Below are 144179 nucleotides of genomic sequence, written 5' to 3'. Positions count from 1 at the left end.
ATTTGGCAACTGGCTTGTACTCAGGACAGTTGCAGCAACCACAGTGATGCGATGGCCATTTGTGACTTTCCCTGTCAGCTTTCCACAAGCCAAGTCAATGGGGAAGCTGGCAGTATCTCCCTGCTTTCTCTCTCAAAGAGCCCTTGGGTGGCAGGGTGAATGCAAACTCTGATGGGTAGGCAGCTGCCCACCCAACCTCATGCTGGGTTGTAGCATTGCCCACTTAGCCTGTCTGCAGTCAGTCTACTGCAGCTGCCGTTGCCTGTTTACATTCACAGCACAGCACGCACTACTCTTGCACCAGCTACAGCACTCACCCACACATCCAGCCATACTCACAATGTATCATCTCCCCACCTGCTTGGCTACATTCACATTGTAACACCTCTCTTGACCCACTGGCCTGCATACAAGATGCCTTAGGAAGGACTTATGACCAGGACTTGCAACTTCCTGCCAGCCTCCCCATTGACTTTGCTTATTGGAAGCCAGCCTGAAATCATCTCATGGTCACTTCACCTAACAACCCAGGACCCTCACTTTATGACAGCAATGAAGATTGCCAGGGTAGCTGTCACTAAGGGATGACATGATATTGTGGTTAATGGCCTCATTGCTTAGCATTGGAAATTCTGATCCCAATTACTGTGGTTAAGCAAAGACCATTTGTATTATTTTTTGTTTGGTAGGGTATTTTTTTAAAATCACGGTTTAATTAACAATCATTATATTTTCATTGTTAACTGTTCTCTTTTAAGAAAAATAAAATTTTCTGTACTGTTCTTTATTGTCTCAAAAATCAAAATGGTTTCAGTTTCTCTCATTTAAAAATAAAGCACTTCCCCAAACTTTTGGATGGAAATAGTCTGTATTCAAACACTACGTTACATATTTTTGATAAGAAGAAACTCCTGCCTTCTACGTGAAATCCCAAAACATACTCACTGTTCCACAACTTCCTGCCTTTTCAGTTTGAATAGAAAGGCCTATTTACCTTGCGTCTTTTTTTGTTTTGTTTTGAGAGGATGGCCCCAAGTGCAAAATCTCATGCATGTGAAGGCATTCCAAAATAAACAAACATATAAAAACAATTAAAACAGCCAGTCTCACTTGCAGGAATACAACAAACTTACGAGATTGGGATGTTTGGCTATTTTTATTTTAGGATGCTCTTGAAAAATTGATGTATTGCTGCCTCTCAACATATTCAGCCCTAATTTTATACCAAGAAATAGATCAAACGACGATACCGGTAAAGCCAACAGAATAAATCAGATAAAAATAAGACATGCAGAACAAAAATACGCAGAAGAGCCTCTTCAGATGATTTCAGTGGATACAATGAATATTCCTTTTTGTGCTGCTCTGTAATAGTATATGCAGAAAATGTGCTGCTGTCATCTTTTTACATTCAACAAGAGAATGTTAGCTGCTCAAAATCTTTACAGCAGTAAAATAGCAGAGTTTTGTTTTAATCCTTGTAGCTTTTGTGTTCCAAACTAGGCACTTTTGCTGATCTTTTGTAATGCCTGATAGGAAGACTAACTGAACAATGGAAATTCAATCCTCATTATCAATCTTCTCTGCCACAAAGAGAGATGGCTAAGAAAGGCTGTGAAAAAGAAAGCTTGCTGTGGTTATTGGGTCAATAGCTTAACTATTTTAATTGTAGTTTATTTAAAAAAAAATATTTAAAATGTACAACCCTGTATTATGAACTGCAAAGAGTTATTAAAACCCTAGAGAAACCAATTCAAGTTATACAATATCCCGAACAACAAAGCCACAATATATTATTGCCTCTATATTGGCAGAATTCATCAAGAACATTACACTTTCCCCCCAGTAAATAGGACTGTAAACATTTAACTTATTAGACTAAAATAAGTCATATCAAATTCATGGCATTAATTACAGATACATTTTCAGACATACCTGAATCAATCTCTTAAAAGATCTAAGCAGTAGAAAATTCTTCCTAATTCACATAATACTGCATGTACTGCTAAAAAAAGTTGCAGCAGTGAATTGAATAAAAGGAAACTTTATACTTGGGAAACAATTAAACACATTAATTATATTCTTATAAATTTACACATAATCCTGCAATAAAATGATTCAATACATATTATAAAAAGTGGCAGAATGCTCTTCCCACTCTTAAATTGCAAGGACTTCACTGAAAATAAGGCAGTTTTCAAGATGACCAGGGAGTGGAGATTGCAGAATCCTGTATTTTTGCTGACATACATATTAATAAAGTCATTAAAGATTAAATAATTGCTACTTCAGGTAGTCTCAAGTAACTTCAGTCTAATAAAGCACTTTCTTATTATGTCCATTTTTAAAAAAACAAGATAATCACTAAAATTTGAATTAAATCTGAATAAATCCCATATTCCATCCCATCAGTGAAAATCATTTCCAATTCACTTTCTGGATTATTAAATTAATAAAAAAAAAACTTTGCTACCATAACTCAAGAATATTAATTTGGCCTTTTGCCTATCAGATTGCTGGTCAATCATCCTGAAAGCCTCGGGATATTTTATTCCTAAATTGTCCACATTCTCCCAGCTATTGTGCCGGAGTCAGTACAGGTAGGTCTTAGTAACCCAAGTTACATAAAAAAAGTGACATGACTGTTTTTCACACGTACAACTGTTGGCGCATCCCCATGGTTACACAATCAAAATTTGAATGCTTGGCATGTATTTATGACAGTTGCAGTGTCTAGGGGTCATGTGATCACCTTGGTGACTTGGGGACAAGCAAAGTCAATGGGGTAGCCAGATTCACTTAACCATGATACTAACTTAACGGCAATGATTCACTTAACTGTGGCAAGAAAGGTCGTAAATGCAGCAAAACTCACTTAGTAACTGCCTTGCTTAGCGATAGAAATTTTGGGCTCAATTGTGGTCAAAAGTCAAAGACTACCAGTAAACCACCACTACTAACCTGAAATTAAAGCATATAGTATTACAGCTGCACCTTCAACAAAGTAACGGAATGTCTTTGATTCAAAACTGAAAAGACACTATACTTAGGTGAGCTGGGAAACAAGTAAATGTCAGACAGAAAAAATATACATATAGGAATGGAATAGCTACTACACAGCCCAATTAGATTATTTTTAATCATTAGATGCCATCTTGTGTTCGGTAGTTGTACGGCTTTATTGGTTGATGCTGTGATAATTTCACAATGCTGTAAACTGCCTAAGTCTTAAGAAGCAGGCCGTATAGAAATCTGGGTAATAAAATATAATTTCTTGCACATTTGGTTTGTATATTGGCCTTGTTTCAGAGAGGGTCAAAAAAAGTTGACAATGTTCTGATTTTGCTTGAATGATCTGTAAAACTTTGTTCATTTGACTGCATATATCTACAGTGGTCCTCATTTAATGACTGCTCATTCAGCAACCATTCAAACATACAATGGCACTGAATGAGTGATAGTAATGACTGGACCTGCCAGCGCTGTCCCACCACATGGCTACTTAATAATGTATTGTGACCTTCCCTGTCAGCTTCCCAGAATCAAAATCAAAGGAGATGACCATACATGGTCCTCACTTAACAATGGCAACTGACACTGCTGGAACTAGTCACTAAGTGTCATGGTCATGTGTTTTTTTCAATTCATGACATCACTTAACAGAATTTCCAGTTCCAATTAGTGTCATTAAACATGGATTAGTTGTAACAAAAATAAGTGCATGGAACAATCAGCATTAAATATGGAGCACAGGTGTCAAACTCGCTGAGTCCCATTGCCGTCACGTGATGTATCATGACGTTTTTCCCCTTTGCGGAGCTGGGGCGGGCATGGCCTGCACGTGATGCATCCAGCCCACAGACAGCCAGTTTGACACTCCTGATATAGAGGAATGGTTGAGAGGTATTATGAAATAGAACAGTATATATTGGATCTCATAAATGGAGGAAAAATATTCCATGACAATAATAGTAATTCAGCAAAAAGTATCATTATTTTTGAAAGTAAAACCTCTAAAGAGTACTTAAAATTCAAAAGCCAATCTTCATTCCATTTTTAATATGCTACTCTTCCATTAGAAAAAGGATACATTATATTAGCAAGGCCTATTTACAAAATATACAATTTCTGTAGGCTAATCTTTGCCCAGTGAACAAATAACACTTCTTCGATTGCAGACTGAACTTGTTCATACTTAGGCACTTCTCATTCATTTCAACTGCTATGTAAAATATGACTGAAGGAATCTGGGCTTTAAGGGGAACTTGGAAAATATCTTTGGCATTTTAGATTCAAGCAATTCATTGAATTTTTACTTAGCCAGATTGTATTTATAAGTTTTAAAAATGGTGCAGCATCTGTTAATAAATCCTGCCACCCAAAAGAAAATGACTGCAAAATAAAAGGGCATTCCTATATATCCTCCTAAAAAACTACCACTATAAAATGTATTCTGATGACTGCTTTTTGATAGACAATAAGTGCTTCATAAAATTTTAGCCAAATAACTGAAATGCTCACAAACAAGATAAGAATATTAAAAGTAGTATTTTTATGTGCCATGATAAATTAGCTCCATTTCCAGAAAACAAAAAATAATATCCTACAGTTAAATCACTCAATCTTTTACAAAAATGAGCAAAAAACAAAGACCCAGAAATTTCTGGAAAACACTGGTCAAGCCACCTAATCATGTGTTCAACGAAGACTTTATGCATAAAGAAACGATGCAGTCTTTTTACTCCATTGGGATTATAGAATTCATTGTGCAATTTGTAATTTCTTAGGATTATTCAGTGATGAGGAAAAGATGGGAGAAACGAATTATTCACATTAAATGATCAAAAAGGCATCAGACAAAGCATAAATTCAGATTCAATATTATAGATTAAAATTGACAATGAGAATTGACAATGAGTCTCAGAATTCTTCAAAAGGTATGGTTCACCTTAAAATTTTCTTCCAGCTGTGGATTTTGTCTCCCTCCCCCCATAAATATAACTGAAGAAAAGATCTAAAAACTTCTGTCTCTTCAGCTTCCTCTTTCTAAGTTACTTAACATCCATTAGAAAAGGAATCACAGAAGTAGTGCGGATCCTGAGATGAAATGGAAAACGAAGATCCAGGTTGATCCTTATTCAAATTTTTGTTTAAGTTTATTCTGGAAAACTGCTGGTAGAATGGACAGAATTGCCAGAACCATAAGAATAAAAACTGAGTTCCAGGAAACAGCTTCGCCTGCGGTAGTGAGCTGATAAAGTGTGGTTCCAGCTTTAATTGCTACAAAAGATGGTGGTGCAACACCTGGAAACAAAAGGTACAAATATTTTGGTTAGAAATAGCTTCAACACAGAATCACACTTTTAATATTAGCAAGTGATTGTTATTTTATCTAATCCAAAGCAGTCATAACAGAAAATGTGGACAGCTATGTTAAATTAATGTGTATATCCTTCTTGTGACAAGGGAATACAAGACGTTATGAAACCAGTATCCAAAAAAAGATTGCCTTACATCTACAAGTTAAAGCAGATACTTTGTTTTTCAAATTTGTAGCCACCTGACCCCCAATAACTCTTACAGGTGGCATACATATTATTGAACAAAATAATGAATGGATGAAAGTAGTAAGTAGAAACCCTGGATGAAAATTTGTATTAGTTGGCCAAATAAGCTAAATGAATTAAGTTACAATTTCCACATTCTGGGCACAAAACAAACAAACAAACATAACAGGTTTCTGTTATGTTTTCCACCCACCTTATTTCAAGGATTCAAAATAGATTTTTGTGAAAGATACAAAATTTTAACACTGATGCTGCAGGTCATTTTTTTTATACTTGTGCTTGTATCTATAAACAATTCTTATTAAAAAATTCAAATATGAAAATTATCCAAAATATCTATAATTGGCCCAACAGATGGCACTATGCACTAATAAATCATGCATACAAGGAAACATGTATATTTTAGAATATTAAATATTACACAGAATTCTTACCAAGAAAAGTACCAATAAAAAATACTTTTAATGGCACATTTATTACAGGAGAAGTTATATTGATGAACCAATTAGGAAGGAAAGGAGTGATTCTCAAAAATATTATGTAGTTAATGAGATGTTCTCTGTGTCTTTCAACCTGTGGAACATAAGAATACCAAATTAAAATAATCTTGCTTTGAAATTCAGCAGTTTCATCTTAACCAAGTAATAAATCCCATTACTGGAGCTTTTAAATCAGTTCCAGCCACATAAAAGGAGATATCAATGACCTCAGCCACCTAAAATTCTAGAGGAGAATAAAAAACAAAAAAGAATGCCATACATGCAGTACTTTGGTGCAAGCTTTCACATTTAATAGAATTCCTAATTAGCCCATGAAACATCTTTTGTTTTTCCAACAAGTCTTAATGCATTAAAAGCTGTCATTCATTGAAATGACATGTTCTCCCAATTGTTTTGAACATGGTTAGTCTTTAAACTTAAATATTATAACTGTTCTTAAGTCATTCCATCTGCTTGCTTGTTGACTAGAAAATAGGACAAGATTCAGAGATGAAGTAACAAAACTCTGTTCATATGATGGGTCCTTCTTGTCTTTTCCTACCATTATTCTGCCTTTAAATGAAAGCAAAGGGACCAGAGATGTTGAATGACAGAAGGCAGGCAGAACCAGTATTGGAAAACTGGATAATTAGCAGGGCTGCCGCATGCAAAAAATACATGAGTATTTCAGCTCACGTGAGACACATTAACACTCCTTAATGCTACAACTGGTTGTAGGAATGACCAGATGTAGGGAAAAAAATGATGAGATATCCTTTTATTAATTTAATGGTTCAGGACATATGTTCTACCAGAGTGATCTTACCTGTTTTGACCATTTTACTGCTTTTTCTGTTAAATATCTATATACAACTGGTCTTCCAACTAAATACGATAGCATATAACAAAAAGAAGCTCCAAGTCCAGAGCACTGCAAATAAATGGAAAAGCTGGATCTTACAGAGAGATACTCAATTTAATGTAACTAACATGCAACAATGATTTGTAACAAAATTAAATAAATTTCAAAATAATACAAAAATTTGATGTGTACATTTAAAATTTCCCTTTCTTTGCATTGTGTTAATTTAAGCTGTTTGAAATGTTTAAAACGCAAATCTGAGTTTGACTGCATGGAAAAAAGTTTCTAACACACAAACAAAAACAAAACAGATAGTAGCAGCACATTTTTGACAACAAAAAAAGCCTGAGAAAGCAAGACATTATATTCCCTGAACATTTTTAAGGTAGGCACCAGGCAAGCCAGTATAGAAAGAGAGCACCCAAAGTAACTATCACCAGTATAAAGGCAAAATTCCTAACCGCTACTTATCTTAATTCTAAATGTGATGGCGTCTAGACTTGTAAAAGTCTAGAAAAATTCAGTGAACAAGTTTTAATGAGGCAGAAATTCTCAAATAATCTGGGCTCAATTATCTAAACTGTGCCTAGAAATAAATGTATTAGTAGGCACTTTTAAAAGTAAAAATAAATAAATTGGTTTCTAGTCTAGTTAGAACATTGATATAGGTTTTTTTAAATTAGCTTTGCAAGCAGCACATTAAAGTAACCTAATCTTTATCTTACCAAATTATCAGTAACCGGAGATGATATTATTCTTGGAAAGCCTGTTTAGCTAAGGGTGCTTTATACTATAGTAAATGCATGATGCTGAGAGATGTGAATTTCAACTCAATCCAAACAGTTTGATCTCAAATTCCTTGACAGAATACAAGCCTCTTTTAAACTTTAGGAGTCATAGACAAAGCACTGTATTTGTTAGTATGTTCATGTCATAAATCCTAGCAGATCTTATTATTCATGTCTTATTTGTGGCAGCTTTGGACAATGGTGTCAGGCATTTTCACCAATAACTATATTTTTGAAGCCTTTCTTAAAAAAAAAAAGGTATGAAAAACGACCTCTGAAAGTTTTTAAGAGATATAAGTATCCAGATGTTGGTTGTGTTCAATATTATTTGCAATTGTTATTTCTATATTATTACTGAGTTACCATTTTGAATTGCATTTCTGTTATTTTAAATTTGAATTCCCTAGGAAGTATTTAAAAAGTACAAATATATTCCCATGCCATTCATTAGGTAAGAATAGACTTGATATTTTACACCATTCACATACTCTGCTTTTTCACAATAATGTTTTTTAAAAAAAGAAAGAGCACACTACCTTTGGTAATAAATACTTACCAGACAAACAAGAAATAGAGCTAATGGAAAAGGATAAAGAAATCCTGAAAGTATACTCAAAAATATAGATCCAGGAATAGCAAATGTTTGCAGGCTAGATGAAGAGTCTAGTTAAGAACAAATTTCGATAAATTCTTCTGTTAAGTTTTATAGTATAATTTTATAGATTACTGAAGGGTAGACATGTTTTCAACTATAAAAGATTAAAATGCAAAACAAAGTTTGAAAAAAAGTATCTCTTGAATAAGCAGTAATAATTTTTCATTTAATATTCTGTATGACAGAATATTAACAAATAGACTAAATCACAATCTAAAATCCAAGGTTAGGATTAGGGCTATTTTAAGATGTTAAAAATACTGAGAATTCTTACCACCGACATAAAAAATTAGGCCTGAACCATAATCATCATTCATCAGTAAATGTCCACATCAATGAATCTCAACACTACCTCTTTACAAGCCACTTTACTTCTGTGAAAAATTGAAGCAATTTTTAAAAACTATTTATTGGTAATATAAATTGCTGGTAGATGGCAGTAATATCCTTGAATTTAATTGCTAAACACTGTTTATATGAGAATTTGAATATAACATTAACTTTTAATAGATAATTGATTCAAAAATTTATTTCAGTCCAAGTGCCTTAACAGCAAAGCAATATCAAATTCCATCCCCAGAGGAAGAACATACCAATAAAAATAAAGAATGCTTATCTTTAGCGGAATCTTAAAGAGTTTCAAAAGTGACTTCACAGCATCAAAACATCCCTTTATATAAAAGTAAGATTGCAAAGACTTTGGTTCTGCTGACTTTTGTGAAATTTTTACAACTTAAAAGACAGGAATAACAAGGATAACAAGGAATAACGTTTATTAACTTTCTTTTTTTAAAGCTCCAAACATTTCAAAATGATTTCATTTATTGATTCCTGTGTGGCTTTTACCCAGATATTTATAAAGTTAATTAATGTTTTCATAAAGGAAAAACACTTTAAATCTACCATATTAAATAAAGAAGATCGAGGTCTGATTGGGACCAGGATTCAACCTTCTGCTCTGACTTCGTAAGTACCACTGCTCAGTATCACATTTCACAATCAGGTACTAAAAACAAAATGGATATATCTTTGCCAGCATTTTATACTAGCAGGACTTGGGAATCACTTAATAACAGCAAATATTTATTTGCTCTTAATAAGAGCAAGTAAAATTAAAATATATCTTTACACAATACCCACAGGGTTTTTAGCCATAAATTGTGCTGGACACCCTTCAAAAGCAGATTAAACAAATTAATGCAGGGTAAGTGATTATTAATATGGTTTTGGTCAAATGTACGATAACTATGTTTCCAAATACCAGTTGGTCTAAACATATCTCAGGGGTGCTGACCCATGTTCTGTTTTCAATTTATGGCTTTTTTAGCGTTTTCTGCTAGAAAACGGCAAAAAACACCATTAGATATTTTGGATTTAACAACCATGTGGTTCATTTAATGACCACATGATTTGCTTTACGGCACATGCTTTATGACTATTGTAAAAAAAGGTCATAAAATTTAACCTAGTCAGGCGATGCCTAAATTTATAACCGTAATTCTGGGTTCTAGTGAGGTCGTAAGTTGAGGACAACCTATAAAGGACAAATGGATAACATTAGTATCTGTAAAGCTTAAGGCATTTCTTTCATCCATTAAAGTCAACGTGGAATTCTTGATGTTCATTGAACTGGCAGATATTTCATTACCCAACTAGGTAACATCATCAGTTCAACTGAATGGTGCGATTTGCTACCTTGGTGGTTCCCTGCCAGTTTTGACAGAGGTATGGTTTGCTTCTTAGTAGTTCTTTGACTAGAATACTGCTTTTTGATTGATGTTGATCCCTGCTTATCTGAATGTTAGCTACTGAAGGGGATCTGTCTTTTTGTTTCTTTTCTAGTTTTTTACAATAATTTTTTTTGGTATAGTATAGCAATAGCAATAGCACTTAGACTTATATACCGCTTCACAGTGCTTTACAGTCCTCTCTAAGCAGTTTACAGAGTCAGCATATTGCCCCCACAATCTGGGTCCTCATTTTACTGACCTCGGAAGGATGGAAGGCTGGGACAATTTTAAGCTGGTGAGAATTGAACTGCCAAACTGCTAAAAGTTGACAGTCAGCAGAATTAGCCTGCAATATTCCATTCTAACCACTGCGCCACCACAATATGTTAACATGGTTTATCTCTATGCATCTATTTCACTGTTTTATCTTACAGGTGAAACCATAGCATTAAAAGCATTACTAATATACCATAATTAATTCATATCACATTCCACAGCAATTTGTATATTTTTTAAAGGAAGGATACAAGACATAGGTAGCAAAATAGGCCACTAATACTTGAACATAGAAAGTATCCTTGTACTTAGAGAGTACTTTTCCTAAAGCTTTAGCATCATCCATGTCTCTAGGAACTTTCATACATTCTCTCTCCTCTCTGTAGGGGAAAAATAAACAATTTTATTAAAAGATATAGTGAACTCTTGCCTCCAGTCAGCAAAAAGTTACTACATATACACTACCTTGATATTATAAGTTTTTAATGAAAGCTTCGATCCCATTGAAATAATTTTGCAGCCTGCATCGCTCAATTTATGTAACTAATTCATCTATCCAGCATCAAATCTTGCTAGTCTTCTTGTATAGTCACTGCAACGAGTCTACTTCAGAAATCATCAGATTGTTTTAGATGACCAAAGTCTTCCAACTTAATTTTCTGGCAATTATTAATCAATTTCAAAGTCATCATTCTAAACAAGGTTTCAGAACAGATTTCAGCAAAAAACCTCTCTGATTCAATCATTTTCATCATTGTACAGCAGACAAAGAACTGAAGTTTTATGCTATGATAAAAATATTATTTTATTTATTTATTTTGTATGGACACCCATCTTAAAATATAAAACTCTAAGCAACTCACGATAGTAGTAATAAAACTACATAAAATCATAAAAACAAAACTTAAACCAAGAACTTAAAAAACTTGGCACCTCAGTCATCCATAGGCTCCCATCACTGTTTCCCAGTGCCTGAGTAAAAGGCCAGATCTTTATGACTTTCCAGAAGACTGGAAGAAGGGGGTTGCCAGATGGCACGGGCAAGGGTATTCTACAAGGCAGGGGCAGCAACAGAAGCTTCCCAGGACCCACTTGATAGTAACATTTCAGGAAAGGTATCTGGACTGTGCCTGTCCTATTAGACCTGATGGGATTGGCAAATACTCTCAGAGAGAACCTGGTCCCATGCCATATAGGGCTTTAAAAGTAATAATCAGCACCTTGAATTGCACCCAGAAAGAAACTGTGAGCCAGGGCAGCTCACTCAACTGTGATGTGGGCAAACTTGGGGGCATCCAACATGCTATTGCATTCTGTACGTTATAGCTTCTGGTGATCTTCAAAGGCAGACACTTGTACAACACATTGCAGTCATCCAGATGGAAAGTGACTAAGATATGAATCACTGTGAGCAGGATCTTCCCAGTCCAGGAAAGGGTGTAATTGGCACACAAGGCGAATCTGTGCAAAGGCCATCCTGCTGGCCATGACTGCTATCTATTTGAGTAGGGGCCATGAGATCAGGAGGACCCACAAATTATATACCAGTTCAGTCTAGGGAAGAGCAACCATGCCCAGAGTCAAAGCTGACATATCAACAGACCCTGGGGACCCAAAACCCAAAGCCACTCAGTCTTGCCAGGATTGTGTCAAAATTGCTCCTCTCTATCCAGTCCCTCAAACCTCCAGGCATCAGTCAGCAGTGCAACAGTATAACCTTCACAGCCCAGGGTAGAGAAGTGTAACTGTGTAAATCAGCATAATGATAATACTGCACCATGTGCTATCAAATGACCTTGCCCAATAGTTTCATATTAAAGAGAAGATGCAAGAGACTCAAGCTCTCAGGCACCCCACATTACAGGGGTCTAGGGCTCAATCTCTCCCTCCCCACCAACACCTACTGGAACTGGCTATGGAGAAAAGAGAAGCACAACTGCAATACAGTGCCTTCTACTCCCAACGCCCATAGCTAGTACAGAAGAATATAATAATTGATGGAATTGAAAGCCACTGAGAGATCTAGGAGAGCCAGTATGGTTACACCACCCCTGTTCCAGGGACCTTCAAAAGTCATCTGCAAGACAACCAATTCCATCTCAGTACTGTACCACAGCTTGGACCCCAAATGAAAAGAGTTTCATTTCACTTTCCGAGGAATCTCTGAAGCTGAGTGTCAATCATCCTTTCAGCAACCTTCTCCAAAAAGGGAAGGTTGGAGACTGGATGAAAGTTGTGTGTTCAATCCAAGGATGGCTTCTTAAAATTACCTTTATTCTATTGGAACTTTCATCCAGTTTACTTACAAACTGGGCAACCTTTTAAATCTGAATTAGCAAGGATGCAGATAATCAATATCAACCTATCCCAAATATTTTTTTATAGTTAACATGCATATTTTACCATTTGAAAAAAGTATTATTTGTAAATAATATACTACAATAATTTGCTAACAAGAGAAAATTAAATGTAATTTGTTGGGATTTTTTGAAATTGATATTACATTATGCTTTTCTAGGGGATACTTAGAACCTTTTAATACCTCACAAGACTCTATATAACTTCTCTAAGTGTATATAATTACAGATGTTAAAAATGGAATGAATTTGTCATGGTATACTTACTCACTAAGTTGGGGAAAGTTTTTATATACCATCAACATAACAGAAGCAGCTGTTAAGAAGATGGATATTAAGATGAGGAGTGACATTCGTGCAGATCCACCTTCTTTATGTGCTTTTCCTGAAATGCAATGAAAGTGTAATTAATTTAAATTTTTTATTTATTTTATTTATTTGTATCCTGTCTTTATTATTTTTTTGCAAATAACTTAAGGTGGTGAAGATGCCCAACACAAATTCTTCCTCCTATTTTCCTTACAACCTGTGAGGTGGGCTGGGCTAAGGGAGTGTCAGCCCAATCCACCTCACCCAAAGTCACCCAGCTGGCTTTCATGGCTAAGGTTGCACTTGAACTCATGGACTCCTGCTTTCTAGCCTGATGCCTTAACCACTAGAGTAGACCATAAACTTACATGAAAAATTGCAGTGAGAAAGGACACTGAGAATCTACACTGATTTCTCTAGGATTATAATCCAATTTACATTTGGAAATATATATGAAATATATATGAAATCAAACTGAGGAGCCAAAATGCAACATCAAGTTTTATTAAATGTAATTTAATGAGTGTAAGAATATGTATGAAATGTAAAAAGACAAAAGGGAGATGAAATTGAAGCTGAATTTTTGGCCCCGAAGTGAAGAGGCAGCGCAGTAAGGTAAGGAGTCCAGGGTGCTTCACAGAGTCGCGGGAGGCCCTTGAAGACTTGGTGCATGTTGCTTAGGAGGGTCTTGCTGTTCAAGGCCTGAAATTCCTGCTTGATTTTGGCAGGGAGGATTTTTAGACTCTGAGTGGAGAGGCAGTGGAGTAAGGTAAGGAGCACAGGATGCCCGGTGGGGTGGGAGGTTCCGCAAGGCCCAGTGCAGGCTACATGTAAGTGTCTCTTCACTCAGGGGCTGAAAACCCTGCTTACATTTCGGCAGGGAAAATTTTCCACTCCTAAGCAAAGAGAAACTTGCATACAATGTGTGCCAGGCCTTCCAGTGTCTCCTCCACCCAAGTGAGGCACCCTGTGCTCCTTACCTGGAACTCTGTCCATTTAACGGCCCATGAGATCACTTAAAAACTGCAACCAGGAGTGCCAGGATTGCAGTAGTTGAGCAAAGCAATCATGTGACATCTTATTTAACAATCGCTTCGCTCAATGAGCAAGATTCTAGTTCCAATTGTAGTCATAAATCAGCAATTACCTGTATTATAGACACTGGACAGTTATTGTACTACAAAATCCTTAATTCTAATGCTGAAAAGACAAAGATTTTGGAATCTGGAGAACATAAAATAAAACAAGTTCCTTCTTATTGATATCTGGACACTCTTTTTATGGACTCAAATTGTTGGCGCTTTTATTATCAGGCTCAAAAAAATGATCATTAGTCAAAATAATGTATTAGATATGTAACAGAGCTCTCCCTTACAGAGGCACTTACCAGATTACAATTTTAATAAATGAATTCAGCTACTAGGCAGGGTCAGTTCCCTGAAATACCATATGTGTTTCTGCGCATATTATAATAAAACCACATAACTATTTTCATATTATTTACTGCCCTATTTCCACTTCTTCCCATGGAAAATTTTTGAAGCACCTCTTAAAGGAAAAATTATCTTCTCGTGGTTTAAATAAAATTGAATATTTGATTAATTTAAACCAGTAAAGTTAATTAAGAAGGCTGACAAGTTTTGCTTGAGAGGCTGCTAGAAGATGATTTTCTTACAAGTTCTTTTATTTTTTTTTTATAATCACTATCCTATAATGTTCTAGATATTTTCCTTATTTCTATATATTTTAATGTGTTTTAAAAGGCCAGTTTGGTGTAGTGGTTAAACATTAAACTAGAAATTAAAAGACTGAATTCTAGTTCTGTCTTAACCAAAAAAGCCAATTGGTGGCCTTACCTTAGACTCTCATCCACTCTCAGCCTAGGGAAAAGGTAATCTTGCCTTCACTTCCTAAAAAATCTTGCCAAGAAAATTGCAGAAACTAATCTAGGCAGTCAGCAGGAGTCTGTCAACTGCCTCAAAGGCATACATGCACACGCACATACAGCATTTTAATTAAGGTTGGATATCATTTTACTTAACTTCTGCATTTTTTGTTAATTCCTATATTGTTGACTCACAATTGAAACAAAAATAGATTGAACTGAATGGAATTACAAAAGTTAAGTGTCTGGTTTTACAGAAGCCATGTGTCTCAGCATGCTATGCGAAACCTGCCAGTATAGGCGGGTAATTCATATTTTATTGTTTAACTTAATATGTAAACCTGGCCAGTGGTGTTTAGTAATGCTTTAAAAATCTTCATAATTAAGAAAACCAAGGATTTAGCACCTTATGTTAGCAAAACTTTCTCTATAAAGGTTATATTTAACATATATGATAGCAACCACATAAAATAAGCACTTCACTTACTGTACTATTCAATAACATTAATATTAAAACATAAAACTTGAGTTTAAAACTGCTATGCAAATTTTAAAAAGTTAAGAAAATGTGAAAACTTTATTTTTTCATTGCCCAAATATCTGTAATACTGATAACATATGTACTTTATAGCACAAATTTTAAAATTCCAAGTACCGCAGAATGTAATACACTATTCCAGATGTTGGTGTGTTAATGATTTATAAAGTTTAACTCCAATTACCCTTACATAATGAACATAGGTTTCTTAACAGTCTGCCTCAGCTTCAGGCTCCTCTTGTTACTTTTGGCTGCCTGGATGAAACAGTTGTTTCCTTTGACAATTTGCTGGAGTTCCTTCTAGTGCAGTGATGGCTAACCTTTTTGCCATCGCGTGCCAAAACCGGGGGGAGCACGGGGGGGGTGTCACGCGTGTGCGTGCCCACACCCATAATTCTATGCACCCTACCCCGCGCATGTGTGCGCGATCCCCCCACTCTTCCCCTGCTTTTGGCACGCGATGTCATGGTGGGCATGGTAGGCCTATTTTTCGCCGTCCCCTGGCTCCAGAGCCTTTCTAGGAGCCTGGGGAGGGCAAAAACGGTCTTTCCCACCCCCCTGGAGGCCGGAAACGGCCTGTTTGCCGACTTCCAGGGGGCCCAGAAGGCCCAAAAATCAGCTGGCCGGCGCGTGCATGTGCGCCAGAACTGAGCTTGTGTGCCCACTGATATGGCTCTGTGTGCCACTTGTGGCACACCTACCATATGTTCACCATCACAGTTCTAGTGAAGACTTTCTTTGAATCCTCTACTTTCTCCTTAAAGCTTAATATGACTTCACAGGTCTGATCAGCCACCATCTTTGGTCACTTTAGAAGGTTCTCTGTCCTTTCAGATCTTTCAACTATCAGCTATAATTTCCCTCCAACTAACGAAGCCTATCCAAAATGATTTATCCATTCAGTTTTTAAATTGTTGAGTTTTAATACACAATAACAAAACCTAATTTTTGGCCTATAAGTATTATTTCACTGAGATGAGTTGCAGATTATAACCATTATAAAACATACAAAAATAAAATATATCATTTCTTCACAGATACATACACAACTACTCAACACTATTCCATGTTATGGTAAAAAATTGTATGCAATGCAGAAAAAAGAAATTAATAATAAGCAAAAACAATTAAAGTTAGGAGATCAGAAAAAAGAAATGTAACCAGATCTTTAGTAGTACTAAAGACTGCAAGCCACTTCATTTAACAACTGGAGTGGTATATAAGTCTGTAAAATAAATTGTTTACACTAACATTATCATGGTTGCACAATTAGCCAGATATTTAGACTGGATCTGGTACTTTTGTCCAATTATTGAATCCTTTTCAAGGACTTGGGATAGGAAGTTGTTTAGTAATATTAACGGTATCATCACAGAACCCAAGCTGTTCCAAGTAAAGCTGTCTTTTGCAAATATATTATTATTAAATTTATGTTCTGCCAACTCCCAGCAATTCTGGGCAGTTAACAAATGATGAAAACCTGACAATAAAAACAAAAAGAATCAGAAAAGTGTACAGATGACAGAATAACAAACTGTGTGGTACAAAAGAAAACCACCTTCTAAAAAGAGGCTCGAATCATCCCTACAAGAGGCCTGATAAAAATTAATTACTAGACAGTATCTCTTCATATTTATACAGGTAGTCATCACTTATGACCACAATAAAGATTATTACAGTCGTAGGTTGTGACAGTTGTAAAGTAGATCACTGTGTGACTGTCCTGTTTTTACTACTTTTTTGCGGTTATTAAGGGAATCACTATGGTGATTAAATAAATCCACGATCACAAAGGAAGTCTGTTGTTCTCTATGGGGCATTTTTTTTTTTTGCAAAAGAACAGAAACAAACACAAATTGTAAATCATGGCCATGTGACAATAGGATGCTACAAGCAGTAATAAATGCAGACCAGTTGCTGACTGCCTGAAATGCGGTCACATGACTATGGGAGGAATGTCTGAGGGAACCAGGTCAAAAATACCGGGGGGGGGGGGCTTCCTTTGAACAATCGCTAAGCTACTGGTCAAGGACTATCTGTATTTATAAACCATCAATGCTTCTACCATATCAATACATCTTTCTTTTTCTTAATTCTGTTTTGTAATTTGGTCCTCAATCATTCTCCCCACATGACCAATTTCAATGTACTTGTTCCTTTACTGGTCACTCATTTTTGTATTCAGTCCACAATCACTTGTCATCCATTAATTCTTGGCATACTTGGTACTTAAAAGTTTGTGAACGTTTTTGAATTTTCCATATTTCTACATAAATATGACCTAAAACATGATCTGATCTCCATCCATATCCTAAAATTAAACAGAGACAACCTAATCAACCAAACTAGTTAAAAGTACTTGTTCATTTATTTACTGAGAAAAAATAAATCACATTTTAGGTCATATTTATGTAGTAATGTTGAAAATTCAAAAGCATTCACAAACTGTTAAACACCACTGTGTATCTTTTTTATTTCGTCATGCACACTTCTTAAATAATCCTTTCTCATTGTGTTCAACTTGCTGTTATATTTTTCTGACATCTGTGGGCAGAAACATGTTCTTATATAAAGCCTAGATTAGATGAAGTTACTAGTTTTAATTACAACTAAGCCATTTGCAGCACTCCTAAGGGCATAACTGATGAGCTTGAGCACATTTTGCCAGATTGCCACAAGCACAGGAAAAGCCCAAGTTTTACTCCAAGCATACTCATAAAGGAAAAGCAGGGTATCTCATCTACAGCCTACTTTGCAAGCTAACTAGACACAGGGACAGTTTTCCCCTCTATTGAACACTTAATTCTTGCAGTTCTAACATGTACATACAGTATATATTAACTCATACAGTGTGGCTATTATTATCCTTTTTATTAGCTTCTTTACTTCCCCCTTTTATTGGTATTATTATTCTATTACTTTGCAAGTACACAGAGTACTTCTATTACAGAGACAAAACATACTTCATAAAATAAAGTATCCAATCCAATCCAATTCAATTCATATTGTTCTGTGTATATCCTCAACTAGGAGGTATATGCAGTGTACTGACTCATACAAAGCATATATAAGCACATGGCTTCCAGAAGAACCTGAAATCATGGCTTTGTCATCTGTCCTGAGAATCTGGTGGAGAGCCTGCTAAGTGGCTAAACTTTTAGGAAAATCAGTGGTACTTTCCCATTGATTATGTTTTTAATACTTTTATCTGTAATGGCTTTGTGGCTATTTTTGATTTATATTGTTTTCTGTATGTTATCTTTGTAAGCTGCTCAGAGACATGATGGTGAAATGGACAATTATATAAATTTAATAAAAAATGTTAGTAGATACAATATCCATATACTTGAACACTAGAAAGGATGAATTGCTTATACATTAATAAAACAGGGCTATACAGTAGTCAATAAATGAAATGTGTTCCTATTTCTGTCTTTAGAATTTTTTAAAAAATAGATAGTGCTTCCTCAACAGTATGTCTAAGAAAGGCATAATAAATTATTTTTAGCAAAATTTAAACGTATTTGTTAAATTACAAATTATGAAGACATAAATTACAGGGCCACTGGGAAAGACGACCAAAAAAAATACCAAAAGTACACCATACATGGACATCTTTTTCTGATGGAAGTGTAATATATGGCCATATTTATGCATAGCAAGACTTTAGATTTCAAAAGTTGATCTTTCTAAAAGTTTCTAGTGTTGTTAGTGGGGTCAGAGACAACAGTAAGGTTGATACAACATGCTCAGCATGATTAGATAAGACTAAATGGCTGGATTCATAGAACCCACTAAGCAAAATAAAAATACCATATGATTATCATTACTTCAAAACAAATTACACAGAAAAACTGACTGAAACTGGCAAATCTTATGTTCTCCATATGCAAGTACAACTACATTATGACTTTTAATGTTTGATTTTCATGATAAAATATAGCTGATAGTTAAAAGTGAAGAATATTCTCCTTTGCTCCCAAACTACATTGCTTAGGCAATACGCATTCTAGAGCAGTGGTTCCAGTGCCCAGGCCCCACAGGGGGGCAATTTGATTTTTAATGGAAGCAATTGGAACCTTGTTTAAACCAAGTTAATGGCCTTTTAGGCTTCCTAAAGAGTGAGTAGGAGTTCACTTTTTGAATAGTAAGAATTATGGGGGGGGGCATCAGGATTTTAGAGATGCTTAGGTGGGGCATGGCCAAAAAAAGCTTGGGAACCACTGTTCTAGACTATAACAACTGGTAGGAAACCTTCGTTCACTTAACACCTTGTATTTATGTAACTCAGCATGCTAAAATATTATTGGCTAGGACAGCTTATAATTAGACATGTGGCAATTAAGTTAATTTCAGTAAAGCAAAAATAGCATGATGCTGTTCAATAAACCACAGATTAATAAATTCCACAAATAAAGCCATGATCGTATTTACGAAGCTTGTGTAGGTTGTCCATTCCATTAGGTTTAGTCAACTGTTATTGCTCGAGTTAATTGCCCAACATCACCGATGGACACTTATGATGAGGAAGCCTGGATTAAACCATGGAAAAAACCTGCCTCACCCCACATCATGATTCCAAGCCTGTACAGTATAATCTCACAGGGATAGTTACGGTTCCCGATAGGGCGCAGAGCCAGAACACGTTTCCAACATGTGAAATGCAGGCACCCAGGATGACCTTGTCACCATGATGCAGCAGCAGCAAACCCCCCCCCCCGCCCCGCCAAATAAAACAAGCCAGGGCAAACGTCAACCCTTGTGAACTGGTCCCTGGGAAGAAGAACCTGTTGTCCTGTAATTCACTTTTCTCTCCTCCTCGTCGTACAATGCAAACCTATCGCAACCGGATAACACAGCCCAGCAGGTCCAACAAAGCCTGCTTCATTCCAGAAATACCCCGCATTCCTCCCTTGTAGTCCCCTTCCACGTCCGCTTCTGACCTGCAATCAACTGCTGATGCCGTTCCAAGGCAGCCTCTGCCTCCTGTAGCCTCTCCGCCTCCATCGTCCGCCCCAAGGCTGCCTGCGTTGAGCCCCGCTGAGCCATACTCCCCTCGGCCACGGAGCCAACCAACCACTGTCGCCGGCCGGCAACAAACAGGCCCGGATTTACCTTCCCCCGCGCCAAGAACCGCGAGAGGAGGCGGGGTCGGTGACGGGTCCTTCCTCCACGCCACCACCTCGCCTGATGTATTTGGCGCAGGCGCAGAGCTGCATTCGCCGCGGAGCGGCTCCTGCTTGCATCGCAGCTGCGTCGTTCCTCGGGTTGGGTTTGAGGGAGGCGCGGGGTGTTTCGCAAACTTGACCTTCTTCTGCGAAAGGCGTAGCCGAAGGAGCTGCGAGTTGATCAAAGTACTTGAGATAACGCAAGAGGGTACAGACGTGCATGAAATGGTGCTCTGAACCTAGGAGTGTTAAATTAGTCACAGATTCCCAACTTTTTAAATAAACGAAAAGAATAGCTGTGGTCTCTGGGATGTCTTGGTGATCAACCACAACTGACAGAGTTATTTGTTTAAAAGCATAGTGATATTGGCTGAATTATTTTTCTTTCTCTTCACAATATGGCTATAGTTTCCTTCATATATAAAACACTGAGAACAAACACGATTACAGGTAGTCCTCGACTTACACAATTGAGCCCAAAATTTCTGTTGTTAAGTGAGACATTTGTTGAGTTTTTGTCCCATTTTACCACCTTTCTTGCCACAGTTGTTAAGTGAATCACTGCAGTTGATAAGTTAGTACTATGGTTGTTAAGTGAATCTGCCTTCCCCATAGGTTTTGCTTGTCAGAAGGTGGCAAAAGGTGATCACATGACCTTGGGACACAGCAATGGTCATAAGTATGAGTCAGTTGCCAAGTGTCTGAATTTTGATCACGTGATCATGGGAATGCTACAAAGGTAAATGTGAAAAACGGTCGTAAGTCAGTTTTTTCAGTTCTGTTGTAACTTGAAACAGTCACTAAATGAACTGTTATAAATTGAGGACTACCTGTATTTAGTACAGCTATAGGCATCTGGAGCTGCTATCATGACATTTTCTTATGTCGAGGAGAAATTAGAAAATTAAAATTAAAATACCCAGGCAATAATAATTATATAGCATGACTTCATTTCAGATCCAGTTTATTTATTTTATATGCTAACCTATCTCTCGTGACTCTGGACAGCTTATAATAGAATTGACTAAATTCCCCTAATGCAAAACAAAAGCACATAGCAGTTAGGAATCATGAAAAATCCCATTAACATAACTAGGAAACAGGCTCTTGGGGGTGAGTGGGTGTTGAGACTTGAGCAGAAAAACCAACTTTAATGTAGAGTTGAAGTAAGCTCCATTTAGTACTGTCTCAAGAAAACCAGAACAGGATATACAGTATATCCTGTATGTGACTTGGTGACTGATGCAATATTTGTGGGTGTTGTGCAACCTAATAAAAGGCCACTGACTTTCAATACTGAAAAAGCAACATCAACTGTCAACTTCTGTGTGCTGCAATTATTCTTCTCCAACTTGGTGCCTCTAGCTGCAGACCAGACTAGAGCCTCCATAATCCAATGTCTGTAACATAAAATAGACTGGGGTAGGCTATTCTAAAGAATGCAAAGCACATTTAAAACTTTGCAAAAAGATGGAAGGATATGAGGAATGCTGCTTTCTATGATCATCAGAGAAAAACAAACTAGTAAGAAACTAGTTCCCCGCTCAGTGAAAGGCTCCCCAAATAATGAACATTTCCAAGAGAAAAGTTAGATTTAGTTATTGGTCATAAAGTTGCTACTAAGCTTCACTTCTGATTCAAGTGAGAAAGCTTATTGTCTAAAATTTGTGGCTTTCTGGGCTCAGAAACTCAATTAACTCAGGCTTGGTTAGGACTCGGATAAGAGACTTCCAGCCCTGCCTGAGAACTGCAAAACATGCCATGAGTCATTGTCAAATTATGTTTACATTGTCACCAAGAAGCCTGCATGAATATGTCTGTGAAGTCACTAGGTGCTAAGCCCTAAAAGGAGTATTTACCTTTTATGAAGACAGTAAGTATATGTGATGCTGCTAAAGGAGTTATAGGCTTAGTCCAGATACTTTAAGTTCATCCTCCATGGTCTCCAATTTTGACAATGCACTTCTATTAACCTTAAGCAATACTTTAGCACACTGAACTTTATTTCACATTCATATTTTAACTTTCTTTGATTATAGAACTCAAGATACTGTTCCCAGATGGATTCGAATTCTGGAATTGATCAGATCTACCTTGGTTTAATTTCTGCAAGCTGTTTACAGGAACCTTCTGTTAGACATACATGAGTCTGTGTTGTCTTATAGTTGCTTGGAATATCACAAGTGCTAATTGGTTAGGACTTAGATCTGCAAGTTGACTGCAACATTACAATTCAAAGAAGAGATTTGAGTGTCTTTCTCAAACATAAATAAGTCAAAACTATCGTTTTAATTGTCTGATTTTTCAGCAATTGGATAAACAAAAATATAAGCTAAAGATTATTCAAAAAAGAAAAAGAAAAAATTGGAGAATCTCATACTGGCTCTCACATAATCAGTGTTACCAATTATTTGCAAATAAGGTGTCTTAGGTTTTTAAAATTATCTATCATGCCAGCATACCAGAGTATTGGTGCACAGAAACAAGTGTAGATAATAAACCTTCATTTTTAAAAAAATGTCTTGCCCTCTTTTCATTGATGTTGGTAGAAAATGAGGATGGTATTGGGAATATATAAATAGGCACTCAATGACTAACAGCCTGCATAAATTGAAGAAAAGCAGGAACCAATACTTCCTTATATACATATTACATTGATGAATTTTGCATGCGTGTGCATAATTGAAAAAGAGTATTATCTAGGATTGAAGGAAAATCCAACATAATGTAGTGTATATTATGACAGATTTATACTAGAGAGACCCAAGACCAAGTTTTCATTTTTGTTTGGAGTTTGCTAGCTAAGGTTTGGGCTAGACCAAGTTTGAACTTGGCCAAACTCATAGAATTTTGATTTGGGTTACAGTGAAGCGAAATCCATGGAAACTGTCATGGGAGCTTCCCATAGAAAAGGCAGGAGAGACATGTAAAATAATATCAAGTGCTGGAAGCTAACTTTTTTCAACTGATAATTTACTTCTAACTATAACATTTTCTAACAATATAAATGAGGTTTAGATGATCAAAATAATAGTATAGAAATAGAGGAATTAAAGCCCACGCAATCAGTCAGTTTCTTTAATCACATTATGTAACTATTTGCTGTTTTGAATATTTAAAATGTCTAAAATGTTTCTAATGTAAAGGAAGAACAGCAAATGAAAATGTCATTTTGCATATTTTTAGTTAAATCAAGTGCATATTAACTTAGAATTAAGAGACATTAAAATTGGTGTGCATTCTGCATAACAACAGAATCTAAATATAATTCTTTAACAGTTAAATCCTAACAGCTATTTTTTGGGGGGGGATATTTTAGTATTGCACACATATAATACAATTTATTTATTGCAAGCTGACTCTAATCTTAACCATTAACAATTTGAAGTTGCCAGCTTGTTGGGAATTCAGCTCCCATAATCTTCCAAACAGCAGTACCAAAATCCTGGGAATTATGAAGCTGAAGTTCTACATTTATGGACTGCATTGGGTGTATTAAAATGGGATAAACAAGGAAATGAAACTGCATAAATCGATAAAAGCATAAGGTATCATTATGTCAAAAGTTACTTATAATTTATAAACATATAAGGTTTTACATTTTTAACAGTAACAGTTATGGTAAGAATAAAAGGATTTATTAAGTATTACAGTACAATAACTATATCCACATTACATTTATATTTTATATATTATATAGAGGACTGCAGAGAAAGATAAGGAACTGACAATATCTGTCTTCTAGTGTCATCATATTATATTTTGCTTTTTCGTTAGAATCTTAGATTAGGGAAGGACCAGAGAAATCCTCTAGTCCAGGGATGTCAAACTCGATTTCATTGACGGCCGTATCAGGGTTGTATTTGATGCTGGGGAGGGGGGCAGGGGGGCCTGGCCAGCTCAATATCACTGTTGGGGGTGCCTATGGTGGTTCGAGCACTCTGCCAGCAAAAACAGGCTCCCAAGGCTCTATTTTCGGCTGCGAAGCCTCCTGCAACCATCTGCCTGTGCCCCCCCCCCAAGTTCTGTTTTCACTGGCAGAGGCACTGTGGGCCAGCCCTTTGCTGTTTCCAGGGCAGCCCCACGGGCCAGATCTAAGCACCCCATGGGCCACATCGAGCCCCAGGGCCTTGAGTTTGACACCCCTGCTGTAGTCCAACACCCAGCTTTTTTCAAGTCCACTACAATATCTCTGATAGATGATCACCTAGCCTATTCTGACAACCTCTAATAAAGGAGAACTCACCATATAATGTGGTACCTATTCCATTCATTGACAATTAATATAATCATGAAGTTCTTCCTGGTGGATAGCATAAACCACCTCCTCCTTTATTAAAGCTCTTCAAATATTTAAAAATGGCTTTTATATCACTCCTTTGCGTACACTAAACATAACCACGTCCTTTAACTATTCTCAGTCTTGGTAGCTTTCCCCTAAATTCAATCCAGAACATCGTTCACCTTTCTGAACTGCATAGAACTGGAATGTTTTTCCAAATAGGGTCTGACCAAGGCAGAAGAGAAGAACACTTGTTATCTGTGCTCCTATTAATATGCCCCCAAATGAAGTTTATTTCTTTAGCAGCTATATCGCATTGCTAGCTGGTATTTAAATTACTAAGCCATACTGTATTTCTGTCTTACATTTTTCATACTCAGTTGCAGAACTTTCAATTAAAATTAATTTCATTCATTTCAAACCTGTTGGTCAAACCCATTTAATTTTGAATCTTCTTTCAACTAAAGTATTAGTATCCACCACCACTACCCCATTGTGTCAATTGTACGTTTTTTTTTTCTTTTTAATTGCAATGGAACTATAAGGACTATTGGTTACTCAGCCAAATGAACAGATCAATTATTACATTTCACGTGAAAGGATAGTCTCATTACTTCATTCAAACTTACAGAATAGGAAACAATGGGGAGGGGGATGACAATCTCTCGACTCTTCCCTCTTAGACCTTTCGCCCCCCAGCCTTGTGAATGGAAGTAAATGGAAAGTAAATGGAAAATGCGATCAGTGAGAATAAGATTGGTCCAGATATGTGGATGTTGTTGCGATTTATTTTTTTTTCCCGTCTGAATACTGTAGCCAATTTGTAATCGGTGGCGACGGAACCTTCTCCCCCCTCCCTCCCCGAACCCACCTCCGTCCTATCTTGCAGAGCAGAGGGCTCCAAAAGGGGGGAAAAATGGCATTGTGAGGCCGCTTTCGTCCTCTCCCGCCCTCCAGGAGGACTACAATTCCCGTGATGCCTGTCAAAGGCGGCAAGAGCCAAGCGGAAGGCGTCGGCCTCGCAGAGGCGGCGAGTAGCTCTATCCGGGGCCTTGGCGCTTCTATCCTCCTTTCGCGCCGCCGGCTGCCGCTGTAGAGCGGCGGGTCCATGTGCGCATCGAACGGCGCTGCCTCCCCAGATCTCGTCCGCGTTGCCCGTCTCGGCCTCGACCGCACGGCCATGGACCCCAACACCATCATCGAGGCCCTGCGGGGCACCATGGACTCCACGCTGCGGGAGGCAGCCGAGAGACAGCTGAACGAGGTGAGAAGGCGGCGGCAGCGGTGGCGGCAGCGAGGCCCGGCCTGGGAGCGCGGCATACAGGAGAAGCAGTCCCGGCGACAAGGCCGACGGAGGGTGGCTGGCGGGGGGGGGATGCGAGTCGGGGACACCACGAATTGGGTCCAGGCACAGGCGGGGGAGAGAAGGAGAGAAATCGGGCGTGCGGACCCCGAATGGTCTCTCCCTGCACTAGAGTTGGGGACGGGGACGGGGACGGGGGAGGTAGGAGAAGCAGGTCCGCGATGGGCTCCGAACAGGCGAGCGATCCCTCGGTGGCACCTGGGAGGTCACCTCCAACCTAAGAGAAGGAGCCGAGGCTCAAGGCTGAAAACTTGGCCCAGGTTGTCGCCGGTCGCCTTGCTATTTACGCACGTGCACACGCACCTGGAGGGCGAGGAGAGAGGCCCAGGCGCGGGCCTGACGGAGCCGCCTTTCCCAGAGTGAAACGTGGGCAGGAAGAGGAAAGGAGGCGGCGGCGGCGGAGGCAAGAGCGTGGACGGGGCGAGGAAGCCAGGCCGTGTGGCGAAGCGCGGCTTTTGGGCCGGAAGGGAAGAAGGCCTCTCCCGCGATCGAGCCTAATGTCAGGCCCTTTCCCGCTCCCTCAAGCATTGTCTTCGGGCACGTGGCAGCCGCTCCGTCCTCATCTGAGGGAAGCCCGTCAGTGCCCGGCCCTTGCCCGCCTTCTGCCATGCCTGGTGGACAAGAGCCAGAGTCGCTTGCTCATGATAGCGAGGAAAAAAAAATTTCAAACGGGTCCTTTCTGAAACTGACGGCAGAAGGATTCTAGTGCAGGAGACCGAGGGTGTCCTTCTTCCTTATATGGACGCAAACTTTGTTGTTTAAGGTTAAATTTAGCGGCGGGAAAAAGAAGACGGCTGCTGAAGACACCTTTCAGAATGAAATAGCCCGTATTTCGTTTTCACTAATTGCACAGCACAAATTTTGATCTATGTATTTATAAGGGTGCACGTTTGTGAACCGGAAAGTGCTTTAAAACCGGCTTCGTATAGTTCTCACTGTGTTCCGCCCAAGTTTTCAATTAAAATTTGAAATGTAATAAGCTACTTGGGAAGCAGATTTTAAAAAGCAAGCTATCTCGTGGAAATAGTCTGAATGTCACATTAAAACGGGAGAAAGGCGGTATAGAAATAGAAATAATAAAATAAAAAACTGGCATCCTGTTTTAAACCATGTTTGTTTTTCAACATTTTGCAGTCCTGAAGCAGCCAGGCAACATGCAACTTACATCATGATTATGATTCAATGGAAAGCCCCACAAGTATGAAGAATCAGTGTGTATTTGGTATAAGTGTACTGAATGAAATGCCTAGCTTTCGCTAAGGAATGATATCTTAAGGCTTTTTTTTTTCTGTTTTCTAATCTGAACCTTTCAACATGTAATTATAGTCAGGACATTCAAGCTATCTAAAATGGATACTTTATTATTTCAATTTATGGTCATTATTCAAAATGACTCTGGGAGTCTAAATGTATTAAAAGAAAAGCATAAAAGCATAAAAACAGAAATAAATAAAACACATGAAACACCAGCCAGGGTAAAGATCAAAGTAGGAAAAAACCTTGGGTGACGTATGAAGGTCCTTACAAATCCTGTCTATTACCCAAATTATGTGTAATTCTTTATTATACTGCATGGGGATCTACGAGTGGTAGGCAGTCCTGGGGGTGGTTGGTGGCTTGAGGGTGTTCCATCCACCTTTTTTAAAAAAATGCTTTTAATTCTGTTTTTAAATCTTTCTAATGCTGTCTTTTTATATAGTTTTTAGCTTTCATTTGTAAACCATCCAGTCGCTCAGACATGGATGGTGTATAAATTTATAAAATAAATTATAAGAATTATACTGCTAAATTTGATCAGATTAAGTCAAGTGAACCATCCATATGCATTTTGATGTAGGAAGGCGTGTGTGAATAATTGAAGCTTTAAGTAAAGTTGGTGTTGACAATGTTTTATTGATTGCAACTTATCTTAAGTAGCAAATAATGAGAAAGTCCACTGTGGTTCTTAGGTAATTTGCTATGCTTCTTTGGGTTCTAAACCATGTTCTCATTGTTTAGAAGAGATTAAGGTATTTTGTCTGAAATAGGTCACTGGTGTGCTTGCTACTTCTGGAAACAGAAATTTGGAATGATCACACCATGTCAGTGAGTTAATTTAGCTAACAATGGTTTTTGAGTTCTGGAAATGAGTTAAGTGTAGAAATACAAAGATATATTAATTTTAAAAATCTGGAAAGGACCCTGAATTTGACAATTGGTGTCATGAAGTCTGTGGTGCTCAAACTGAAGTAAAGAAGATAAAGTTTTAGATATATTTTAAAAGTCACACTGTTCATGAAAACCACATTTTGTGACCCACAGCCTATCTTCTTTATTTAGTCTGATTAAATATACTGAGTTGTAGCTTTACAAGTAACGTACAAGTGTGTACTAATATACTTTTTGTATTAAAAAATTGCCTGGTTTATATATCAAAGCTTCATATTATTAATTACAGATTGTAATCATTCTTAGCATAAATACCAAAAAGGGTGCAGCTTTAATTTTCATGACCAAAAAAATCTGATAAAGTAATGAACTGGCATTGTTACATCAGAAATATTGATATAATTTGTATATTGGGATATTGTGAAAATGAGAATTGCCTTACTTAAACAACATCCTGGTGTGCCATTTGGCTACTACTCGCCTAGGCAGCTAAAATGATTGTCTAAGTTTTTGTTAATGTAGGGAAACTTGTGATCCTTCACATATTAATGAACTGCCAAGTCCCAATGCCTCTTATTTTAGGCCAAAATTGCTGTGGCTTATGGAACTTGCATTTCAGCAACATTTGAGAGGCAACAGGTTTCCCTACTTTCTAACATATTTGAATCTGAAGTCTTGCTTTATTTGTTTCCTAACAGTTTGAACCAAACCACTAACAGAATAGAGCATGCCATATGATTATGGCTTCTTAAGAGAAAACCAAACCAAAATTCCTGTTTGGGCCTAATGCCACACAACCAGTGGATGAAACTTTTATGTGGACAAGTGATTGACAAGTGCATTTTCATTCATGAATAAGTCAAAAGTTTTTTACAATTCTGGTTTGCAGTGTTTTCCAGATGTGACTAATGGTTTGTACTTTTTGCAGTGAAATATTCTATTAGGTTATATACTTTTTCACACTTGGTATCCTATTTATTAAGAAAGCATATTGTGGGATGCAGTTCCATAAAACCAAGCAACTACTGTTTACCTCATGAACAATTGTATGAGGTCTTTGGTGGTAGAAAAGTCCTTCAATAAAGTCCTTCAAATATTCTGTTCAGAACTGTTATCTGCCAGTGGCATCAAAAAGATTATAGATAGAGGTAGTATCTTTCTTTGTCGAAGATTTATTAACAAGTTATCTGTGATTAACATTTTACCATATGTCTTCAATAGAGGGAGTATAGGAAGATTTGCTTTTCTTGTTTTTTATTTTTTTAATAGAAAATATATATCTATGTATCTGTATCAATACACACACACACACACACACACACACACACACACACACACACACCTTGTTTCCCCCAAAATAAGACATCCCCTGATAATAAGCCCAATCGGGCTTTTGAACTCATGGCAGTAAGGCCAAGCGCTTATTTCAGGGTTCAAAAAAATATAAGGCAGGGTGTTATTTTCAGGGAAACATGGTATATATAGATATAGGTAGATATTCATATTTTATGGTATTGTACTATTATAATAAACAAGCCTTCACCATCCTGGTGCTTCGTTCAGTGATGCACCTGGAGAAGGCTTGAAAAAAGCTTATCTTTGCAACAATGATATTATTTTAGTGCTATTTTTGAATTGTTTGCTTTATTGTTGCATGTGATAGAATTGTAATGGAGCCAGGTGGTTGCTATTCTATATTCCTATGTTAAGGAATATTATGCACTAGAAGATAAGAGCATACAAAGAATAGGATCCTCTGATTTTTTTTTTATTTTATACTTTTATGTTCAAAAACTGAATTGGATTCAGATTTTCTTGATAAGCTCAGAAATCACTTCCTTTTTCAGTGGAAAAAATACTACCCTTGCTATACATACGTACACGGAGATCAAGACATCCTGTAGTGACATGAGAGAAATAGCAAACTAATAGTATACAATTTAAAGGAAGATTTTTGAGCACAGATATGCTAATTGCTGGTGTGATCTGAGAACACACTTAAATTTGATTATTTGTCATACCCAGTGTACATAAAATCCATTACAATACTTTTGTTAAGTACAGGGAACATGATAGGTTTTGAATAATAAGAGTAACAATTTTACAACATTTATAATATATATTACAGCCTGCCTTTTCTGAATAAAATTATAAAGAATTGTCAGTATTTTTAATGTTTTAGAACAAAGCTACTCATATTTACTTAGTTTTTCATTCTTGTTATATTTGGCATTCATTTTAAATTCTTATTTTTTTCCAACTCAGCAAGAATCAGTTTGGTATAGTGATTAAGGCACCAGGCTAGAAACCAGGAGACTTGAGTTCTGGTCCTACCTGAAACATGAAAGACAGCTGAGTGACTTTGGGCCAATCACTCTGTGAGCCCAAGACATCAGTTCCAGCGACAAGCCAGTGGGTCAGTTCCTGTCACAACCAATAGATCAACACTTGGTTGATCTGAAAAAAGCAGACCTTTCTGAAAAAATACTAGGTTGAAAAAGAGAAAAGTTCTTTCCAACTTAATGGAATATTAGAAACACACAGAATACTGGAAAGAGAGAACAGAAAGGAGCCAAATTTGGTATGGCAGAGAAGCTGGAGAGAAAAAAATCACATTAAAATGGGTTTGATCCACTTGGTGCTGCATGTAAATTAAATTTCCCACTGCATCCCTACATTGATCAGTTCATTCTAAGCCTGCTTCCCTACTCCCTTCTAGCTATGCAGAACTATTAAGGGCTTAGAAAGAATTCCAGAAATGCTCAGCTTGCTTTTTCTGCCTTGTTTATTTACAACACACACTTACTCAGATCAAGTAAATTTTCTTTCACTATATTTTGTCATTGTCCATAGGTAATTTAAATCTATAGGAGACTCATTTGTGTCAGTCTTCAATCCATGGGGTAATTGAGGTCATACATTTATCTTTCCAATGCTGAAGAATTAGTCTTTCGGCAACAATATGGTCACATAGAATTCATTTCTGTTGTCTAGCTGTCAAATTCCACATACTGTAATTTTAAAAAGTATGCATCCAAAATTAACATTAAGACATTGCAAAAAGTTTTAATCAAGCGTTATTTTTGCATCTCCAACAAGACAGTAAGTAATTTACTTGTTCATTTTCTGTATAAACACAGTAGGGGTCCACTAAATCTGAGATAGATTTTTTAAATAAAAAGTAAGATCCAACTACATTTTTAACATTGGGGTAAAGTAGTTTTCTGTTATTTATTAAAAAAAATCCAATCCTTTACTCCATTTTTTAATGTTTATATTAAATTAATGTTTTGATAACAGGTATTTATAAATAATGTTTTTAGGCATTTTGGCCTTCCAAGTGTGTCCTAGGCTGAAAATTCTCCATACAGCTGATTTTAATCAGTATTGAGATCTGGATTACCTCATAGGATTAGCATAAGAAAAAGAATTAAAATGCATTTTTCAAAAATAACATACCACACATTTATGTATTTATTTATGCTATTTTGTCTATCTATTTTAATCTAATAGGAGCGTTAATAAGCATAGAAACAGGATATACCGGTATCTGTGTATGAGCAGTACAGTGCAAAAGAATTAGGCAGTTGTGCAAAAATACTGTAAATTAAGATTATTTTCAGAAATAGAAATGTTAATGAACAGAAGAGAATTCCAAATCAAATCAATATTTGGTGTGACTGCCCTTGCCTTCAAAACAGCATTAATTCTTCTAGGTATACTTGCACACAATTTTTGAAGGCACTCGGCAAGGTTCCTTCAAGGTTGTTCCAAACATCTTGGAGAACTAACCACAAATCATCTGTGGATATAGGCTGCCTCAAATCCTTCTGTCTCTCCATGTAATCCCAAACGTACTCGATGATGTTGAGATCAGGGCTCTCGGGGGGCCAAACCATCTCTTCTAGGACTTCTTGTTCTTTACACTGAAGATAGTTCTTAATGACATTGGCTATATGTTTGGGGCTGTTGTCATGCTGCAGAATAAACTTGAGGCCAATCACACATCTCTCTGATGGTATGGCATGAGAGATGGATAAGTATCTGCCTGTATTTCTCAGCATTGATGACAACTTTGATCATGACCAAATCTACAACTCTATTCGCAGAAATGCAGCCCCAAACTTGTAAGAAACCTCCGCCATGCTTCACTGTTGCCTGCAGACACTCATTCTTGCACCATTCTCCAACCCTTTGGTGAACAAACTGCCTCCTACATCCAAATATTTCAAATTTTAACTCATCAGTCCAGAGCACCCTCTGCCATTTTCTACACCCCAGTTCCCATGTTTTCATGCGTAGAGTTGCTTAGCCTTGTTTACACACACATAATGCCAAAAATTTTAAGTGGTTATCTAGATTGGCTTCTTTGCCTTGAACTTTCCTCCTCCCAGGGAAAATTACAACAGAAATAGTATATGCTTTGATCGATCAAGGAAATGAGTGCCTGTTCACATGGTAGGGTGGGATGTTGCAATATAATGAGTTCTAGAGTAGAAATTTGTTGAGATTATGTGAACTGGATGGTCCAACTTGAATAACTGCCCCCCCCCGATGCATACCACATTTGGGGTACAAATTGGTAAATAGATGTTTACACAGATGAGTGATTCTTACATAAAAATGGTGAGAGAATAATAAAATCCCTATTGCAGTTTTGGATAAGCATGGTGAGGGGGCGGTGCCCCTTGTTGAATGTGCCTGATTTTTTGTATGTATGTGGTATGAAGATGGCATCTTGTTTTTGGTTTATTTTGGATTTTCTGATATTAGTTATCAGTTGGGTGGTGCCTAAATTGAATAAAATAAATAATATTATAGCATAAGTAATTTTATTTGAAATGCTTATGTAACCCTGTGATGATTACAGCTATTAATTTTTCTGAACTCTGAATTTTGCATCCTCTTCTATAGATCGGTTATGCATTAGCTTATCGCTTGATGGGTAGTATGGGGCATGTTTCATTATCAACTGAATTTACTTCATATATATACACTGCTCAAAAAAATAAAGGGAACACAAGCAGAAGACATCCGAGATCTGAATGAATGAAATAGCCTTATTAAATACTTTGTTCGTTACATACAGTAGTTTTGTGTTCCCTTTAGTTGTTTGAGCAGTATGTATGTATGTGTGTGTGTGTGTGTATATATATATATATATATATATATATATATATATATATATATATATATATATATATATATATATATATATATATATATATATATATATATATATATCACATTTCTGACTAAAACAATTGGCTTAAATAAAGCAGATTACTTGGTATGTAACTGTAGTGTCTTTTTCCCCCACTTCATTTTTCCTTTTGTGCAAGTGGGAAAGTCAAGTAGGAATTCACAGTTAATCATACTTTCTCAGTATATCTTTAATTAGTTCCTATCAAATCAGTTTGTATAAATTAACTTCAAAACAATTTAAATCTGATTTTGAACCCTGGTATATTTAGGAGCAATTGGTGTTTATCTTAGATTCCAGTACAATAGAAACAGTGATTAATGTTGCTTTCTTATTAAAATTTGGGAATAAAGGAAAGAGGAGTTAAGGGTATTAACATCTATGCATATTATGATCTAAAAATCCAGATTTTGGAAAAGAAGGGTTTGATTCTATATGTGAATATAATCATTTCCCCCCAAAAAGTTACTTAACATTCAAGGCTGGATGGGGAAGAACAGGCTTCAACTAAAACTTGAGAAATACTATGCGGGTCTGGATTTTTCACCTCTTAGATCCCATTTCCCATCACTAATTCTGGATGAGGTTACATTCTTCTAGATAGAATCAGTGTACTTTTGGGGATCCTCCTGAACTTGCAGCTTCTGTTCAGAGAACAAGTGGCAGCTATGACCAGGAAGGCTTTTGTGTTGTATATCAGTGGTACCCTTTGCTTTGGTTATCTTCCAATTGGAGTACGACATTATGGTCTACATGGAATTGCCCTTGAAGAGCTTCTAGAAGCTGCAGTTGACCCAGAATGCAGTGGCACGAGCAATTATGGGTGTGCCCATAATGACCTTAGGTCTTTATTTCCCAAGCTGCAGTGGCACCCAATTTCTTCCAGGTACTATTCATAGGGCTTGTATTCATAGGGCTTGTCCCTTTACAGTGTGGAGGTGCTTTATTTAAGGGGCCACCCCTCTTCAATTATCTGTGTCCTATCAGGTTTGACAGGAGTGGCCCTGTTGATTAAAAAGTATCTCCTCAAAGGACCTAGGAAGCATGCCTTTTCCATAGAAGTGTTGCTTCTCAGGGATACCATCCTTCCCAGTGTTAAATTAACCACAACCGCATGAAAGTTATGAGGGGTTGGCCCTCTGAGTTAAATGTATTTGCTGTTGATTGGTTTATCATCGGTGGCCTTTTTTGCTTTATGTGTTTTATTTATTATAAATTTTATTTGATGTTTTTATTGTCTTAGCTTACACAAATCTCTTATCTGAGATAAGCAACTATATACATCTAGGACATAAGTTTAGCTGCACTGAAAAATATTGGCGTATGCACAAAACAACAAAACAATTTTACTGCCACATTTGGAATGTTCTCTTGTAACATTTTGACTGTCTTCTGTTCCAGTGGAAGTACTTGAAATATTTTGTGCGTTCTGTCTTAAGGATTTTTTTTTTAAAAAAAACACCTTGAAACAAGCCCCTTGCTTTCTTGTTTTTCATTTTAGAGTCACAAACCTGGATTGGTGTTTCTATGTTGAATATGTCTTGTCCCCCAGGCAGAAAAATGTATTTGATCAAGAAGATGTTTAAATTCTGAACGGTGCAGTAGAAGCAACAGTTAAAGATACTTGTCTGCAAACTCTGCCTTCACAAACAGCCTCAGAACATACCAGAAATGAAGCAATAAAAATGCCTTCATTTCAACATACTCAGGAACAACGTAATGGAGAAATACTTTTCTGGCTTTGGTTGAGGCTTGTTTTTAATATACATACACAGTGTCCAAGTTTGCATTTGGTAGTCTGCTTGATAAAGCACAACATACACAGTGAATATAAAGACAACAATGTTACATTGAACTCAAACTTTCCCGTACAAAAAAATAATAGTAAAATATTTAGTTACCTACCTACCTGTTAGTCCTTCAAATAAGTTTGAAATTTGAATGCATGTTTTCACTGCTCTTGATAATTTCCACTATCTCCTCTCCTCAGATATCACCAGGAATGTGACCTGTTTTTATTTTTCTTTTGGTCAATGTGCACAGTGGGATGCTGGAACAATTTAGATAACATTATATCCTACTTTGGGACAACATTTTGGAATTCAGAGAACTTTTGTTCCACACTCAGTGAAACTTGCTGAGCTTGGAACTATTTGCAGAGCACTAGTTTATGTCATGTTTATACAAGGCAGTTTTAGATCAGCAGGTTTTATATCAATTGATATACTCAGAATGGCAAATGAATTACCTTTTGATGAAAGTTGGGTCATGTCAGAGGTGAACTATAATATTTTAAAATCATTTTTCTTAAATCATGAAAATAAACAGTACAACATGGGGAGGGGCAGAGGGAATATCTAGAAATAAAAAGATATCTCAGACTTCCAGTTTTCCTCCCTTGTCTTAGGTTTCTGCTTTTTAAACTGATGTTTCACATCTTTATGTATAAGATGGTGATATATTTCTGGTTTTGAAACTTACTGTGGTTGAAAATATAAGCAATTCATCATTTTATAGCTTGAACTTTGTGGAACTTATTAAACAAATGTATATTGAACTCATTGACAGCATTAATGTTCTATATATATTCCTTAAAATTTTGCATATTTCATTTTATAAGCAATGTTGCCAATTATAAGCATTGCTTATCTTGAGTAAAGTAGCATATTGAAGAAGAGTAATGATTTATTCAGATCTAAAATAAGAAATAATTTCTCTGTGATAAATGGATTTATTAAAAAAATCAAACAATGCATATCAGATGATGAATGAATCCTAGGTGAAAAAGAATAAGATAATTATTTCAAGATTAGTTGCCCATATTTTTGTTAAAGTTGTATCAGCGGTATAATGACATTACTCCATTATATTTGAACCAAGATTAGATTATGCTATCAAACAACTCTGTGGAATAGCTTTCTCTTTATGTCATGCCTGTTTCTTTCTGGTTATTTTTTATTGACTGTGGCATAAAAATGAGTCACTGCTGAGTAGTATGTTATGTCCAAACATCTTGAATGTATAATAGCTGCAAAATGACTCAGCTTTGTCTGGGGATGTTCTCACCTTATAGCCGTGATGGCGAACCTATGACATGTGTGCCAGAGGTGGCATGCAGAGCCCTCTGTGTGGACACGCGTGCCATCACCAGCTGCTCTTCTGGGTTCCGGCGCATGCATGTGCGCCAGATAGCTGATCCGGCGCACATGTACACCAGCAGGCTGCTCTCTTCTGGGTTCGGCCTGCACATGCACGCCGGCCAGCTGATCTTCGCATGACCAGAGTGCATGTGCGCGACAAAACCTGGAAGAGCAGCTGGCGATGGTGCACCTGTCCACAGAGAGGGCTCTTGTGTGCCACCGGTTCGCCATCATGGCTATAAGGGAGAACAAAAATGTATGGACTTTAGTTCCCCAGCCAACCTTAACTTCTTAAAGTTAAACTTTCAATCTTAAAGTTGGTAAAGTTAAGAAACATTGGTCTAAAACAATACCCTACAATTGAAGGGTCCTCCAGATGTCCAGACTTCACATTCCCAGAACTGTCAGTTCTTATTTACTTCTGAGAGTAACGTTTATGCAGCAGGAGGTTGCTCAGGTTGGGGAAGCTTTGTCATGCTTTTCTATATACAAGATTATTAAATTATTCAGATCCCAGCTCAGAAAAGCTTTGTCATATGTCTTTGGTTTTCAGAAAATGATCAAATACTCAGCATGGAAGTGTCTTCTTGGGATTTCCCCCTATTTTATTCATAACATAAGATATATACAAACTTAGTTTCTAAGTTTTTAGAAACTTAGAATAAAACTAAGTTTCTTAGTTTTTATCCATGCAAAGTTAATTTATATAGTATTAAGGCAATTAAACAGTCATTTTCTCTGCCAGTGCACTCTCTTATCTTCATTGGTCATAAAAGGAGTGCAGCATTGATTTATTGCTACTCAAGCCAATTTTTCTAAATTAACCATATCCTTCTAATGTGTTATACCTATGTCTACATGTTTATGTAACTAGCTTTACATCCCCCTTCTGTCTTAGTTAAGCAAGATATCAATAACACTTGGCTGACAATCAGATTGCAATATGTCATTTACTTTGATCTTTCTCTGGATCATGATTCCCCCTCTTCCTCAGATCACTTTCAGTTCATTTATTTCAGTGGGTCTTCAGGTCATTTTGGAGCACTTTATCTCCCCTGTTCCAGAGCAACCAGTAACACTCAGGCCTTCAGCCAAACCATCATGGTTAATCAGCCATGCCAATTTCAAGCTTAGCCAACATATCATCCCCTTTTTGCATTCTGTCAAAAAGTTTGGAATTCTTATCTGTCATTGCTGCAGCCTGACCTTTTTTGGAATTTCGAAACACATGATAGAATAGCAGCAGTTCTCATCTGCTTCATTCTATTGAACAGAGGTGCAGATTTCTAAAACCAGTAAAAAACAGACCGTATTCATTTATGGAGATGAAAAAGAAATTACTTATCAGTACCACTATCTGATGCTTTAGCACAGTGCAAGCAAGGGGGATTCCTAGGAGCAGCATGATGGCCTAGAGCAGTGATAGCTAACCTTTTTGCCGTCGCGTGCCAAAAGCGGGGGGAGCGTTGGGGTTCACACACGAACATGGCCATACCCATAATTCAGTGCACCCCACACATGGACCCGTGACCCCCCTGCGTGACCCCTGCTTTTGGCACGTGGTGGCACAGTGGGCCCGGTAGGGCCATTTTTCACCCTCCCCAGGCTCTAGAGGCTTTCTAGGAGCCAGGGGAGAGTGAAAATGGCCTTCTCCCATCCCAGGCCCTCTGGAGGCTGGTAATGGCCCATTTCCTGACTTTCAGTGGGCCTGGAAGGCCCGAAAATCAGCTGGCCAGCACGCACATACGCGCTGGAGCTGAGCTAGGACAACCCTTGTGTGCCCACATATATGGCTCCGCGTGCCACCTGTGGCACACATGCCATAGGTTCACCATCACAGGCCTAGAGGTTAAGCTCTCAGGAGGCTGTGAGTTCGATCTTAGGTAGTGGCAGATACGTCTTTCTTTGGATGCAGTGAATAATTGTCTGCTGCGAACTCTGCGTAGGCGTCAGGAAGGGCATCCGGCCAGTAAAAGCTTGAGATCTGTTCAGTCACCCCAACTCCACCTGGATGCAAGAGGGATTCTTGAAATGGTTATCTTTCCAGCTTTTCTTTTTCTAGAACTAAAGTGGTAACAGGAGGTATGGAAAACCTCACTACAGGTAGTCATCAACTTATGACCACAATTGAGCCCAAAATTTATGTTGCTAAGCAAGACATTTGTTAAGTGAACTTTGCCCCAATTTACAACCTTTCTTGCCACAGTTGTTAAGTGAATCATTGTAGTTATTGAGTTAGTAACACTGTTGTTAAGTGAATCTGATTCCCCATTGACTTTGCTTGTCAGAAGGTTGCAAAAGGCAATCACATGACCCCAGGACACTGCAACCGTCATAAATATGAGTCAGTTGGCAAGCGTCTGAATCTTGATCACATCACTATGGGAATGATGCAACGGTCATTAAGTGTGAAAAACAGTCATAAGTCACTTTTTGCAGTGCTGTTGTAACTTTGAACAGTCACTAAATGAACTGTTGTAAGTTGATGATTACCTGTATTCTTTTTGTTGTCTTTATTTAATGTTGACTTTTTTAATCTTCATAGCTGAATATTAATGAGAAAAGCAACTCATTCTTTGATACATAATACAGCTTGATTTTTCATGAAGTAATCAGATGGCCTCTTAAAGCACTGATACATTTTATACCAGCCTTCTTCAACTTTGTGCTCTCCAAATGAAAATTATTGGAGCTGAAAAGAAACATACTTTATGGGCAACTGTTTGGCAAATAATGGTCATCTTTTGTGGTCTCTTACACTCATTGCTACATGTTTGTGGTTAGTATGGCAAGATGACAACACTTTTAAACCCATTCTCACAGTGGCTATTGACCATTAATTGAAAAGGTGGAAAAAACTGCAGTTGTGTTATGTTGACCTTCCTAGTTGTGAATATAGTGAAGGATAAAGGTGAAACAATGGCCTCCTTTTGTTTTCTTAAATAGGCACCTTTAAATCCAGTCAAGGATGGTTTTCTTTTCTTCCACTGCCTGGGCAGCATAAATAGCAAAGCTCTGCTGATAGTTATCTGATTGAGTGAGATTATGCAACATTGTGAGAGGGATGGAATGCCATCTCAGCTCTGAAATTGGCAAAGGGAACAAAAGAGATGGGAAGACACCCCCCCCCTAAAGGAACTAATAGGCATTGGATGATGGGGGCCTCTAAGCTAATGGAGTAGGAGGGTAACTAATGTCTATGCACATTTGGCTAAAATGTGGGTTCTAAAAGGTTAAAAAAATATTTTGTAATGCCTTCTAAAATTGTAAGCATCTAACTTTTTATATTTTGCTTATAGGCTCATAAATCAGTGAACTTCGTTTCAACTCTCCTTCAAATCACTATGTCAGAACAACTGGATTTACCAGTGAGGCAGGCAGGCAAGTAACAGTTCATCACTTTTTATAGTATAAATATTTAGCGCTATTAATAAGTGACTGAGTAGCAAAATGAACTAATGGAAAGTAGATTTTAATGTGGAGTAATACTATATAAATAAGAACAGGATGGTCTCTGAAAACTGGGTCGGGAGAATAATCCTTGTGCTTAAAATAGTTTGCTAAAGTGGACGTGATTATTTTTGTACAAAAGCATCCCTCAGAATTTATGATTACATGACTGTGTATATATATATATAAATAAAAAAGGTCATCTCATCCTTCTTTGCAATTCCACATTTTGAAAAAGACAAAAGTATTTACTGATTTAAGAAAGATAGAATGGTATCATGGCTATCATCAATATCAGATACAATATTTTTGCATATATTGGAAGAGCAAATCCTGGATGTTTTTTGTCATTAAATTATTCTTACTAAAATCTTGCTTTGAGTTTATTAATTTGAGATCTTGAAATATATAACACGTTTTGCATAATTTCTCTTATCGAGGCATTTTAGTAATTCAGCCTCCTTCAGCTTAATTCTAGTCCCCTAATGTTGATATTAGTTGTACTAATAGGTACCATACATATCAGGTTGAGTATTCCAGTCACAAAGCTTAAGAAATTTGTACAAGCTTGAAAGTTAAATAAATAAATAATATGTGCCCTTAAGATCTGTGACAGACACTTTCATATCCATTTTTCTTTGCAAAAATTCATAATATTATGCATAAACATTTTATGCCTGAAATAATCTGTGAGATGATAGTAATGACTGATACTTAGTTTGATGTCTAGGGATTTAATCTACCACAACACACAGGCTGTCATAGCAAAAGTGATTGCAGTAGATAAGGTCCCTATTCCTCAATATGCAAATAGCTATTTTAAAAAATAAAGAAGCAATAAATTTTAGGACAAAATTATACAGGATGGAGTACTTTATAAAGTTCCATGTTCTGCTTGTGTGCTGGTTGTGACCTAATAGTTATGTCTATTAGATTATTACGGATGAATTATAATACAATTTTAGGGCATCTTAATACTGTTATTTGACAGGTGTTATATACTTGAAGAATATGATAACCCAGTATTGGCCTGACCGGGGAATTACTCCAGGGGATAACCCGCCTTACTCAATACCAGAAGAAGATAGACATTGTATTCGAGAGAATATTGTAGAAGCTATTATTCATTCTCCTGAACTGATCAGGTATATTTAAAGTTGTGGTCACAAAGTATTCTTGTTCCAAATGCATACTTAATTGGAGTACTTTTAGTCATACTAGAAAGTATAATACTGATACTATGCTCTTAAATTTATATTGGGGTAGGGAAATTCATGGGCATTACACAGTGTAATTGACAGAAGAGAATGCCTATTGTACTCTACTGTATTAAAATGCTGACACTCCTTGGTGTTCTCGGATCCTCAAATTGTATTTACATCTACTTCAAACATTAAACTGTTAATGTATAGAAACTCAAAATAGCAGTATTATTTGTAAAATATCTTATATGTTCCAGAGTACAGCTTACTACTTGCATACATCATATTATCAAGCATGATTATCCTACTCGTTGGACTGCTGTTGTTGAGAAAATTGGATTTTATCTTCAGTCTGATAATAGTGCCTGTTGGCTTGGAATACTCCTTTGTCTTTATCAACTTGTGAAGAACTATGAGTAAGTTACTATGTATTATGTATATATATGGTGTGCTTTATTTGTAATTCACATTACTGTTTTCTATACATTAGAGTTGTATGACCTTCTAGTCTGAATAAAACATGAAATTGAATTTATGATTGGATTTGACAGATTATCTGTTTACCTTTTGAGGTACAAGAGAAATGACTTTTTCATAAGGAATGTCTTCTACAATTGTAGACATAAACATGCAATACAGGTAATCCTTGCTTAGGGATTATTTGTTCAGCCACCTATCTGCCCATTGTTCTCACCCTGATTACCTGGGATGCAGTTTCAATGATACAAGCAAGCAAATTGATTCCCAGTTTGTCTCATGTTGTGGTTAGTTCTGAGCTGAACAACCTGCATAGTCCCCACTTAACAGTGGCAATAGGAATTGTCACTAAGTGAACAGGTCATATGATGACATGCTTAATGAGAGAAATTCAGTCCCACCTGCCATCTCTGCCCACCTGTGCATCTGCTGCAGAAGTTCAGCAAACTGCTAGATGACGGCAGAGATAAAAAGAGCTTTGGTGGCGCAGCAGACTAAAGTGCTGTTAAGTAGCACCAGCTGCCTGCAATTACTGCAAGTTCAAATCTCACCACGCTCAAAGTTGACTCAGCCTTCCATCCTTTCGACGTAGGTAAAATGAGGACCCGGATTGTGGGGGTAATAAGCTGACTGTATAAAAAAGAACACCGCTTAGGGGGGGGCGAAAGCCCTACTAAGCAGGTATATACAAAAGTATGAAGGCTATTGCTTGATGCATTGTAAGCCACCCTGAGTCTCCGGAGAAGGTAGCATATAAATTGAACCAATAATTAATTAATTAATTAATTAATTAATTAATTAATTTTGGTTTATATCTCTTTGCTGCTATCTATTGGTAATTTGGATTTTTAGAGCCCAGATAGAATATGCCTACTAAAATATGTATGCTTGCCTCTTTCGCAGATAATACTGAAATGCTACACCAGTTTTTCTCAATTTGACAACTTTTAGGTGTGTGGACTTCAACTCCCAATATGTGCTATTTCTGGGATTTGGTGTCAACACATCTTAAAGTTGTCAAATCTAAGAAACACTGCTACACTTCTAATTATTTGTATTTATATATGAATATGTTACTGTCTTTGTGTTTTTTATTAAGAAGAGTTAATTTTTACAGTGTTTCTCTCTCTCTCTTTTAATCCTTTAAAAGTCTTGACACCTGTGTAAATAATTTGGATGTTTGTCTGTGAAAATGTTCTGTGAAGATGCTTCCTCTTTGAATTGCTTCAAAAATTTCTCCCATATTAACTTGTACTATTTTTTAAAAAATATTGTTATTAAAAATTATGTCTTTAAGAAGTATCTAACCCACTCTCAGTTAAGGAATTATGTCAGATTATTTTAAAAATTTGATTTTTTTGCAGCCCAGAAAGTGTGCTGAACTGAGTTGAAGTAAGTCTGATTCTAGAGACTGGCCATGTATTGCAGAAATATTTTTCTTAAAGAATATCAGCTGTAAATGAAAACATTAAAGTGTGAAGTTGTATATGCTCAAACTTTTTCTCATCCATTAAGATACTCCCTAAATTGACAGAAGGAAAATTGTTGTGTGGGGGATTAGTTTAAATTCATTCCTTAAATTGACACCCAAAAACAATGAAAAAAATTGACCCAAACTAGTATCTGGTGGAGGCTACAAAAGAGGCATTGGACAAACTGCATTTATGTGATTGTAATAGTTTTCTCCTTATTCTTTTCCGTCGTGCATTTAAAAAGGAAAGACATACAGCAAGAACATCGTTATTTATGATAACGATGTATATCCAGAGAAATTAACAAGGTAGAGGTTTATTTGTTTCCTATGCAGTACTTTCTTTGGAAATAGGATAAAATTTCTTCATTTTTAATCGATGGTGGTTCTAATAGATTTTTAGTTTTTCTAAAATCAGCTCTTAACTATTTTTCAAAGATACAAAAAACCAGAAGAGAGGACTCCATTGATAGCAGCAATGCAACACTTCTTGCCTGTTCTGAAAGACCGTTTCATCCAGCTCCTTTCTGATCCGTCTGATCAATCTGTCCTTATCCAAAAACAGATCTTCAAAATATTTTATGCCCTTGTTCAGGTTTGTCCTTTTTACAGTTATGCTGTTTTAATCTTTACATACTGATTGGAACAATTATATATTGATGCTTAGCCAAGAAAGTGGATAATTTAAGAAATTAAATATCAAATGGATTTTCTCAGGTTGTTTATATCTTTGCTTAATTTATAATCATAACTTATTTTTGCTTTGCTCATAATTTTTCTCAACAGTATACATTACCCCTGGAGTTGATCAATCAGCAAAACCTAGCAGAATGGATAGAAATTTTGAAAACAGTTGTTGACCGAGATGTACCAGCTGTAAGTATTTACTTTATACAGACTGTGATTTATGTATATGACATTGTATGTGAGTTGGTTTTATGATTGAGTGTACAAATAAATGATATACACAGCTGTATTATTTTTATCTATAGATGATGTAAATTTTGGAGAATGGAATTCTAGTGACATTTATAGATTTCTCTCGCTTTTTTATAAGCATGTCCCTTGGACTTTTGAAAATTCAAAAGTAAAAGTTGCAGGCCGCTTTGTTATTTCTCTTTGTATCTTGCCATTCTAAATCTTTTGTTGAGTAAGAGAGTAAACATATTTATAGTAAGGGACGAGCATCCTATGGCCCCCATCTCCCTTTTCTCAACTTCAAGGCTTCCTCCAATAGTTAAAAACTGACAGCAATTTTTCTCACATTTTTGTGGTGGGAAACTTAAAAATTGTAATCTTAATATGATCCTAATTTTTTTAAAAAAACGCCCCAACCTACATCTATGGAGTATATACAAATAAAATAAACTCTTATCCTGTAGAGATGCAAGACAAGATCATCTGCTTTTGTGACATTTCTCTGTTGATTATAGCTGTCATCCGTCCCCCATAATTTTAAAGGTGATTCCTACCCATCAAAAGATGGTTCCCCCTATTTAATTAGATTTTAAAATAAAAGCCCAGAAGCATATTACATTATAAATTAATACTATAAATTTTAATTTGGCTTCAAAAGGAAACTCTCCAGGTGGATGAAGATGATAGGCCTGAATTGCCATGGTGGAAATGTAAGAAGTGGGCACTCCACATCTTAGCCAGACTTTTTGAAAGGTAACATTTTTCCCCCTCAAGATTCATTTTTAAGTATTCTAAATGTTATATTTTTGTTACATGTACATAATATATTACACTGTTATTTATTTTTTTTACTAATATTTCAATAGGTATGGAAGCCCTGGTAATGTTTCCAAGGAATACAATGAATTTGCTGAAGTTTTTTTAAAGGCATTTGCTGTTGGTATACAGCAGGTAGGATTTTTTTTCTTTATAATTTGGGTTTGATTGAGAATTAACTGATCCTTACTATCATTTTTTTTTATTTAAAAATTAAAAATCATTTAAACCTAAGTAGAAGGTGTTTGAAATAAAATTGGTAGTCTCTGTTTCTTTTTGCCAAATAGAATTTATTACTTCCTAGAGAACACAATTTCTTTAGTCAAAGGAATTAAATTCTGCCTTAGTTGATAAAAGAAGCATTTTAATGTTGATGTATATAATAAGTCAAATTCAAGCTCCCTGAGGCCAAATTCCTGGCATTCCAAGCAATTAGACTTTGCATACACTTTGCCATCTTTTTTCTCTGTATGTATTACCTTGTAGTACATAAAGCATTGCTTCATACTAAATGAGACAGTTCATTTGTATATAACATAATTTCACTCTGTCTTGTTTTGGGATAAGCTGTTGCACAGAAAAGAGTAAGAAATAGTAAGCCAAAGAATGTAAAAGAATGAAATGAGAAAATATAGCTGAAATATTTGGACTAGAAGACATCCAAGGTCCCTTCCAGCTCTATTCTGATTGAAATGTATTCACACCAATAACCACTCATTATACTTTCCTTCATACCTTTATATCTCTATAAACCATCCTAGTTTCCACCACATCCATACAGCTTTTCATGCATTGACCAAGTTTTTCAAACTTGTCTTCTTTTCAGGATCTCACCTCCATCCAGTCATAGCCTTTTTTTCCTCCTCCCTCTTAATTTATTTACTTTGTATTTGGTCACATTCATTCAGCCCTCATTTATTCTCGACCCTGCCTCATCTTTTTTATCACATACATTTCTCAAGTCACCAAATCTTACTTCACTTCACTTATGTTTCTCCTAGCATGTCTAATATCCACTTATCTAGCATATAAGCAGACAAGAGAATGCTGTTATATGTAGCTAGCTTCTTTTTCTTTTTTCTTTCTGCCGCTTCTTTCAGCAAACACTCACGGTTTGCCACTGATCACATGCTATATAATCATTCTATCTTAGCTGTGTGGAAAGCTGTTATCTAACACATTTTGGAAAACAGCTTAAATCTTTAGAAATAATTAATCAATCCATTTTCTTAGGTTTTGCTGAAAGTGTTATATCAATATAAAGAAAAGCAGTATATGGCTCCGAGAGTTCTACAGCAGACTTTGAACTATATCAATCAAGGGGTATCACATGCAGTTACTTGGAAAAATCTGAAACCTCATATTCAAGTAAGTTGTTTTTCCTGTTTTTTTGGAATGAAGCCTGCATAGCTAAATAATAAGTTATGATTTTTCCCCCCTGGAGCTCTGCTGTAGCAGAATTTGACTGAGTTTTAACTTGTGCTGATGAGTTTTACATTTTATTTTACCATTGACATTTCTAAATTTATTTGATATTGGAAGCCTCTCCCCCTTTTAAAAAAATTAAGAGCAGCCTATAAAAACAAATAATTTTTATTTGCAGGGAATTATCCAAGATGTTATCTTCCCATTGATGTGCTATACAGATGCAGATGAAGAGCTGTGGCAGGAAGACCCTTATGAATATATACGTATGAAATTTGGTAAGTGATTCAGAACTGACTAAATTTGCAGAGTGTTTTCGCAGCTCAGGAGTAATAGGTTCACAAATCACAATGTGTCTTGGTTGGCTTGTTCGGTTTGTACTTAATGTGATAAATACATTCAGTCATTATTTCAAACATTGTGGTTTTTAGAACATGGTTTATATTATATTGTGGTATAATTAGTAAACATTTCATCCCAGTTTTGCCAATCAAGGCTTTGCATAATATATGAAACAGATCAAGATCACAGTAGAATGCAAATGTCAGATATGTTAGAGAAATAGTTCAAAACCTATTTTCACTATTTAGATTTACTAGTAGTAGTTGTGACGTCTTATATGAGGCATGCAAGATGTAATGAGACAAATACTTTATGACCTTTCTTCCGTTTAGTAAGATTTTTCTGCTTTTGCAAGTTTCAATTGGTAACATTTCATTCTGTCCAGTAACTCCTCTTTCATGGCTCTTTGACAAGTTTCTTGTATTTAATTCTTATACTTTTAACACAGAAAGTTAGCTTGTGCCACTCTGTGTATCTTTCTTGCTTTACACTGACAAGCAACTGCTCTCCAGGGTCTTTCCCACCATCTGATCCTTTTAGGTGAAGATGTTAAGTAACGGACATGGGATCTTCTACATACAAAGTATAAATGCCGCCTCTGTCTAATACTCGTCCATCTTTTTACAGTCAATCCCTGAATTTAAACTTTTCAAAGTATAACATCAGCAACCCAGTTATATGTAGGAGAATCCTACTGTATCAGTGGAGTTTTACTGCATGGAATTTTGCATAGAACAAAAGCCTTAGGTTTATAAAATGTTGCAGGATCCATTTTGCATTTCTGTTTTCCAGCATACGTTTATTCTGTGCACTTAACTGACTTATGGAATTTTCTAAAATGACGTTGACTTGCCAGAGAACAAAATAATTTATATTGTTTTCTCAGCATGATCCAAGAAGAGGGTTTTTGTTTTAAAAGAAACTTTTTCACAAATCTCTGAAATTTCAGTCAGCATGGAATAATGAATATGTCCGAGGTGAATCTTAATAAATACAGTTTAGATGATGTTGAAATAATATTAATATGCAATATGTTGACTATTACACTATCTAAAATTATAGAAACATTACTCATTTTACAGCTTTGAGACATGCTTTATGGAAGTTCAGAATGGACATATCTAGTGGTTGATGATTACAAGAATCCTTTATATCTGATTTTGCTTTTTGTTTTGCATTAATTTCTGAATATTTCAAAAGGCAAATAATGTAAATTGTTTCTTTTAATAGATGTTTTTGAAGACTTCATTTCCCCCACAACTGCTGCACAAACGTTGTTGTTTACGGCATGTGGTAAAAGGAAAGAGGTATATTCCATAAAGATTACCTTAAATCCAAAAAAAAAGTTCTTTTTAAATCTCATATGTAGACTATTGGATGCTTTCCTTGGGAAGCTGCTTGTTGAAGGTTTTGAAGAAGTATTTCTTGTGGGCATCATGGGGCATACTCGGCTACTTTCCATAGAAACTGTGTGTGACAAGCAGTTTCCAATCTGCATGCTTGCACTATATTCATTAGTTTGTTGTCAGAATATGGCACTCTAGTGAAATAATTCAGTTTTGCTGACTACCTCTCACCACATCCCTAACATTGAAGTCCCAGCTGATTCATGTAAGATGCAGTGGTTGTACCATTGGCATTGTTATTACTGTATCAGGTTCTGACTCAAAGCATGACAGCCCCCAAAACTAGGAAAGACATGTCGTGAATCTTCCAACTGGATTTCTTTATTATTCCACATCAAAAAATCAAAATGTGTCTAAGGATTTTGGATTTTTCTTGTGAATAATTAGCTCTCCTGCAGTCAGTAGTGTATCTTTTCACTTTAACTGAATTCCCTAAAGACAGTTTTAATCCTGGTATCTTTATTACATTTAAGCATTTTCCTGCACAATATTTAGAAAAATTAAACATAGGCAGACGTATTAGGCATTAGGAGTTACTCAACTCATAATATTGGTTGAACCTTTTGATTGATTGATATAATTGTTTAATGAAATGTATCTGGGCATTTATTTTACTCTCATATTAGGTCCTGCAAAAAACAATGGGCTTTTGTTACCAAATCCTCACAGAGCCAAATGCAGATCCTCGTAAAAAAGATGGAGCATTGCATATGATTGGTTCTTTGGCTGAGATACTTCTGAAAGTAAGTAGAGTTTTGTTGATCCTTTAAAAGTCTTAAGATTTTTCTGCCTTATTTTCACTATAAATAGTCTTTGACTTATGACTGGTTGTTTAATGACTATTTGCAATCATGATGGCCTTAGAATATTTTTTTAGGGCTCCTTTTTTTTTTTACAGTTGGCAATGGCTACAGTAACTTCAGGCTGCTCAACCTTTATACACATATTAAGATTATGTGTTGGAATATATCCAACACATAATCTTAAAATGTTTGTTTTCCTGAAACTGGTAGCGGAAGGCTTGTACTTAATTAAGCAGCTACACTTTCCAAACACAACCACATGATCACTTGGGGCATATTTTCTAATTCAAAGGAATTAATCGCAGGGTGGATTTGATTTAAATTACGATTTAAAACATTTAAACTTAAGTGATTTAAACCATTTAAATCGCTAGTAAAGTGGCTTGATTTAAATAAACTCAATTTAAATCATAATTTTTAAAGAGCAATTGTCATCTCTGTCCTGCAGCGGCTCTTCTAACCTGCTGCTGACTCAACAACAGTCATAATATTGCAGAATATACAGCCTCATGCTACATAACTAAGCTCCATTTCATGCTGAATAAACCAAATTATTAATGTATCTTAAATAGAAAACTATCTTTAGATAGATTTTTACTCCAAAACCATTTTATTAAAATAAATTTGATAAAAATAAAAAAAATCCAATTTAAATTTTAAAAATCTGATTTTTTAATTTTTTTTTTTAAATAAATTTTTATCCATCCTGATTAATCATAAGAAACAGACCTTGTAAAATAGACATAAATTAATGGTCGTAGTGTGCTAAAGGCATGATATTTGTGTATTTATCACTATTCTATATTTAACAGAATAGAATATCTAGAATTATACCTCTTAAATTGTATCAGTTAATTTTGACTTTCAGACTCAGTAACAGATTTCTGTTTGAAATAATTCTTGCATGATTAGCTTTAGATACCTCTGTAATACATGAATCATTTACACCAGGGCTGTCAAACTCGCGGCCAGCAGGCCGATGCGTCACATGCTGGCCACGCACAGTTTAGCGAAGAGTAAAAAAGCAATATGTCACGTGACGATGCCATGATGATGAGAGTTTGACATTCCTGATTTACACTGTCTTTGTTTTATTTCAATAATTTAGGTAAAAGTTACTTATCTGTGATATACTGTTTTGGCCAAAGTCAGTATTAGTACTGTATTATGTATTAGTTTAGCAACTATTTAGCCCAGTTACTAACATTAATAGGATGGAAAAAATAAAAATATATTTTTGAAAAGTGAGTTATATATATAAAAAAAGAAACTGATCTACTTTTTGGAAAAATGTTTCAACAGAAAAAGATATACAAAGATCAGATGGAGTACATGTTGCAGAATCATGTGTTTCCTCTGTTCAGTAATGAGCTGGGCTACATGAGAGCAAGGGTAAGTACAAAGCTGGATCCAGACTTCTGGAAGTTTCTAGAATGTAAAGGAACACAAAGTTCCCTTAGTCTTACAAAAGTTGCAATGTGTAGTGATAGGAAATAGATGATTCTGATAAGCAATTTGATAATATATTTATTACATATGTTTGTATCCTACCTTGTTCAGGGATCCTATATGTTATACCATACCATAAAATATAATATGTAACATCTTGCAACTATAGTATATCTATCCCTTCCCCCAAAACATTTGCCTTCAAATAAGTAGTGCTGTCTATTTAGTCGTCTGAAAAAAACATTTCTTTCACAGCTTTCCAGAATGTAAATGTATTTGTGGGGTGTGTGTATATACAGGCTATATCCATTGAATGTTAAATAGGGAATCTATGGCATGTCTTTCTGGCCAACACATATGTGGGCAGATTTTATTTGGAGCAGATAGTCCTGCAAGTATAATGTAGAAGGCTTGCTCAGTGTTGATATTACAAATAGTCTTCAGGTTATGACCCTAATTGAGCCTGGAATTTCCATCTCTAAGCAAAGTGATCGTTAAGCAAAACATCACATGGTTGCACTGCTTAGCAATGGCAGTTCTGGCAGTTCCAGTTGAAGTCATTAAATGAGAACCTGTTGCAACTGTGACTTGTGGTCTCCTGTCAGCTTTCCCATTGGCTTTATTTGTCAGGAGCTGCCAGGGAAAGTTGAAAATAGCAATCAGGTTTTCTGTCTCTCCAAAGCTCCCACCCCAATACATGCCATTCCCAACTTGGTTCTTCTGAACCCCAAGCCTTGGTTCTTGCAGGGGATAATTTCAGGGGATCACTAAGCCAGAAGATGCCGACTCATTTCTGCCCTGCATAACTCCTCCCCTTCTCCCAATCTGCTTTTTTGGCCACCCTGCAGAGCATGGCCGAGACTAAGAGGCTGCTATATTCTGCTGTCACCACCTTGGGGAAATTGAAGTGGAGGCAGTTGGCGTTGGGCAGGAGAATATGACCCACAAATGTTGTGACAGTTGTAAATGCGGTCCAATTACCAAGCACCCAAATTTTGGTTAAAACAGTAAATTTCCATGACTGGAATGGATTTGAGCCTTCATCTCCCTGATCTACATCTTAAATATTACATCATGCTGGCTGACTGTGGGATACTGGAGAACTCAAGGTTGTAAGTCCATTTTTTCCAGCACCATTGTTATTGGCAGTCCACTGTGAGGATGCATTGCAATAAGTGCAAGGTTACAAGGACATGACTTTAATCTTGCTAAAGCCTCTTGGTCCAGAACTACAGTCAAAATTTTGAGTTCCATGAAATCCCATATCAGCCAGCATGATGTAATACTTAAGGTATAGGTCCAGGGAGATGAAGACTCAAATCCTTGGTAGAGCCTTGGTAGTACAGTGGTCTAAGGCACCCTGTTATTAAGCTGGTTATTAAGACCAGCTGCCTGCAATTACTGCAGGTTCGAATCTCGCCAAGGCTCAAGGTGGACTCAGCCTTCCATCCTTTCTAAGGTAGGTAAAATGAGGACCTAGTTATGGGGGCAATAAGCTGACTTTGTATAAATATACAAAAGAATGAAGGCTATTGCTTAGCGCATTGTAAGCCGCCCTGAGTCTCCGGAGAAGGGCGGCATATAAATCAAATTTTAAAAAAAAATAAAATCCATTCCAGTCATGGAAGTTTACCATCTAACTTTGGCCAGCCAAAGTTCAATTCAGCCTCATGACTGGAGATAAATAGAGATACTGCTTTGGGCTTTTGAAAAAAAGGTGAGATATACTGTACATTTAAACCAACAAATACATTTATTAATAATAGACTCATTCTTAAATTGCAAGGGCTGTTTTCAAGGGAAATAGACAAATGTAACTGTGGCCTGCCTGTTCTGCCTCCAGATGACCATTAGCTTTAATAACATTTTTCTATAACAAGGTTCTGTAATCTGTATTTATATAGCAAATATTACAGAATATTTAAATATTATCTAATTTTGTCTCCTGTAACAATTGTAAAATAATATTTTGAGTACCAAGAAAAATAGTTTTCTATAAAGATTATAGAATAAGATTTTTAGTATCAAGCAAGTTAGTATGTAAATTACATGCTAAATCTTTTTGCTGCTATAAAACCAGACTAATAATGGAATATTATAAAAAGTGAGACAGCTCTTAATGCACAATACTACCACAAAGTATATTGTTGAATTTTTTTAGGGACTTAAAAAGCTGATTGTGTAACCCTATCCCTGCTAAAAAAAATAAATACTGTAAGTGAGTTAAAGTAGCTGTAATTAGCAGTATGGTACATTTGCATTCTGTATTCCATCTCACGTACAATCTGCAGCCTTAGGACAAGTAGCAATTGTAATATTGATCTTGGCTGTCTAAAGACAAGTTTATCATTAACTAATCTACAAATTCTCAAAAATCACAGTGGGAAGGGAAATGAAAAAAGATTATCCAATGTGCTTGAAGCATTATATTTTTGCAGCTTTGACAGTTAATCCATGGAATAATTATATATATGTAGAGTAATATGCACGTTGACCATAATTAAATGTGTTTTATTGCATACCAACTTTACCAGGCTTGCTGGGTTCTCCATTATTTTTGTGAAGTTAAATTTAAGAGTGACCAGAACCTTCAGACAGCACTGGAGTTAACAAGAAGATGCCTGATTGATGATAGAGAAATGCCTGTTAAAGTGGAAGCTGCCATTGCACTGCAAGTTTTGATTAGTAATCAAGAGAGAGGTACATTTTCTTCTTTGTCAAAGAAGCTGAGAATCAGGAAATAAAATAAAAGCAAATGTGAAACAATTTGTCAGCTCAAAATTTCATTGCATGTAGTTATTTAAACAATAAAAGAAAAATAGCCAGACTTGTGATAAATCAGTATAGAAGATATCAATTATAATCAGCTATATTTATTTCTCTGTTGATTGTTTTATTATATAAATGCAAGTCACCACTTTACTTAAAATTATTTTAAAAGAAAATTATACCCTGTCTAGTTGCAGTTGTTAGAAGAAGCCAAATTCATACCTAGGTTATTTTCTCTCAGTATGTACACCATTCTTTCTGTGTCCAATCAATCCAAAGTGTTGGAATTGTAGATCCTGCCACTGCCTCCATAGGTTGGAGGTTGGAACTTGCTTTACTTAGACCTGTGACACCACCTTGCCCAGCAAGAAACAGCTTTTTGTCCAAGCAAAACAATGCTACATCAGCATGCCATCATCACCAGGGCTACTGCAATATTCATAAAACTACAAGTTTAGGGTCAGAAACACAATCCCAAAGCTGACAGACCCTAGCTCTCATTGTGAGACCCACCCCATTGCCAACCTAAGAGTGGACTTCTAGATTAGACACATGAAGTCCACTTTCTTGTCACTCTTGTCACAAGATCAGAAGATGGTGTCCTGTTTTTAGCTACCATTGTGTTGTATATGACTGAGGTGCATGCTGGAAGGATATGAGTTTGTGACCTCTTATTTAGTCTGTTGGAGCCATTTGAATGCTGACCTTGAGGGCTGGAGCATCTTACAGCTAGGAAAGGGGAGAATTTTTAGAAAAAACAGACCCATGGGTGCAGACTGAGAAAAAAGAATGAGCCAGAACTGTGCCTCTTCTTTCCACATAAGAGAGAAATAACTGCAAATATTCAGGGAGGGGCATAGGGAAGCCCTGGAATTTTGCAGATTGTGTACTAATGAAATATTTATTCAAAATAAAGCCAGCCAGCAAAATTGATTAAATAATAATTGAAAGGGTCTTTTTCAGACCATATTTTTAAAAAAAACAAATAAAAATGCTTAAGTCATTCAGTTTTGTTAATGATTATGAAAAAGTAATGTTTATTCTTGCTTCCTTTGCAGCTAAAGAATATATAACACCATTCATTAGACCTGTAATGCAGGCCCTTCTTCACATAATTAGAGAAACTGAGAATGATGATCTTACCAATGTAATTCAAAAAATGATCTGTGAATATAGTGAAGAAGTTACTCCTATAGCAGTTGAGATGACGCAGCACTTGGTAAGTCTGGGCCCAGTATATTTTTAATTTTTATTTATTTATTAGATATATTTGCTGTCCATCTCATCTATTTTTGTGTTTTCATTGGTTGTATTTGTCTCCAGACGTTTCCTAAATATTTGTGTAGGATGTTAGCTGTGTAGGATGAGTCACAATGGCACAGTGGTTAAAGTGCAGTACTGCAGGTACTTCTCCTGGCTGCCGGCTGCCTGCAATTTGGCAGTTCAAATCTCACCAGGCTCAAGGTTGACTCAGTGTTCCATCCTTCCGAGGTGGATAAAATGAGGACACAAATTGTTGGGGACAATATGCTGACTGTAAACCGTTTAGAGAGGACTGTAAAGCAGTATATAAGTCTAAGTGCTATTGCTAGCTAAAGTTTGACTGCTACCCAGGGATAATAGGTACATTTATACTCTGGTAAATTTAATGTGTATCTTAATAGGTACATTTACACTCAGGTAAACTTGTGTTTGTGGTTAAGTGCAGCATATGTATCCAATAACACGGCATAATGAAAGTATCAAGAAGTACCCTTTTGAAATACTAAAAATTCTGCTTTCATTTGAGATCACCTAAATTAGGAAAGGAGAGGTGCTTCGTTAATGACAGTGCTCTGTTGAGTGTCTGTTTTGAATGGTTTGCAAAGACATGCTACTTTGATAACTCTCAATGAGCCACAAAATACAAACCCCGCATCAACTTTTTGATGCCATAAAACAAAATCCAAATTCTCTTGATTATAGTTTGTCCCTCTCACACAGGCATGTTTATTTATAATGTAAATATGCATACATTCTTGGAAACATAGTCAGATTTCTTTACTCCCTGGTTCTTTACTATCCCTTTCTCAAACTGTATAACTTTTAGTTGATATTTTTTTGTGTTTTTAGGCAATGACTTTTAACCAGGTGATTCAGACAGGACCAGATGAAGAAGGCAGTGATGATAAAGCAGTAACAGCTATGGGTATCTTGAATACTATTGATACACTTCTTAGTGTAGTTGAAGATCACAAAGAGGTAAGGATTTTTGTGGTTATTTGCAACTGTATTCGCCCCCCCCTCTCCTATTTTAGTAGGATGCTCTCTCTATAAAATATTTTAAATTACTCATAGTCTTCATATTAAAAATCAATATTAATTAAATGTTTTTAATTTCATCCCAAAAAAACCCCTAAAATATCAAAGGTAGATAACCTTTTATTTTAAAATTTGTAATTATTTCTTTAGTTAAGTCTAATCTAATCTTCAAAATAAAAGTCAAAAGCTGATTCTTCTTTTTATCCTGCAAAAAAATCTATCAATGGCCTCTAGGTTGCATGAAATTTAATCAAATTATTATCTCTGTGCAAAGCATTTTGCCATCTTGGCTAACTCTGTTAATTTCAAAATCCATTCCTTCCATTGTGGGTATATACTCTTTCTAACTTTAAGCATATAACAACCTTACTGCCATAGCCATATATTAAAAAGTCCCATATTCTTTTTCCACCTGTATATCAGCTTGAAACCAGAAAGAAAAGTTTCAGGTTTCAGTATTGGATCCATTTGCTAGAATAAAATAGCTTCTGACAAATTCTGCACCTGGACTGAAGAAAGAAATAAAACCAGAAAGATAAAAGCAAATTTAAAATGTTGTTCTGAAAAGGTGCAAAAATTTATAGGTATTATGTAAGGAAGGGAAAAGAATTAATATGGATCATGGGGGATGGATCACATACTACCATATTTTTCGGAGTATAAGACGCAGCTTAGTTTTTGGGGAGGAAAATAGGGGGGAAAAATCTGCCTACCGGGTATTCATTTGGCTAGCATCCTTAGTCTGATACAGTTTCAGCACATTAGTTTGCTGGTTTTTATCTCCTGCTTGGGGATAAAAAACAGCTTCTAGAGCACAACTGATCTTTGGAGAGAGAAGCAATGAGAAAAGCAGGCAAACCACGGAGATCGCTTCACTGCTAGTGCCTTGTTAGGGCTGAAAAAAAGCTTCGAAAAAACTACATTCGGAATATAAGACGCACCCAAATTTTCAGCCTCTTTTAGGAGGGAAAAAAGTGTGTCTTATACTCCGGAAAATACGGTATTTGAATCTCAAAATTGGATTTTCCACTTTAAAGTACACAATCATATATATCTTGTCTTAACATTTAAATATTCTGTTTCAGATTACTCAGCAGTTAGAAGGTATCTGTTTACAAGTAATTGGAACAGTTCTACAACAGCATGTTTTAGGTAATTTTTTTTAGTTGTATTAAATAATATAAACATATTAAACAATCTACTACTAATTTGATCAAAGTCACACTTAATACTTTGATCTGTTGCAGAATTCTATGAGGAAATCTTCTCCTTGGCTCACAGTCTGACCTGTCAGCAGGTCTCTGCACAGATGTGGCAGCTTCTGCCTCTGGTCTTTGAGGTATTTCAGCAGGATGGTTTTGATTACTTTACAGGTGAATGAATACATTATGCCTTGTGGAGCTCATGTTACAAAGGGGAAATGATATGACATAAACTGAAATGCAAATGCATGTCGTATTTCTTATTTTTATGAATGTTAAGAGGTGGAAACATAACATTTGTAGCATTATTCTTTTTAAATACAGATATGATGCCACTGTTGCATAATTATGTGACTGTTGATACAGACACGCTCCTGTCTGACACAAAATACCTAGAAATGATCTACAGTATGTGTAAAAAGGTAGGTAACCCATTGTATCTTCCTCAGAATAATATTGCATGCCTTTTTAAAACTAGGAAAAAAGAGATGTGACTATTATGCGTGCTATGATTTTAATTCATCTTCTAGAGAAGATTTAACTGGCTGCAGTCAAATGTGCATAGTATATTATCTATGTCTAGTGATAAAGTCCATTTGCGTTCTGCACATAGACTATATTGCTCACATACAATCTGCAGCCAAAGAGCAACATGAGATCATAGTACTGGTCTAATGATGTTGAAAAACAAGTTTACCATTGTCCAGCCTCCAAATTCTCAAACATAATGGTGTGAAATGAGGTAGAATTTTGAAACACCTTTGTTACTATTTTGTTAACTGCTGCATGAATGGTAATTCCAGGTGTGCTGTCAATAACCCAAGCAGAGCTAAATGTTAGGAATCTTTTAGAAAGTTGGGCTTTTTAAAATCTGGCAGACAAATCCTTTCCTTTAAACAAGAATGAGTCTGAGTTCTCATATTGGCTTTCATTTCTTTTGAAAGAATTCTTTTGATCATTGCTATTAAAATGAACAGTCTCTCTGTTTTGATTGGAGATTTCTTGTATAGACTGTGTTTTTATACAGGAGGATTTTCAGTCTGGAGCCAAATTCCAACATGGTAGATTAATTCAGTTTTCACTTCTGCCTTCCCCCATCACCTTTATTATATATAGTACAGGTAGTTCTCTATGATAGTAATGGAGCTTGCCTATTATGGTTGCAAGTGAAATGGCCTCACTTAATAACCTCCAGCCCTGTTGTCCCTGATGCAACTGTTAGACATACAAGTAGAGCATGGGGTATCCCAGGGGGAAGGCCTAGCGCAATCCCAAACCCATCTGCCCCACACTTCCCAACGCTTCCTTCACCTAGGTTCTCCACAGCCCTTGGGCCTGTTCCCCCCCCCCCCCCACATCCCCTCAGGCCTTTTCCCCCCTCCCACCAATCGGGTCAAGTAGGGCTTAGATCTCCACCCTCCATCATCCATTGCACACTTTTTTTTTTGATGGCCCCTGGAGCTTTCCTCAGCACTGTGCAGACCACTTTATGGAAGCAAAATGAAGTGGTTTGTTCCCGGGCTGCATGCCAACCTCTTGGAAGCTCTCACCATTTTTGCATGACCATGAGGATTATGGACACACTGAAAATGGCTGCTGCTTTTGGGAAGCTGCTGCATGGCCCAGGGACGAACCATTCAATTCTGCTTCCCTAATACTGCGCGCATAGTACTATGCAGACTTCCGGAGATTTCCTCAGCATTGTGCAGATCAATTTACAGAAGCAAAATGGAGTGGTTTCCTGGGTCATATGGCACCCTCCATTAAGTGTATAAAACTGACAAGTCACATTCAGATCTTTTACTGGTTTGTATTTGTGGAGTCTTAACTGGAATTTGGCTTTAAAAATGTGAAATAATATTCCTTTTTTTAAAAAAGAATGTACTTTTTTCATATAGTTATGTAAAAAGATTTAGTCATTTATATATTGATGAAACTTAAGAGATGACAACATTTTTATATAGCTGAATTTATTTATAGAAAGTGATAATACTGAGTACGAAAATTCATAGTTCATGTATTTCCTAGGTCCTTACAGGTGTAGCAGGAGAAGATGCAGAATGTCATGCAGCAAAACTATTAGAAGTTATCATTTTGCAATGTAAAGGCCGTGGAATCGATCAGGTAAGTTAAATAATGTGTCATCAGAAATCTGTGGAGATGGTCAGTTACTTCCCATCTGTATGTAAATAAACACTTATAATAAATACATGTCCTCTAAATATAGCAATATTATAATGTTCTGAGTTTTCTGTTTTATTCCTGCTCATTTGAAAAGAAAACATCAAGTTTTCAATGTAAATAAAAAAGGAAAGAATTTTAAAAAGCTTGTTCCATCAAGAAGGAATACAAAAGCTGAAACATTCATTATCATGGGCATAATGGGTGTTTGAATTAAAAAAAACTACAAGGTAACACTTTCTTCATATAACTTTATTGATTTTAAAAACAATTATACACTTAAAAGATAAACAGGAAAGTAAGCTTTCTTTAAAAAAAAGCTCAGTAAAAAAATAAAATGGGGGAGAAGGGGGAAATTGTTAAAAAGTCTTCTGACTTTCTTTGGAACAGATATAAAATTAAAAGAATATATGAAACTCTTATTAAAGTTTAGACACTTGTCTATGTTATTTCCACAGTCCCATATAATTCTAATCATCAAATCCCAAAATCAACTTTTCATTTCTTTCAGTTTCTCACAAGGTCCAAAAGTGGGTATCCAAGTAGAAATAACATTTGTCTTAAGTCTTTTCTTTCATCAAAGCTGTCAATTTATCAGTTGTCATGTACCAACAATTACTTATTTTATAAAAATTCTTTTTAAAATTATGATTCATTGTATATTTCAACTCTTTCTTCCAGATACTTGCCCATTAGTTCAACTGTAATTATTTCCCCCCTTTTTTTGCCTGTTTTATCATACAGATAGTTCTCAATTTACAACTACAATTGGGTACAAAATTTCTATTGCTAAGTGAGACAATTGTTAAGTGAATTTTGCTCCATTTTATGCCCTTTCTTGCCACAGTTATTAAATGAATCACTACAGTTGTTGAGTCACTAACACAGATCTTAAGTAAATCTGGTTTCTCATTGACTTTGTCAATCAGAATAGAGCAGGAAGGGACCTTGGAGGTCTTCTAGTTCAACTCCCTGCTCAGGCAGGAGACCCTATACCATTTTAGAACAGTGGCTGTCCAGTCTGTTCATAAAAACCTTAAAAACTTTGCTTGTCAGAAGATTGCAAAAGGGGTTCACATAATCGCATGCAGGACACTGCAACCTTCATAAATATGAACGAGCGGCCAAGTGTCTGAATTTTGATCACATGACCATGGAGATGCTGCAACGGTTATAAGTATGAAAAACACTCAAGTCACTTTTTTCAGTGCCATTTTAACTTCAAACAGTCACTAAGTGAACTGTTGTTAAATTAAGGATTATCTGTACAATCTTGTCCTCTTTATTTTCAGTAAAAGTTTATCTTAGCAATAATATCATCTGTACAGAACTATACATCAAATTCAGTGTTTTTATCTAACTCCCAAACATTTAACTTTTTTCTCAATTTTAATATCAGGTTTCTTCATCAAAACACCTTGATTAGGGGTGAAATGCTACCGGTTCAGACCGGTTCAGGCGAACCGGTAGTAATAAATGCTACTGGTTCAGGCGAACCGGTATTTCTGACGATCAGCTATGCCGTGTGATATATATTTGCTAGAAAGCAGGAAATCCTGCTTTCTAGAAAATCTAAATCATACAGCACAGCTGTCCCCCCCCTGTCCCCCCCGTTCTCCTTAACTTTGAAGACTCAGGCTTCTTAATCCTCCTTTTTCAGTGCTGTGCGGTAGTGCCTGAGGTGCGCCTGCGCGCAAAGCATGTGTTTGGCGCGCATGCATGCGTGAAGCAAACCGGTAGCGAAGCAGTAGCAGACTTCAGAGCATTTCACCCCTGACCTTGATCTTGTGCAGTCATATTTTTAACCAACATCTTTGTTTTCTATTAATTTTAAAACCTTCTGTCACATCAAATTCTTTTCAGTTTTTTCATCTAATTCAGTCCTTCTCAAAGGCTCCTGTAAAATGCAAACTCAATCATTAACAAAAGCTCTCAATTTAAAAGTCTGGTTTTCATTTTTAGGCCAATTATTTTCTTATCTGCTCTAATATTTCTATACCTACAAAGACACCTCCTCCTGTACAGCTAGCATTTCCCCTGCAATTAATTGTTGACTGTTGCCAGGAGCAAATTCCTTACCGCCTCTTTGGCGGTCAAGTAAGAGGGGCAACAAGTGGAGAACTAATATCACAAATAATCTCCGCTAATCCTAAGAAGAAGTCTTGGAGGGGAGGGGAGATAGAGAAAGAGCAGATCTGAGTAACTGGAAGTATCTTCTGTTGTACTAGAGAGTTTAAAAGTTAAGAATTTAATACATGCAGTGCAAGATAAAGATATTGAAAATCAAATGTTTATCACTACAGCGATGTGTTAATATTTGCCTCTGACTTTAGTAACATTTTTCCGTCCGTCTCTTTAGTGTATACCCTTGTTTGTGGAAGCTGCTTTAGAACGATTAACTAGAGAAGTTAAAACAAGCGAATTACGGACAATGTGCCTCCAGGTTGCCATAGCTGCTCTCTATTACAATCCTCATCTACTTCTAAATACCTTGGAAAATCTTCGCTTTCCCAATAACGTGGAGCCTGTTACAAATCACTTCATTACACAGTGGCTTAATGATGTAGACTGTTTCTTGGGGTAAGCTTGTTGTCTCTGGGATTATGGCTTTAATTCATTAAATTCTAATGTAGAGAGAAGGGATTATATAGATACAACAGGTGCCTCTTTTCCATCTAGCTTCTTCAGGGAATGTGGGCTAGATCTATATGAAGAAATGTAACAAGGTCGATTGGGCATGCACATTGATCTTTCAGCCATGCCCTTTATGAATATCTCAGGTAGAGTCCGTGGCATCTTTCCTAAAACCAAAAGTAATATAACGTTTTCCTCCTTATTTCAGACTTCATGACAGAAAAATGTGTGTTCTAGGCCTGTGTGCATTGATTGATTTGGAGCATGTACCACAGGTTTTAAATCAGGTTTCGGGTCAGATCCTGCCAGCTTTCATACTTTTATTTAATGGGTTAAAAAGGGCATATGCTTGCCATGCTGAACATGAAAATGACAGCGATGACGACGACGATGAAGCAGAGGAAGATGAAGAAGCAGGTAATGTAATGGTCTTTCCTGTAAAGATGATAAGCAACATTACTGATGTAGCTGTAGAAAGTTTTTCAGGAAATTTTTGGTGTGTCTTATGGTTTTTTCCTGTCTTTGTTTCATCTTTGCCTTTTAATTGGACTGAAGTATTTATGTACAACTCATTTTTCTTATAGTACTCTATTCTCTGTTCTGTTTGGGTCTCTTACATATGAATAATTGGTCCTTTGCCATGTCTAAGAATATGCAAAAGCTACCATTGCTAGAATTTCTCGGGGGTGTTTCATTTTCTTCTCTGGACAGAAATGACTTGGCTGTTCACAGACTTACCGGTTTTTGTTTTGGAATTTAATTTTTCAGATTAGAAAGATCTTTCCATTTGAAGATTAATTTCAGAAAGGTGATGGAAAAATCAAAATGGAAATTTAGTATGGTCAAGGAAACACATATTTCATTTTCTGGAACTATTTGTCCCTAGAATATAGGCATTGATTGCATATACCCAGTCATATTTGTTGTGCTCTTCAGTCTGTTCCTATATTTTTTAATCTTGAAAATAAAACTAAGCAGACTTACACTGTTGAATCATTGGCCCAATTTGTTTAATGTTCTTTTTTTTGTTATATCTGGTTTGCAGTTATCATTTGGTAGCTGAATAATATAGTATCATATGATTAAATTTGTGTTCTATTCCTAACTTGGTGTATTAAAGACCATGTGATTTAAACCAAAAACGTGGAATTTTATGCAATACAAATAATAGAATAATTAAACGGGAAGAGTCTAGATGAAATTTTTGAGCACTCTTAAAACCCATTGCTTGGTTACAGAAGAACTGGGAAGTGATGAAGATGATATCGATGAAGATGGTCAAGAGTATTTAGAGATTTTGGCAAAACAGGCTGGAGAAGATGGCGATGATGAGGATTGGGAAGACGATGATGCTGAAGAGACAGCACTGGAGGGATATTCAACTATTATTGATGATGAAGATAACCCTGTTGATGAATATCAAATATTTAAAGCAATTTTTCAGAGTAAGAGCTGCCATAGTTTTCATTGCAAATCTGTATTCCTGTGTCTGCTGAAATATGTATTATCAATGTGTAGTGCTTGTAAAAAATATGGGAACTCAAGGGATGCATGTAATTTGAAAAGACTCAGAGGAACATTCAAGGAATTTGAAAAGCTACAGCCTAAGCATTCAGCAAATCTGAAATGAGTCAGGTTTGATGGAAGTCAATAGTTTAGCAGAATTATTAGTAGATACTTCACTTTTTATTGTAAAAATTTGACTATCAGAGATAAATATTTAGATTATCTTGGCTAGAGCAAATGTTTTTATTGCTATAGCAAATAGTTCTTACAGCGTCAGATTACTGGTTGTGTTTCCTTTGGAAATAGCTAGGCAGAAAAGTCTATAAATGACATTGGAAGGAAAGAACCACCTTGGATTTTTCAATTTTGGTAAGAAAAACTTTAGCAATTGGGGGAAGTAAGATATACGTACATATAAGAATAGAAACAAGTAGATTTTGTTCTCAGCAAAATTGAATAACAGTTAACTCTTACTTAATATTTCTCTGGTGATAATATTTTGTTTGAATTTTTTTCTGACATGTCTGCCTTATCAAAGAATAGAAGAGAGAAAATAATTTCAAGTGATGATATATATTGTATTATTTCTAATCAACAATTGTAGATGCATTCCACCTAACAATTATTAAATAGATTTTGATCTACTCTGTAATAAAGTCGAATTTCAGTTGTACATTAATATGCAAATCAAGCTAATTTCATAATAAATTGAAAAAGGATATCTCAAAACATGTATAAAAATAAGTTTTATTGGATTGATACATTTAATTATACATTCTTTCCCTATAGGATTAAAGACTGTTTAATTAATACTATTTATTTTATTTATAAAACTTTCCATAAAAATAATCCGAGCAGGATACTTAATTATAATAGCAAAAGCAAAATTAGAACATCAGCAAGAAAGCAAAGAACAGACTAAAATCTACCAATAGTAATCAAGAGGCATCTAAAAATAGTAAATTAAGATTGATTTTCATAGAACTTTCCAAATGCTTACAGATCTATATATTTTGCAGCACTTCAGAATCGTAACCCAGTATGGTATCAAGCATTGACACGTGGTCTTAATGAAGATCAAAGAAAACAATTACAGGACATAGCAACTTTAGCAGATCAGCGAAGAGCTGCTCATGGTATGCATTTTAATTGAATTTTACATGGGTATATTAAGTTCATGTCATTAGTATTTTGCTGAGGGATATGCTTCATCTTACCTCCTCTTTAAATTAAGAAAATCTTGATCACCAAAGTTGGAGCCAGAAAGAATTGGCTAAATTTAACTCTTCCACTAGAAGGTTGGTTTAGACTTCTTCCCCTCTTATGAAGGAATCCCCTTTTTTAGTTTTAACTCTGCATCTTCAAGATGGGTGACTTTTTCCTCAGCTCTATATTAGAGTTGACAAGAAAAAGAAAAGAGCAATCACATGTCCTTTTCATATGGCCTTCAGAACAAGCAGTGCAGAAGGGTCAAAGAATCCTTTTCAGAAGGACTTTGCAAAACCAATGTAAGCCTGGTAAAGTTACTCAGAGAGGTTTGGTCAGCAATCAGCTTCTCAGATCCCTGTAGAAGAAGCCACCAAGTGCCAAAGAAAGACATTCAAACTCTAGAGGAGCAACAAGGTAATACCCAAGAAAAAAGTTTCAGTGAACACTAGAGAGAATGAAAGTCACTGGTCTTCCAACTCCTATGTAACAAAGAGGAAGAAGCAGCATCAACTGATCATAGGAAGCAATAAAAGACGTTGGTTCCTTGAGCACTAGTGCCATTAAAAAGCAGTCCACGGCAGCCACAGCTGATGTGGATTGATGTGCCAATAGAACCATGGTTTACTGTCATAAGGAAGCAAACTCCTATACCTCTTTCAGGGAAGATTATGCACCCTATCTCACAAGTCAAACTGAAGGCAGATGAGTTTCTAGAAGCAATTCCAGAAGTAGAGAAGAGGGTTACAAAGCGAGTGCTGTACTAGACTACAGGTGCCACCCATTGTGACAATTCTCTAGCAGCCTTTCCTTCTGCACGAATAGATCTGGTCTGCTCCAAGTTTAGTAATCCTTCTGTAGCCTGAGGAAGTTGTTAGCATCATTAGCAGTGATTTGCTGACAGTCAACATGATCAGCTGACTGCCAAGAATGTAGGCACAGCAAGATCCAAGCCTTAAGGCTACATTGAGGATATGTGAATTTGACATGTCTGCCCTCTGTCTCTTGCTAAAAATGGCAATACCAAATTGATAAGTGCTATATGATATGTTAGAGAAGAGGGGGAGGAAACATTCTGGTACAGCAGGAAACATACAAGATACAAAATTCATTCCAGTAGACATCCCAGAACCTTAAGAAAGAACGTGGCCCTGTTCAGTCTGAATTATGTAGATCATGAGAATAAACTCTTACCTTGCTATCTCACCAAAACAAAATATATAGTACTAACCAGCTTATGGGGAGCCAGTCATCTGTACTGGGCAGAACCTTGTTATCTGGGTTTGGCCATTCTGCTGTTTTTGTGTAACCAGCAAAACCCTGTATCTTGCAAGGAATATATTTATTGCAAAAAAATCACAGGACATTAGAAGCCTGGTACCTGTGGAATTCTGGCTGAGAAGGCCAGTCTTTAGAGAATTATTTTATGCAACCTAGACAATCACCCCATAACCTGTTTAATGCTGTCTTATTTCTATAATATGTAACCTAAGACATTCAACTAGAAGCTGCCTATCCAGTATCTGCTGGCATAAAGGGATGGGTTGTAACTCGTTTGTAAAAGTTCTAACTGGTTGCAGAAAGTTCCAGGTGCAATTGTAAGTAGCTCTAGTTTACAAAATAATGTACGCGATTTCTGAATGAGACCCTGGAGAGTTGCTACCTGTCAAAGTAGGTATTGATATTCATACCATTCTTCAGGAGGTCATTCTTCCACTTCAAAGGTTTGTGGGTCTCTGCTTAGCTGTTACATTCAGTTTCCAACGAGAACCCCTTTGAAGTAAGCAGTAAACTTTCAGATTTTGCAGTTTCTGAACTATGAGATTTCTGGCAGATGGATCAGGAGATCGCTGCAAATACTTTGCAATTTGGGATTTATCTTCTTGACAGGGGAAGTGTTTCCCCATCCTCAGAGATGTATGCCTCCTTTCACTGCCAGTCATATATCATTTTCTGTCACAGGACTTGTCCTTCAGGCCCAAACAAGGGTTCCTATTGGACCCTTCAGACATATCCCATTAACACCTGCATTTTGAAATAAACTCCTTGGTAGCCATAATCATTGCTAGAAGAGTGGGGACACTAGAGGCTTTCTTAGTGGAAGGCAGACTAGTGCTAAAGTAGATCCATGTTGCACACTCATGTTCAATTCAAACTCCATCCGCATAAGAAACTGTAATTTCCAAATTTAAGCCTAGTCTCTTGTACTAAAGAATGAATCTGTCTCAAATTAGATGTGTACTTTGTGCTAAAATATTTCTCAGGTCCTCTCTGTAAGGTCGATAGCCTATTGTCTTTGAAAACACAATCAAATACTGTATCAGACAGGACAAGGTGTATGTTGCTGTGGAATTCTCAGTCAGAAAGAATCAGCACTCATTTGTCATCCCAGCTCCCTGTCAGAGGGTCAGCCACATCTGCAGCTCAAATTGTGTAAATAATTATATTTGCAAGAACACTGTGGTTTGCAACAAAATAAACTGATGGGATTAAAATGTACATCTTCATTCTCAATTATTTAAAGATGAGGATGTCTGAAGACATTTCTCTTAAAAACATTGTGGATAAAGAAACAGCTTAAAATCTATTTCTTTATCAATACTTTTTTGGGAGAAATCTTCACTTTTTAATCAAATTTCTATATTGTTCATCACACTTGTGTGACTCTGATTTTGATTTTGAATTTTCTTTTAAATCAGGGCACTTTTTTGAACCAGCCAGATTCAATACGATGAGTATGATAATTTTAAGTTTTTACTTCTTTCTCTTTAAGGCTGGAAAAGTATATGTAATATTTTACTCATTCTTCTGCTTGTTATTTTATAGAACACTTCTCTTTTAATATGCAGTTGTAAGGAACTGATTTTTGAGGATCTCTTGAGGTATTTTTAACAGAACTTTTTGTTGATTGTGAATAACTTATCTTACAGAAACAACAACACTAAATAATTTTATCTTCTCTCTTTTAGAATCCAAAATGATTGAAAAACATGGTGGATATAAATTCAGTGCTCCAGTTGTGCCAAGTTCATTTAATTTTGGTGGTCCAGCCCCAGGAATGAATTGAATTATCACTACTTTTCCTCCTACTGTGTGATTGTAGTGAAGAGCTTGTGTTCCTCCCAATATAGTGGTTCCAGAACTGGTTCATGTTATCTACAGCTCACGCTAAATGAATTGGTAGATTGAATATTTTAAAAAGAAAAAACAACCCAGGAGTGGGACTTGATCATGCAACCTAATACTGGAAAGAAGGTTTTATGAAGATAGGAAGAACCTGAAACTTGAGCTTCAAATGACACACTGTGGATATTGGAAATCAAGAGGAGATGTCTTGAAGGCAGCTTCCTTTCTATGAAGAAAATAGGCATTGGCTGCAGGACTGTTGGAAAGGTCTCATTTACAGTACACAAGCTTGAAGGCCAATTTAATTTTTACAACTGTGGGACTGAGTATTTGCCCAATTTTCTTTTTCCTCCCCCAATGGGTATCTATTCTTTTAATGTACATAAAGGCAATTGGATGGCCTTACTTAACATTTCATTATTTCCATTTATCAAGATTGTTCATATGTAGAATATCGGACACTTATTGTAGCACTACATAACTGATAAAATCTGTAAATGATTTAGCACTTTCATATTGAAACAAGCCTGCTAGCCTATGTACAAAATTAGCAAAATGTTTGTTTATAAAAAAAGGGATGTTCTGGGGAAAATTTCAGGTTATTAATTTAAAACTAGCAGTTTTGTACCTGGTGAACTGTGGTGCAGCTACCACTGGTTGTGACTTGAATTTGATATGTAAAGAAGGGGCTAGTGGTATTTCATTGCTGCTAAAAAAGAAAAAAATGGCAACACTCTGTGTCCTTTGTTTTTTTTCTTAAAGCTGTCATTGTACAAATGGAAAATTGAAAATAGAAATCTTCATGTTTAAATGCTGAGTGGAAATTCATTTTCTCAGCAACGTGAAAACTGACATGAAGTTCTGCTTTTCCAGGAGTGTATTTTGATGCGTGGTGAAACATCTACATAGGCAATCTATTAGAATATAATTTGGCTAACTTGGGCTGGAGTCAATTAAAGTTTTATTCCCATATATGGGAATATGGTCAGAATTTATTACATTTCAAGGATCTCCTCTCATCTATGTCCCTTCCCACTTTAGGATGCCCAAAATCCAGGATTTTTTACCTGATCCATTTAGAACAGTAGTCCAGTTTATGCAGCTGTCTAAGAATTAAATAAATCTTGTCAATAATGCAGCCTCTTCATGCAACATTTAAACTGTTTTTAACCATAGATTTCTATTTGAAGATAAGATCCTTTGATTATCTGTTTGGAAAAAGTCAGAATCCTAACTTAATTTGAAATTGAAGGTGGTGTCATAATACAACCCCTTGATCTGAAATAGGGATCTGTGGTCAGAGACTTATAGCCATGAAAGGGCTGCACCTCAGAAAAAGTCTCATTAATATTTTGAGTTAAACTTAGATATGGTCATCTAGACATGGTCTCAGGGTTACCAAGTCCCATCTTTGAAGCAACAGTTTTATCAATGTCAGGTGATATAATAGCATTTTAGCTATACTCTAGAAGACTTCTTCCTGCTGGGACCACTATTGAAGAGTGACTTGGTGAAGAAGGGAACATCAAATAATGTGACTGGGCTGGCTTAGTGCTCCATCTACAAAATAAATACATAAGATAAAATCATAGATGCTGAGTTTCTGATCTTGCAATAAGATCATTGGTGTCAAATCTTTTAAGCAAAATGTTTTATTTCTCCTGGCTGTTTTTATATTAATGGTCATCTGCTGTTATAACTGGTATTGAACAAGCTACCTTAATTTAAATGTAAGTCTCCAAAACTTTAAAGACAGGTTAAATGAACTGAATTTATATATATAAAAATAAAACTGAAATGAAACATATATATTATGATATTCAAAAATGCAATCTTCAGAAAACCAATTTGTGTGATGAGTATTTGTTTTCTATGTATTAGTGGGGGCAGACTGCTTGGAGTGTTGACTTCCTAGTGGACTATCTACCTCTCAATTGTCTCAAGCTTGATACAAGAGCCCCTGAACTGTTTTTGACTGAATACTGATTCAGTTAAAGACTTCTCTAATTCTATAGCTAGTAGCTAGAGGAGCATTTCCCATTCAGTTTTGGGTAGATTTAAAGTGAGTTCTTATATCTGTCTGTAAATACTTTTATGCTGTTCTGTTTTCTGAGTTTATGTCATTGGACAGACTTCTCCTTTTTTCCCCCAGGTATTAAATATGTCTTACTACAGTTGTAGATTTTTCTTAGTTCAGGCAAGATTAAAATACACATATCAGAATAGGACAATGTGGGTTTCCAGAAAAAGATTTTGAGCCTAATCTTAAAAATGAACATTAGAAACATTAATTTATGAATATTTTAAATAATAGATTGAATTTTTAGTATAAATTTTATATTAAAAGTGAACAATTGTTCAATACTAGTTGCACCAGAACTCTTAAGTAAAACTTATAAATCACCATGTCTAAATCATTGTAAATCGGGAAGTTTTACTTCAGGAAAAGTAAATCCCTATTTTTTGCTGGCCTATCTGTATGTTTATCACATTAGCATTACATACCTAATGATTTTGCAATGGTTTATAATTAAAACCCCTTCGAAGCACTCACTGGGTAAGCAGTAAACTTTCAGATCTCTCTTAAAATGCTGTGCCATTTTCAGTAACAATTACTATATAAACTGAATTTTACAAATGGTTATATACTCTGATAAATCACAATTGAATTTCCTTTCTAAATGTTCTTTAATAAAGGCTAAAATGAATGAAGTTTATTCCTCACAGACAACATGTTAGGTTTCATAAATGCTATCTGAAAGGATACAATCCAGAAAGAAGCTTCCAGTTTTTCATGATATTTAAACTTGGATAGTCAAAAAGTGCTACATGCAAATTTTACAAAACTTGGCAATTCATATAACTAATTTAGAATGTCATAATTTATGAACACTTTCCCCAAGTGATATTTTTACTATACCTACATTAAAAAAAAATACTCTATACGAAGTAGTTCAATGAGAACTATACTCATTTGACCACATTATGCTTATAAAAATTGCATGAAATGCAGTGGTAGTATTACTGTACTGCTTTCCTTGCAGGAATTTGCATAGAAAAAATTTCCAATACAGGAAAATTTTTAATATTCCTACCCTGTGGAAAAGATGGCTTGAGCAGAAAATAAGTGATATTGGTCATTAAAAACCTGTATTGTAGATTTGGGAGTAAAATCTTGTGTGTGGTAAAATAATGACTGAGTCATTACTGATAATTGGTTAAATATGCAGAAGGTGCAAATGACTGCAGATAGAAAAGGAGAATCAGCCTTTGTATGAGACTAGCTATATGCTAATAAATATTTTTGTCACACCTTTCATTCCTAGCAAGTTTTGTTTCCCCTTTGTTTTTCCACTAAGTTACTATCTTTTGTTCATCTTCCATTATTTTTCTTAATGTGTCTGATATTGGAGGGATAAATGTTAATATGCAGGAGAATGATTTCTTGTGCAGATAGTTCATTTTATAAATGATTGCCCTATTTTAATCCATTAATTTAACAATTAAGTACTACCATTTCAGCCCTGAGTTTTTTTAGCACGTGCTATACCCCAGATGCATGATACACTTATTGTGGAAGAGGTAATCTCAAGAACAGTTGATAAAAACCAAAACTAAATCCCAGGTTGCCAATATGTGGAGGGTAGGCAATCACATTTTTGTATTTTTTTTCTTTTTGGAAGCAGGGATTACTTTAAATTCAGTCATCTTTCAGATAAAATTCCCATATTTTCTTAAGATCTTCATTGATATACTTATGACTCCAAATTAAAACAATCAGTTCTAAATGGCCACTAGGCAAAAAAACAAAAACTAAGATGCAAGAAGCAACAATAACTTGAGACAAAAATGTGGGGGATTCCGTGGTAGTTAAATTGCTATTTTTAACTTAGCATTTTATAGCAATAGCATTTAGACTTATATACCACTTCATAGTGCTTTTACATGCTCTCTAAGCAGTTTACAGAGTCAGCATATTGCCCCCAACAATCTGAGTCCTTGTTTTACCCACCTAGAAGGATGGAAGGCTGAGTAACCTTGAGCCGGTTAGATTTGAACTGCCAAACTGCAGCTAGCAGTCAGCTGAAGTAGCCTGCAGTGCTGCACTCTATCCACTGTACCACCTCTGCTTTTATTTTATCCAATACATTTGCAGAAATTTCAGAACTAGCTGATGGTATCCTTTGCTTTGTTTGCATGGAGTTGCTATGCATATAGTTAGCATGGGGAAAATTAATACTAGCAACAAAAAAGCTTTCTCCATGATGCAGTAATATAAGCTAAAATAATAGAGTTGCAGTCTTGTCATACCAATTGTTCTTTCTCACATTAATAGTTCTTAAATAAAAAGCACAACCTACATTTCCACATTTTATAATACAGTACTTTCCTAGAAATGCACACTGCACTTATTGGTTAGTAATCTTCAGTGTATTTGTGAAGAGTGCAATAACTTGTACTGGCATCTGAAACAGTGTCAAATCAACAATTCTATTTCAATTAAAATAGTTGTAGTGCTCGTTCACTATGAAGCAATGTTTTTGGAGACCAAGGAATAAAGAATAAGGCAGAACTGTATATACAGAACTGAGTTCTGTATAGAAAAGATTGTCAGCATTCTTTTGTAAGCTATTCCAGGAATGTCAAGTCATTATGAGGCTAAACCAGAGATGGGATTCAAATCCCAGCATTACTGGTTTGCTATCGGTCGTGTGCGGGGCGGGCACTCTTGCTTTGCGAGCATGCAGCGCTTCTGCGCATGTGCAGAGCGTTTTTGATGACATCTGGGCGGAGCCTCTTGCTGCCACCACTACCGGTTCATCAGAACTAGGCTGAACCGGTAAAAACCCACCCCTGGGCTAAACCCATCAAAAATGTAACTAGACAATAAGGGCCTAACATGACAGATGGCTATTGATACTTAAGACATGTTTTAATTACCAATTACTTATCAAACAAACAATCCAAGTTCCAATCAGGTCTGATTGCTTAACCTTTTAGAAGAACCCAAGTATTGCCACCTAATTGGGAACATTTTGATACAAACCTATGTTAAAATATAGGAAAAGTGAGGTATTTCCAGTTTGAAACTATTAGGGCAGTTAAAAGATCACAAAAATGCATGTGTTTAAAATCTATTCATTAAGCAAGATTGCAAAAAATGAGGTGGTTTGAGGAAGTAAAAAGGATTACAGTATGTTGAATTCAACTTGTTTTCTACTGATCTTTTTATCAAATACACAATGTAAAAATGAAAAAAAGGCACTCATCCAGGAATCATATCCACCACTAAACCAGGTAATCTAATTTGAAGGGTTGCAGCTTTTTCACCCATCTCTTAAGGATCAGGGGGATTCCACTTCAGGATCACATGGTTCTCCCTACCTGCTTCATCTGTGTAATATCCGGAGATTCTTGCACACTTGTGTATTTTTTGTGACCTTTCTCATCTTAATAGGGTAAGAAGTCTAAAGACTATCTAAAGTTTTACAGTGGCAAAAAGAATGAGAAAACATGCTACCTGCTCACTAAATTAGCTATAATCATTCTGGATTGGAAATCAGAATGAGTGCATTCGGAGATTTATTCAACCAGCCAAATAATTTAATCTAAATATTTCACTTCTTGTTATGAGGAAGAAGCCTTAACATTCCAATTGTAATTACTAAACTACTTAAGTTATTTAAAGAAAATTTTGTCGAAAGTCACTCTAAGGTAGTTTAGAACTATCACAACCCACTTATTATATTATTTAAGATTTAATCTTCAATTTGATTCACAGTCTGGGACTGTTAAAAACTTAACAGTTCAAGTCTTAACCAAGGACTGAGAAATGTTAAGGTAACGTCTGAGCATATAGGCAGTTCCGAATAAGGTGGATTATTATTATTATTATTATTATTATTATTATTATTATTATTATTATTATTCGGAACGACATCGAAAATACTATGTTAAATTGGTCGATAGTAAATTGAAGCGATTTCCTCTAATGATACCTTCTTTCGTCGCGGTGATGAGAGAAAGCCTTCCCACCCAAGAAAATAAAAGCTTGAGCACTGGTCGACTAAGTCCCAAGGTGGACTAGCAAGATGGTCATCCCAAAAACAACAAAAGCACTTCGGGAAGACGGAACTTCCTTTTCACTTTCCATTCTAGCAAGCCCTTCTAATCACAAAGCTGTTCTGTTCAATTCAAATAGTTCGCTTCAAACAGTAACGATATGATTCCCCTCATGGGGAAAGACCCGGGAGGAGGGGGGGGGGACTAAAATGGCGCCAGTCCCTTTTTCCCTCACTGACGCATTACAGCCTCGCCCGACGTGATATAAAATGGTTGCTGCGACGGCCCCGAACTCAGCATAGTCAAGTACCCTGTAGCGTGAAGGCGGTCCCACGGGCCGATTACCAATAGATGGTGCCATCTCAAGCTAAAGCGCCCAATGGCGACTATGGGCGGAGTTTGGAATCGCCAAGTGGCCAATGAGAACCTAAGCAACTGCTGGTGGCGGGGCCTCCCCGCGCGGCTCTGGGCGGTGCTGGGATAGGCGGGCGGGCGCTGAGACGGCCGTTTCCTGTCCTGGTGCATGGTGGTCGGACGAAGGAATTGTTGGAAAATTTCTCAGCGAGGTTCGTATATAAATGTGTTTTTACCCAGTGTGCCTTATTCTAACCGCCGCCATCTCCGACTGGGATGCTTCACTCTCGGGTTTGGTCTGGCCTAATCCCTTTGCGGCGATGTTCCACAGAGGGAAATGTGTGAGAAAACGGGGAGTCGCCCTAGTATCGCGGCTCATATTAATAATAAAGCCGAGGCGTTGCCGACGCCCGCCCGTTCCCTCTCTCTCTCTCTCTCTCCTCCCCCTCCCTTCCTTCATATTCCCGCCTTCTCGATTTCCCTGGCTCCAGGTCTTTTCTCCTGCGATGTATTTGTCTCGGGGGAAGGGGGGGGGGGAGAGAGAGACAATCGCCGCGTATAGTACCCGCTCGGGGTCTTCGGAATCGGGCGACATGTTATCCGAATGACTTCCAGGGGAGTGTGTGCTTGAGGAAGCTTTCTCAAGCTTTAGGGGCTGCGTCACTGGAGAAGGTTCATGTTTTATAGCCCTTGCAAGCCATGACAGAAAAAACAGGATCTTGAGGCATTTTTGTTCTCCGACATCGATCCTGAGCCGAAGGAGTCTCAAAACGTCACCGTCGCCCCTTGCTCCCCGGTGAATTCACCCACGCCGCGCTTAAAAAAAAAAAAAAAAGCAGCGGAACCATTTTTGACAAAACCTCGAATATGAACGAGCGGCGACCTGAAGCTGCAGGTTCGGAAAGGGAGATTCCAAATCAGTGTGTGCGACCAACTTGAGTTGCCTTCGGTCGATCTTTAAAGTCTTGAACACTTTACCCGTTATTTAAGGACGTGCACGACACGTTTTTTTCTTCTTCTGATTATGTTACCCAAATGTGACTGATGGAAGAAGCTCTGCATACATGATTCTCAACAGGCCCATTTCGGATGAGGTTTTTTTTTCTTTTTTTTTAGGTATAGGAAAGGAAGTTTTCTTGTGGGTCCTATTTTTTTAAAAATTCAGCTAGATCTGGTTGGTGTGTGTTGGTTGATATTGGACTGCAAGTCTGATATCTATATCTGAACTGGCTCACTGATTTAATTATTTTTCAGAGATTTTAGGATTGTGGACTGTTTGGATTGTCTCCTTGAGACTTATTTTTTTTAAATGTTAATGCCACAAATATTTTGGTTTCCCAAAAAATATATAAACAAAAGTAGAAAGTAATTTCACTTTTATTCATGAAAGAAAATAATGTCATGATAATTTTGACATGCTTCTGAAAACTCAATAACTTTCTTCATTTAATATTGTATTTTTGCCGTCTTGCAATAAATCACAATTCCAGTTCTCCCATAAAACATACATAGACTTGGTATCATCTCAGTAAATATTTATAAAGTATACATATCCATATCAGGAAAATACATTTTTCCACTAATATTAGAACATGATTTGCAAATCTTATTTAAGAACTCTTAAAAATAAGAGGGTTCTAAACTCAATTAAATCATTATGTATTCCTAACATAGGATATAGTTAAGATGTGCAATATAGAAAATTGCACGCTACATATAAATAAAATGTCAATTTTTTAAAAGGAATTTATCTGCCTACTTAAGGGAAGATCAAAGATCAAGAGGGCTTAGTTGCAAACACTAGGAAATATGCTTTTATTGAAATAGATTTATGTAGAAAATAATACTTGCATCCAGAAGGAACAAGATTGATAAAAGATTTGTTCATCCAGTGATCATAATTACAACTTTTTAATTTTATGAAGCAGCTAGAGACTTGAATTCCCTGAAATGAAATGGTCATGGTGTAGGGGCTCATGGGAAAGAGTACGAGTCTGCTTACAGATGTATGTATCTAAATCTACTAGAAAATCTTACAGACATGAGGCATGCTTCTAAGTCTCAAACCCAGTTTATTATTTCTTTTTTAAACTCAGTTTTTATGACATGTTTTATTTATTGGTCCTACAAAATTAAGAAAACTTTTTTCAATAAAAGTTCTGATAATTAAGAAAGCTGTGTCCTTAATGATGTGTTAGTGTTTCATTTATAGCAGTGATTCTTAAAGGGTAGTCCTAGAATCCTGGGAGTCCCCCAAGACCCACTCAGGGCACCACAAGATCACAATTATTTACTAGCCTATTTTGAAAAATAATGCAATATTAAAACCCCAACAAGCAATTCTTAAAAGTGGTACCAACAAATGTGTCAGTTTTAATTTTTAATACATGAAATATTGATAATTACACTCCATAGACACAAATCACTTTTGAGGTCCTCCATCATTTTTAAAAGAGAGAAGGAGTTCTGAGAAAAAGTTTTAAGAAAAACTTATAACTATATTTAGATATAACCCTCAAAAGTTGCTTGAGTGCTATTGTGTAAAATAATTCACTCAAATCTTTCCATCTAATGTTCCTTCTTGTTAATTCACAGTTTATTATAGACTGGAGCAAGTTGGAATATCATAAAAGACCCAGGTGGCAAGGACCAATGCTTTGGGTTCATTTTCAAGAAGGTAATTTTGAACCCAGGGGTACAAAAAATAGCATCTGTTTGTAACTTTAAGTATCTGTGCCTTCCTTGGATCACAGGATTCTCTAAACATAACACAATTATGTTGTCCTGGTAGATAGTGCCTAACTGCTCTAATGAGAGTTCTTTAGGAGTTTTATTCTTGAAAAAGTTCATTAAGAGGTATTTTCCCATATGTATACTAGAGCTTTTGATAGTAATTCGGTTATATTGGATTAAATCTAGAATGACCATTCTCTGAATAGAAAATCTCACGTCTGTAGAAGGAACTAACCCAGCAGAGGCTCATGCCAAGGTGGTAATGGGAAGGAGTTGATTTTGCTCTTACTTGTGGACAGATAAGCAACACATAGAAATAGTTGGAACCATCTCATTTAGCTATTCTAATTAAAACTGATCCTCAATCCCTGGCTAATTGATTCAGATCTATGTTTAAGCAAATATAATTGCTTTCATTTCATCTTATATTATGAAGACAATAAGGCTAATGTGAAATTTATGATGTGAGCCTTGAAATCAAGTTTCATTCTGATCAGTCTTAAATATCAAGGGAGAGAAAACTATTATGCTGTGATTAACTTGAGGAAACATTGCCATTCTGAAATGTCAACCTAATTAATTCAATATTCTTTTCATCAGAGGAAGTAGATTAAGTTTCCTGCAACACTAGTTTGGACTGATGTTGCTCTCCCAGGTCTTTATTTTGCTATTATGAGGTACAGCCTTTATATATAAGCCTTTATTTTTTTACCTTAGAAGTATTTTGAGCATTCACCCAGGTATATATTATCCTTAGAGAGAAAGAATTTAATGGAGAACTGAATTTATAATAGTATATTCTATATTACAATATTAAATATATTAAAGAAGCATTTGCTCTTAGATGGGGATGATGCTAATTGTCAGTACATTGGGTCTTGGGTCCTGAAAATTTCTCCATATATTTTTTTCCCCTCCCAATAACCCACTTTACAAGATGAGGATTTTCCATTAGAAAAACAACTAAGCTTTGATTGTACAGGTAATCCTCGATTTACATCTATTAGTGACTGAAGTTACAATGGCACTGAAAAAAGTCACTTGGCCAGTTTTCACACTTAACCATTGCAGCATCCCCATGGTCACATGATCAAAATTTGGGTGCTTGGCAACTGGCATGTATTTATGACAGTTGCAGTGTCCCGGGGTCATGATCACCTTTTGCTATCTTCTGCCAGGCAGAGTCAACGGGGAACCCAGATTCATTTAATAAACATGTTACTAACTTTAATAACTGTAGTGATTTGCTTAAAAACTGTGGCAAGAAAGATCTTAAAATGGGGTAAAACTCACTAAATAACTGTCTTGCTTAGCAGTGGAAATTTTGGGTTCAATTGTCCTAAATTGACAACTATCTATATGCCTACTTAATTGGAACTAATAATCATTGAGAAAAGTGGAAATTTTCCTAAGAATGTAGGCATTGACTGGAAGCTTAACAACATAAGCAGGTGTCATATTTAGAAATACTTGTTAATTTAGTGGGATTTATTTCTGAGTTGTTCTGGACTGTCAGTAACTGCTTCATTGAGTTCCTGTAAGCTCATGCTTCCGTCATTAGTGATATAATATAGCTGGTTGTCTTCTGTTAGCCACTTTTTCATTTGGCTTTAATTTTTTCCCCCAAGTATCAGGTCTTCTTCAATTACTCTTTGCACTATGCAACCAAAATATTTAAGCTTTCCTTCATTATTAGTTCTTCTAGTGAATAATCTGTAATATTGAAGGTTTATTTCTACAGTTAAAAGTATTCTCAGTTTGTTCAGTACCATAATTGAAAGGTAACAGTTTTTCTTCATCGGAAAAACTGATGAAAGAATTGGGGTGCTGGAGATAATTGAAAATATCTGGAAGAAGTATATTTGTTGTCAGTGTAAGAACACTGCACTTTTTTTTGTACCTAATAAAATAAAGTTTATTTTTTTACTTAGATAAAGTACTTCCATTTCCAAAAGATAGCACTGTGCCCAAAAGATGTTATGAAAGTGTATAAAATTGAGGATGGGAAGAATCAAAATTCATCCAAATTTAATTAATGAATTATGGGATGGGATTTCCCATTCCTGAAATCTGCTCACAGGCTCCTTTGGAGCACATGGGTGCACAGAAAGAGATGGAATTTATTATAATATCAGATGCTGCTCTGTCCATAGGCAAATACATTTGGATATATGGTAATCAGGTGGATTAATTTAAATATTAACCAGTTTCTTTAACAATGAAATTAGCTTTATTCTGAATGTATTTGATAGTTCAAAAGTAAATTTTTTCATGCAGTGTCATAAATTGTCATAGTTGTAGGGATATATGATTTTAAAGAGAAATGAACAAATTCATGGATTCCATTACTAGTAGTCATTATAGCTAAATGGAGCTTCTATTTCAGAAGCAATACATCATTGGATAACAGTTTTAAGAGAAAAAAGGAATAAGTAACTGTATTCATTCTCTGCTTCTGTAAAGACCTGGTTAAACTCAGAAAGAAATTGTGCTTTTCTAAATAAATCCTCTTTTGGGGGGGGGCAATCTCACCTTTATTATTCATTTATAAACAACTCAAGGTGGTGAATGTATCTAATATGCCTTCTTCCTCCTATTTTTCCCCACAACAAGAGCCCTGTGAAGTACGTTGAACTAAGAAAGAACAACTAAGAAAGTCCCCCAACCAGCTTTCATGCCTGAGGCAGGACTAGAACTCCATATCTCCTAGTTTCCAGCCAAGTGCCTTAACCATTAGACTAAACTGTCTCAATTTTGCCTCTTTTTCATGCAACAGAGCTTTTATCTTGAAAAATTCATGTGGTATAGCTGAAACAACTTTCTCTTTGAAAATGTACTTGGTAATTTTAATGAAACGAATTAATAAAATTAAGTTGCATTTAAGAAATGATCTGTTGTCAAATTAATTAGCATTAAGAGTTAAAATGCTCGAAGCATTGATTTTGGTAATCTTATGCACACATACAATATACCAAAGCATACTTCTGAGTTTTGATTATATTTAAAATTGTAATTGTAATTTTAAATGTAAAAGTACTTTTTTTTTTTTTTTTTTGCAACCTCCTCTGTGATACTACAAATGGGCTGGTGCAGAATGGGAGCATACTGTACCTACCCTGATGCTCCTTGATTCTATTACTGGATTTATAATTGTGTATAAACCAGGATTTGTTGATGAATTTATTGTTTTTTAGTTTTCCTTATCCATATTTCTAAATAATAATTAACAACAATAATAAACAAACAAACAAACAAAAACAACAAAAGTGGAAGAAATAATTAAATGTTTTTTTAAAAAAATAGGAATCACAGTCATAGTACAGGGCTGTTGCACAGACAACACGGAATATGAAATTATCTTGCTGAGACAGCAGGAGGTAAAAAAGCATGTAGAGAGAAACAGATAAAAAACTAAAGATACATGCTGATTTTGAGGAACATATATGAGAAGAATTAGTAGTCAAAGGCACAGTGTGTGCTCATGTTAACCCATTGTTTTTGTGGTCCTCGGGTCATTGCAGGATTGTATTCTTGCAAATCAACAACAAAAAGCCAAAAATTAGCAGCTAGGTTTTCTGTTTTTTTAAAAAGTATAAATAAAGTAGATTTGTTAATCTAAGATTAACAAGTAAATCCTGCTAAAGCCACAAAAGACAAAAAAAAAAGTACGCCATTATCATGTACCTGAATTTTATTTTATTCAGTCCCCAATCACAAAAATATGAAATGACTCCCAGGAATGTCTATTCTAACTTGTAATATCAATATCAAAAAAAGTAAAGTATCCTTTGAGTATTCAATATTCTTGAGACAGCTCCAGATATCTACATAAAAAGAAAATTGTGGGGTTTTTCACAACTACATGGAATTGGTTTGCCACTGTCATATTCCATGATGTTTTCGATTTGCAGTATACCCTATCGCCCTGGAATTTCATGTGATAGCTAGTCTTAAGTCTGATCTGATTAGCCTTTTTGAAAGCTCAGTGCTGCCAGTTGCTTTCTATTATTTAGTAGCTATTGCAGAACAAATCAACCATCCTGGACCCAATGGCTGGTTTTCCTACATGTGCAGAGCAAATGTAGAAAAACCAGCTGAAGACCCTATTTTATTATTCAATAGTATCAATTGCATTAGCTAATTGTCTTGACCTTGTATGTATGCTGTGGTCTTTTCTTTAAAGTAAACCAATCTTCTGTTTCAATCCCCAATTTCTTATTTAGAAAGGGATATCATAATTCCTTAGAACTTTTTCCACTTTGGTGCATAAACTATTTCCCTCAGAATGTTTATTAATATTTGAACCTTTAACATGTCTCTATATTTTCCGTTGGAGGACAAAACTATTCAAAATAAGGTTTAAAAATAATTCAGACAAGATTTTTGGGAGGAGCAAGGATTCTTGCAATGCCTCATTAGAGGATTATAAGTATTTGCAAAAATATTTCTTCCTTAAAAATTAATCACAAATACTTAATGGTCTGAGAAATATTAAAGTGTTGGTGTAAGGAATACTGTTTGAATCTAATTCAAATATATTTTCTGTTATGTTTAGGTAGACAATGTTACTAGCCCAGATAAATCGGGATTCTCAGGGAATGACAGAGTTCTCTGGAGGAGGGATGGAAGCTCAGCATGTCACTCTATGTTTAACAGAAGCTGTAGCTGTACAAGGTAAGTTTTTTGGATAATCCCCTTTCCAACAAGCCCAAATCTATTTGAATTTAAAAATAAAACATACATTGGCACGTTGGGTTTTAAAATGCTGCACAAAATTCACTCGGAATTTATCACAAAGGTTAAAATGTCTTAGTAATTCATGCAGTAGAGGTGTAGTAAATGCTGCAAATGCAAATACCAGAGGTTTTTTTATTGTTGTAGATGGAGACAACTTGGACAATATGGAAGGAGTGAGCTTACAGGCAGTTACTCTTTCTGATGGATCCACTGCCTACATACAACACAATTCAAAAGGTATATCTAGAAGAGCATTATTGCAATTTATTTAATAAAAATAATCTCAGAAATTTATTCTTTCATGCTGTGACCAGTTTACAAAGTTATTGTATTTGTTAGGAATATTAATAGAAGCTTGGCTGAAACAATTAGGGCTATATTCATTAATTCAGAATCAGCAGATCCTCTGTGTGTGTCCAGAATTAGAGACTATCTGGCTGATTGGCTGCCTGTCTCACAAGCAAGTGACTCTTTTCAGCATACAAGACTTAAACAAAACTAAAAGAATAAACATCTAAAATCATTATCATTAAGGGAGAAGGGCGGTATAGAAATTCAATAATAAATAAATAAATAAATAAACACATTTTTAAAACATTAAAAACCAGGAATAATAAACAGAGGATGTTAATAGTCATGGAGCCATTTCACTAGTGTACATGATCTTGGGGTCTCTAGGCCTGCTGACATAACCATATCTTGAGGGACCTTTGGAGGCTTAGAACAAAAAGTGTTCTTTTTCAGCCATTTTATTTTAAAATTGAACTTTTGTAGCCATTTTATTTAAAAATAACATAGTTTAAAATGTAACATTGGAGTCAATTCTAAAAAAAAATAGTTGTTACATTTCTTTGAAATCCAGATCAGTCTACATATATGTGAACAGCATCCCAATGGTTATTCTGAAAATGAATTTGAATTGCTTGTTCGGTTGAGAAAAAGGAAAAGTAAATTAAAAAAATTAGTTTCCTCTGATTTTCACACACATATACCTTATACAGATACACTCATTCCCCTAGTTGTTTTATTTGAGTAAAATAATGATGAAGTCAAAATAGAATTAACATTAATGTAAGTGGATCTTCTTTCTTGGCTGCATTTTGAGCACCAATCCAAAATCAGCAGAATATATGAATGCTATTACCCCCAGGATGTCTTCCAATCCATATGATCTCTTTCTTAATAATCTGTCTGGGAAAGTGAGAGGACTGCCATATTAATTTAGCTTCTCAGCCTCCCAACAGGTGATCTGATTCAACTTGAGATAAGCAACTTGAGGACATTTTCTGTATACAGTAATTCCAGTGCAGCAAGAAAGATAACGTATATAAAATCCAGATGTTGGATGATGAGTTTGGAGAATGACCTATGGAAAATATTTCTGCATGTTGAAAATGCATTCTAGGGTTAAATTTGCAGTGTAGCCTAATTTTTTGCAGCTTGCTCCTCTTGATGGAGATGATGGGTTATACAATGTTCAATATACTTCTATTTCAGATGGCAAATTAATGGATGGCCAGGTGATACAGCTGGAAGATGGCTCAGCTGCCTATGTCCAACATGTTCCCATGTCTAAAAGTAGTAAGTATATTTCATTAAATCTATTGACTTCATGATAAAATTAATTATAATGCTTTGTTATTTTAACACTTCATAAAATGTTTGAATTTTGAAGTTCATTAATATATTTTCTAGTGCAAGTTAAAATATTAAAATAAGGACTTGAACATTTGTAATGATAGGATATTGCATCTTTGAAATTTTGATTTTCCTTTTTTGATGTAGGAGACAGTCTTCATTTAGAAGATGGGCAGGCAGTTCAGCTTGAAGATGGAACAACAGCCTTTATACATCACGCTTCAAAAGGTAAATTATATGTCAATACATTGTTGACTTTCGAGTAAAGTTATCTCAATTTCTCTTCAATTTATGAAATATATTATTCAAGATTTGCCCTACATCAATACATTTCTTTACAGAAATGCCCAAAAGTTAACACCCATATGCTTTCACTTGGGGAAAGTATTTTTCACTTACTGTCTTTGTGGCTTTCAGTCTTAATTCCCATATTTCCGGAGAGAGCATATGGGATTATGAATGACATAAAACAAAATCACCTGAGCTATTTCTTTTAACAGACAAGTACTGTTGATGGCATTTTGCTGATAGAAAATACAAAACAACACATTTATTACTAATCACATAAACAATGTATATGCTCTAAACTATTGCAAATAACCAGTGTATTTCAAATTGTATTTATACCATAAAACAAGAAATTTACTTTGTTTTCTGAAATCTTTGGAATTCAGTAACATTTTTTACTGCATAAATTTAAAGAAAAACAATTAAAACATCCTATAATCGTAGGTACAACTCAGTTTATTCTGTGGTATGTGTATGCAATGATCTGGATTCAAAGGTGGGAAGCAATTCAGAACACATTTATTTACCAATTGATAATTCCTTGAGGGTGGATTTTATTTAATGAAGTGAGACAAATACACCTATGGACATTCCAAATAACGTTTTTCTGCTAATCCATCTATGCTCTTAAATTTATCCTGAGATTGAAGCATAAAAAGTTATTTTGCTAATGTACAAAATTACCGATGCATAAATATGTAAAGTGGTAATAAGATTTAGCTCTCTAAAAGCTGGATATTAACTGCTAAACCTTCTATGAATAAATTGATACACATTTTCTTGTTTTAAATGTCAATTGATGTAATGTATACTTCATTTTAACAATGACCTTAAAATGCCATACTTTAAAAAATATCCCAGACCTCTAGGATTTTATTCATAGGTGATTTAACCATTAGAAACTTAGACAGGTGAGTTTCTGAGAACATGCAGATTTTAGGTTACTTGCCTGCCTGGGTAGCTAACAATATTATAGGCCATTTATATAAACTGCTGAATATCTCTGGGGAGCTGGTAGATCTAATGATATTTAAACATTGTATTCATATTCCATTACATAATGAATGAAATAGAGAATTCACAATAGGATGGCGTTCTTAATTATGCCCTTCCTTTTATGACAGCTAGATGATCTATTGTCTTAATATTCATCTTAAATAATTTATCAGACAGTTACGACCAGAGTGCCCTGCAAGCAGTACAACTAGAAGATGGGACCACTGCTTACATTCACCATACAGTACAAGTGCCACAATCGGACACCATATTAGCTATTCAGGCAGATGGCACAGTGGCAGGTCTTCACACAGGAGATGCTACTATTGACCCAGATACCATAACTGCTCTGGAACAATATGCAGCCAAGGTACTTTGCTCTACAACTACATATAGTTTATATTGGTAAACATGATAAAATCAAAGTGAATTATATTGCAATTAAAATATGATGTAACAGATAGGGGAGTAGCCAATAGTCAGGCTCATATATGCTTGTTTATGGTTTAGCATGTTGTGTGAACTCATAATTGTAGCTTATTCAATAAAACATATTTGAGGAACTCCTGTGCAATATGTGAATCCTATTATTTAAACCAAACTGACTGTACTTAAATATATAATAGAATTGATATCCAGAAAGAGTTTGAATGGAGGTTGGAAACAGTAAAAAAGACTAGAAAGGAGTACAGCAAACCATTAGAAGTACAGTCAAAGAAATGCAGACATAATGGATATACCAGTTATTAAATGATTAATAAAATATAGCATCTTTGGTTTTTATACTTTATACTTGAAGCAAACAAAAACGATCTTGAGAAAATAAGTCTGATCATAAATCATTCACGTGTAAGGAAAATAAATAATAGCAATAGCACTTAAGACTTAGATACTGCTTCACAGTGCTTTACAGCCCTCTCTAAGCAGTTTACAGAGCATATTGCCCCCAACAATCTAGGTCCTCATTTTACTGACCTCAAAAGGATGGAAGGCTGGGTCAACCTTGAGCCAGTGAGACTCGAACTGCCAAACTGCAGGCAATCAGCAGAAGTAGCCTGCATTCTAACCACTGCGCCACCACAGCTCATAACATATTTTAATGTCAATAAATCAGTTCTGTAATATAGTTCCTTGGAGATAAGAATGTTAAAATTGTTACATTTTTAAAGATGATTTTAATAACAAATAACAAGGTTTTAGGAATTTCAACAGTGGTGTGCTATACTTTTTTTTCCTCTGGAGCAGAATTATCCTTGTTAGGAATTAGAAGTATGGAATCCTTAGACAAATATAATGGAAAATAGACAAAAACTGTAACTTCTGTTTTTCCCAACAAACCTTCCGCTTGAGGAAAGACTCGTCTATAAGCAGAAGGAATATGTCTACATTCAAACTAATATTAAGAAATTTACCAGGCATATTTAAGAGATCTTGGCCTTTGTTTGCATAGATATAGTATAATTAATTATACTATATAATTATAGATTGCAGTTGTGTACACTGCAGTGGACAATGCAGCACTACCTACTCTACAGCCCCTAAGCCAATTGTAGTTTGGATGTCCTAATTGTTATTTAAAACAACCATGGGAAATCATCTACTTAATTTATTGTGTAAAATTATTTGATTAGGTTGATGAAAAGTTCATAAGAGAATAAAATTTTGTGAAAGTGAACAAACACAAAGCAGATTTTAAAGTTATTATTATTTTTTATTTGCAGGTGTCTATTGATGGAAGTGACAGCGTTAGTAGCACTGGGATGATAGGTGACAGTGAACAAGATAAAAAAATGCAGGTATATAATAATCTAATTTGTCCTCTGGTTTTTTTTAAACTAGAATAAAAATAAATCCTTAGTTTTGTTCACCAAGGGACTTGCTCAGTATAAAAAGAAATTTAACATAAATATTCTATTCTTGACCATATAAAAAATGTGTTATACTAAGTATAGAATGTGCAGAATGCCTTTCCATGTACTGTTAAATCATTTTGTCCATTCACTACAGAAAAGGGTTGAAATGGATATAAATAAATTTCATCCAAGGATGAAAGATCCAAGGATCTTTCTATTGCAAGATGAATAAAAAACTACAAGTGAGCTTTCCTAGAGAGTTACACAGTCTCTGCACGTATTATACGTGAGAACTGTACCTTTCATGTGTGTGGAGTTCTCTCATTTCAAAATTGTACATTGCAAATAATCATTTTTTTCGGTTCTGATCTAAATTTTGTCCGACGCACTATTCCAAATTTAATGTGTGCTAACACATCCTAACACAAGACACATCTTAAGATAACAATGTAGGTATATACATTAAATTTACAAAAAAGTATATAGGTAAAAGCAAATCACATGATCTGTATACCTGTTGGTTTGCTATATTAAATGGCATTTGTTGCTGTGATCATATTACAGATTTATTTTGTGGGCCCTGCATTAGTTATCATTTGTCTTCTGGATACAGTTCCAAATGTTAATTTAAATTATAAAAACCTATAAAACTTGGTGCCAAGGTACCTTTAGGGCTATTTACTTGAACAAGAGTTGGCTTCTTTGAGAACCTCCTGGAAGGAACAGCTGATTTTTGTGAGGTGATAGGAGCTGAGAACAGTAAGCAATTTTTGTTAGTTTTATTTTCTTATGCCACCACCTGTTTAGAACAACCTCCTGATCTGTTGGCCTCCATAGTAATGGTCTTCGAGACATTAGTGGAAACCTAATTTTTCTTAAAGGACTGGGTGTGGTGTGTGGGAGCTAATTATTCACTTTTGATTATTTTTTGTTCTCTGTAAATTATTACCAATAATTATTATTTATTGGTATACTTAAAATTATTATAGGTGTTCCATTCTGTCTCTGTGGTATGAACAAGCCATGATTTCTGACACAACATATTCTGGACATGGAGAGACAACAAGATCAGCCCTGCTTGTCCAGAAACATTTACAATGGCTCTGTTTAATACTGTACTCTCAGGTGTCCTAGAAGTCAGATACAAGAAAGTGCTGTATTTCCAAGTGATATGGGTACTGTAATATAGAATCTAAAACTGACATTAGAGTCAGTTTTATTTCTCCTTGTTTGATAAAATATCCAAATTGTATCAAACTATTTTACATACTTATAAAAGAGTTTCTTTTTATATATAATTTTATTAACATAAATTAATTTATAGTTTAAAAAGGACCAGGCAGTTTTGATAAACTGCCTGGTTTTTTTCTTTGTAAGACCTCTATTTAAAAAAATTAGACTAGTTCAAAATAGGATTTATTCGCAATTCACTTTGAGGGCTGGGTAGAGCTTTAGACTTGAAGGGTATATAGGTGAGTGTTGAAAAAGCCTTTTCTTGAAATAATGCACTTTTAATCAATTGCCCATGGATTATATATGAGGGCCCTTTTTTTTCAAAGCACCTTCTTCCCTTCAAAGCTAATATTACACATCCCTATTTGTACTTCATACTGTCTGATTGCAATGCACCTTTATGTAATTTTTTAAAAAGATCTTAAAATTAATGATGAAGAAATCTTTAGGAAAATACTGATATTTAGGTGCCAAGAGATGTAGGAAACATTTTGAATTGTATCATTTTAAAGTACTCTTGTTTTTTAATGCAGGTCCTTTTCTAGACTTTAGATATGACTGAAATGTTAATATTGTCATTTCTTCCCATTTAGATTGTCTTGCAGAGCCATGGCACAAGAGTAACAACTAAGTCCCAGTCAACTGGAGATAAGGCTTTTCGCTGTGACTATGATGGCTGTGGAAAATTGTACACTACTGCTCATCACCTTAAGGTTATTGTTGAAAAACTGTTCAAATCTTCCAGTTCTTTGCAATTAAATCTGAAAATGATAGAAATGCAGTCAACATCTGACATGATAGTTTAAATTTTACCTCTTTTTACAGGCCCATTCCTAAGAGGTCTGTAAGGGCCGTGCATAAGAGCACCAGCGTGCCTACCATCCCTATCCTAATGTTCCCTTTAATTGTATTCATTTTATGTATTCAGTTCATGCTTATACTTATATATATATTATCTAATAGTACTCGACAAATAAATAAAATAGATATAAATAAATAAATAAATTCTAAGTGTACTTCTAAGTGCTAAGTTATAAACACTTAATAAATAAAACTTCTAATAATATTGCTAACATCAATTTAATTTCCTAGCTGCTATGGAGAATGGGCTACAGTTCAAATAGAAAATATTAAATATGTATTATTTTAATACAATGTTATATATTATAACATACATACATACATACCATACCATACCATACCATACCATACCATACCATACCATACCATACCATACCATACCATACCATACCATACCATACACACATTTATATTTATTTTATAACAGGTATTAGGCCTAACATAGACATTTTGGTATAAGAATTGTTTGCAAATGATAAAAACATTGTGACTTTTCTATTTTGAGAGGTTTTTGACTGAGTCAGGCAATCTAATCATAGAATTCCTCTAATTCTCTAACAGAAAGTCTTTTGCCAGTTTAGATAAATAATGAAACTCTGCTTCTGTGCTTTTAACTTTCCTTTCAAAAGTTTTAACTACCGGTAGGTGTTAAAAGTATTGCTATAAGAATGACATTGTTTTTGCAAACTATTAAACATGCTATGTATACATGTTGTGATGGAAACAATTTTTTGATCCTTATAAGACATCACTCAAATTATAATATGGTCATTCTAATTCATTTTGGCCAGCATGGGCAAGTTGACTTTTGCTTTTACTTTCTTTACATTCTGTATATACAGTCATTTTACAAAATATATGATTTCTGCCTTTCAACAGGTACATGAAAGATCACACACAGGAGATCGGCCATATCAGTGTGATCATCCAGGTTGTGGAAAAGCATTTGCAACAGGTAGGGGGTTAATTCTTTTTAAGTGGAAATTTTAATTAAAGATTTATAAATAATGCAAGCTTACTACTTTAATGGTGTGAAAGAAATATGCAAATCATTGAATTTCATAGAAAATTAAAGACAGATGGAATAAAAGATTTTAAATCATTCAATTTTTGTCAAGGTTATGGATTAAAGAGTCATGTCCGAACTCATACTGGAGAGAAGCCTTATAGATGTTCAGAAGAAAACTGCACAAAGTCATTCAAGACTTCAGGAGACTTGCAGAAACATATAAGAACCCATACAGGTATTTTGCATATTAATACAACTTTAATTTTTATAATGGTATATTTGGATATCATAAAACATTTCTTAAGTTCATCTACCTTTAACCAATCTGTTCTAAAGCCTAAAGCATCAAATATATTACTGCATCTATTTAGGATAAGTGCCATTTAATTCAGAAATTCTTATATCTAAATAAACAAATAGAGGTCTTAGCTGTAAATTACTTTGAACATTTTGAAACTTAAAATAAAAACCTGAGTTTTGTAATACCTTGACTCACTTTATATAAAATGTGCAACAAAAGTACTTTTTCTTTCTTCGTAATTTAGAAACTTTGTTGCTACCAATAAACATTCCTAAATTCAAACAAAATTCAGCAATTTAATCATGTAAAGGCACCATAGATCTAGAATAAAATAATGACAACATAACTATTTAGTAATATTCAGTAGTAGCAATAACAATCGTACTCTTTCTTAGTTAAAATAATATGATTTTTTTTTACCAGCCAACCACCTAAAATTCTGCATGCAGTTGGTTTCTTTGGTAGGAAGTTTGCATTGGAAAGTACCAGAGTAAAAGTCCATTTCAGTTCACAAATCAGTTAAACCTAGAAACAAAAGGAAAAAAATGGAGCTCTTTATATATTGATTATGTATGGCTAATGTTGACAGTTTAGGTTAGCTAACTGTTGTATTTTCACCAATGATCATGTTTGCATAATCTTCATGAAGAGGCCCACATAGGAGACCTTGCAATAGACTTGTTTGGTGATTGCCAGGAGGATATGCAGCTGATACAAAGTTGAAAGTGTTGAAATGCAGTTTATGCCATAGGGATCTAGCCTAAAAGTATCCAAAAACTGTAGATTTGGTTTTGTACAATTTTATCAGAAATAGAAAAAATAATTGCTGGTTAATCTGACAGTCTACCAGCTATACCTTCTAATTGGCTGCTTTGCTTTTTAGCCTCACTTAGCACATCACTAACTTCAGTCTGATCTTTGAGGTGCGAATAATAAATGGACTTTGAAATCATCAACATATTGATGATGTTTCATTCCAAAGCATTATTTAGATTTTTCGAGATATTAAACGAGATATTCGAGAATGAAAAAATACATTTTTAACAAATGTGTAAAAGGGACAGTTTTGTACAACTCAGCTTCTTCTGAGGATCCCTTTTCTACCCTAACCTTCCTTCTTTTTCTCTGTACATGCCCATTATACAGTACAGCATTTCTGTTTCTAATTTTGCCATTATTTTCTTTAACAGTATTGACAGATTACCTCGGGTTTTCCTGATTTTTATCTAAAAGTCCTATAACCTGTTCATTCTTTTTTTCTCTGTGCTATTATGGAGCTCTTCACATCTGTTTATTACTTCATTTCATTTGTTAATCTCTTGTGTATATACTCCATTCCTTCATTTGTCTATGCTTCTCTGTGAAGCTTTTGTTACCGGGTTTTCCCGAAACTAAGACCCTGTCTTATATTTTTTTGAACCCTGAAATAAGCTCTTGGCCTTATTGCCATGCGCTCAAAAGCCAATTGGGCTTATTATCGGGATGTCTTATTTTGGGGGAAAGAGAGTACCTATACTCATAGTTTCCACACATCCATGAATTTCATACAGTAAATGATTATCAGGCAAAGGTGCAGTTGCTGATTTACTATCAAAGACTGAAAAAAATTGCCATCCAGTTCATTTCTCTACTTCCAGAAGAAGTAAAGTAATACAAATCTGTGCTGTAGAAACATTATTTTTACTTCTGTTGGACGTGGTTCAATATTAAATGTGGAGACAACCTATATACAATTGGTATTTGCAGTTTCTCAGGAAGAAAGCAATTAAAACTGACAGTTTACACCCACAGTGGGTTTTTTTAACCATTGTGTTTTTTAACACATTATATATTCTCTAGGAGGTAATCCTTAGTTATGCTTGTTATGTATTGGTAATATTTGGCTTTCAGATATTAATACTAAAAGTATTTCAAATAGGAATTGCCTTGTGGCAGCCTAAGAAAACAAACAAAATTTATCACATATATTCTGAATAATGATTATTTTTTCTTGTATGTTTCTAATGTAAGCACAAAGAATATATCCCCCATAAATACTGAGATCTAAATTGAAATTCCCATAGAAGAACAAGGCTAAAGTGTGTGTTTTTCTATTAATTTATCTATTTTTAGATTTTGTTTTAATCTTTATTATTATTTTTATAAATAACTCAAGGCAGTGAACAAACCTAACATTCTTCTCTCCTCCCATTTTCCCCAACACAACACCCTGTGAGGTGATTTGGCTGAGAGAGACTGACTGGCCTAAAGTCACCCAGTTAGCTTTCTTGCCTAAGGTGGGACTAGAACTCCCAGTCTCCAGGTTTCTAGCCTGGTGCCTTAGCCACTACACCAAATTGGCTCACAGGTAAAGCTCAGCATCCTATTTCTCTCCTCTGGTTTTCAGCTTTAAATGTCTTCACAAGAGAGGCAGACTTCACATAAATTTAGCTTTACATTGCAATATACAGATTGAAATCTACAGTGGAAGAATCTATGAAACTATATAAATGTGTTTCCCTGTTAAAAGTCCAGTTTCTAAAATAACCAAATCCTTATCGCTTGCCCTCAAAAAAAAAAGAATCAAAACAGGTTGTGTAACATTCTTGCAGACATTCCATTCCTTCTGTTTAAACTAAAGACTGCCTTTAAAGAAAAGCTGTTATTGGGTGTGTCTTAGCACACTTCAGCTCTTTTCTCCCTTGTAACAATATGATATAAAGCATAATGAAAGGATTATGGAAACTATGGCAATGTAATATTGTAGTAAACACACTTCAAAACATACATCTTTCTGGCAGAAAACTGGCAGGCTTTTTAAAGTAAAAAATTGCAGTTTTTTTCTAGGAGGAAGCCAATAGTTGTCTTTCATGGAAGTAATTTGAAGGCTTTTTCCTATCTGGTGTTTTATAATAGTAATGGGGGGATTAATAAATATCTCAGTAATATTCAATAATACATTGAATTATAAAAATTGTGCTTTCACCCATCCCTCTTAGGCTTCTCTCTGTGGCATGACAGTATACAGAGACTCGACAGTTCTTAGCAAAAGCACTTGAGAAAGTGTCGCACAGCAGCATAAGGGTATGCTAGCAATATAACATTTGTTGTAGGGATTTAAGTACTGATCAGTACGGACATATGGTAGTTGTATTTAAGTTAAACGGGGAAAAGATACCTTTTTTCTTTATTACATAGGTGAGTTTAATACACATATGTTTTAGAGTGTTCTATTTACATATGGATAATTGATACCCATTTGTTTAAACACAGCCAGTGCTACAATCCAGAGAACAAACATGTCATTAACAAAAGAGGCCCTTTCTTTCGGAAGCAGTAGTTTTTCATGCTGTCCGACAAACCACTTTTAACATTTTAATGACACATAAACTTTGTGTAAAAAACTATATTACTAATATGTGTCCAAAGTTCAGTACTTGACTGGGAATGCACAAATCCAGAAGTTTAATGCTCTGGATTATGGTCTATTTCTAAGGAATTTTCCTTTTAATTTAAGGAGTAACTGAAATGGCAAACTTGCCAGCAGCAGTTAAACCAGACTCTGTACACAATACATAATATCAAAAAGTACATAGTAACATTCAAAATCTTTGCCTCCAGGTTTCTTTTCATCCTGTCTCATTTGTACTTTAAAATGTTTAGCCTTTCATTTAGTGATGCTTTTATTGTTTATATGAATTATTCATATGCAGTATGAGTAGCTCATACCATAATAGCTCTTACATACTATGTGTATATTGGCATTTTAACTTTCAGAGAAATGAGAGGAATAAAACATGTAAATTTTCAACCTTTATTATGGTCACAGACCAACACAAAACCTATTTAAAAATATTGCATTATTTGTATATAGAAGTTTCTCTAGCTGCATCTTTGACTTAAGCTAGTAATGGTATTGAATCTACAAAATTTCCCCAACTTTAGGCATAATTCACTGATATGAATTATTAAAGAAAAAAAAGATGAAAACATTAAATATTAATGCCTGAGGATCAGTACAGTTTGTTTACCCAAAATAAATGAAGCAAAGTGAAGCAAAAGGTAAATTCAGTGATGGTTCTTCGGTATATTTTAGACCTCATAATTTTGTACAAGGCAGGATTAGAAATTTATTTAACGTACCAGAAAACTATAATCTATTTTATTCAAAATAGTAAAAAAAAAAAAAAAAAAAAAAAAGGTGGAGAGATTTATTTATTAACATATTTAGTGCCAAATGTATATAAATAAATATGCTATTTTAAAGTATTGTAATTTGTTTATCTCACTTTTTTTAGGTGAAAGACCCTTCAAGTGTCCCTTTGAAGGATGTGGTAGGTCATTTACAACATCTAACATCAGAAAGGTTCATATCAGGACACATACAGGGGAAAGACCATATTATTGTACAGAGCCAGGATGTGGAAGGGCATTTGCCAGTGCAACTAACTATAAGAATCATGTGAGAATACATACAGGTATGCTATTTGATATATTTTGCTTATAGTCCATGATTTTCTTTACTTTCCAGTTTCATTTGAGGGATAATTTTAGGTCTTTTGGAAGAATAGGAAACAATTCATTCTCCTCTTAACAAAGTAGAACTTGAAAGCCTTGGTAGTACAGTGGTTTAATGCACCCTGTAATTAACACAGCTGCCTGCAATTTCTGCAGGTTCAAATCTTACCAGGCTCAAGGTTGACTCAGCCTTCCATCCTTTCTAAGGTAGGTTAAATGAGGACCCAGTTTGTGGGGGCAATAAGATGACTTTGTATAAATATACAAAAGTATGAAGGCTATTGCTTAACGCATTGTAAGCCGCCCTGAGTCTCCAGAGAAGGGCGGCATATAAATCAAATTAAAAAAAAATAAATCTCTAACAATAATCAGAGAAAATGGAATTTAAAATAATGTGAATGCAACTTTAGAACAGAATTTCTCAAACTGTCATTGCAAGTAAGGTTGTAAAACAGTTGAAAATATGAGTATTCATCTTTGCATTTAATATCTAATCATTCATTCTGATAAAGTAATTCTAGATTGGAGTCTTAACAGAATAACAAGGCCTGGGTCTATGGCTTGTGTTAATCATAATTCATTGGTTTTAAATATATATATTTTTATCTTTTAGGATTGTAAAATAAAAATAGGAATAATGTACTTTGAATTGCAGAATTGGAATCCCAAGAATAATTTTCAAATGATCCATGAAAAGAAAGACATTTGAAAAACGTCTTATATATATATATATGTGTGTGTGTTATCTTAAGCATGCTACTTTCTTTCTTGAGAAACTGTTGCTGATACATAGTGCATGGTAAAGTTTTCCAAAATAAATATTATTTTCTTTTTTCAGTATTTATTAGCACATTTTCCAGGCATTGCCACTGATGGACTCAGAGTCTCTTTCTTTCAGATGAAAGTGATTAGCATCCTTCTAAACAATTATACTTTGGGTCTCATTGTTTACTAAATAATGAGCTCATAATTCTCCATTTGAATTCTCTATTTTTTTAACATATCTGGAATTCAATAATTCAATTTCCAAAAAATTGAGATGTTTTATGTAAATAGTGAGATCAGATGTTTTGTATTATATGTACTTAAAAGAAAAACAATATATGTACATTTCCAATTATTTTATAAGCATATAATTTTGTAAAAATGATTCCTTGTGATTTTCCAGAATATTTATGGTGCTAGAGAAATCTCTGAAAAAAGCAATTTCAGGTGCCTATCAGCAATGGAGGGTAATGGATGGGAGGTGGCTTTTTCTGGTGGGCATTGATCCACAAAATGATCATGATTACTAGCACAGGTAGTCCTCAACTTACAACAGTTCGTTTAGTGACCGTTCAATGTTACAACAGCATTGAAAAAAGTAACTTATGACCATTTTCCCACTTATGACCATTACGGCATCACATGATCAAAATTCAGACGCTTGGCAACTGACTCACATTTATGATGGTCTCAGGATCATACAATCTTCTGACAAGCAAAGTTAATGTAGAATCCAGATTCACTTAACCAATCATATCACTAACTTAACAACAGCAGTGATTCACTTAACTTTGGCAAGAAAGGTCATAAAATGTAGCAAAATTCACTTAACAAATGTCTCAGCAACAGAAATTTTGGGCTCAATTATGATTATAACTCAAGGACTACTTGTAGTTGGATAGCTATTGAAAAGTAATATAAGAAAAAGGTCCAAGGGAAGGAATGCTGGAAGAAAGAAAGCTTTAGTGGACAAAGGTTGGTGGAAGGATTGGCTTAGAGGAAAAAGAAAGTACTTAGAAGAAATCTGCAAAAGTAAGGAAATGGCAGGAAGGACAGAAGGCAGACAAGTGAAAAGAGAATGAAAATTGGTGACTGACTTGAAATACTGTTAACAAAGAAACCAATATGCTGAAGTTGTTATTTTTAACATAATTGTCAGTGATATGTAATATCTGAAAATGACTCTTATTTATGGTGGTATGGGATTGCCAGACATTACAATCTATTCAGTGACCTTCATTGCTTTCTCTTTTTTTGCCTAGGGGAGAAGCCTTATGTATGTACAGTCCCTGGCTGTGATAAGCGTTTTACCGAATATTCCAGTTTATATAAACATCATGTAGTACATACGCATTCTAAACCTTACAACTGTAATCACTGTGGAAAAACATACAAACAGATTTCTACTCTTGCAATGCACAAGCGAACAGCACACAATGATACTGAGCCAATAGAGGAAGAACAAGAAGCTTTTTTTGAGCCACCTCCAGGTATCAATTAATTAGTGTAACTCTTAATTTTTCTCTCACATTAACTATAATAATGGTTTTTGTTCCTTACCTCTTGCAAATAGTTCATTATATTTTAAGTTCTACTCTTAAACATAAGATGTTTTCTGTGATGCCCATTTCCTTGTGTTTTAAAATTATTTGTAAACATTTTGCCATTCATAGTTAATTACTACAAACATAGTTAAGTTTCTCTGAAAGTAATCAGTCTTAGAGAAGATATAAATATAAAAATATTACAGAATGTGCTGTATAAATTTCTGAGATTGAACCATTAGAAGAGGCCATCCATCAGTCTGGGGTGAAGTATCATCAATAATTTAATTATATCCAGTTATACATCATCATATATGTTCTCTTGATTGGATTATTGTACAGGCAGTCCTTGATTTACAATGACAATTGGGAGCGGAATTTCTGTCATTAAGTGGTGCAGTCATAAAGTGCGACCACATCGCTTAGCAATGGCAATCCCTATAGTAGATAAAATTTCATAAAATAGAATATCTTTCTTCTTTGGAATATCTAATAAATAAATACAAAGTTCTCCTTCTCACAAAAGATTCTCCAATATGACTTTTAAAGCAAATATGTCAACATTGTCCATTTCCATTTCAATTTGAAGTGGGGATCAAAAACTTATTTTCTTGGGGGTTGTAGATTTACTGGCAAATATTCTTCTTTCAATTGCATTGTGGAACTTGTAATTAAATAATCTTCATAGTAAGCACTGTTGGGGTTGGATTTATATTGCAAAATTATAGTTAAGTCCTTTGTATTGTTAAATATTTCTGCAGCAACCTCAGGAGTTTGATATCTTTCTGCAGTTGATTGCATCTCTGGGTTTCTCGTTTTCTTCTAATTACTTGAGTAAATGGTTTCTCTCACTCTTCTTTCATAACATCTTTGGGACATAGTTGATCTATAATGCAAATCATTTTGTTTAAATATTCCTCCAAAATAATTCTGCCTAAACAAATCTGAATAGCCAGAAGGCATTATTGCTATCAAGAGGTGTGATGGGAGAAGACCTGATAGCAAGTATTCTCTGTGGTAATTTCCCTCTTATAGAAGAGTTTGACCCGCAAGACAATATCATACCCTACCTTTGTGGCTAGTAAAAACCTGGCATATTTGGAAGGCCTTAGGGGGCTGCTTGTAGAACACCATGATAATTTTAATAAAGCTAATAAAATACAGTTTAACTGATTGGCACTTAGTTGAGAGACTATAAGAACTAAGCTCTAGGGAAGTTGAAAAAATACTTAGAAAGTTGCCAGTGGAAATGCGAACCGTGTCCATTTGTTACCAGAATCCCAACATGTATCTTTCCATTTAGTCAGGGCTTGAGCTCAATATAAAAGAATTCTTACCTTTTTAAAGTGCAAATTAAACTCATATTCCTTTAAATAGGTCAAGGTGAAGATGTTCTCAAAGGATCTCAAATAACATATGTAACGGGTGTTGAAGGAGAAGATGTAGTTTCACAAGTTGCTACTGTGACTCAAACTGGGCTGAGTCAGCAGGTGGCACTTATTTCTCAAGATGGAACTCAGCATGTAAGTATCTGCCACAATGAAAGATAGCCTTCAAAATAACTTTTAAAAAATTGTTCCTGATTTTTTTTTTACAGGTATCATTAAAATTACATTAACTTAAAAAAAGAACTGCAATACTGTGGAAACCATCTAAGACATAAAACAGAGTATAATAAATTTACTTTAAAAGTTCCAGTTCTAGTTTTTTATGTCTGACTTCTGCTTAAGGTTATGAACCTTGTTGATCTTTAATTTTTTTATTTGCTTATTTAGTTACTATAAAGATACATTAATATATCCCAGGATGAAATTTTATATAAACAAATTATGCTCAAACCAATGCTGTTAACTAAATGATTATATACGATTTCAGGTTAATATATCTCAGGCTGACATGCAGGCCATTGGAAATACTATCACTATGGTAACACAAGATGGCACTACCATCACAGTCCCTGCACATGATGCAGTTATTTCTTCTGCAGGAACACATTCTGTTGCAATGGTCACTGCGGAAGGCACAGAAGGACAACAGGTAAATTGCTTCTTAATATATAGGTGAAAACAAACAATTGAAGCTTTCTAAATAAATGTATTGAGAACAGATTTTCTAGCCATTAGCATGGCATTTGATTAATAGAGCCACCTTACTCTGAGTGGGGTGAATAATAACAGCAATAACCAATAAAGCCACAGAATAAAATAGAAAAGCATAGTTCAGAACAACATATAAACGTGTTGGAGAAAAAAACCTCAGCATAAGATGTTTTTTTAAAAAATATTTTTATTGCTTTAAAAATAATAGAAAAATAAAAATAAAAGGAACAAAGATACACACATTGTCAAAAATATATAGCAATTGTCTAAAACTAAGAAGAAAATACAACAGAAAAAATAAAATTACAGATAATACATTAGATAAATATATATAGGCTTCACTTATTGTTTACTATTGTAACAATAAAAAGCTTAATATTACAGGATTTATAATATAGTTCTAGCCAATCTAGTTAAGCCTGGGATAATACATGCAATAGGAAGTGAATTAAAAATGAGCTCAGTGCAACAGAAGTCCATTTTTTTTACTGTTCTATGTATTAATTTATTTTGGCACCATCATTGAACTTTGTAAATTGTTTAAAGTCAGATTGAAGCTGCATGGAATGTTAGCAATAAATAAATCAACATACTTTGTAACTGCCATTTATTTCTGTGCCCAAAGACCAAAAGGAAGAATTATTTATAGTTTAATGCATAGTATATCTTAGCATATTGTGTAAATTATTTTACTGATTTGCAAATATTCATTCTTTACTATTGGTTCTAGAATATGTGTTGAAGGAGGTATTATTCATATGTCTCTCTTTATGTCCTAGTACAGTGATGGCTAATCTTTTTGCCATCGCGTGCCAAAAGCAAAGGGGTCGCGCTCATGCGTGCCCACACCCATAATTCAATGCCCCCCCCCATTTGCCAACTTCCGGTGGGACCAGAAGTCCCGTTTTTCACTCTTCCCCAGGCTCCAGAGCCTTTCTAGCAGCCTTCCCCGCCCCCTCCCCCCGGAGGCCCTCTGGAGGCCGGAAACGGCCCATTTGCTGATTTCTGGTGGGCCCAGAAGCCTGAAAACCAGGTGACGTGCCCTGGAGCTGAGCTAGGGCAACGCTCGCGTGCCCACCAATATAGCTCCGCATGCCACCTGTGGCACGCATGCCATAGGTTCACTATCACGGTCCTAGTATATTATTTTTAAAATATTAAGACTGATCATTGATGACTTTAAAAACTAAAGAAGAATTAATTATTTTTAGATTTCAGTATTTCAGTTTTTTTCTCTGTGCTTTTTATTAAGGTTGCCATTGTGGCTCAGGATTTAGCAGCTTTTCATAGTGCTTCACCAGAAATTGGACATCAGCAACATGGACATCATTTAGTCAGTGCAGAATCTAGACCTGTTACTTTGCTGGCAACATCCAATGGAACACAAATTGCAGTGCAGGTAATTTTGATACGTAATATACATTGGGAATATTTTATTAATAATATATGGATTGAATCCAGAGTAGAATTTCACAAACTGGAGAATCTGCAGGCCTAGAAAGACCGCAGACAAATTCTATCTCTCTCCATCCTTTTATGCTCCCCACACTCTGCTTCTGGAGATTTATTGATTTTTTGGAACACCGCAGGAAGTAATTCTGAGAGCCTTAGAGGAGAGAGAATCAGTAATCATTTATTTCTCTTCTACTCTTTTTTTCTTCTACAAATCCCGCCTTAGCCAAGAATGCCAGCTGGGTGACCTTGGGCCAGTCATTCTCTCTCAGTCTAATCCCCATCACAGGGAGGTTGTTGTGGGAAAAAGACAAGGAGGAATGAGTATTAGGTATATTCACTGCCTTGAGTTATTTGTAAAAATAATAAAAGTGGGATACAATATAAATATAACCCAGTAACCTTCATTGGATCCAATAATCTGCTTTAATTTTGCAGAACCACAGATTTGGATCATTTTATATGCTATAAATTGCTTTTTTCAATACAAATAATTGTTACACACTCTAAATTTCAGCCATTTATTATATAGTAATTATTTACGAAAAGGCTGATCAGTTCTGCATTATCAATTTCTGATCCATTGTAATTCATGCTTAGAAGCAATTTCATCCGAACGAGCAGAATCCAGAAACAAGTACCTCAAAGAAGTTCCTATGTTTCAAAAAGAAATCACTTGAAATTATGTATGTGGGCTCAAAAAAAATATGACAAACTATTACTATTATACATACATAAGTAATATTGGTACACATTTAAACACTTTAGAAAAATATGCTAAAATGCTTTTAGAATGTTTATTTTAAGCTATTTTTTATTTGTTTCAGCTTGGAGAACAGCAGTCTTTGGAAGAAGCAATTCGAATAGCTTCCAGAATACAACAAGGTGAAACACCAGGAATTGATGATTAACTCATAACTTGGCTAAAGGAACAATAGAATTCTATTTTATTTTTGTTCAACAAAAGTCTATGCCAGGTGAAAACCATAAAATGTTTTTCCCTCACTAATGCTGTGCATATACTTTACGCAACAGTGAAGAACATTTAAACTGTATAATGTTTATGTATATGAACTTTGGGAATACTGAATTCCATCTCTTAAGATTCATTATTCTCTACCCAGGACAAAGAATTAGGTTTTGTATTAAATTCACTTGCTTATATTCCAAACCAGACTAAAGACAAGCAACAGTCACAGAAGAAATGCTGGAATTAATTTTAAAGTCATACAAAATCAATGAAGGCATTATTGAAGATTTTAACTCTTTAAATCATAACAGCAATCATCATTCAAAAATCCTTTGGAAGCACGAATTTAATTGTTTCTTATATGCAGTTTTGAATTTTGAAACCTTTGTAAATATTCCATTTTAATTGTGGTTCATACACATGTTGAACATTTATCATTTTTAGTTTCCTCTCCTGTCTCACTGATTGTAAATACAGACAATTGCCAGAATTGCTATTATATTGTCTTTGAATTGGATTATGTATAAAATGAAACCTTTGGTTGTTCAATATTAAAGGAATTAAAACTGGTGTTTCTACTTAACGTCTACCATCATGTTATATATGAGAGACAATTTCTCTTTATCTTTGTTTGGTCATTTGGAGTACATACATATAAACTCTAAGTAAAAGGAAGAAAAATGAGATGATATTGCTTATGCTGTGTCCCCTCTATTATCATATTCATAGTTTGTGTTTTCCAGGATCTAAATCGGTGGCCTCCAACCTTTTTGGGCACCAGGGACTGGTTCTGTGGAGAGAGGTTTTTCCACAGACCAAAGGGGGCATGGTTTCATGTGTTACTTGCATGCTGTGGATGTGGCTTTTCTTATTTGTGCGGACTGGACTGGTTTCTGGCATGCCGCGGACCAGTGCCAGTCCAGAGACTAGGGGTTGGGGACTCCTGATCTAAATTATACAAACAGGCACTTTGCAACAGTCACCTTTCTTCTTTAAAGAGTAACAAGAACGAAGAGTGAAGCAAGTGTTCTTATTTCTATTTTAATTCATTGCATCTGTGCTTGAGAGCAACTGTAGAGAACTCAAAATATGGGTTCTTGTGTAACAATTTGACATAATACAGCCACAAGAAAGGAAGCATCGGTTTTACAGAAAGGTTTCAAAAAGTATCAAAAAAAAGTTGTGAAAGAGAAAAATAAGGAAATCCCTAGTGATTGTGAATGCTTAGTGTGATGGAGCAATTCAGTATATCAAATATATTAGAAAAGGTATAGTGGCTAACTGGAATTCTAAACTGGAATATTGCACTCTATAATATTTTGCTGTTCTACCCACATATTATTTAACTTGAAATTGACATCTTGAAATAGGATAAGAGAGAATGGTTAGCTAGTTTGAATGATTGTAATTAGTTAAGTATCAAGTAACCTAAATTTCTGTCATCATAATCTCAGTCAAATTGCTGGAAAAAATATAAAAACTATCCTGTTTCCCCCAAAATAAGACATCCCCTGATAATAACCCTAATCAGGCTTTTGAGTGCATGACAATGAGGCCAAGCGCTTATTTCAGAGTTCAAAAAAATAAAAGACGGGGTCTTATTTTTGAGGAAACACGGTAGTTATTAAAAACATTCAATTTTTTTATAAGGATATCCAAAGACAGGTTTTTCTATTGTGACATGTAGACTTTAAAAATCAATAGTTAGGAGGTTCATCAAGGCTATATATATAATGGCATAAACTTGTAAAGCAGGATGTACTTCATCAGACACATGGGGGGGAGGGGAATGGGGGAAATTTTCAGAAACTGAAAATACAGATAGTTTTTACTTAGCAACCGTCCTGAACAGCAACTATTTGCAATTGCAACAGTACTGAAGTAACTATATGACTGATGCCTGCATTTATAACTTCTGCAATATCTCTGTTATGTTTGCAATTACAATCGGTTAATACATGTCTTATTTAAAATCAAGCTCTCCTGCAGTCACGTAATTTTTCACTAAGTGATCATTTTAATGACCATGTTTGCCAGTCCCAATTACAGTAAGTAAACGAGGACTACCAGTACTACCAGTTCCCAAATTAAATAGCCTTAATCCCAAATGGAAATAGAGCAGGATAGATCAGTTGTCATAGCAAGACAGACATCTCTAACAGATATACCTGATTCAAAATCCTCTGCAAAAGTACTATTATGTAATTTGGGAGCTCTGGTGCCCTGCCAATGATGTCACTGTGGCAACAATGAGAACACATGGGAAAGAAGTAAAAAAAAAACCTAGCTGAATTTGATGCAGTTGCAGAGGCGGACTCTGCCACTAAATTAAAGCAGCAGAAAACGTTGGCCACCACATTTTTAAAAAAATAATATATCTTTGATAGTTTCTTGGGCCTTTTTATTTATGTTCTTTATCTGTTAAAATATTAAAAGGTAATGGGATTGAATGAGCAAGAAAAATAAATTTTGAGAAAATTTTGAAATTTTAAGATTTAAAACACAATGATTGTTTAACCTGGCACAGAAATTGTGTATCTTAACAGTCTCTTACAGTTGATGTTTTCTAATCACATGAAAGAATGAGCAATTATTCCCATAACTGGGTTTTGACTTTATAATTTTTCTGGGAAACGGTGCCATGTTAGTTTAAGGAATTTCTCCTACATAGCTCTTTTAGAAAGAGGTTATAACTGCATGATTCTTAAAATATTTCATATAATCTAAGGTTTTTTAAAGCAACTTCATTGTTTTTCAATATTTTTATCTGACAAATACCAAACATGCAGTTTAGATTGCTTATTTTTAAATGGAATGTCTGTTTTGCTGATACAAAAGACTACAAAACAAATGATTGTAGAGGTATCAAAAGATAAAGAATAACTAGGGAAAATAAAAAGTTAGACATTAAAAATCATATAAACATTTTGATCCCATTTGATAGGTAATAACTGATTTAAGCCCTACCTTGTAATTGCTTGGAATAGTCAAAGAACATCCTCATTTATAACTTGTCACTTAGCTGGTACAGTATATTACACAGTAATACATGGGATTAGGCCTTATACCCACATCACATTCACATACAAATCACATGTAATATGATCATACACAAATATACATTACAAAATGTTATACACAACAATTGCAGCAAAATGTCTTATTGAATATGGTCAGCTGCTACTCTGCAAATGCGCTATAATAATCAACATTTTTCAGTCTGGAAAAATATGTAAATGCAGCTAAAATATTTGATCTTCGTAGTTCATTATATATTGCTGGGATACAATATTTTTGAATTGAAATGTTCAGAGTAATGGATGAAAAAACAATATTAGTTGCTTGGAAAAGTTACTGAACAAGCTTACCAACATAAAGACATCAAACTTTTCTGAACTTTTCTAAAGGAAGGGTAGGACATAGATATTATCTGACACAATCTAGTATACATAGTCCATCAGGCAAATATTGTTTATTCTGACCAGTGCCTGCTCTCTAGGTTTGTGGCACAAAAATTATCCATTATCTACTACCTGAGTGTTTCATTAAGCTAATTCCAAAGATTAAAGCATATCCAAGTTTTATGTGGCTTTCCTTTGAAAGGGTAATACTTTTGAATTAAGTAATACCAGGGATTAAAATTACTGTAGAGTTAATCCTGATTATGACACAAAGACAGAAATAAACTGCAGCTCTGGCAGCAAAATATGGAATAAGAGGCAGAAAAGAATCTAAAATTATGCTGAAGATCTCATGAAATGGGTTGCGTAAGATTGGAAGGGAGAGACAGGAATAGCAAGTCTTACCTGGGGCCAATGGATAAACAAAACTGACTTTAGCACTACAACTTCATTTTCTGAAGACATGGGTGCTATGAATGTGTTGCTCTCATTTTTTTCTGACAGTGACTATTTAATAAATCTTATCTATGTGTGTTTTAATGGAATCTTTATGCACAGTACTAAAATCTTCAAGGTCTATATACAGTTTGTATAGGTAGGTATTCAGATCAATTCAGAACTGAGAATTGCATGTCAAAGACACTTCTGGCCTTCACTCCCTTTAAAACCAGCACAGTCCTCCTGTACAGACTTTATCAATATTTACTTTGTAAGATTATTGCTGCTAAATCTGCACACAGAAAGCCCACCCACTGAGGTAGCCATTAAATTTTAACCAAAATTTTTGCTTAATAGTGTAGCTCCTCAAGTTGGAAAGCAAAGGCTATGACCTCTTTAGGAAAAATAAACCCCAATAAAACTCTATATTATTAATGATTGAAATGAATCTTGCATTTTGGCTTATGAGTGGTACAACCAGAAGATAACCTTTTCACCCTCAATTTGTTATGGACAATTGTTGTACCTCCAAAGTGTGTGTGTGTGTGTGTATGTGTGTGTGTTTGGTTTATTGTTTTTTATTTTGCCTGCATGAGGGAGTTACACATGGGAGAGGAAATTCCCCTCCTCTGGTTTCAATTCCACTAACAGATTATTTTTTCCTTTGTGTAAACAAAAGCATACATTTGGGCTTCATCTTTGATTGTCACCCAGATGTTTTTGTTCAGAAGGAAACCCATTCTATTTGGTGGGAATTATTTTTTAGTAAATAGAAATGTAGCACTGTACACTGTAAATGTATAGTTATCTACTCAGACATCAACTCTGCTGAATTCAGTCAGACTTGTTCTCACTTTATATAAGATTGCAAGATTAATATGTATTTATTTGTTTGAGATTGTATTTATATTTCAGACTTCACAGGAAATAGAGTAAGTTTATACAAAATCCCCCATAATTTCTTATTATTGCAGATAGACCAAAAAAATCAACCAGTCATACAACAATAAGCATACATAAATAACCTAGGCATAAGTTGCTTTTCAGCAGATCTATGCACACAGTAGCCTATACATTCAACATGTTGACTTAATTTATAATGTATGCTTGGGCCAAATTTTCAAACAAATCTCATGTGATTTTGCCTGCATATATAATAAATTTTAAAATGAATAGAACGGTCAGGTCCACATTCCATTAACTCATAGAAGTGAGTATCAATTACTAGTGCTATAAAGCATGTCTCTTGACTAAATTCCATCAGAGAGCCAGCTGGCATGTGATTCAATGATACTGAGTGTTTATAACCAAGCTGCATCAAGCAGAATAATTTAACCAACAAGAACAGTTTCAAATCATATGTATCATAGAATACACACCTGTAATAAGTAGAGTGGAACAGCCTGCAAGTTTTCCGATGTAGTTCAAAAATTGTCCAGTAGACTCTAAATTTTTGCCTGGAATTTAAGGATTAAGAAAACTCCAGTGGGCTTAGGCTATGGCAGTCATAACATATTTGCAGCACACAAAATGCATCTTTGTTAAATTGCACTGACTTCCTGTTGTCCTCCAAGCCAATTCCAAGCAATTGTTTTAATATTAAAATCCTTTATAACTTCTCTGTTATACTACCAAGGGAGTTTTGTTTGCCTTCTACAAGGTTAGCTGAAAGGGAGCTAGAAATAACTGGAGGTAGGGCCTTTTCAGTGGCAGGAAGGGGCCACTGTGCAATTCAATCCTGTGGGGGATACAATCATCAGCTTTATTTACTGAGGAATTTAAAACCTGGGAAGAACTTAATGTGTATGAAGACTAACAACAGTAAAAGAACTGGCAGGCAACTGTGACTTCACATTTTTGTGTATATAATGATAATAAAGTCTGGATAGTGGACATTTCTATTCTACTGTTTCCAGCTATTGCAGAGAAAGAATTGAATAAAATCACAAAATACAAAGACCTGCAAATAAAAGTAGAACGACTGTGGCAAAAGAAATCAAAGCTAGTACCAACAGTAATAGGTACCTTGGGTGAAATCCCAAAAAAACTGGAGCACCACTAGAACAGGGGTGAAATGCTCCCGGTTTGGATCGGATCGCCCAATCTGGTAGCGATGGCGGCGGGCGGTTCAGAGAACAGGTAGCAAAAATCCCTGCTCCCCCCCACATGCCCAGCTGAGCCGCGCGATCATCAGAGGCTTTTAAAAAAAATTTTAAAAGCTTTTTTTCTACCTCTTTGGCCGAAAAAATGCTTTTAAAAGTAAAAAAAAAGCCGCTGACAATTGCGCGGCTCAGCTGGGATCGTCAGAGGCTTTTAAAAGCATTTTTTTAACAACCTCTAGGGTTGTAGAAAAAATGCTTTTAAAAGGCTCTGACGATCCCAGCTGAGTTGCCTGATCGTCAGAGGCTTTTAAAAGCATTTTTTAACAACCTCTTCGGCCGAAGAGGTTGTAGAAAAAATGGTTTTAAAAGTTAAAAAAAAAGAATTGGCCACACCCACTCAGTCACATTAACCCCCCAAGCCATGCCCACAGAACTGGTAGTAACAAATTTTACATTTCACCACTGCACTAGAACACCATCAGCATTGACAAAACCATTATCAGTCAATTGAAAAAGGGAGCTTTACTTGAAATAGCTTACATCCTGTGACAAACTCATTATATTGTTGCTAGCCACCCTGAGTCCTGTGGAGATAGGGCGGCATATAAGTCCAATTAAATAAATAAATAAATATTATTAAGCAACATCATCTGCCTATCCCAGGTCTTTGGAAGGACTCAATAGGTGGATCAAAATGCCAAACCCACTCTAAACATCAGGCTGACTGGGTGACCAACTATAATAATTTATTAAACTGGTATGCTACCCAACACTCAATTGCGCAGCACTCTGGATGGATCACAACAATTAAAAATATATACTAAATTAATAAAAAATTAAAATTAAAAAATGGCAAGTGGAATGAAATGAGGGGTCTCACACTCCTTTATCAAAAACTTGAGGGGAGATCCAAGTTTTCATGGCTCTTCTGAACAAACGGCAGAACAGAGTAGGGTCTATTCTGGTTCCAGAGAGCAGGCACTGCTACAGAGAAGTTCCATATAATGTGACACAATAAAAAGGATAGCACATTTACAATAGCATAAGCTTTTGTGGACTAGAATCTGCTTCACTGGATGCATCGACAGATACTGAAGGTTATACTTCGTGTTATACTGATGAAGCAGAGACCAGTCCAGGATGGGTTGTAGCATCGTCTAAGGATTTATCTTTAAAATAACGCTCATCATTTTGCTGTTTTTGCTGTTGAATGGCCAAATATGATTAGCCTTTTGGAAAAGAAGGAAAGAATTAACTCTAAACCTGGAATTCCTGTAATGCTGGATCATTCCAACCTAATCATGCAATACTTTGCCAGTATGAATATAGTACAGGACAATTATGGACAATTTGATTTCCCTGGCTTTGCTTCCATCCCTTCCCAACAAGCTGGTGGATATAGATCCGCTAATTACTCTCCCTGTTGTGGGATGGGTGAGGATGAGGTGAATTTTGATAGCTGGATAGAATGGCCAGTTTAGCCCTTAATCAACTCACTAGAGTTTGGTGTCTATTTCTCGCAGGTCATTAGGTAGCTCATCCACCTTCCACAGCTGCCCCCATTGGCTATTTCTTGCTCCTTGTCTCTGGCCCTAATGGGTTCAGGAGGAAAGATCAATCTGAAAGAGTGAGACTCTTCTGCTGCCTAATTTAGAATGGCATGGAAAAAAGTCTCCAGAGGCAGCAGGAAAGTCACATGACTACACCAATCTAAGGTGGCCACAGGCAGTAGTGGGTTTCAATTTAGTTTGCTACCAGTTCGCTTGTGCGAGCCTCCCGCCGCCGCCACTACCAGTTCGCCCAAACCGGGACAAACCAGTAGCAACCCACCACTGGCCACAGGTAGTCGTCAACATATGATGGTAATTGAGCCCATAATTACAGTCATAAGTCATGCAGATCGTTTAGTGGGTTGTCATGTGACCATGCCTGATTTTACAAACTTTTTAATGGTAGCCGTTCAGCAAATGCCACAGTAATTAAATTTGTATGCCACCCTGAGTCTTCGGAGAGGGGCAGCATACAAATTTAATTAATAAATAATAATAAATTGAATTAATAAATTGGCAATCCATAGTTTGCTATGGATGTTGTTTGTCGGAAAGCAGAAGTAATCACAGCCATGCATCTGCAGGATGCAGCAAACGGTTGTAAATGCAGCCTAGTTGCTGACTACTCAAAATATGGTCATGTGACCACAGGGGTTGGTGGAGGCTGTCAGAACTTGCAATATGGGTCATAAGTACCTTTTCTGTCATAACTTCATAAATCGAAGACCACCTGTACTATGTCTCAAGTTAATCCCATCCTTTATGGTCACCTGACTCTGCCACCAATCAAATGGTCAGTGAAGTGGGTCAGAATACACTCACAATCAAACTGCCATGGCTTGTTTCCTGCTTAAAGAAGAAAATGTTAATTTAGTACTAGAACAGCTAAGGATAACTTTAAGCAGTCTCAAGTAATGGTTATTATTCAACCAGCTATTGAAATCCATTGGGTGATTTTAGGCTTATCTCTCTCTCTCTCAGCCCAACCAACTGATCAGGTTGTGATCAGCTGCAGAAAAATTACAGAAGGCGTACAATGCACAATGCCTAAAGCTTCTGATGGAAAGTCAGAATATAAAACTAACAATAAATCAACAATAATCAAAGTCCCTAAATCAAGCATATTTCTCCAAAGACTTTAAAAAACTACAAAGAGAGATTCCACTATTGCCTACTGTAGAGCAACTACAGGAAAATATCTAGAATAGGGCCGTTTCATGCTATGTTATATTAATACCATATAATATTCTCCTGAGAATTTTGGAAGGATCACAGCTTTTAAGTATGTTGTTTTACCTTCTCTGGTTAGGAAACTAGAGTTATTCAATATACAATGTTGCTGATTAGCTTTGGTTAAGAATGTTTAGGAGCAGGAACAAACAGTGTTATCAACCCAACAAAGGCTAAGATAATTAATGCACAAAGGTCACATTGCAATATACCTCTAATGTTCACTTGTTTGCTTATCCACAGGCTGGTTTTGAAATTAGGTACCGGTATTATTCTCATCCTGTATTCTTGTATTTAATTGTTTGTATTTCTTTTTATGCAAAGAACTTTCATTATTGAGGCGGTATGTAAATATTGAAGATAAATAATAAAGTGTATTTATTTATTTATTAAATTTATATGCTGCTCATCTCCCTGATAAGGCAACTCTGGGTGGCTTGCATATCATAAAAACATAAGTAGAAAAAGTTAATATTTTAAAACTATGCAAATTTTTAAAAAAATTAAACTGTGCATAAAACCAGAAGCAAAGGAGACAGATGGTACAGGGATGAGGTCTTCTTACTCTGTCAACCACCTACAGAGCTAAGCACCCCTTTTGGGGCCTCAAGCAGTGGTGGTCTTCAAATTTTTTAACAACCAGTTCTCTGCCCTAATGACTTGCTGGGTGGGCGTGGCTGGGTGGATGTTGCCAACTCAATGTTGCTTTTTTGCCTAAGAGATAGCCTATCTCTTTTGCTCCCTCTGGACTAATGAGTTAAAGAGGCTGCTTCTAGACATTCATTTTAGTAAGAATTTTAAAAACCTGCAGTTGAAAATTCTTCATGTCGCCTTACCCTGAAGCCCCAATTTCATTTGGAATTTAATCCCAAACTGATTGCCCTTTTAGCATTTCTCTTGATACTTATCCAAAATGCACCTCTTAAGAAGCCACCTCTCTCTCTCTCTCTCTCTCTCACACACACACACACACACACACACACACCAGAGGTGGTATTCAGCAGGTTCTGACCAATTCTGGAGAACTAGTAGCGGAAATTTTGAATAGTTCAGAGAACTGGAGAACCGGTAAATACCACCTCTGACTGGCCCCGCCCCCATCTATTCTCTGTCCCAGCTGATCGGGAGGAAATGGGGATTTTGGAGTGGGGTGGAAATGGAGATTTTACAGTATCCTTCCCCTGCCATGCCCACCAAACCATACCATGCCCACCAAGCCACGCCCACAGAACCGGTAGTAAAAATTTTTGAATCCCACCACTGACACACACACACACACACACACACACACACACACACACACTCAATTTAAGCAAATTCCCTTGTTTTGGAGACTTTAGAATCACAGGCTAGAAGGTACCTTGGAGGTCTTATAGTTCAACCTTCTGCTCAAGGCAGAAGACCTCATACATATGCAAATTTGCAGACATCCAAGCTTTGGCTGCAAAAATTACAGACAGCCTTTGCTGCCACACACTTCCTTCTCCCACCATCGCAAGCGGGAGGCCCGAGAGAAAATGCCTGGTCTGGGCACACAGCCCTCCACGATGGAGCCCTTCCCAGGGAGCAAAGCAAGAACTTACTGATCCGACCCGAGGGCGAGCTCCAGAGTGGTGGCAGCGGCACTCCGGGTGGGCAGCCCACAGGGGAGCAATTTTCTCTGGGTCCTCCCACCCATCAAGATGTTGCTTGATCTCACAGCCGCTTCTTGTGGCCCTTGTTGATGCTGGGCATGCCTTCGGCGCTCAGGGCGATGCTCCACATGCTTTCCGGGTCGGCAGCTGTTTCTCTCCGCTGCTGCTCTGGCTGGGAGAGCGTCTTGTGCAGCACAGCAAAATTTAGCAGCCATGAGCTGTTGCTTTCCTCTAAGTTCCATCCAGAAAGCTCTGCGGCAGAGAGAAGCAACCAGATTGAATGCTGTTTCTCTCTGCCACAGCCCTGCAACGCTTTCCGGATGGGATTTACAGGACCCAAAGTGGCGGCTCATGGCTGCTAAATTTCGCTGTGCTGCACAAGACGCCTTCCAGCAAGAGCAGCAGTGGACAGAAACAGCTGCCGACCCAGAGAACACATAGAGTATCTCTGCAAGCGACCGAGGCTTGCCCAACACCAACGGCTGGAAGAAGCGGCTGCAAGATCTGAGAGACGCCGGAGATTCAACATGGCTGCTTCTCTCCACTGCTCCACTGCTTTCCGGATGGGATTTCTTACAGATAAGAAACTTAGGCAAACCGCTTCAGCACCCTGCACCTACACCGCCTCTCCTGCACCTGCACTGCCCCCCCCATGGCCCTTCAGCTGATCAGAGCAGGCCAAAGGCCCGATAAATTGCTTCAGCCGGGGGGAGGGAAGTAGTTTAAATCCAGAGGGTGGCATGCAGGCGGCAGGCGGGTGGAGGCCCCAGGGAAAGCCAGAGCTAGGGACTGGTGCATCCCCTGACCCAAGGCAAAAGGTGAGTGGGCAGGGCGGAGGCCCCAGGAAAGGCCAGAGCCAGGGACTGGCGCATCTCCCGGGCCCTGACCTGAGCCAAAGGGCGAGCGGGCGGCATGCAGGAGGGTGTCAAGAGCCAGGCCTGAAAAGTTGCCAAGCTCGACGTATCCACCCCGAGGCGCCCTTTGGCAGAGCGTCTTACCTTCGTGGGCAGCCATGGTGAGCAGAGCGGGCAAGGCACAGAGATCAGGTGAGCCACATGGCCGGTGTGATAGACCACAACTAAGGCAGGCAAGCGGACAAGGCATGGAAATCAGCTGGGCCGTGTGGCCGACGTGGTAGGCTGCGGCGAAGGCAGGCAAGTGGGCGAGGAGCGGAGATCAGCTGGGCCACATGATCTGGGCGAGCGAGCCAGAGTAGCTGGGCGCAGGCGTGACTCTAGCCACCGGCCAAGGAGGGTGAGGTGAGATAGGGTGGGGTGGGGTGGAACGGGGTGGGGTGGGGTGGAGCAGGGTAGATGGGGCCAGCTAGTGGTGGGATTTGCCAGTTTGCCGAAATGCGTAGAATCATAACAACCAGTTCGCCCAAACCAGTCCAAACCAGCAGCAGTCCACCTCTAGCCTCAAGCCAACTGGTAAAACGTTTTAATGTCCTTTCAGAAGGCCAAAAGCCTTGGTATAGTTCTCATATCCAATGATGCAGTGTTTCACAGGGTCAGGGCCACAGCAAAAAAGGCTCTTCTCCTTGATCCCAAGTATCAGAATTCCTTGGCCAACAAGTCCATAGCAAGCCTCTTCTGCTGGTGTGAATGCAGTGGCTAGTACCATTGAGTGAGATGGCTCCTCAGATACCCTGGCCCCTTGCCATATCAGGCTTTAAAGGTAATAACCAACCCCTTGAATTGGACCCAGAAGCAAGCTGGTAACTAATGCAGCCTGTGCAACTGGAGTGTTACATACCACCCTAGGGTATGCTACTGCATTCTGCACCTGATGTAGTTTCCAAAAACTCTCCAAGGGTAGCCCCATGTAGAGCGTGTTGCATTAATTGAACCAAGAGATGACTAGAGCATGAGTGGCTATGCACACTAGGGCAGAATTGCCACACAACTTGAACATGTTGGTCCTAAAAAAGTCATTGTCCAGTGATGGATTTTGAATGTTGAGCATTTCCCCTTAGTCCTCTAGCTCAGAAGGAAAACCCTGGATTTTATACACGAGAACTCTTGTCTCATGTGAGAACAGACTAATCTGGACAAAGTTTTGAAATCTAATTCAACACTCTATCCTCACATCCTCTCAGGTTGTAAATAACATTTGTTCATTCTTTTTATAAGTTTACTTAGAATTTTGCCCCGCTATTTTTCTCCTTCTTCCCCACTGACCTATTGAATACAATATACCAATTGTATTTTTGGTTCTTATAGTGTAATCTATCTTTATCTCATTAGTGCATCTTGTGTATTGTGCTTCTGTTACAGGTAGTCAATTTATAGTCTTCCGTGTGTTAGCAATTTCAAATGCTGACATTTCTGGAGGAATATGACTAGTAGCAAGAGACACTGGGAGTTGTCATTCAATCTACACACATCTCCTTAACTTTTCTATCAGTTATTAAAGGATACTTCCACATGATCCAGACTTTTTTTAAACTCAGTTTTCTTTCTGACATGATGTGAAAGCAGTATTTTCTATGTTTTTCCTGCCACCATAAATCTATTTATGCTTAGAGAGGATCTGGACTCTGGTTCTCTCCAGGAACATTACCCTCTAGTTAACACCAAATAGATAGAAAAAGATACAGGGTTCTCTCCAAGCTCCTAGATCATGTGTGATGGAGTAGTTGGTGGAAATTTCTTCCAGCAGCTGAGAAATCCACCAATTTCTTGTCCTGCAGTAAACTGTAAGAACAGTAGCACCGCAATCCAGCCAGGGGGAGGAACTGGGGTTTTAAACTAATGGAGGCAGTGTCAGACCATCTCATGCAAGGTCCACCTCTATTGTTTGTGCATGCCACATTCAGTACCTCTCTCCAAACTTATTACTGGAGCAGACTATTTTGACATACTTTGTGCTGCTTCCTGGTTGTCCAAGAGCCTTCAATGGTTATCTTGGAAAAGCCCCAGTGAGATCAATCCAAATATATTGCAAGAATGACTATTTAATGATATTTATACTTCTATCAAGAATCTCTGGTAAAAAGCAGGTCATATGCTTAGGAAATAAAATATTGTGTATCGTAAATTGTACTTACAATGTTGCAGCACCTATTTAGATGGCAGCATTAGTCCTACACAAATCATATTTTTTGAAAGACTTATAAAAACTTCCCACTCTTATAGTCAAAACATTGTACAATTATGATTGTAATGGTTATATTAATAGTATCTAAAATGTACTTTCCCCTTTCCAGCAGTATTGACCCCTTCACTGTGTAAGTTCTTTTGTATTTCCTTTTGTCATAACATATTTAGATAATCAGCTAGGATTGCAGCAAAAAATGTCACTTTCAGATTTTATTGATCATATAAATTTGTTATCACAGAACCGGAAGGGCCTCCGAGTTTATTTAATCAAACCCTTTGCTGATATTGGAAATTTAGTAGATTATTCTACGTAGAAGGTTATCTGATCTTTCAAAAAAAAAAAAATTAGATGGTAATAATTTCTGAAAAACCATAAATGAATGGTTCTTCAGATAAGGTGCATAAAACCAATGAACAGCAAAATGACATATGCAGGCAAATGAGACAAGGCAGGTAACAGTGATTTAACAATAGAACACATTCCTCTGTAAATCAATAAAACAATTAAACAAAATATCAGTATAATGTCATCTTTCTTTTAACTCAGAAGAATGGAAGAATGCTAGAAACAAGAAATGAAAAAAGTTCTTCATACCTTTCTCTTTTATCTGTTCCAGTATCTTCAACTGGTATTCTGTTTTTATTGCTCCTCATGTAGCTTTCCCCCCCTTTGGTGCCAGTTTGGAGAAGGCTTGGACAAGTCCCTGCAGTTTTCTTGGCAATGTTTTTTGAAGCCATTTGCCACTGCCTCCTAAGATCCAAGATCACTCAATTGGCTTTTTGCCTAAGATAGGAATAGAGCTTAGTCTCTTAGTTTCTAGCCTGGGCCCTTAACTAGTACATCAAAACTACTTTCCAGTTTATTATTACATTTGTAATTTTAAAAGTTTGTAATCTCAGCACTTGTATGCTTATTTTTTGACTAGCTCCCTTGGAAAATACAGTAGCTTCCAATGAACTATTAAGCACAATTCAAGCAAGGCTGGGTTTGGATTTGATCAGCATACAAAAGGTGTTTGGGTAATTTGTATTTTAGTGTATTGCACATACCAAGCAATTGAGTTCATTCAGTAAATTATGGTTTAATTAGCCTGGAGGGTTATGTAAATACATCTTAAATACAATTCTTATTAAGGCTTTGTTAAGATAACAAAACCAATTGAAATCACGTCTTAATCACAGGAAACAGAGTTCAGAATCTGGCTCAGATTTTGACAAATGCTACCATGCAGTTTGAAAAAAAACCCCTAATTTTTAGGTTTTTTGATTTATACAGTATATGGTTGGTTGATTTTGGACAACATGCGGTGACCATGCATGTTGATTATGGTTCATTTAATAAGCTATAGGTAATTAAACAGTGGCTTAGTAAGGGGTGAACACAGCTACTTAAGCAGAAAGTTAAATATATAAACATGCATGTGCCAAATTTTAGATATACATTGATCTTTATTGTGAATGGGTGAAGGTTGTAAACACTTCAGAGATGAATGCAGAAATCAGTGATTTTCACAATAGCCATTCTCAACATACATGTTGACAATTAGATATTTGTCTTTAGTATTTATTTGATTTTAAATAAACATACATTAGAATTTCTGATATATTGTTCAGGAATAGACTTTTAAAATCAGCCAGTTTATCTTCAGAGACAAAAGTAAAAATGTGTTGGTTTCTGTATATTATTTCTTAGATTTGTGTCCACTGAATCTGTTTTATGTAGAAAAAAAAGTTTTATATTTGGAGTTAATTCGAAGACAAACTAGTGAATTAACCGCTGAGCTGTCGATACTACTGTGTCCAGCCAGCCCTCATAAGGCCAAGCCAAACATGGGGCCGGGTTTGTTGCAAACTTTGGTCTGGGTTTTTCTTTCTTTCAAGTAGTTAGTTATTTTAGCTGGAGCGGCTGTAGAGAAAGCGCAGTAGCGATTGGCTCAATGGCACCGTAGCAGGAAACAAATGGTGCAGGAGAAAACGACAGAAGAAAGCCCTACATTGCAGTTCAGTCAAAACCCATCTGGGACCAACGCTGAGACCGCAATTTTGTACATGCTGCTTTCTCTCAGCGCGACGACAACCTCACGCCCTCTTATGACAACATGGTCTTTCTTTTCCCGGCAAGTCTTAAAAGTCCACCATTGCCCCCTGAGGCCGCTTTCGGCTCCATTTGGTTTTTCTTTTTCTTTTTCTTTTTGGCTGGGAAGTCTGACCGCGGGCGCTGCCTGTTCAAGCAGGCGAAAGTCGTCTAGTGAGGCTTTTCTCCTCGCAGTCTCGAGTTTCCGTTTCCAGCAGGGACGGAACCCTTTAAACAACCCAGCGCGAGCAACGCTCCCCTGCGGTTAACCGTTTGGAGGATACATTTATCACAGCGATCCAAATTCTAAACATAAAACCGCAGAAAAACCGTTCTGGCTGCTGTTAGCCGTTCCAGTGGGAGGGAGAAAAATAAAAAGTACAAGAAAGTGATTAATTAATGCCAATGCTACGTTTCAACCGACGGGCGCCCGTGACTGCAGCCTCGAGGAATCTGCCTAGAAAGCTGAGGGAAAAGGGTCTACACACCCTCATTTGTTTCATCGCAAAGGGAATAAGAGACGTTCGCGTTGCACTTCGGTCAAGCCGGTCTACCATCCGAAGTTTTGCGCCTCAATTCTTTCGAAACGTATCGACTCAATTTAGACGGTGGGGTTAGTTGGAGCTTAAACGAGCGCTGATTCAGCTTCCCGGACTATAAAACTGGTCGCCTCAGGCAGCAAAGGGCATCCAAAAGGAAAGAGGCCTTAAAACAATTGAGAGATTGATGACACATATAATGACTAAAACGCGCAGTTTCGGGCCACTCTAGATGCTGGGATTTCCATCTGAGTCAGCCCCCGACCGCTCAAAGGACCCACTTGAAACCCTCCTTTATCTTTCTCCCCCCCCACCTCCCAGCGCGCTTCCCCCAAGATCAAATACTAAACTTCCAGCCACGTTTACGCCTTTCAAACACTTTCCCCCTTTCTCTCAGACGGCAAACTCCCCCCACCCTCTCCACCCACACGTTCAGTCCAACCCACCAATAAACCAACCCCTCCTTCTTTCACCCCCCGAATTCGCGCCAAATGATCGCTGATGTCATCAGGTTGGGCCCCGCCTCTCGCCACTGGTGTTTTCAAACGGAGGGGGCGTGTGTGATTGGCCGGTGTGACCGGCACGTGACTAACGGTCGCGGGAAAGCCGCGGAGTCTGAACGGGCGATTCTGTGGGTCGGGTGGAGGTTTTTGAGACAAGCTGGGAACCTCGTCGGGTGACTGTGTGAACGCACGCCGGACGAGAGTCTGACCGCAGGGGGGCAGGATTTGGCCTGTCAAAGGCGCCTGTCTGAACGGAAGCCTCGGCAGGGAGAGAAGAAGAGCGTGTACGATCTCAGCCACCATGAGTTTCCTGAGCCGGCAGCAGCCGCCGCTGGCCACGGGGGCGCGGCGCCTGACGGTCCGGAGGGCTGCGGCCCCTATCCGACAGAAACTGCTTTTCCCGGGCGGTGGAAGCGACTGCGAGGAGGAGGAAGAAGAGGAAGAAGGCGGCTATGAGGAGGAGGAAGAGGAGGGAGGCGGCAGCAGCGGCAACAGCACCGGGGAAGACTCGGCCTTCCAAGAAGCCGACTCGCCTCTTTCGGGCAACCGCACCCCGGCTCGGTTGGAGCCTCAGCCACCGCGCAACCCCGAGGAGGTTGGGAGAGAACTGGCTTCGGCTGCGCTCCCGGGAGAGGAAGGGGACTCGTGGGAAGAGGAAGGCTTCGGCTCTTCGTCCCCGGTGAAATCCCCCGGAGCTTATTTCATGGCTGGCTCGCCTCCGCTGAAGGGTCCTCGCCGTTTTTACGATCAGTCGTCATCGCCGCCACCGCGAGCGGATACAATCCGGTACCGGGAACACCCGGATCCCGGTTCTCCTTTGCCCGAGTACCCCGGGACACCGCCGCACAAGACCTTTCGCAAATTGCGCCTCTTCGATACTCCGCATACGCCGAAGGTGAGAGAGGAGGCTTAGCTGGGCAAGGGGCCCTTGGAGGAAGACAATGGTGAGGTGGGCGGAACGCGCGGCCCGTGGGCCGAGAAGGAGCGCTTCTTCCTTCTGCCGCCGGTGGAGGGCTGGGAGGAAAAGGGCCCTTTGGCCACTTCGGCGGGCCTGCTTGCTGGATGCTATTCTTTTTGGGGTGGAGGGGGGAAACTAACCGAAAGTCGGAACCCTGTTTGGTTTTGTTTCGTCCGAGCACGTGGGTGACGTGTGAACCTCAGGCGAGTTTAGGTGGTCGATCCTCTTTGCCAGACGAGTCGATCGTTTGGTTTCCTCCCTGACCATGACCTCTTGGCCTTTTGTGTGGTCAGAATAAAGTCGGTATTGTCTGCTTTGGAAAAAAAAAAAGAATTGTTTTTCAGAAAAGACGGCAAGAGGCGCTCTTGGATTAACTGCCACGCCCCCTTTCTGTCTTTGTCAGTTTTTCTGCGCAGGACATTTCAGAGGGATTATCCATTTGGTGCCAGACAGGTTTAAGAGTGTTTCACTGAGGGTGCTTTCTGCTCTATTAAAGGTCGCAAATGTTAACGCAGAGGGAAAGAAGATCAATGCCCAACCCCTGTGGGCAAGGCAAAAGACAATTTTTAAGAAGTCAGATGAATTTGAGATGGAGTTTTAACCTTCAGTCTATTTAGCTGGGTCTTCCTCCTGTGTGTAATGATATGATAAGGGTCATGTTTCACACGTACAGCAAGTATTTGAATGTCCTACGTGCCACTTTACCTGTGGTTGATATTTTGCTGCAGGTAGCATTTTAAGAGGCAGACAAGCTCCACTAAAGACAGAGTGAATTTGTCATCAGGAGGACCTTTTAAATTCTGGCAACCCTTCATTTCTCAATAAATCAATACCAAGAATAAGAGTATTTTTTTTCCAGTGCCAAACCCTTGTATCATAATAGTTATGTAACAGATTTGCTTGCCTGTTACAAAAAACTTGGCATTTTGGTAAGGCCTGCCCACAGATTGTCAGTTAAGATTATGTAACTAAACTAAAATTTGTAACAAAATAATCCCCCCCCCCCATTGTGAAGTATGTGGTAAATCCACTACAATTGGCTTACAAAAGTACTCAACCTTTATGATCCTAATGCTGACCTTCTGGTTTGCTTAGTGATTTTGGAATGTTTACTTTCCTGAAAGAAATCAGTTCAAGGATCACTCAGTATATATTAGGAAATCACCCTTTTTAAAAGAGAGAAATAATGGAGAAAGTTTTGTGGTGATTTTTCTAAGCAAAGCATCTGCTTTAAAAAGTTTATGTGAATTTTACATTATAAAGAAATCTGAGAGATGTAAGTGAGTTGTTTTTGAGACCATAATTGTCTGCTTGTTCTGAGAGTGATGTATTAGTTTTTCTTGCTTTTTATTAAGATAATGGTCACTGTAGAATCAATATTTTTACAACTGAAGTTAATTTTCTGTTTATATTTTATGTATCAAGCCCTCTAAATTAACAATAAAGCATATTATGAGGCTGTCATTCATACTATAAAATTAATGTTTTGCTGTCAATACTGTATGTTAAAATAATGCATATCTTGAAAATGGAAGCCTATTTATTAGATATTTATCCCCCCCTTTATTACTTTAGAAGTAACTCAAAGCGGTGAATATATGTAATACCCTTTCTTCCTCCTATTTTCCCCAGAACAACCCTGTGAGGGAGGTTGGATTGATAGTCACCCTGCTGGCTTTCATGCCTATTAAGATAATCTTAATATTCCAAATGAATTGTCAGGAAATATAACTATGATTTTACTTATAGTAAGACATGGTTTAACGGAATTCTAGATTGGATTACTGAGGTAGATTCAGGAACCTATGAAGAATCTGGGGAAGCTTTAGATGTATAGAAAAATTGTATGTGTTTTGCGAAGATTCCATTGGAAAGCATACTCAGCTTTTGTTGTGAGTTTGTGAATATGTATAAATGGTTGGCATTTAGTGTATCAGTCATTTATACTATTCTATCCTAGATATTTCAAGGCCTAAAACAAGGGGACTGCAATCATTTTCAATGGGATGTTGTGATACATATCTTCTATATGGCCTCTTTGGTGGCTGTCATTGGAGTAGTAGAACTGAAATATGGAGGTTTGAGTATTTTGAGGCATCAAATGTTTGTCCTAAGCTTTGCAGAGGCTGTAAACATCTATGTCTGTGATGGTGAACCTATGGCATGCGTGCCACAGCTGGCACGCATAGCCCTCTCTGCGGGCACGCGAGCTCAGCTCCACCGTGCATGTGCACACACGCCTCCTGCCGGCCAGCTGATTTTCAGGATACACGGTCGCATGCGCATTGTGGGGGAGCATGGGGTGTGTGGTGCCCCTCACCACAGGAGGCTGCAGGGAGGCCTACTAGGCCCAACATGGGGACGGGGGGGGGGTTGTGCACACATGCGCGGGAGGGGTGGTAGAGTGTGTGTGGGGGTCACGTGTGCATGAGTGGGGGAGAGGGAGTGTGGAGCAGGGTTGTGCTCGCATGCGCAGGGAGCACATTGCATTAGGGTGCTGGCACACTTGTGTGCTATTGCACCTGCACGCTTTTGGCACACGAGAAAAAGGTTAGCCATCACTGATCTATGTTTATCCCTTAACTTCAATTATACTAGGTATAAAGGACAATGTCAGTTTTCTGGGGAAAAAATTACTTGTACCCAGTTTGGGAAATCACAAATGCTGTTGGGAGATCAAAGTTTGCCTGCCTCAGCCATAACAATGCCAAGGAGATAATTCATGATGTTCTAACAGTAGACAGGGCTGGGCTGCATATGATATTGCAATTTTCTGTAGAGTTTAACTAGCTGTTAATAATCATAAAATGACTCTAAAAGTAAAAACTATACAGTAATCTGACAATATAAAGCTCAAATTATGTATTAGAACAAATGACTCGTTTGGTCTTGCTGCAATTATAAGTCACAAATTAGGTACAGTATTTTTGAACCACTGCCAAAAAGGGATCAGAGCTTAATGCTAAAAAGTTTTGTATTCAGAATGTATTAAATATCACATGGCTGCTATGATTAGAAAGACTGGGTGATTGGTAGTGAAAAATACCTCATTTGCTCCAAACAACGTACAGCCATTGATACTTCATAGAACTACTTGGCCAGAGAAACTAATGAACTGACTTAGATTTGTATAGCTTCATATACTTATAATGACCTTATTTTCTGGTAGGTGGAAATCCTTACAGATAGTCCCTCAATTTATGATCACATTTGGGACTAGAATGTCCGCTGCTGAGTGATGTGATCAACACATGACTGCACCCAATTTTATGAACTTTTTTGCCACAGTTATTAAGTGAATCCAATTTTCCCCCATTGATTTTGCTTATGGGAAGCACATAGCGTAATCCTAGGATGTTGCAACCATCATAAATACATGCTGATTGCCAAGTGTCCAGGGACATTAGATGGTCGTAAGCGCAAGAACTGGTTGCAAGTCACTTTTGTCAGCATCATTATAACTTTGAAAGGTCACTAAATGAATGGTTATAAGTCAAGGACTACCTGTAGTGCATTTTGGCTGATCTCAAAAAGCTAAGTTTGTTAGCTCTGCTTATTACTTGGATGAAGACTCACTAGGATATTCTATAATTAATTGATTTCCTATATTGTTACTGTTAGAAATTCTTATTTGTTGCTTGCTGCATCGATCTTTCATATTTATCAAAGGATTCAAAGCTTCAGTAAGTAGAAGATACATAGAAGAAATATACATATAAAGGTGTGCATCCATTCTCAGCCATGAGTGGATTTGTATAGAATCAGAATATGTAATCTGATTAATAGGTTTTTTGAATTTACTTAAACTGATGGAGATCTGAGTTGTAACATTTTTTCTGCCAAATCTGTTACTTACAGAAAAAGTTCATGACGGTTAGAGTATGTAATTATTGCTGGAAATGTTAGATTCTTGCATTTCAGTTCTGATTTTCCATATGGATATCTTGAAAGTGAGGAGGGAAAATTTTCAGCTTTTCTTAATTTATAAGATTAGTTCTTGTATTCTTTCAGCTTTTCTAGGTTATTTGATTAAGATGAGTGGAATCTTCTTCCTGCGGTTCTGAAAAATCAATCACTTGGGACACTGAACTACCCCACTCAACAAGATCAATAGAGCCAGTTCAGTTCCCAGGAAGGATTTACTAAAAAAGCAGACAACAGAAAAACAGAATACCACTAGTTATCATCTATAGCTCAAGCTACTGAAACACATTATGAGTAAGCTACACCCTATACTGGACAATGAACAATGCACATTTTCTGGTACTGATAGGCCCATGCTTACATATGGACAATCACCAGATTCTCATGAACAACAAGAAATTACACAAAAAGCATGCAAGCATGAGTACACACCTTGCAATAAACCAGGTGTATACTTTGCTCCCATTTCCACATCAGCAACACCAACAAGTCCACACACAAGATGAGGGACATTTTCACTTGTTCTTCCTCCAATATGGTATATGCTGTCATTTGCCTCTGGATTCCACATAGGACAAATAGGCAAGCTTGCATAAAATAATTAATAGGTACAAGTTTGATATCAGGACCCAAAACAAGAAAAAAAAAGTATATCAGAGCATTTTAAACCATCCAGGACACCATAGCAAACCTCAGTGCGACTGTTTTGGAAAAGCAGAACTTTAACAGCATCATTGAGTGAAAACTCATGTGCATCAAAAAGTTTTAGGCAATGTCAGAAGGTCTCATCAGAATACATATTAGAAGGTGTCATCAGACACAGTGCGTTTTTAACATATAATTAATAATTGATGTAGTACTTGTAATCTGTTCCCCACTTCCCTATCTTTCCCCAATTTAGTCTTACATTAGTCAGGCCATTTTATCCATTTGATGAAGTAAGCAGCAGCTATACATTTTACTAACATTTGCTAATTAAAAATATTATTAGCACTTTTTATCCTTCTAAAGTTTGCCAAAATTTGCTAGAAATTTTCAATTTTTGTTTCATTTTTGAAATAGATACTTTCATTGTGGCAATAATATCTTACACTTAACCATTAGCCATTAGGAATAGTGTTCCTTCCAATTCAGAAAGAACAAGAAGGTGAGAGTAACATTTGTAAAGGACATGAACTCCTGTAGCCAAGTATAGAAACTGACTGGCAAAATCTACCACATGTCCAGAGAGAAATTAAATGAGTTAGTGTGGAAGGCAGGCCTTCTCCACATGCCTTCTCAGCCAGCTTGCCCTTTTATGTCCTGATTTTTTTTAATAAGCCTGTGTTTTACATGGCAGGATTTTGTGGTTAAAAAAAATTAGGATTTTATTACTGTCTAGAAACTTTTAAAGACTTAGTATCAAGCATGCATTATTGATGGTTTTTACACCATGTCTTGGCTTCAGTTCCAAGACGTACTGATAGTGTCAAACTCAAGGCCCGAGGGTCAGATCTGGCTCACGGGGTGTTTAGATCTGGCCCATGGGGCCATCCTGGAAACAGCGAGGGACCGCCCATGGTGCCTCTGCCAGCGAAAACAGAGCTTGGGTGGCCATGGGAGGCCCTCCCAAGCTCTGTTTTCACTGGCAGAGTGCTCGGGCCGCCACAGGCGCCCTCCACACAAGTGGTGTTGAACTGGCCACACTCCCTGCCCCCCAAGGTCAAACACAATGCTGATGCAGTCCTCAATGAAATTGAGTTTGACATCCTTGTGATAGAAAATAACTTCTCTGCCTGCTAAAATAGCTAACACTCATAGCTTTGATTGCAACTTAATTTTGAAAATATCTGCATATTTTACAGTATTTTACAGTATTTCTTCCCATAATGATTTCTTTTGTTCATTGTCAGAGGAGTTACGCATTAGGAATAACACCAGAAACCAATTTTTGCTGTAGTGTGTCAGAAAGAAAGAACAAAGAATGGTTTATGACAAGAATATGGATGTATTACATTTTAAATGCTCATTATTTCATTAAATATATTGTATTGATTTTTCAGAGTCTCCTTTGTCGAGCTGAAGGAATGGGCTCGAGTTCAGCTAAACTTCGTGGTGGCTCTCTCTTTATGAATGTTGGAAAACTAGTAAAACAGGAATGTGATATAGGACAAGCCCCTCATGTGAACATTAATCCCTTTACTCCAGACTCTATCTTTCTTCAATCTTCAGTTGGACAGTGTCGAAGAAGAAAGAGAACACATTGGAATGAGTGAGTATCAAAACTGATCTTTGATACATCAGGGTTATTTTTTAAAAAATGTTTTTTTAAAAAAAAACCACCATTATTTGAGAAAGTATAATTCTGCAATTTAGTGTCTTCCAGACGTGTTGTATAATCTGTATTATACTTAACAACGGACTTGGTTAATCTGATCTGCTATACGTTTATTAAAATATAGTTCTTACAATCGCCAGCCAGAGGCCTACCTTGAGAAAGAAAATGGATTTTATCCATATCATCTTACTGATTCATAGTGAATTTATTACAATCAGTAATAAATAGTATTTAAGAGTATGAATGGGAGCAATAGAGAATTTCTGTGGTTGCCCGAAGAGGTAAAAACAGGTGCTTAAAAGAATTTTAGGATTAAAGTAGTTATAAGCCTGGTGTGGTTTATTATGTTGTATTGTATTTAAACTCTAATTATGAACCTGAGATCAATTATAGCTGGATTTATACATTGAACTAAATCAAAATGGTTTGTTAACAAATCATTGGCTTAATGTATAAACCTAAGCATTCTTTATAAAATATAGTTTATGACATATGTGAAATCCCTTATTGTATATTGAATCATGGTTTCAGTGTTCAGACTGTGACATAGCAAAACATTTCAAACCATCTGAATTGAAAGTAACAATGACTTAAAGTATATTTACAATGAAACTCTCGCTTTCTAATATAGCACAGAAAAGGAAAGCTAAATGTTAGTTAACAGAGCAAGAATATAGACCCTAGTTTATGGAATATAACAGGGAATTCTGGCTAAACCAGAATGGAAATGGACACCCCCCCCCCAAAAACAAGGTAGGTTCATGAAGCTAGGAATGATAGTCAAAACAAAATCATTATGTTAAAATATGTCACTGTTACCAAAATTGCTGCATGTTTAGCTTCTTTGATTGGATTATTGAAGCCATGATTTTTTATGTTTACTCTAAGCTATTACCTCCACTAATGTGGAGATAAAGAGACGTGGGATATTATATATCAGGAGAAACATACTGATTGGTTCTTGGTTAAGAATAGCTACCATAAATGATCTTATTGTTTAAGAAAGGAGTTTATGGCCTAGTTTTTCTCTATGGATCAGATTTCTATTTTTATTTATTCAAAACAAATTCAAAAATAAATGGCATTTTGTTCAGTTTATATTCCTATTCTTTTTTTTTCTTTTAAATAATTCCATTCCTCACTTGACTTTTTCACTGCTTCACAGAGATATCTTACTCTGGTCAAATGCTGTGGTATCAGCATAATACAACAAGAAATAATTCTACCTCAAGGAGTGAATTTCATTTAAGATTCTCTGTACTCTCCTAGCATTATTCTTGTCCATCTCATATGTTCTCTATTCATCTTGCCTCTGAATGATGTATTACTTAGAAAAATTCATTGGAAAGTTAAGATTTCATTCTATTTCTGTATATTTTTATATATTTAGCTCCTGTGATGAGGACATGGAAGCAAGTGATGGAGAACTTGAGGATGAAACTGTCAGACCTGCCAAGGTAAAATAAAAGAAATTCCATAAAACCACATATTTCTAAATAAACACATTTCAGTGACATTGAATTTAGCAGTGTTTATGTTTACACAATTTTAGCGGATCAGCATAACAGAAAGCAATATGAAATCTCGATATGCCACAGAATTTCATGAATTGGAGAAGATTGGTTCTGGTGAATTTGGTTCTGTATTCAAATGTGTGAAAAGGCTTGATGGTTGCATCTATGCAATAAAGCGATCTAAGAAACCATTGGCTGGCTCAGTTGATGAGTAAGTATTAGTAACAATTTAAATGCAAAGTATTTTGTGTTATATTTTGTTTCTGTGCCCATAACCCATATAAAAATATATAATAACATTTCTGCAATTAGGTTAATGAATTGTTTGTACTTGAAAAAATGTATTATTGTATTTCTATGGAGTTTCTCAGTTACCCAGGTCATGGTTGTCCCAAAGGTTCTTTTTTCAAGGGGCAACTGGACTTTCTGGTTTTTCTTTGAAGATGTTTCGCTTCTCATCCAAGAAGCTTCTTCAGCTCTCCCCACCATCCATCAGAGCTGAAGAAGCTTCTTGGATGAGAAGCGAAACGTCTTCAAAGAAAAACCAGAAAGTCCAGTTGCCTCTTGGAAAAAAAGCACCTTTGGGATGTATAGTTGTACATACCATTTTTGTATCAAAATAATTAACATAGATCCACTAATATATTTAAAACAATCCTAAATATAACTGACTCTATAGTAGCTCCTTTCTAGGGATGTACAAAATGTTCCATGAACAGATCAGTCACATTTATGTTTCTTGGCATGGATTCAGAATACAGATGTTCTGGGCTGAAGTAATGGAAAAGGGCAAGATTGTTAGTAGTATGTAAGGAAGTTGTCTGGAAAGATCGGGGCAGGATAGTTATGCCAATTGAGCAAGTTGCAATTAAATGTAAAGTACAGTTCCTAAACAAAAGCAAGGATCTAGAAAAATTAGGGGTTGGGGAAGACTAGCACGTAGGCCATGCAAAAAAAAAGTAGGAAAAAGGATAAGGAGCACCAGCCTTGCCATATTTACCCCATTAGACCTTTTCAAATGTTGTTCTGAGATTTGGTTTGGCCCTACCTGAAATGGGCCAGGAATATCTCTAATTCACAATTTTTTTTGCCTCATGCAAGAAACATTGTTTCCTATACATTCGTATGTGTTTGGTTGAAGTTTTACCTAAGTTGTATAACACTATTGCATTATGCAGAATAATTTAAAATATATATATATAATTACTTTAGTGAAATGACCAGAATTCTATCTATTTAACAACTTAATATTTGATAATAATTTTTGGTGAAATTGTTTTTCCACCCAATATAATAGGCAAAATGCTCTTAGAGAAGTTTATGCTCATGCCGTTTTGGGACAGCATTCACATGTAGTCAGATACTTCTCTGCTTGGGCTGAAGATGATCATATGCTTATTCAGAATGAATATTGTAATGGTAAGTAAGTTTTTGTTCTAATGACTGTGGAAAAATACCTATAGTAGGTTGTTAAGCAAGTGGCTTAGAAAGGTAAATAGTATATTTATTGCCTGTTAAAGATTTGTCAGTCCTTGTTACCTTAAAATAAAACCTCTTAAAAGATTTAGTAAGGATTGAGGATTTCAGTTTCAGTAATTTGTATAGGTGTTTGAGTGTGTGATTACAATTATGACAGAGCAGAACAAAAATGGAAGAAGTATGATACATTAAATCCTCAAAGCTGAATTATAATAAAATTATGCATATTAAATAAGATGAGACAGGAAGCGTTTCTTTCAAATATTAAAAGAAAAACTTTTCTTCCCTCGAGATCAGAATAGTTGTCTATTTTGCTTGATGGGTCTATCATCAAGCCTGATTATTTCAAATTTCCTGACTAAAAAAAATAAAAATAAGAGTAATATTGCACTGTTAGTAATTGACTAATGTGCTTCAGGTTCAACTGAAACTGTAAAATTAAATATTGAAATACATTTTCACTGCATTTGTTTTATATTAATTGTTAGGGACCCCAGTTATACCCCTCAAAACATACATATTAAAGCATCATCTTCTCCAGTGTGCTGCTTGGAGAATCTAAGCATTGGGTTATCTTCAATCCTATTGCCAGAGACTTGAGTTGCTAGAACTTTCTTGGCCATGCCTCCTCTGCTCAGCTTCAGTTTTTCAATTCAGTCCAGCCAAGAGAGACATGGGAAGAATTGCTCCAGCAATTCAGTCAATTACTTGGATATTTCAACTGGAAATGGAAAGGAACCCAGAACTTTGGAAGCGAAGACAGTGAATCCGGGGCCAACCTGTTTCCGGGGGTCCCCCGTGGGTGCAGGCAACAATTCCTAGCATCTGGAGATGGCCGCTGGTGAGTGCGCTGGCTTCCCCGGTCTGCCGGAACAACCACCACCACCAAGCTATCCCCTTCACTGGGAGTGCGGCGCTGGAGTCACTGTCTGACTAGGGGGACATACTCCACTCGATTTTAAATTGCAAAAAAGCTGTGCTGGGCCAAGAGAGCCAGAAATCCCGCTCTCACACCATTTGAGACCAGCTGGGAGGCGCAGCTACGCTCTGGGGAGCTGTGGAGTCGCCTTGATCGTCTGGCACTCAGGAGCTTGTCCAGATTGAGTGAGCGGCTTGGTGTTGGAGGGCAACAGCGTTAACAACTCGCTCAGCGTGAATATCAGCTGGGCAGCGGCTAGAAACTTGCTGTCTCTCGCGCCAGTTTCAGGTGCAATTTGGATTTCTGGCTTCTCCACAAGGCACCAACAAGGGAGAAGCTCGCTGGTGCCATTTTGGGACCAGCTGAGAGGCTCGGCAGGATCTGGCACATCGGTGTTGTCTGACTCGTGTTAACGAAATCCTAACAAGTAGAGGTGCAGAGATTCCTGACCACAACGGCAGGTCTCCACCACTCTAACGGAGGAAGACCAGATCCGGTGGAAGAAACGTCCAGGATTGGTTTGTATATATCAAAGGTTTAGCCCTTTTTCTGGCCTAGCACCTGCTGGGCTGGATCTAGGTCCTGGTCCTTCAAGGAGCTCGGCACCTACAGCCACATTTATGCCCACTGCCACGGGGCTCTGCTCAGTGGAGACTCCTACTGCTGACTTGCCTCAGGACTTAAGGAATTTGATTGCTGATGCAATTTCAAAAGGGATAACTGTAGGCCTACAACAAAAAAGCCAGGCCCAGTCCTTCCATCCTAGTATGCATACCCAGGTTTCTGGGGATATGCCTTCATTGTATGAGTCTCATTCTCCGCATTTGTCCAGGCACAGTACAGGCTCCTTACTAGGAGAGGAGGATCAGTATGATCAGGAATTTTCCGATGATGAAGGAATGGTTCCTGATAGGCCTGCCTTTTCAGGCCTTTTTCAATCCTCTCTGTTTAAGTCCTTACTACATAAGGCCAAACCCACCACTAACATGGGGAGGTCAACATCTATTGCCGACCAGTCTCAGGATATTCCAGACCCTCATGAAGGCCTTTTTTCTGAAATAGTTCTGGAACAGGACATTATTCCGTCACCGAAACAATTCTTATATGTTATCCAGCATCAAAGGCTACAACCTGGATCCGTTCCAGCCCCTAATGGGAATGACAGGAAGTTGTACAGTGTGGATCAGGATCTTGAAAGGATCCTTCAATTGCCAGCTGTGGAGCAACATAATGATGCTCAGTGGCAACATTAACATCATCCACCATCTTGCCGGCCAACATAGCTGAAGGGTTGAAGGCAGAGGACAAAAAGACTGAGATGGTGCTCTGCAAGACACATCAGCGGCCTCCTTTTTCAATAGGGCCTCCTTAATTTGGCTCCGCCAACTACAAGTAAGGCTTCTCCCCAAGGAAACTAGATTACACCAGGATGTGAATAAATTGATGGCAACCACAGAGTTCTCAGCAGATGCCACGTTCAACGCGGCAAAATTTACCTCCCAGGCCTTAGCGTATTTGGTCATTTCACATCGCCTCCTTTGTCTCCGCAATTGGCAAGCAGACAGGTGCTCCAAATGGAGATTGGCTTCCGTCCCATACAAGGCCGCCAATCTGTTTGGAGAAGCACTAGAACCCATTCTTATTGAGAATAGGGACAAGAGGAATGCCATTGATGCATAGGTGAGTGGATTGCAGGACCACCCCTTATTATCAGAGACAGCCATTTTGACCTGCTGACTCAGGCTCCCCAATTTCAGCGAACCTACGCCCAGGGCCCTGAATTTTTTTCTGACAGATCCTCATACCGTGATAGAGGGAAAAGACAACCTTCAGCTAAGCAGTCCTTTCAGGGTTCCTCCAACAGGCCTTTTCGTAGGGGGAAATGACTATTTCATAAATTCTCCCATTGGCGGGCGGCTACAACTCTTCGCAAGCCAATTGGAAAAGTCCACCATGTATTTGTTGGTACTTCAAACAGTGCGGTTGGGCCTCACACTAGAGTTCCTCTCCAGCCCCCCAAACCGATTTATCCGCTGTCCAGTCCCGGTGAACATCGGAAAACGGAACCTGATGGAGGCTGAAGTCCAGCACTTATTGGCCATCAACACAATAGAGCCAGTTCCCACAGGTCAAGAGGAACAAGGATTTTATCCCATTCTCTTCTTGGTACAGAAAAGTTTGGGTGGCAAGAGAGGCATACTGGATTTGAAACAGCTCAACACCTACATAGTATACAGGCGCTTCAAGATTCAGTCTCTTCAATCCATCTTGGGCTGCATCAGGGAAGGAGACCTGATGACATCTAGATCTCAAGGTGGCCTATCTACATGTACCCATAAGACCTAACCACCGCAAATTCCTGCACTTCACCTATGCGGGGAGTCATTTTCAATATCGGACCGTGCCATTTGGCCTGTCATCGGCTCCCAGAACATTTACCAAACTTTTGGCAGCAGTGGCAGCAAATATGAGCTCTTCCAGTAAGACTACAATGTTATCTCAACGACATACTAATCCAGTCTATCTCAACAGTTCAAGCTCAGAGGGACCTGCACACTGTGTCCCTAGCCCTGCAAAGGCACGGGTTCTCGATAAACTCCGGAAAGAGCCATCTGGTTCCTTCCACCCGTCTTTTCCAGCTGGGAGCGGTGATCGACTCCTCCTTAGGCGAGGTGTTCCTCTCTCCAGACCGAAAGGAAGCATCAGACACCTGATGGCCAAAATCTGATCTCTGCGATTAGTTCCCTTGGATCTTCTTTTCCAACTTCTAGGGAAAATGATCTCTTGTGTAGCAATAGTACCTTGGGTGTGGCTTCATGTGAGACTGCTCCAATGGTTCCTGTTGCCCCATCAGAGGGCCAGGAATAGCAATTCAAAGACCAAGGTCAGACATCTGGCGAAGGCGGCAGAAGGAGTCAATGCCCTCCGCAGTTCCTGGCCTCAGGGGCTGCTCTATGCTTTTCCACCACTTCCCCTCATCCCGAGGGTCATTAGGAAGGTGTTGGAAGAGAGGGCGGAGATTATTCTTCTCGCCCCACATTGGCCCAGACGCCCCTGGTTCAGCGTCTCATGAGTCTCTCCATCTCCTGCCCCTGGAGAATTCCCCAGGACAGGGTTCATCTCAGCCAGGGGGCCATAGTACACCCAGAACCCCAGTGGCTCCAGTTGATCGCCTGGCACTTAAAAGGCGCATCCTGAGGAGAGACAAACTGTCATGGAAAGTCATCCAGACCATCCAGGCGTCTGGACACCCCTCAACGAACAGAATTTGCAATGCTACTTGGACAGCATTCTGCAGATGGTGTAGCAAGGGTTCCATTGATCCCTTAATAGCTTCAGTTCCGGAGATATTGGATTTCCTCCAGCACAGATTGGACAGAGGATTACGCTACGGAGACAGGTGGCAGCCTTAGCAACAGTTTTGTCCGTTGAGAATAGGCAACCGCTCCACACTAACCCAGGATTCTCAATTTCCTTAAGGGAGCTGCCAACCTGAAACCTCCGATTGTTCATCATTACCTTACTTGGGACCTGGCGTTGTTCTGCCCCAGCTATAGACCCCAAAGAACGCAGCACACACAAAGTCCGTACAAACCTTAGTTTACTAATTAAAGACTACTAATGAGCTTTCTTAGTAGTTGTTCGAACAAAGTACAGTTTAAATCAGTCTTTTCTGAAGAAGGGCTGTTAATTTAACTTCATTAACAGCTGACAAGAATCCAAAGAATAATAACTCAATTCTGAGGTACAGTATTTCAGATAACCATAATCTTACTGTGGTTGGCAGAATGCCCAGAAGCAATTTGCAGGAAAACTGATAAGAGAGAAACAAGAGCCGAGTCAAACATTTCTGGAATCAAGACGCGAAGGAATATGAACGAAGTTGTTTCCTGTAAATTGCCTCATTCGTCGTCCTTCCTTAAATAGGCTAGGGGAGTGGCCAATTAGCCCCAAGGCTTACTCTGGAGGAGATCTCCTCCTGAGGAGCCACTCCTGTCTTTTAACAGCTCTGCGCGCTCATGCATTGAGAAGAGGCTCCTCCTCTTCTTCCTCTTCACTTATGGGAGGTCTGAAGGCCCTGGCTGAATCCCCTCCTCTGGCACCAAATCTTCTCCAGCCTCCTCATTGTCTGACTCGAGCGCCAGCTGCACAGGCTGCTGGCGCAGCACCACACCAGCCTCCTCGCTGTCGGAATCAGCTACTAACTGCACAGGCCACTGACGGGCCACAACAGGTGTTAGTGCTCCAGGCACTTACTTCAGCTCCGTTTGAACCTTTAAAGACTTCCAGCCTCTTGTTTTTGACTCTGAAATTGGCCTTCCTCATGGCCATAACTTTGGCCAGAAGGATTTCTGAGTTAGTGGCCTTATCCATACGTGAGGATCTCTGTATCTTTCATGCAGACAGAGTGGTCCTTCGCCTGGACCCCTCTTTTCTGCCTAAAGTCAACTCATGATTTCGATGGCACACACTGGACGTCCGAAGGGCTCTTTGATGTTACATTAAGGGAACTGCGTTGTTTCGTAAGACAGAATCCTTATTTGTTTCATTTCAGCCATCTCCCATGGGCCAAAAGGTGTCTTCCACCATTGGACGATGGTTAAAAGCTTGCATTGCAAAGGCCTATGAACTGAAGGCAAGGCCTGTTCCTCGATGAATCACGTCCCGTTCTACTCGAAGTACAGCTACTACAGCTGCTTGGGCCACGCAGGCTCCAAATGAGGACATTTGCAGAGCGGCCCCCTGGTTTTCTCTATCACCATTTATCCATCATTACAAGCTGGACATGTATGCCTCGGATGAGGCGTCCTTTGGATGGAGAGTACTTCAATGAGTTCATTCCACCGTAGGGACCCGGGACCAGCCGGTCTCCCACCCTTAGTTCCGTAAGCTTGGGTATATCTCAAGTCTTGGATTCTCCCACAGTGCACTGAGAAGAGATGTGTCAGGTAAGACCAACATCCTTTTTATTCCATAATGGAAATGTAGGGTCAGCTGACAACCAGGGATTCATATGGAAGCCAAAATTATAACTTCTCTTTGTCTTACTACTACTTAGTTTTCTTGTGAGCATGCCACAGCTCTGCACTGTGGTTTCCTTTTTTTTTTCTTGCCTTCTGCTCCAGTGATATATTTTAACAATAGGCAGGATTTCAGCTCAGCCAATGGTAAAAGTCACACAATGGCACTTATGAAGCATCTATTGATGCATCCATAATGTAAAATAACGTAAAATAGAAGAAACTTTTGAAACTTTTGATAAAAATTACAGAGATTGTATAAGCAAACCTGACTCTTAATTTACACAAAAAGAAATTTTTCTTTGCATATCAATAGTTAAATATTCCAAATGTTTTATATACATTCATGAGCATCATTTAGACAAAATCTAGTTGATACTAATGTTGATATCTTCTTATTGCATATGAGTTAGAGAAGCCTAAAAATAGTGGGTTTTCTGAGATTATTATTAGTTTATAGTTCAGTCATTCCAATTCATAGTTTTGGCTCTCATGCTATTATTAAAAAGCATTTGATTAAAGTCAGGCTTATTTACATTTATGTGGATTTTGTAATTCAGTTCATTGTGTGAACTTGTACTTTAAAAAGTATAGATTTTCTCTAACACTACATAACAAATTTTGCTTGTGCTACTTGCATCTAGAGTTAGCATGAATATAAAGTCTGAGTTATAGTTCCTATTTCTTCTTCATTGTGAACTCAATAGTGATTTTAACCACATGTGCTTGGAGCTGTTTGGAGTAGAGTGGCATAGAAATACCAGCAATAAACAAATCCATTCTGTAAGCTTATGATTTCTATCAACATTATGAAGCCAAATATTTTTGAGAATGATTATTAAATATTACATGCTAAAAAAAAACACAGGGTGTTTTTTTTATCCTTAAATATCCTTTAATTTTATATGCAGGTGGCAGTTTAGCTGATGCTATAAGTGAAAACTATAGAAATATGCGTTACTTTGGTGAACCAGAACTGAAAGATTTGCTACTACAAGTTGCTCGTGGTTTAAAGTACATCCATTCAATGTCCCTGGTGCACATGGATATAAAACCTAGTAAGTACTATAAAATCTGATGTCTTCTGCATTGTAAGGATTTAATGTTTTTCCACAATGAACATATATGTTCGGTAGTATCAAAATGAATAGTGAACCACACCTTAGCAACTGAAACTTTTCAAATCTAACTACAGAATACAGTGCAAAAGTTCTTTTTTGAAATATGTGGTTGGCCAACTGTTGTATTTGTTTTGGAAATATTTTTGTGGGATTAAGTTTCCTTGCTTGTCTTTAAAAGTTTGGTTTCTTTCCAAGGAAGCTGTTAATACTAGTGTATATTACTCAAGGAGACCCAAGAGGGCAGGTGAGAAATCTACCTCTGAAATTAATTTATATTTTGATACATTTTTTATAATTTTATTCCTTGACAGGTAATATCTTCATATCTAGGACCTCAATTCCAACTACTACATCTGAAGAAGGAGATGAAGATGAATGGTCATCTAGCAGAGTTGTTTTCAAAATAGGTAGGGAATACTAGAACTGTATCTATTAATGCAAACCTTTTTTAATTTTGAGAAAGTAATTTTTTATCCTGTATTGTTTTAATAAAGGTGATCTTGGTCACGTCACTAGAATAGCCAGCCCTCAGGTGGAGGAAGGAGATAGTCGTTTTCTTGCCAATGAAGTTTTACAAGAGGTAATGCACTTTTAAATTATGGCAAAACAATTAACTTTGAGTATCAATCTTGATTAGATTTATAGAAGGATTGTTTTATATTTCTATTCTATAAACAGAGCTGGAATGTAGGGAAAAAGATTAATTTGGTGTTTTCTGTGTGATTATTTTTTTCCTCAGAACTATAATTACTTGCCAAAAGCGGATATTTTTGCATTGGCATTAACGCTGATATGTGCTGCTGGGGCTGAACCATTGCCAGCCAATGGGGATCAATGGCATGAAATTCGACAAGGAAGACTACCCAAAATCCCACAAGTCCTCTCTCAAGATTTATTAGACTTACTAAAAGTAAGTTTAAGAATATAGAGCAACAAACTAATATTTCCTTCATATATGAAGATGAAAACAGTAATCAAATGAACCTTTAATCTATTTCAGGTTATGATAAACCCTGACCCAGAGAAAAGGCCCTCAGCAGTTGCTCTAGTTAAGCATTCTGCATTGTTATCCACTGCGAGAAAGAGCGCTGAGCAGCTACGAATAGAATTGAATGCTGAAAAGTTCAAAAACTCTTTGTTGCAGAAGTAAGTTTAATCTATACTATGCCTATTTTAAAGTACTGAGGAATAATATTGATAGTAAACAACTGTCCAACAAAATAAAGAGGTCTGCAATTCTTCTGAAGCATTAATATATAGGGATCTGAACTAGAACATCAATATTTTGGCTTCAGAAACGTAATTTAGGGGTGCCAGTACAGAAGGTTGGAGTGAAACTGATTTCTAAGTGTTTAAAGACAATGTGTTCACTTGCTGTGGAAAGATCTTTGTACTCCCAATAAGAAGAAAATGGATAGGGTTTTTCTTTTACAAGAGGTATGTTTATATTATCTTTTTAAAAAGAATGATGTAGAGATGAGCAAAGGTCCATCCTGGCTTTCATCCCTGGAAGATGGATGGTTTTCTAAAGTATTATCAGTGTAGTTGATGAAATCAAAATCCAAAGATAATTTACAGAATGTAAATAGAATACTATAATCAGAAGGAAGGTGAGAATTCAATGACTGTTCTAGTTGAATGTGAAAATTACCCATATGAGCGGCATGCCAGATTGCACCATGAAAATCAAAGGAAAACAAGTTATCTTGTTTTCTTTATCAGTGGAGTTTGAAATTGATAATTTAAAGGAAGTGCCTCCAGTGCGAGAAATAGCATGCTTTTCAGTCTTAATAAATTGTAAAGTTTTACAGGTAGTCCTTGACATACAACCACAATTGAGCCCAAACTTTCCATTGCTAAGCATGATAGTTAAGTTAGTTTTATCCTGTTTTGCAACCTTTCTTGTCACAGTGATTAAGTGAATCACTGCCGTTGATAAGTTAGTAACATGGTTGTTAAGTGAATCTGGCTTCTGCATTGACTTCGCTTGGCAGAAGGTGATCACATGACCCTGGAACACTGCAATGTCACAAATACATGCCAGTTGCCAAGCAGCTGAATCTTGGTCACATGACCATGGGGATGCTGCAATGATCATAAGTGTGAAAAATAGTTTTTTCAGTGCTGTTGTAACTTTGAACGGTTACTACATGAAAGGTTGTAAGTCGAGCACTACCTATATAAGCTTATTGCAGCCCTTTCTTCTTCTTTTTTGAAAATGTACTAAATGTAGATTGTCCAGTCCTGAGTGTGTTAAAGTTGGGATAAGTTTAGACTGAGGCTGAATTTAAGAAAGGAGTGTAAAGCAGAGTATTACAGAATATGCAAAACAATATTGGGGAATAAAAGTAAGACTAAAGCTAAAACATTGGAGTTAGCGTGGATATAGCAATTGGTTTGATAGTTGCTGACAGCCTCATGAAGGATTGAACTACAATAGCATTTCAATGATTTTGACCAAGTGATGTAAGTTAGGGCTAATTCCTGAAAACTTCCATTAGAGCCTGGCAGTTCAGGGCAAGTAGGAAGGAAGAGAAACAATTGGTGGGTGACAGGCTTGAAGATTTCATCAGTGACAGTAGCAGGAGAACAACCTTGGTATGTGGGAGGAAAAAGCAGCATGAATGTTGTCAGGCTGCTTCCAAAATACATATGAAGGCTGGAACATCCTTCTAGCATTAATGGTGATATTTGAATTTGGGGTTGGAGCCTTGCCTGATAAGCTGCTGGTTGACTGTAGGGCAGAGAAAGGCTGTTTGGGGTCTGCTTAAGAACAAAGTTGGATTTGGTTTGAAAACTGGGATGGAGTTCTGTGTAGAGTTCTTTAAATAGTTAGATCTCTGGAGATGTAGCCAGGGTGATTTGACTTTTGGACTTCAGTGGTGGATTAAAATAGAAAATTGGTTCCTGGATATCATTCATCCTTCATGTGAGAAGTGGAAGGATGAATAAATGAGTTGGAGGGCCATAATAAAGGTTTTGTATATTGGGGAAGGATTGATCTGAGAGGATTATATTGAGAGTGGTAAGAAGGGATACCCTTGTTGGGTATTCTGTTTAAATGGCCAGGAAGGAATGTTAATTATGTAAGAGAATGGTGGGGTGGTTAGGGTTAGACTGAATATGTGTGATTTGGGATGTTCTAGTATTATTTATTGTGTATATGGATAGTGGTAGGAGTATGATTCAGAGCAGGTTTTTTTTGGGGTGGTGAGCACAAGAGAGTAAAACTGGTTGTGAAGAATCAAGGAACATAAGATGGGGATGTTACAAGAATTATTCCATAGGAATAGAGATCAAATCTAAAGTTGGTGTGAAAAGAAGTAACACAGCTCAAATGTACAGAGTGTTATGAATTGCTCCATCTCCAATTAATCATGTTGTAGAAGTAATATATGTAGCAATGCCATTTATGTTATACCTTTGTTTCAGATTCTTTTAAATGATTTTAGATACAATTTCTGCAATATTATCTGAAGGGGAAATAACCGATGTGTACTTCTTTGCAGGGAGTTGAAGAAAGCACAAATTGCAAAGGCGGCTGCTGAGGAGCGAGCACAATTTACAGATCGAATGACAACTAGATCTACAGCACAGAATAGAATTGCTCGTCTTACTGGGAAAAAAATGAACCGTTCAGTTAGTCTCACGATATACTAATGACTCTATTTCATAAACTGACAAAGGAAGATAATTGATTATTGCTGGATTGAATTAGGAACAGAAGAGAGGAGTCTGTTTCTAAGTTTCTATTTAATCATTGTCAATGGTTTTATAAAGAAGCCTTATGCAATTTGAATTTTACAAGATGCAGTTAATCAATTATCTTTTCTCTGCTTCTCCCAATATTTAAAAGTTACGTTCAAGATCTTCATTTTCTGGAAATATAGCCACCGCCAAGTAAAATGGATTTCTCCTCAGTGCTGTGCACTCCCTAAATTTATTCTAGAGGGTTTAGGATTGTGAGGAAAGGGATTCTCTTGAGTAGATTTGGGAGATGTTTTGTGGAGTTGAAGAAAGGGAGATCCTAATGCACAAAGGAAGGCTGCTCAGAGAACACTGGATGGAGCCACTGCTGAACAGGCTTTTGACTATAGTATATATTATATCATCCAGAGCCAACCATTGGAATGGTGTGCTGCTTTTTAGTTTTAATGCATTGCTAGAAAAGGCATTTTCCTGATAATATAAAGAATTACTTTATAAATTGCTCCATCAGGCATGGAGATAAGAAGTGCCATGGAGAAAGTCTAAAGGACAACAAGCCAAACCATACCTGGTGTCAGGTAAATCTGTTGTGAATTTATTCGTGGATTCAACTGGGAGCACTTTGTTAGGCATTGTTGCAAACCACAGGAGTAACCTTGTGGATACATGCCATGTGAAACTGCTGCTATTTTTAGTTTGTCTTGCTGTAAACTGTAGCATTAAAACAATCATTGTGTTAATGGGCTTTCTTTTAAAAAATTATGTGAAAAAATACCAGAGTTGCTCTAGTGAAAGCAGCTTCCTTCTTTGAAGCTAGTGTACTGTGTACAGAGACAGCACACCAATTTTATATTTGAATTACATTGTTAGTGTAAATGTCTTTTTTATAATTGTTTCTAATAAAAGTTGTCAAGTTAATTCCTCTTCCTTTTCTACCTTCTCTTCCCTCCTCTATTAATATGTGAATGTCACTGTTCGTATGTTTCATTATTTGTACATAAATATACTGTTTTAACATTTTTCAAAATAACTGTATATAGCTGTTACATTGTACAACATAAAAGCTGTAGTTTGCAATTTCTGAAGATCCTATTGAAATTTATTTCGATTTTAGTTAAGAGAATAATATAATCGGTACCCTAATAATCTGTTTCAATATTGCCCAAATAGATGCTATCTATTACTGGCTTTTTGGTTTAAACCAGTTTCCTACTTGAATGTTTCACTCTGTTTTTAATTAGCATTGCATCAAAATATTAAAGTGCCACTTGGAAATTAACATTGTCTTTTTTGCGGGAAAGTGGTCAGTTATAAAGATTACACCTGTACTATTCTAGAAAAACATTCCTAGGTCTGCTTAGGCCCATTGATGCAGTCCTGCTGTTCTGGGCAGTATGTCTGCTGAGGTAACGCCTGATGCTTTCGAGACAGTATGTGGCTTTCAGTACTCTTCATTTCATCCTGGATGTGTGCCAGTTATAGTGTACATACCTCCTACTTAGATAGATGCAGGCAATAGTAGGTTGCCCTATTAAGATTGTCTCTGTTTAGAAATCCTAACTTTCCTAGAATATCATCAAGATACTTGGGATAAAACATGACTTTGGCTGTGCTTGTACTAGTCAAAAATGCCAACAATGGTTAGTACTGTCTTTAGCAAGAAGATAAATTATAATCAGAGATCAATATCTATAGGTCCAGCTGGTGATGTCCATGACATTTGAAAAGTTGCAGTTTGGAATGAAGGGGGAGTAAACAGTAAAGCATGATTTCAGGTGAAATGGAAATAAAAATGAAACTAAAGGGAAGAATATAATATACTTGAATAAAATATCATGTGGGATATATATATATATATAAATATAGAGGAAAAAAGTTAATTATAAATTAAAAGCAACATATTATCTAGGTGGTTGTGCATGCATATTCTATGAAAGTAAGAATTCCTAGATGGATGTTATACACCACTAGTGAATGGTGATGATGAAAGAACTAGGGCATATTTATTAGATTTATACCCTGCTTTTTAAATATAAGCTAAGGCTGGTCATTGTTGTTCTATTGCAAATAGAAAGATGAGAACATACATAAAAACTATGGGCCAGTTCAAGTCCTAAAAATTAATGGGATTGGTGAGTCACTGGTGAATATCTGCTTAGAAAAAAAACTCTTCCCACTTGGTAATAGAAGCACAATGTTAATATAATGTGGAAAACTTGGAAAAGGAATGAATAAAAATATTAAAGTGTTCATGATGAAATATTGAAACAATTAAAGCTAAAAGGATAATGAGAGATTCTAATTCTTGGACAGACTGTTTGGTAGCATGAGGAGTCTGTCTTTGAAAAATTAACCTGGAAGAACTGAAAGAAATGAGTCACTAGTATAACTAGGAAAGTGTGGCAATATTCATTTCCCAACACAGTGAATAGTTGTATGTAAGAGCAGATGTGGAAGTTGTTTGGGACTGAAAAAAAAAATAGACTGCAATAGAGTTTAATGGACTTGTGCTATTGGGAGGTAGGAAAATGGATGCTGGATGTAATTCTGAAATGAAAAGCTATGTGCGAGGAAAAAGTGTCCTCACTGAGTGGAATTGGGACCAGCAACACCATCATTAAACAACATGATCATGCCCAGCTTAGTATTGGTTACAGGCGCAGTCATTAAGTGAATCATCACAGGTCATTAAGTGTGACATGAGAGTGCAACCAGTGACTTCCTGCCCGCTTCCCCATTGACTGCTTGTTGGAAGCCAACTGTGAAGGTTGCAAATTGTGATCATGTGACCAGGAAACCCTTGTAAATGCCCAAATCATAATTGTGTGAGTGGGGATGCTGCCACAGCTGCAACTTCAAGGACTGGTTGTGAGTACCGTATTTTTATTCATTAAGATTTAAAAAGGTGCAGATGTTTTGGAAATGGGTGAGGAATAAACAAGGAGACCCCAAGTGCAAATGGAATTGATAGCGATAATGATTTGGGATAAAATTGAAATAAGGGGTTCTAAAGTTGTATTTTGTCGACTTGTTTAAGAATTGTATGTTAAAGATGAATCAAAATGAATGCTAAAATGTATCACCATGAGAAAAAAGATGAATTTTTTTTTTTTGAGAATGTTGGTAGATAATGTATGGCAGTAAAGTTTTAGGAATAGCTATAATTGGAGGAATGTTAAAATATGGATATGGTTCGCTTATGGAACAACTCTTACCTTGTTTAATATGCATTTACCAATCAGCATGAGGATTTAAAACAGTGGTTGGCAACCTTAAACACTCAAAGAGTCACAAAGGTCCTAACCGGAAGCCCCCGTTCAATTCTGGAGCTAACCGGAAGTCCGGTTCCCCCACCATAGTCTCCTCCTAACATCCTTTTTCCTCTACCTGTCCTAACCAAAAGCCCTATCAATTGTGGAGCCAACCAGCAACAGGGAGCCGCAGCAGAGGGATGAAAGCCACATGCAGCTCCAGAGCTACAGGTTGCTGACCTCTGATTTAAAAAATAGTCCTTTTGTTTCCCTATACAAATGAATGGAAAAGTAAGATTGAAAGCAAAAACTACAGAAACGAAGCAGAATTCCAACTGAAGCAGTGGTGGGTTGCCCCCGGTTCGGACCAGTTCACAAGAACCGGTAGTAAAACCGGCAGGAGACCCCACCCACTGCCCTAGATGTTGTCATCGGTGATTTGCTCACGTACCGAAGCTTTTGCGCATGCGCAGATGCAAGGTGCGTGCACAAGCGAAGTGAACGCATGTGTGTGATCCTGTTGCAAACTGGTAGTAAAGGTAAGTAGAACCCCTCCCCCAAACTGAAGGGTATGTGAGGTACCAACAAAATTTGGGGAGTGCGGTGCAGCATGTGCAGACCAGAATTTTGTTGTTTTGTTCATTGAGAGATACTTAAGAGAAATTGGATAAAGCAAATAGATTTGAACTGTGGAATGTTTTGAGCAATTGAGAAACTGAAGTTTGGTTGCCAAATATAATAAGAGGGGAATATGATAGAAATAAAGCATATGTGAAAATGAATAGTTCATTAAACAGAGAGTAAAAGAATGATGTGTAGTGCTCCCCTCATTACCTAATAACAAGAATAACATTTATAAACTAGAAATGTTGGATAGAGTGTGATTTATCAAAATAAGTGAAAATGTATTTTGTATAAGAATCTCCTGCCCACTTTATCATGTGGAAGCAAGAATTAGAAATGTTAAGAAATATAAAATACAGTGAGCGAAATGAAAAAGGAATTAAATTGTGTGATAATATAGTAATAAAAGAGATAATAAAGTATTGTTCGGAATGAATGTAGATTGAATATAAAATGACTGGTTAACCACTATAAAAGTAGTATGTCAAGGTGATTTGATCATATAAAGAGCCTGAAGATTGCAACAAAAAAAAATGGTTTAAGACAAAAAGGAAAACGTATGCTTGAATGAAGTTGATGAGATATTTAAAAAAAGATGAAAGAACAAAAAGCATGATGCATTTATGGACATTTTGGAAGTGAGCTAAAAAGGTGAAGAGAGATATATATTTATTTTTTTCATTTTATTTGATTTTTATACCGCCCTTCTCCAACAGGACTCAGAGCGGTGAACAGCCGAGATAAAACATAACATATAAAATTTAAAAAACAGTTTAAAAGACATTAAATAATTTTGGCCCTCAATTTAAAGCAACCCAGTTAAAACCAATTTCAAATTAAAACCGAAAGGATGGGATCAAGCCAGCCCTATAGTGCTACTATAGTACATGCTACTATAGTGAGTAGCATTGGTATTTATTTATTTATTTATTTATTTATTTATTTATTTATTTATTTATTTATTTATTTATTTATTTATTTTATTAGTCATATTTCTATGCCACCCACTCCGAGGACTCTGGGTTGCTTACACCAGTGGTGGATTCCTCCCGGTTCGGTCCGGTTCGGCCAAGCCAGTAGCGGTGACGATATGATGTCACTGAACCGGTTCACCCCCCTACCCACCCACGTTATTCTTACCTTTTATTTGGTCCCACCCCCAATCTATTGCTGCCTCCTGAGTCCCAGCTGATGACTAGAGGGAAAAAAACTGTTTAAACTCTTGCCGCGGGGCTTCAAAGGGCTGTCCTACAGCTGATCAGTGCTAAAAGCAAACAAATGAGTCAGGTCGTAAGTGCGAGGACTGGTCGTAAGTGCGAGGACCTTCCAGAAATGACTGACCAGCTAGCCACGCCCACCTAGTCACATGACCTCCAAGCCACACCCACAAAATAAGCCACGCCCACAGAACCGGTAGTAAAAAAAATTATAACCCACCCCTGGCTTACACCAAAGACAGTATATTAAATAGCATATTGTCCCCAACAATCTGGGTCCTCATTTTACCCACCTCGGAAGAATGGAAGGCTGGGTCAACCTTGAGCCGGTGAGATTTGATCCACTGATCTGCTGAACTAGCAGTCAGCTGAAGTAACTGCAGTACTGCACTCTAACCACTGCGCCACCTCAGCTCATGTATAAATCTAGTATAAACTAGATTTGGATATATTTTCTTAATTTCTTTAATACTTATTTTCATTCCTTCATAGAATAATGCATGTATATATGTACATTTGAAATTCTGAAATATGACTAAAAAGTGTAAAATATTTCAGCTGGAAGCAAATGTATATAACCAGTAGAAAAATTATGCAAATATTCTGAATTTGCAAAAAAAAAAAAAAAGCAAAGTGGCAATGCTACTGTTTCTAAATCCTCAGCAATTACCTGAGCTATAATCTGGAAAATCTAAGTGAATAAAGGTTTCTAAGATTTATCCAAAGT

At 36.8% G+C, this 144179-nt stretch overlaps 4 protein-coding genes and 1 non-coding gene across 13 annotated transcripts; 4 read left to right on the top strand and 1 right to left on the bottom strand.

Moving 5' to 3' along the window:
* Nucleotides 1-1137: 1137 nt before the first annotated feature.
* Nucleotides 1138-22974, bottom strand: TMEM41B (transmembrane protein 41B). Its single transcript, XM_034417058.3, has 7 exons — nt 20390-22974; nt 12982-13099; nt 10609-10737; nt 8253-8346; nt 6873-6977; nt 6002-6140; nt 1138-5304 (listed from the first exon to the last, which is right to left on the bottom strand). The coding sequence occupies exons 1-7, from the start codon at nt 20493-20495 to the stop codon at nt 5135-5137; spliced, it is 861 nt and encodes a 286-aa protein (XP_034272949.1). The 5' UTR covers nt 20496-22974; the 3' UTR covers nt 1138-5134.
* A 2751-nt stretch (nt 22975-25725) lies between these two features.
* Nucleotides 25726-69277, top strand: IPO7 (importin 7). Of its 6 annotated transcripts, none has more exons than XM_087878891.1 (27): nt 25726-26160; nt 40050-40131; nt 41192-41345; nt 41660-41818; nt 43789-43945; nt 44137-44226; nt 44927-45021; nt 45135-45219; nt 46318-46452; nt 46688-46787; nt 48082-48158; nt 48884-49000; nt 50363-50452; nt 53044-53209; nt 54337-54497; nt 55391-55519; nt 56665-56731; nt 56827-56952; nt 57106-57203; nt 58810-58905; nt 61322-61542; nt 61805-62013; nt 62838-63041; nt 64122-64238; nt 67008-67043; nt 67135-67190; nt 67278-68165. In XM_087878891.1, the coding sequence occupies exons 1-26, from the start codon at nt 26005-26007 to the stop codon at nt 67161-67163; spliced, it is 3156 nt and encodes a 1051-aa protein (XP_087735017.1). In that variant the 5' UTR covers nt 25726-26004; the 3' UTR covers nt 67164-67190; nt 67278-68165. The 6 variants fall into 6 exon arrangements, with proteins under 6 accessions (XP_087735017.1, XP_034272955.2, XP_034272951.2 ...); XM_034417064.3 differs by having other exon boundaries at nt 62835-63041; XM_034417060.3 differs by having other exon boundaries at nt 67008-67190.
* Nucleotides 57329-57509, top strand: LOC117666188 (small nucleolar RNA SNORA23). Its single transcript, XR_004591665.1, has one exon. It is a non-coding gene; the product is annotated as a small nucleolar RNA SNORA23 (small nucleolar RNA).
* Nucleotides 69278-73792: 4515 nt separating the features above from the next.
* Nucleotides 73793-101403, top strand: ZNF143 (zinc finger protein 143). Of its 4 annotated transcripts, none has more exons than XM_087878906.1 (17): nt 73793-74063; nt 76771-76883; nt 81140-81258; nt 81466-81558; nt 82819-82902; nt 83101-83187; nt 84417-84613; nt 85965-86039; nt 87923-88042; nt 89070-89145; nt 89309-89434; nt 93778-93957; nt 96025-96252; nt 97684-97829; nt 98182-98343; nt 99658-99804; nt 100685-101403. In XM_087878906.1, exons 3-17 carry the CDS (start codon nt 81147-81149, stop codon nt 100766-100768), a joined length of 1917 nt encoding a protein of 638 aa, XP_087735032.1. In that variant the 5' UTR covers nt 73793-74063; nt 76771-76883; nt 81140-81146; the 3' UTR covers nt 100769-101403. The 4 variants fall into 4 exon arrangements, with proteins under 4 accessions (XP_087735032.1, XP_060543670.1, XP_087735029.1 ...); XM_087878914.1 differs by lacking the exon at nt 76771-76883 and adding an exon at nt 76447-76528 and having other exon boundaries at nt 73975-74063; nt 83107-83187; XM_060687687.2 differs by lacking the exon at nt 76771-76883 and having other exon boundaries at nt 73935-74063; nt 83107-83187.
* Nucleotides 101404-115717: 14314 nt separating this feature from the next.
* Nucleotides 115718-139635, top strand: WEE1 (WEE1 G2 checkpoint kinase). Its single transcript, XM_034417065.3, has 11 exons — nt 115718-118294; nt 124324-124532; nt 125989-126055; nt 126151-126323; nt 127410-127531; nt 134443-134589; nt 134964-135059; nt 135147-135232; nt 135392-135562; nt 135653-135798; nt 138162-139635. The coding sequence occupies exons 1-11, from the start codon at nt 117701-117703 to the stop codon at nt 138310-138312; spliced, it is 1962 nt and encodes a 653-aa protein (XP_034272956.2). The 5' UTR covers nt 115718-117700; the 3' UTR covers nt 138313-139635.
* The last annotated feature ends 4544 nt before the right edge of the window (nt 139636-144179 follow it).

The sequence above is a fragment of the Pantherophis guttatus genome, chromosome 1 (genome assembly GCF_059756535.1).
Source record: "Pantherophis guttatus breed Tessera chromosome 1, ASM5975653v1, whole genome shotgun sequence".
Lineage (NCBI taxonomy): Eukaryota > Metazoa > Chordata > Lepidosauria > Squamata > Colubridae > Pantherophis > Pantherophis guttatus.
Note: the sequence above shows the minus strand (reverse complement) of the source record. Positions and strands in the feature narration are given on the sequence as shown.

Coding starts and splice junctions, on each gene's coding strand:
- TMEM41B (XM_034417058.3), bottom strand. CDS start 20,495: ATGGCTCAGCGGGGCTCAACGCAGGCAGCCTTGGGGCGGACGATGGAG. Junction 6,141..6,872: donor CAGTAAAATGGTCAAAACAG/GTAAGATCACTC, acceptor TATGTTCCACAG/GTTGAAAGACACAGAGAACA. Junction 5,305..6,001: donor TTTTATTGGTACTTTTCTTG/GTAAGAATTCTG, acceptor TTTTGTTTCCAG/GTGTTGCACCACCATCTTTT.
- WEE1 (XM_034417065.3), top strand. CDS start 117,701: ATGAGTTTCCTGAGCCGGCAGCAGCCGCCGCTGGCCACGGGGGCGCGG. Junction 135,060..135,146: donor CAGAGTTGTTTTCAAAATAG/GTAGGGAATACT, acceptor GTTTTAATAAAG/GTGATCTTGGTCACGTCACT. Junction 135,233..135,391: donor CCAATGAAGTTTTACAAGAG/GTAATGCACTTT, acceptor TTTTTTCCTCAG/AACTATAATTACTTGCCAAA.
- ZNF143 (XM_087878906.1), top strand. CDS start 81,147: ATGTTACTAGCCCAGATAAATCGGGATTCTCAGGGAATGACAGAGTTC. Junction 98,344..99,657: donor AAGGCACAGAAGGACAACAG/GTAAATTGCTTC, acceptor CTTTTTATTAAG/GTTGCCATTGTGGCTCAGGA. Junction 99,805..100,684: donor GAACACAAATTGCAGTGCAG/GTAATTTTGATA, acceptor TATTTGTTTCAG/CTTGGAGAACAGCAGTCTTT.
- IPO7 (XM_034417059.3), top strand. CDS start 26,005: ATGTGCGCATCGAACGGCGCTGCCTCCCCAGATCTCGTCCGCGTTGCC. Junction 62,014..62,834: donor AGAGGAAGATGAAGAAGCAG/GTAATGTAATGG, acceptor GCTTGGTTACAG/AAGAACTGGGAAGTGATGAA. Junction 63,042..64,121: donor ATTTAAAGCAATTTTTCAGA/GTAAGAGCTGCC, acceptor TATATTTTGCAG/CACTTCAGAATCGTAACCCA.